Source organism: Zalophus californianus, chromosome 6 (genome assembly GCF_009762305.2).
Source record: "Zalophus californianus isolate mZalCal1 chromosome 6, mZalCal1.pri.v2, whole genome shotgun sequence".
Taxonomy (NCBI): domain Eukaryota; kingdom Metazoa; phylum Chordata; class Mammalia; order Carnivora; family Otariidae; genus Zalophus; species Zalophus californianus.
Genome location: NC_045600.1, coordinates 47,667,994 through 47,792,510, shown reverse-complemented (window position 1 = coordinate 47,792,510; position 124,517 = coordinate 47,667,994). Strand labels below are relative to the sequence as shown.

The 124,517-nt window shown below is 41.4% G+C and overlaps 1 protein-coding gene across 11 annotated transcripts; it reads right to left on the bottom strand.

Annotated features, from left to right (window-relative positions):
* Positions 1-21,305: 21,305 nt before the first annotated feature.
* NIN (ninein) lies at positions 21,306-120,496 on the bottom strand. Of its 11 annotated transcripts, XR_003516005.2 has the most exons (32): positions 120,343-120,496; positions 119,805-119,858; positions 111,281-111,484; positions 100,959-101,040; positions 87,548-87,708; positions 74,977-75,016; positions 73,459-73,649; positions 69,291-69,437; positions 68,659-68,826; positions 68,040-68,176; positions 67,589-67,729; positions 67,164-67,338; positions 64,598-64,708; positions 64,118-64,207; positions 60,571-60,709; positions 58,605-58,726; positions 56,788-57,293; positions 53,810-55,951; positions 52,420-52,545; positions 52,244-52,313; positions 49,511-49,726; positions 46,084-46,197; positions 43,231-43,353; positions 41,850-41,963; positions 40,931-41,077; positions 39,065-39,244; positions 37,498-37,647; positions 35,463-35,567; positions 31,004-31,204; positions 27,299-27,412; positions 24,839-25,106; positions 21,306-24,261 (listed from the first exon to the last, which is right to left on the bottom strand). XR_003516005.2 is itself a non-coding variant. In XM_027572347.2 (31 exons), exons 3-31 carry the CDS (start codon positions 111,461-111,463, stop codon positions 24,897-24,899), a joined length of 6,405 nt encoding a protein of 2,134 aa, XP_027428148.1. In that variant the 5' UTR covers positions 111,464-111,484; positions 119,805-119,858; positions 120,343-120,496; the 3' UTR covers positions 21,306-24,896. The 11 variants fall into 11 exon arrangements, 10 of the variants coding, with proteins under 10 accessions (XP_027428148.1, XP_027428150.1, XP_027428153.1 ...); XM_027572347.2 differs by having other exon boundaries at positions 21,306-25,106; XM_027572349.2 differs by having other exon boundaries at positions 21,306-25,106; positions 35,463-35,564.
* Between the last annotated feature and the right edge of the window lie 4,021 nt (positions 120,497-124,517).

Sequence of the window (124,517 nt, the reverse complement as noted above, 5' to 3'; positions counted from 1 at the left end):
TCTCTGCTCAGTGGGGAGCCTGCTTCTCCCTCTGCCTGCCACTCTCCTACTTGTGCGTGCTCTCTCTCTGTCTCTCTCTGTCAAATAAATAAAATCTTAAAAAAAAAAAAACCAGTCTCTTCAATAAATAGTGTTGGGAAGACAGGACAGCCACATGCAGAAGAATGAAACGGAACCACTTTCTTACACCATACACAAAAATAAATTCAAAATGGATGAAAGACCTAAATGTGAGACAGGAAACCATCAAAATCATAGAGGAGAACATAGGCAGCAACCTCTTTAACCTCGGCTAACCTCAGCTGCAGCAACTTCTACCTAGAAACATTGCCAGAGGCAAGGGAAACAAAAGCAAAAATAAACTACTGGAACTTGATCAAGATAAAAAGCGTCTGCATAGTGAAGGAAACAATCAACAAAACTAAAAGACAACCTATGGAATGGGAGAAGATATTTGCAAATGATGTATCTGATAAAGGGTTAGTAGCCAAAATCTATAAAGAATTTGTCAAATTCAACTCCCCAAAAACAAATAATCCAGTTAAGGAATGAGCAGAAGACATGAATAAATATTTTTCCAGAGAAGACATCCAGATGGCTAACAGACACATGAAAGAGGCTCAACATCACTCATCATCAGGGAAATACAAATCAAAACCACTTTGAGATTCCACAACACACCTGTCAGAATTACTGAAATGAACACAGGAAACAACAAATACTGGCAAGGATATAGAGAAAGGGGAACCCTCTTACACTGTTGGTGGGAATGCAAGCTGGTGCAGCCACTCTGAAAAACAGTATGGAGGTTCCTCAGAAAGTTGAAAATAGAACTACCCTACAACCCAGCAATTGCACTACTGGGTATTTACTCAGAGGATACGAAGATACGGATTCAAATGGGCACATGTTTATAGTAACATTATCAACAATAGCTAAATTATGGAATGAGCCCAAATGTCCATTAACTGATAAATGGATAAAGAAGATGTGGTATATATACAATGGAATATTACTCAGCCATCAAAAAGAATGAAACCTTTCCATTTGCAATGACATGGATGGAGCTAGAGAGTATTATGCTAAGCAAAGTAAGTCAGAGAAAGACAAATACCATATGATTTTACTCATGTGGAATTTAAGAAAAAAACAGACGAACAAGGGAAGGGAAAAAAGAGAGAGAGGGAAGCAAACCATAAGAGACTCTTAACCATAGAGGAGAAACAGAGTTGATGGAGGGAGGTAGGTGGGGGATGGGCTAAATGGGTGATGGGTGTTGTGATGAGTACGGGGTGTTATGTGTAAGTGATGAATCACTAAATCCTACACCTGAAACCAATTTTTACCATATGCATTAACTAACTAGAATTTAAAAACTTGAAATATAAAATACTGTAATATAGGGGCACCTGGGTGGCTCACTTGGGTTAGGCATCCGACTCTTGATTTGGGCTCAGGTCATGATCTCAGGGTCATGATATGGAGCCCTGCATCAGGCTCCATGCTGGGTGTGGAGTCTGCTTAAGATTCTCTTTCTCCCTCTGCTCCTCTGCCCCAATGCCCTTCTCTCTCAAAATTACATGTATATACATTTCTATATATATATTTCTTTCTTTTTTAAAGATTTTATTTATTTATTTGACAGAGAGAAACACAGCGAGAGAGGGAACACAAGCCTGGGGAGTGGGAGAGGGAGAAGCAGGCTTCCCACTGAGCAGGGAGCCCAATGCGGGGCTTGATCCCAGGATCCCGGGATCATGACCTGAGCCAAAGGCAGACGCCTAACAACTGAGCCACCCAGGCGCACCTCTCTCTATATTTCTATATGTTTCTATACATTTACGTTAATATATATAAAAACACTAAATTTTTTCTCCCCCCTCCCCCCATGTTTTAGGTATATGGTGTCATACTTCACATCCTTTTATTTTGTGGGTCCCTTTCCTGATTTTTTTTAATAGCTGTTTCTTTTTTTTCCTCTTAAGGTTTTATTTATTTGAGAGAGGGACACAGAGTGTGGGAGCATGAGTGGGGGGAGGAGCACAGGGAGAGGAGCAGAGGGAGAGGGAGAAGCAGACTCCTTGAAGGAGTGGGGCAAACCCCAATCCTTCCCACTGAGCAGGGATCCTGACATGGGGCTTAATTCCAGGACTCCAGGATCATGACCTGAGCTGAAGGCAGACGCTTAACCGACTGAGCCACCCAGATGCCCCCTTTGACTGATTTTTATAGATACACTTGATTTTACTGCTTTTGTGCTTCCTGCTTTTCTAACTCCTGTCTTTGGTCTTTCTGTTCCATCTAGTTTTAATTTTTTGAGGAACCTCTGTATTGTTTTTCCAGAGTGACTGTACCAATTTATGTTCCCACCAGCAGTGCACAGGGTTCCCTTTTCTCCATATCCTTGCAAACCTTTACTATTATCTTTTTGATGATATCCATTCGAACAAGTGGGAGGTGATACCTCATGGTGTTTCTAAAAATTTTTTTAAATTTAATTTATTTAAAAAAATAACAAAAACATAAACCATTTACTGATTTCACTGACCCTCACCCCCTGCCTCTTGCAACCACTCATCTGTTTTTTATATATATGAGCTTCCCCTCACCCAAGATTCCACATATAAGATAATACAGCATGTCTTTCTCTGTCTGACTCACTTCACAGCACAGTGCCTCTCAAGGTACACCCGTGTTGTCACAGGTGGCAACATTTCATTCTTTCTTATGGCTGAATAATATTCCTGTGGTGTGTGTGTGGGGGTGTAAGTATTCTAACAGGTGTGAGGTGATACTGTGATTTTGACTTACATTTCCCTTGTGATTAATGATATGAATTTTATCTTTTCCTGTACCTGCTGGCTATCTGATGTCTTCTTTGAAAAAATCTCTACTAAGATCTTTTGCCATTTTCAACAAATTTTTATTTTATTTTATTTTGAAATTTCAATTACATAATTTATTTACCTCTATTTGGTGTCTGGCAATTAGGAGTAAGTTAATATAATGCAACTAATATTACTGAGATTTCATTTAACCCTTGCTACATAAAATGTGGGATTTTAGTTAATTTGGATCAATTCTCATGCAATAGAATTCCTGAAATCTTGGTCATTTTGGTTGTCTTTCTAGCTTTCACTTCTGCCATTAGGTCTCTAAAAAGAAAGAAGAAAAATAAGTTCTGGCTGTAGAAATCCTATAACATGTTCATTGTAGAAAAAAAATAGAAAAATACAGAGTTCTCGTTTTTAAACTGGGGCTTTGGTTTTTGCTTGTATGAGTTCTTTATATATTTTGGATATTAGCCCCTTGTCAGATAAATAATTTGCAATTATTTTTCTCTCAGTTATTGGGTTGCCTTTTCATTTTGTTGATGCTTTCCTTTGCTGTGCTGAAGCTTGTTTATTTTTGCTTTTCTTGCTTTTGCTTTTGGTGTCATACTCAAAAAAATCATCACTAAGACTTATTCAAGGAGCTTATCACCCATTTACTTCTAGGAATTTTATGATCTTATGTTCAAGTTTTTAATCCATTTTGAGCTAATTTTTGTATATGATGTAGGTAGTGGTCCCATTTCATTCTTTTGCATGTGGCTCTCCAATTTTCCTAGTACCATTTATTGAAGAGACAATATTCTTGACTCCTTTGTTATGAATGAATTGACCATATATGTGTGGGTTTATTTCTGGACACTCTGTTCTGTTCCACTGATCTGCGTGTCTGTTTTTATACCATTACAATATTATATTGATTAGCTTTGAGATATAGTTTGAAATTAGAATGATGTTTCCAGGTTTGCTGTTTTTCTCAAGATTGCTTTGGTTATTTGGGGTCTTTTTGGTTTCATACAAATTTTGGGATTCTTTTTTTACTTCTGTGAAAAATGCCATTGGGATTTTGATGGAGATTGCATTGAATTTGTAGATTGCTTTGGGTAGTATAGACATTTTAGTAATTGTCTTTTTTTTTGGAATATCTTTTTACTTATTTGTCTTGTATTCAATTTTTTTAAATCAGTGTCTTCTAGTTTTCAGTGTATAGACCTTTCACCTCCTTGGTTAAATTTATTTCTAGGTATTTTATTGTTTTTGATGTACTTGGAATTGTTTTCTTAATTTCTCTTTCTGAAGATCTGTTATTAGTGTAGAGAAACCAACAGATTTTTGTGTATTAGTTTTGTGTCCTGCAACTTTTCTAAATTAATTTGTTGTAATTTTTTTGTGTAGTACTTAGAGTTTTCTATGTCATGTTCTCTGCAAATGGTGATACCTTCCTTTCCAATTTGGATGCTTTTTATTTCTTACTAGTTTTTATTTTTGCCTAATTGCTCTGGCTAAGACTTCCAATACTATGTTGCCTGAAAGTGGCATCCCTGTCTTGTTCCTGATCTTAGAGGATGAGCTTGTGGCTTTTCACCATTGAGTATGATGGTAGCTGTGAGCTTGTTATCTATGGCCTTCACTATGTTGAGGTACATTCCCTCTGTACTTGTTTTATTGAGAGTTTTTGTCATAAATTGATGTTGACATCATGTCTGCTTCATTGTGGTTTTGATTTGCATTTCCCTGATGATTAGTAATGTTGAGTGCCTTTTCATTTATCTGTTAGCCATTTGAATGTTTTCTTTGGAAAAATGTCTATTCCGTGTACTTTGCCCATTTTTTAATCAAATTGTTGTTTTGCTACAGATGCCCATCATTCTTTCAGGTAAAAAGTGTTTCATGAAAAAAGCAGTTAGTTTCACATACTCAAAGAATCACATAAGTTTTTTTCATTGAGATAACCATCATTTTTTTGTATGGAGAAGTTTTTATGGGTACTTCTTATTTCATTGCACAGAATACTAAAAAGATGTATATGGAAGGGTCAAGCTTGGATAAAATTAAGTTTTTATTGCTTCATCAAGGATTGAGGAAATCCTTAACTAAAACTGCCTACTATTCCTCCAGCATTGAGAGTATGTGGTTGAGAAAATTATGAGTGTTAGTATAGTATAGTTTGGTGCCACTGTTTTGATTCATACTAAGATGCCATAAGTTTTAACCCACCATTGCTTTTACACAGTCAGTGCAAATGTCACCATAGTTAAAAAGACAAATAAGGTATTATTAAGAAATGAATCATTTAACTTCGAGGACCCTCTGAAATGGATCTTGGGGACTTTTTGTTTCCATGGACTACACTCTGAAAACTGCTAATACATATTTAACTTTTATTGTGCCAGGTACCATGCTAAGTATATCTTAATGTGACCTCACAAGTCTTTTAAGATTAACATTATTGTATTATTCCCATTTTACAAATGCAGCAAATCAAGGTCTGAGAGCTTAAGTATTAAGTAACTCTTTCAAATCTATTCAACCAGTAGGTGACATGGTGAGAATTTAAATTCAGATTTTTCTCCATCCTAGAATTTTCTGACTTAATGCTCTAAACCACGTTGCTACAACTAATTGTACCTATATAGCTTCTTATAGTAAGAAGCTGAATGAGAAATTCCTAACTTTGTTCTTACTGTGGTGAAATTTTCTGATACTCTAGACTCCATGTTGCTCTCTCCAGTGTGCCCTTAGTTTGTGTTCCTTATAAATTCCAGTCATCAAATTTATAGTAGACATCCATTTTGTCAGGTAACATGAAGTCTTCTGAGATATTCCAGTATTACTGTCTGGACCACCCACCTTCTACTTTCAGTACATTCAGGTTTTGTGAAGCTGTCTTCTGCCATATTGTCTCTTTGCTACAATATTAAAAAATCCCAAGGACTTTGTGTTTTGTTTGTATTTCTAGCTTCTAGATTAATATATTGTCTATAATATAAGATCAAATAAGTAAAATATTACTTGTTACTTTATTTCTTTGAATCTCCATTTCTTCATCTGAAAAAAATATATATTTATGTCACAATGTCCTCTGAAAATAAAAACAATGTAATGACAGTGATAGTATTTGGTCCATGTTAGGCAACCAAAAGAAATGTTCACCAGTGGTTAAAATTACTAAGAAGACAGAAACAACAAGTAGGAGGATTGCTACTCTGTACTTAATTCCAAGCAATAAAGAGGAATTGTTGGCAAAAGCCAGTGGGGACAGGAAAACTGATGTTAGAGAATTCTAATAGTTAAGGAGAGAAAAATTAGACATGGTCAAATATATTGCTAAGACTGTAAAAAGTCTTATTTCACCAAAGAGCAGTGTTATATGGCATGAAATCTTGGAGGGAAAGAGGAATAAAAAAGAGTCTCAAACTCTCAAAATCTGAAAGTACAAATGCAAATACTTTCAAAGAAAGTAAAAAGAGAACTATTTAAATTTTGAATGGTAGAAGAGAGAGATTTTCCTTGAGCTCATGTGTCAAAAAAAATTGTACAAAAGATGAAAAGGTAGGACTATAATCAAGTAAGAATATACAAATGTCCCATAGGCCTGGAGTAATGTATAAAGAATTTTTTTAAGTAGGCTCCACCCTTAGTGGGAAGCCCAATGAGGTACTTAAACTAATGACCCTAAGATCAAGACCTGAACTGAGATCAAGAGTCAGATGCTCAACCGAATGAGCCACCCAGGCACTCCAAGTTCTTAAAAACCAAGAATTTTTAAAATGACCTTGGACTTGCAAATATGCTAAAGACAATCAGAGAATTCCTTAAAAATTTATGATCTGAGAAATCAGGCACCTGAAGGGGAGATGTGCAAATGATAGTGTCATATGCCTATTTTGCTTCTGTCTTCTCTGCCAACAAAGAGAAATCTTTGTACTAGAGAAAAAAAAAGGTAGAATTGTGTGGAATCCTAAAATAAATTAAGATCTAATAGCTATTTCTGGCCTTCCAAGACAAAATAAATTGAAGAGTAAGAGAAATTGTGAATAAAATTGCTCACTTTTTTCCCAGGGACCTTAGAAGAATCATGAAGAAAGGGAGAGATACTTATGGGAACAAGAGAGAAATGATACCTGGGTATGTAAGAGAGAAAGAATAATTGCAGGAAAACGTCCTCGAGAAGATAAGAGGGGACAAGATCCAGTTTACAAAGATGTTGGCCTGGGGAACAGGGACAGTTCATTCATTGTAAAATTATTGGTAGAGTTGCAGGGGACTGGGTAGAATTGGTGATGGGTAAATGAGGTAGTTTTCTTATGATTCCTTTTAACTTCTCAGAGAATTAAGTTTTTGTTGAGAGTAAGGAAGATGAATGGGAGTATTGGAGATTTGAATAGAGAGAACATGTGAAACCCATTTTCTTAGATAATAGGAAATCAAATTTCTAAAGAAATGCAATGGAATTGCTAAGCAATGCTGAAGGCTCACTTGATATTGGTGTTGGTAAATTTAAAGTGAGACTAAGTGGAGCAGCCGTTTGTTTTTCTCCAGTCACTTTCAGTCGTTCTGGTATAATTGGGTTATGGGTTATATATATAATTGGGAGCGTTCTATATATAATTGGGAGACTTGGGTTTAGCCAGGGTTTGGGTTGTTCCAGGTGGGTATAATGAAGGTAGATAGGTTCAAGCAAACTGCGTTTTCAAGGGAGTGATTATGGTGGTGGATCATGGAATATAAGCTGGGTAAAGAGATAAATGAGAACATGTGGTAGGTGTAGGGATTTTGTGATGGTCATTGAAAGAGTGGTAGGACCAGTGGATGGAGGAAAGGACTTTTAAAAGTAAAGAAGAGGAAAGATAGGTATTCAAATAGTTGGATACTTGAAGTAAAAATTTAAGATACGATGAAATTATTTGCGATGAGAAGGTGGGATAGAGGAAAAGATGAGGCCAGATGACTTGGATATATCAACTATGTGATTTAAAAAGTGCTAAGAATGGTGATAGAAGTAGAGAGAGGAAGACCATGGACCACGTCATTAAGGGGATGGCCAGGAATTAAGTAGATGACTATAACAAGGAGTGACTAGTCTGGTTTTAATTAAAGTCTCCTACTTGGGATTGGCCTCTTGGTTAATTAGTAGTGATGAGCTGAGATCTGTGGTGTCATAGCTAGGAGAAAGTGTCCTAAAGAAAAACATAGAGCATTCTTATATCATTTATAGATTTCAGTGAACAATCTCTCAGCCAATAAAGTGGCCCTGGGGAGGTGGGAAATGTTGAACTGGGGGAAAGGAAGGAAATGAAAATCCACTTTTTTTTTTTTTTAACTAGAAACCTGTACTTTCCACTCCCCTTCACCCCCTTTTGCCCATGTCCTCACCCCTCCCCTTTGGAAACCACCAGTTTGTTCTCTGTATTTATGGATCTATTTCTGCTTTTTTTGGTTTAGTTTTGAGATTCCACATATAAGTGAAACATATGGTATTTGTCTTTCTCTGACTTATTTCACTTAGCATAATGCCCTGAAGGTCCATGCATGTTGTTGCAAATGACAAGATTTCATTCTTTTTTATGGCTGAGTACTATTCTATTGTGTATATAATACCACATATTTATCTATCCATCTATGGATGGGCACTTGGGTTGCTTCCATATCTTGGCTATTGTAAATAATGCTGCAGTAAACATAGGGGTGTATATATCTTTTTGAATTAGTGTTTTTGTTTTCTTTAGGCAAAAGCCAGTAGTGGAATTACTGGATCATATGGTATTTGTGTTTTTAATTTTTTGAGGAAACTCCATACTGTTTTTCACAGTGGCTGTATCAATTTACATTCTCACAAACAGTGCACAAGGATTACTTTTTCTCCACAGCCTCACCAATACTTGTTATTTCTTGTCTTTTTGATACCAGCCATTCTGACAGATATAAGGTGATATTTCATTGTGGTTTTTTTTTTTAAGATTTATTTATTTATTTGGAGAGAGAGAAAGAGCAAGCAGGAGGAGGGACAGAGGGAGAGATCCTTTCAAGTAGACTCCCTGGTGAGCACGGAGCCAGATGTGTGATTGGTCCCACAACCCATGAGATCATGACCTGAGCTGACACCAAGTTGGACACCTAACTGACATGCCACCCAGGCACCGCTCTCATTGTGGTTTTGGTTTGCATTTCCCTGATGATTAGTGATGTTGAGCATCTTTTCATATGTCTGTTTGCCATCTGTATGTCTTCTTTGGAAATATGTCTATTTAGGTCCTCTGCCCATTTTTAATTGGATTATTTGGGGTTTTTTTTTGTGTTGAGTTGTTTAAGTTCTTTACATATTTTGGATATTAACCCTTTACAGGATAAATCATTTGCAGATACCTTCTCCCATTCAGTAGGTTGCCCTACAGTTTTGTTGAGAGTTTCCTTCACTGTGCAAAAGTTTTCAATTTTGATGTAGTCCCAGTAGTTTATTTTCATTTTTGTTTCCTTTGCCTCGGGAGATATATCTAGAAAAATGAGAAGGTTGATGTCAAAGAGATTACTGCATATGTTTTTTTCTAGGACTTTTATGGTTAAGTCTTACATTTAGGTCTTTAATCCATCTTGAGTTTCTTTTTGTGTATGGTGTATGAAAGTGGTCCAGTTTCATTCTTTTGCATGTGGCTGTCCTGTTTTCTCAGCACCATTTATTGAAGAGACTGTCTTTTCCTCATTCTTGTCTCCTTTGGCATAGATTAATTGACCATAAAATCATAGGTTTATTTCTGGATCTCTACTCTGTTCCATTTATTTCTGCATCTCTTTTTGTGCCAATACCGTATTGTTTTGATTATCATAGCTTTTTTAGTGTATCTTGAAATCCGGGATTGTGAGACCTCCAGTTTTGTTCTTTTTCAAGATTGCTTTGGCTATTGAGGGTCTTTTGTAGTTGTGTATAAATTTCAGGATTATTTGTTCTAGTTCTGTGAAAAATGCTCTTGGTATTTTGATAGGGATTATATTGAATCTGTAGATTGCTTTGGGTAGTATGGGCATTTTAACAATATTTGTTCTTCTAATCCATGAGCATGGAATATCTTTCCATTTGTCTGTGTCATCTTCAGTTTCTTTCATCAGTGTTTTATAGTGTTCAGAGGTCTTTTACCTCCTTGGTTAAGTTTATTTTTAGGTATTTTATTATTTTTGGCACAATTGTCAGTGAAATTGTTTTCTTAACTTCTCTTTCTGCTACTTCATTATTAGTGTATAGAAATGCAACAGACTCCTGTATATTAATTTTGTATCCTGAAATTTTACTGAATTTATTTGTTCTAAAAGTTCTTTGGTGGAGTCTCTAGGGTTCTCTGTGTACTGTATTATGTCATCTGCAAATAGTGAAAGTTTTACTTCTTTTTCACCAATTTGGATGCATTTTATTTCTTTTTCTTGTCTGATTGCTGTGGCTAGGACTTCCAGCACTATGTTGAATAAAAGTGGTGAGAGAGGACATCCTTGTCTTGTTCTTGACCTTGAAGGGAAAGCTCTCACTTTTTCGCCATTGAGTATGATGTTACTGTGGGTTTGTCGTATATGGCCTTTATTATGTTGAGGTATGTTCTCTTTAAAACCACTTTGTTGTGAGCTGTTTTTTTTTTTTTAATCATGAACAGATGTTGAATTTTGTCAAATGCTTTTTCTGCATTATTTGAGTTGATCATACATGATTTTTTATCCTTCATTTTGTTAATGTGGTGTACTACTTTGATTGGTTTGCTGATATTGAATTATATCTGTATCCCTGGAATAAACCCCACTTGATCGTGGTGAATGATCCGTTTAATGTATTTTTGGATTCTGTTTGTTAATATTTTTGAGGATTTGTGCATCTATGTTCATCATGGATATTGCCCTGTAGTTTTTTTGGGGGGGAGGTGATTATCTTTGTCTGATTTTGGTATCAGGGTAATGCTGGCCTCATAGAATGTATCTGGAAGTTTTTCTTCCTCTTCTATTTTTTGTAATAGTTTAAGAATAGATATTGATTTTTCTTTAAATGTGTGGTAGAATTTGCCTGTAAATCCATCTGGTCCTGGATTTTTGTTTGATGGGAGAGTTTCAATTATCAATTCAGTTTCATTACTAATAATTCATTTATTCATATTTTCTATTTCTTCCTGATTCAGTTTTGGAAGATTGCATATTTTTCTAGGTTGTCTAATTTGTTTTCCTATAATTTTTTGTAGTAGTTTCTTATCCTTTGTATTTCTGTGGTGTTTGTTGTTCCTTCTTGTGTATTTATGATTTTATTTATTTAGGTCCTCCGTCTCTCTTTCTTGAGTCTGGCTAAAGGTTTATCAGTTTTGTTTATTTTTTTCAAACAACCCACACCTGGTTTCATTAATGTTTTCTATTGTTTTTATTTATTTATTTCCTCTGAGATCTTTTTTTCTTCTTTCTACTAACTTTGGACTTCGTTCTTCTTTTCTAGTTCCTTTTGATATAAGGTTAGATTTTTTTAAGATTTTATTTATTTGAGAGAGAGAGAATGAGTGGTGGGGAGGGGCAGAGGGAGAGAGAGAGAGAGAGAAAGAAGCAGACTCCCAACTGAGCAGGATGCCCTACGCAGGGCTTGATCCCTGGACCCAGAAATCAGGACCTGAGCCAAAGGCAGATGAGTCTGACTGAGCCACCCAGGGGCCCCTGGTTAGATTGTTTATTTGAGATTTTTCTTGTTTTTCTAAGGAGACCTGTATTGTTATAAAGTTCCCTTTTAGAACTGCTTTTGCTGCATCCTGCAATTTTTGGACTGTGTTTCCACTAGTTATTTTTGATAGACTTTGTATTCTTAGAAAATAAGAAAAAGCTTAAGTGATCTTTCAAAGGGAATCTTCAAAGATGCTCTTTTAATTTATTCTACTACTTATTTGGGACTCCTCTTCATTTTAGATCCTCATTGTGAGTGACTGTCCCTATGTAGGTGAGAAAATCTGTAAAACACTGCCTTGTGTCTATGTCCAACGATAGCTATCTGTGGGCAAAGACCTCATGGCTTCTCTTCTGAAGACCCTAATTTCATGTATTTACTGCAAATGTTAGAGTAGTAGTGCCAGAAGGCTACCCCTCTAATACCATATGTGTGATTGTCTAGTTCTGCCTTTTGTTCAATGAAACTAGGACAATCTTATTTTAGGGTCAAAGCACAGGCAAGTTAGTACTACTTGAAAAGTAGAATCTAGAGACTGTCACATTGGATGTCCATGTAAAAATAAAACTGCTGCACTTACTGAGATTTCAACAGTGCAGCCTGCTGCTTTTCTCTCTCTCAGGATTCCACTTTTGTCCTTCCCTAGTAGATAGATCACCTTTAATTTAAAATAAAATTAGCCCTGTTCTCTCTAGGAAAACTACTATGGAATTTAAGTCTACCCTTCTTGGTCTTCTCCATCTTCCCCAGATTGGTATGCATCTTACATCTTCTCTAGGTTTAAGTTAGAAGGTCAAGACCACATCATGCCATCCCAATATCCAGCCACTTCCTGGTCTCCACTGGGATTAGGTTTGGCTGCATGTGACAACAAAATCTAAATTAACAATGGTTTAAACAAATTAAAAGTTTATTCCTTTTATGTAAAGATGTCCAGAGGGATTTTTTAAAAATTTCTCTGTCTTAAATTCCAATATGTTTAATATGAATTAATATAACCCACATAAACAAAACTTTTTTGGGATCTTCAATAGTTTATTTTTTATTGAAGTAAAATTGACATAACATCATATTAGTTTTAGGTGTACAACATAACAATTCATTATTTGTATACATTTGAATTGATCTCCTTTATAAGTCCAGTTAATGTCTGTCACCATACATAGTTACAAATTTTGCTTTTTTGATGAGAACTTTTAAGATCTACTCTTAGCAAATTTCAAATATGCAATGCTGTATTATCAATTATAGTCGCCATGCTGTAATGGCATTCCTGTGAGTTAAATATTTTATCACTGGAAGTTTGTACCTTTTGACCACCCTGTTTTTATTTTGTCCTCCTCCCCACCCCCTTTCTCTGGAAACCACTAATCTGTTCTTTGTATCTATGAGCTTGGTTTTTGGTTTTTAGATTCCACATATAAATGAAATCTTATAGCATTTGTCTTGCTCTGACTTATTTCACTTAGCATAGTGCCCTCAAGGTCAATCCATATTGTCACAAATGGCAAGATTTCCTTCTTTTTTTTATGGCTGAATAATATTCCATTGCTGGAATGGAATGACAACTACATGAATTTGTCAGCAATATCAGCCCTTTCCAGCAATCTGCTCTTCAATCTGTAGGATGAGGCCCTCACTTTCGTGGTCCAAAATAGCTGCTAGATCTTTAGTCATCATCTTTACTCCAGATAGTAGGAACAAAGAAGGCAAAAAGAAAGGTATATCTCATCCCTTTCAGACATCTTCTCAGACTTCTTACATATCAGTGGCCAAAACCTTGTCATATGGCCATACCCAGCTACAGAAGAGGCTAGGGAATGTAGTCTTAAATTTGGGTAATTCCATGCATGGTTTAATTTCAATTTCATACTTTAAAGAAGAGGCAAGCATGGTTAATTAGAGGCAACTATTTGTTCTGCCTTTCTCTCCCTACTCAATACACAGATACAGCACAGCAAGAGACAGCCTTGTCCTTTGGGACGTTGGCCAAAGTTTAGTATGGCTGAATTGTGGGGCATGGGGGGCAGGGAGCAAGGGTGGGAAGTTAGGTTCTGAGTGTGAAGGACGTAAGCCATGTTAAAGAATGGGGACGAGCTTGAGGATATGGGGAGACACTGAAAGACTTTTAACAAGAGTGTGATGTTTAATTTTGTTTTAGTGTGGCCTACAGTTTTGTTTTAGAAGGACTACTTTTGGAGGTTATGTCAAGTACAGTTGGAATGGGGCAACTTGAAGAGTTTCCTAGTGACCTTGGCAAGGGCAGTTTCGATGAAATGATGGGAACAGACATCTGACCGGAAAGCAATCCCAAACCTTGGCCTTTCAGGTCCTTGATCTCTTCATTTCTCTTGATCTTTTCTTTTCCCCACTTTATGACCCTTATGTGTACTACCTCAGAAATTATTTTAACATCCCACTCCTTGACCATCATTTTGTACCTTTCCACTCATCTATTTTAGCACCCTCCCTTCAAAAAATCTTGACCCCCAAACACTGACTCTACTACTTTTCAACATATGTCAACTATTTACACACATGCAACTCCTGTCCCCACTGCTCTCTTCACCTAGCTTACATTCTGTGCCTCTTCCCTAAACCTCTACCCTGGACATACCTTCAAACTCCTTTCCTTTTTGTACCTTTGTCATGACCAATTTAGGGTATTCCCTCCTTTTCTACTCTCATTTACTTGTCTGATTTCCATTAGACTCAAGTTTGATACTTAAGTATCTCCTATCATTTTATTTTATTTATTTGACAGACACACACACACACACACACACACACACACACACACACACACACACACACACAAGTGAGAGAGGGAACACAGCAGGGGGAGTGGGAGAGGGAGAAGCAGGCTTCCTGCCGAGCAGGGAGCCTGATGCAGGGCTCGATCCCAGGACCCCAGGATCATGACCTGAGCCGAAGGCAGACACATAATGACTGAGCCATCCAGACACCCCAAGTATCTCCTATCTTAAAACAGGCCTTCTCTGTGGGCCATATCTACCTCCTACTCTCTCTCCTTCCTTTCACAGCCAACTTCTCAACAGAATTGCTGCCTAAACTCTTTACCTCCCTTGGACTCTTGTCCTTTGTATGGAAATTGAAGTCACCAAGAATAATGACAGGAATAGTTATCAACAAGGTAATGATCCAGGTGTTAAATTCTGTAATAAGTGGGGGTAATGGAGGGTAGTAGCCTAAAGGTTAGTAGATGGGATTCTTGTACAATCTTAAAAAGGAGGAGGACCATCCAATTAAGACCAGTCACTGACAGACTAAGGAGTTTGAAGTTAGACTTACACTAGTTAAGAAAAGTAATGTGACATTTGTTACATAGAATTATGGAGCACACCATATATATGTGTGTGTATATGTGTATACACATGTATGCATATGCTGTCCTTTACCTAAAATTGTGTAACTGTGCATGTGTGCATATGTGTACATACATAAGCATAAAATTGTGTCTGGAAGAGACTTCACCAAAATATTAACAGTGGCTTCTACTGGGTTTTAAGATTTGGGATAATTTTTACTTTATAGTGCTTTAAAATTTTTTTTTAAGATTTATTTATTTATTTGAGAGAGAGAGAGAGATCACGCACACAGAAGGAGAGGTAGAAGCAGACTCCTCCCTGAGCAGGGATCCCGATCCGGGGCTCGATCCCAGGACCCTGGGATCATGACCTGAGCCAAGGCAGATGCTTAACTGACTGAGCTACCCAGGTACCCCTAAAAAGTTTTTTTTGGAATATTCTTTTTTTTAAGTACAAAAAAATTTTAAAAATACATTTTTTAGAAGAAAGGAAATCACTAAATTATAGGAATTGAGCTAATTGACAAACTGCAGAAGAGTAAAATGGGAAGGAGACATTAATAGAAACCAAATTATACTAGAAACACCAAAAGGCATTGTAAATATATAGAAAGAGAGAAAACATAGTAGAGCTGTAATAGTTATCATTGGGAGAAGCTACTGCTCTGTAGGAGTATAATTAGATTGATTTTTGTTTAGCTTCAAAATGTGGAATTAAGCCTGGTGAATGGAGGTTATAGGGAAGCTAATTGTAAGAATGAGTTCCATTAAAAAATAATAATTCTATCTTGTGTTGGAATATCCATGTATCGTCTTTGAATTTAAGAAGATGCAAAGTTATTTTTCATTTTGGGAAACAATTTTAATGAATTGTTCTGAAGTGGCCCTGGTCCTTGCCTACCTTCATTTTAAAGTACTAATGAGCAGAAGAATAGAAATAAAGAAGTGGGTGGGAAGAGACTATCCTCTTGCATCATGGGATTGCTAGGTTCAATCAGGTGGGTGACAGTTTATTGTAGGAAGACATTTAAATCACATCCAGGCACAAACCTTGAGACAAAGCCTGACTCCATTGCATGCAAACAGAACCAACTTTTCAGTTTTTGCTTTTACCAGAAAAATGAGAATGCTGTAATTTGTTGAATAGCAAAGATTAAGCAATTGTAACATTATGTGAGATAATTTAAGCCCAGCATCGCTGTCAAAAAGAATTCACTAGAATTTTGACCGTTTCTTTAGAAAAAGTGATCTTTATTTTGTTATACTGTCTTACAATCCATTAATCTAAGTAAATGTCATGAACTTTTACTACTGTTTGTCAGTTATTAGATTGTGATTTATGGGCCTGGAAAGGAAATGTATTCTTTCAACTGCTGGAATATAGCACTTGATTTTATCCTAAAAGATTATTTTTCCTTAAATTACTTGGAAAATTTTCTGCAACTTCTTACTAATATATTCTTAAAATTTTGGCCCTTTATTAAACACTAAATACTGAGAAGAGCACCATTAAATCATATACATAAGACAATTGGCATATATACTCTCCTGTGAGTGCAGTGCCATTACAGGATGAAAAACTAAAAAATGTATACACTTTTCCATCCGTGTAATGAGTGTTAATTGGGCACCATTTTTTTTCATTGGGTTGGGAATTGGGAATATCTTAAAAGTCTAATGGAGATGAGACAAGTCAGTAGGCAATTACACAGAGTGGTACCAGCTTCACCTGAAAATACACAGGGTGCTTATGCGAGCACATAGGAGGGGCTCCTACACCAGATTGTGAGAGTAAAGGAAAATATCTTGACAAACTTCAATAGAATTTCTTTTATGCATGGTCTTAATGCAAAATTTAAATCTTCTGTAATTATATTTTTAAAAAGAGCTTTAACTTTTGCCTTTCCCTGTCAATATTTTTAATACATTGCCACCGGATTGCACTGCTTACGTTGGTTATGGGAGGTGGTATTTATTTTTTTTTTTTTTTTTTTTTTTTAAATACTTTTATTTATTTATTTATTTATTTATTTTTTTTTTTAAGATTTTATTTATTTATTCATGAGAGACGGAGAGAGAGAGACAGAGAAGCAGAGGGAGAAGCAGGCTCCCAAGGAGCAGGGAGCCCGATGTGGGACTCGATCCCAGGACCCTGGGATCATGACCTGAGCCGAAGGCAGATGCCTAACCATCTGAGCCACCCAGGCGCCCGGGAGGTGGTATTTATTATACCCACTGTGACTTGGATGGACACCCTGACGAAGCTCTGTATGTGCTATCTGGAGAAAATGTAGGAATCAGGACAAAGACGTGGGGGCAGGGAACAAGGAGAGAAGATAGGAATAACATGAACAAGAGTGAGCAACTACTTTTGTCACCAGGTGGCATTTTAAAATGGCACTTATCTTTGAATAGGTTTCCATAAAATGTGAGTAAACAGAAAAATCTCTTTGAAATCCTACCCTTGAAGTCATTTTTATCCACTGTCTACACATCTTAAACCCAGATTTCCCTCACTATCCACCATAACCCCTTATCTATGAGAGTATTTTGTCTCATGTGGTAACCTCTGCAGCTTGTACCATACCCCAAGACCCTGACCCTTGCTGTCCATAGTTGATTGACCCGGCAAGGGTCTTTCCATAATCTAACCAGATTTTAGTAATTGTTGAACTCCATTTAGCATTTGAACAGGAAAGTGATAGGAAAACACTGCCGCTGCCCCCCCACCCCAACCACCAAACAGGTGCAGAGCGAGAAACAAAAACAAGAGACCGAGTGATGAGAGATAGATAAGCATAGAGAGGGGGGCAGGGTGGCAGGGGAGAGCACCAAAGGTCTTTGATTTGATACCTCATGAAGTCTTGTCTGTATTTTCTGCCCTTCACGGTTCCGTGAAACAAATATGATTTCTTAGAGTAAATCCCCTTTTACTTAAACTTGCTGGCACAAGTTTCTGAGTCACATTCTCCAGAGGGTAGAAGGAGAGTACAAGCATTTGTAGGCATGGATAAAGTGGGTTTTCTACCTCAGGAAAAATAAATACTTGCGTGCTAACAAGTGAAGAGATAGAAGAGGGTGTACTGTTAATCCTGAGCTGCTACTGACCTTTATGTCTTGCTTTAAGGACTGTCATTTTGTGTCTGGAGGGGGGATTAATTTCCTGAACAGCTTCTCTTGTACCTTATGGACCCCCTTGTTGCTCTTCTGGCTTTTACTTCTTCTGCCAAATTCCTCCATCTCCCACGTTTTCCCATTTTCTATATTTCCAGGGAAATAGGAAAAATATCTGATTCTACCAAAATTTACATAATAGACCATAGGCATATGGATAGGCTGCCATACATGGTTTCTAGTCAGTTTCCTCTTCTCTCCCACTGGAATACCATCTACGCTTCAGAGTTGCCATGAGGGTAAGGAAAGTTGAAGTGCCCACTACCACATTTAGTAAATTTCTGTCTATATGTTGTAGATAGAAATGTTTTATTTGGAAATAATTGCAAACTTAAAGAAGGTTACAAGAATATTACAAATATTTGCGTACCCTTCCCCTATTTAAAAAAAAATCCATTTATTTATGTGTGAGAGAAAGCTTGAGGGAGTGGGGGGAGGAGCAGAGGGAGAGGGACAAGCAGACTCTGCACTGAGTGCAGAGCCCAACATGGGGCTCAATCCCACAACCCTGAGGTCACAACCTGAGCCAAAATCAAAAGTTGGATGCTCAACTGACTGAGCCACCCAGGTGCCCCTCCCAAAATTTTAAACATTTGGCACAATTGCTTCATTACTCTGAGTCCTTGTGTGTATGTGTATAATTTTGTGTTTCTGAATCATTTGTAAGTTGCATACATTATGGTTCTTTATCCCTAAAAACAACTTGTGTGTATTTCCTTAGGATATAGCCTTACATAAACATACTAATTACCAACTTCATTAAATTTAAAATTGATATAAGGCTATATTCTACTGTACCATCCATATCCAGTTGGCCTCTCCAATATAGAATTCCAACCTATGAGTAGGTAATTGCATTTAGTTGTCAAGTCTCTTTAGTCTCCTTTATTCTAGGACATTTCCACAGGCTTTTTTTTTTTTTGCATCTTCTTATAACATTGACAATTTTTATTGTCCATAGCATTTCAATACTGGATAACATCTTTTTTTAATATATATATATATTTTGTTATGTTAATCACCATACATTATATCATTAGTTTTTGATACAGTGATCCATGATTCATTGTTTGCGTATAACACCCAGTGCTCCATTCAATACGTGCCCTCTTTAATACCCATCACCAGGCTAACCCATCCCCCACCCCCCTCCCCTCTAGAACCCTCAGTCTGTTTCTCAGAGTCCATAGTCTCTCATGGTTCATCTCCCCCTCCAATTTCCCCCCCTTCATTTTTCCCTTCCTACTTTTTTTTTTTTTAACATATAATGTATTGTTTCAGAGGTACAGGCCTGTGATGCAACAGTCTTACACAATTCACAGTGCTCACCATAGCATATACCCTCACCAGTGTCTATCCCCCAGCCACCCCATGCCTCCCACTGCCCACCACTCCAGTGGATAACATCTTAGTGCCTGGGACTGGGTTGGTGCTTATGTATTGCTTGAAATCTTGAAGACAGATAAAATTCCTAACAGGAAAGAAAAATGGTGAATGCTCATCTTGGCTCTAAGGACTGTTAGATTTTTACTTTGCTGTAACTAGTAAAGCATATCTCATGCAATTGTTTAAAATTAAATATTTTAACATAAGGGTATCCAGCTTTATTTTACACGGTTGCCTTTTTTTTTTTTTTCCTCAAGTAAGCTCTATACCCAATGTGTGGCTTGAACTCATGACCCTGAGATGAAGAGTCAAAAGCTCTACTCACTGAGCCAGCCAGGCATCCTGGTTGCCTACTCTTTAGCTGACATTTTACTGATTCAGTTTTACAGTTTGCCTTTGTGGAATTTTAATTTTTTTTAAAAAGAGGTTTAAATCAGTCATTTCTCCTGATCTGCAAATGAGGCAAAACCAAACAGTGAATAAAAACCACTTTTGTGACTTACAACATATTTTATCTAGATTAAATTTAACATTTTAATCAATAGATTATAGATAATTTCTATACTTTAGGTCAAAATTCTGATCCTTTGGATAAAACCTAACCATTATTATGGGAAAATGGACATCAAATTAATATCAGAGGGAAAATATGACTTTTTGAATGCAAGATGAATGAGACTACAAAACAAACAGGTTACACTAATCTCAATGAAGTACATACACAATTATATTTAACACAGTAGATGAAGAACCTTCCCCATTTTACATTAAAATACCTGAAGATGCTAATCTTCCTCATCCTTATCCTTCCTTATTCAGTACCCATAGTACTGAATCCTTCAACAAAATCTTCTGTATGGATAAATACTTTTTCTAATTTTTTTTGTGCATAAATCTTATTACTGTAAGATTTTTTTGTGCATAAATCTTACTACTCTACCCCAACCCAATCATAAACAGAAAACCAGGAATGATTTACATTTTTCTTTATAGTATGCATGGTAGGTATTCAGTCAACACGTTGTTGATGGAAGTAGAAATTGATAAAGTGTTGCAACATATTAATACAGACAAATCAGGGTCTTAAATCCTGAGTGCCCTTTTTAGCTGGCTGTGTGGACTTAAAAGTCACAATTTTGCTAAGTTTCAGTTTACTCATCTGTAAAATGGGGATAATTATAGCTCTTGCCTCCTAAAGGCAGTGTAAGGCTGATATAAAAGCTTTGAAAATAATTAAACAAGGCTTGTGAGATGGGTCTAGTTTGGCCACCATTTCCATTCTACATTTCAGTATTCAGCATAGTGGCTTAATGTATTTTCAGGCTGACTTTTATGTCTATACTTGTATATATCGCATCATTCACAAACAGCTCAACTGAGTCACCCATAAAGATGGGGAAGTGAAGCAAAGTCACCTCCAAAGCACCCAAAATCCCAAGTAGGGCCTCACCTGAGGTTGAGTCAGGATTCTGGAGGTGAATTATGAACCACTACAGGGTACAGGGACCCCAAACTTGCTGGTGTAAAAGTCTTCAATTCTGTGACAGAAATGGAGTCCCAGTGCTCTAAATCACATACAAATCACTTGGGAATTTTCTTAAAATGCAGAATATGAATATGATTTATTAGGTCTGGGGTGGATGCAGAGATTCTGCATTTGTAGAGTGTGTTTAGTGCAGTATTTTGATGCTTTTACTCTAAAGACCAATGATGAACATACACTGTATAAAAGTTCAGGATATATAGAAAACAAGAGGCAGGTTTACAAAATTCTTTATTTACATTTTAAGCTCACATTAAAACCTTTAAGATAGAATGGCTAAGATGAAATATACAAAGTTGGTATCAACACATACACATTAATTTTTATCTCAAAGGAATCCTATAGATGGCTTTTGATGAACTCAGGGTTTTGTTTTTTTTTCCACAAAACTAGTGTTCCCTTAAATCATGGTGTGAAAATGTCTTCCCATAAGAATAAAGTTAATTTAAATCTTTCAAAAAAGCTGAGCAATAAAAGGTTAATTTTAATAAACAGCTATCCATATGCCATAAAACAGTTTTCTATTTTAGAGTGTTGAGATGTTCAAATAGGTCCAAATATGATATGATAAGTTTTAAATATGGAATGCTTTGGTTATTAGGCTTTGACTTGGCTTTTGGCATTACTTGTAATCATTCCAATGACCCATTACAGGTAATCCATTCAAAACAAGACTTGCTTAATACTATTACAAAGCACTTAGCCTTGCCTTGATAGGGAATACCTTTAAGATGCTGACAATAGCAACATATTTCTCTTTTCCTTCCCTCAGGAAAAAAAAGAAATGAAAAAAAATTCATTCCCACGTGTTAAAGTCCACCATAAAGTGGACTTTTTATTCATTCTTAAAGAAAAATGTTCTTCATAATAATACCTGATCTGGGTATTTGTACATTATTGAAACACTAGACCTGTAAGACTCCTTCTATGTTGTGAAAGCTTATGATTTTGTAATCTATTTATGTAAAATATGCTCAAGATTAAATATATAAGCAATGTATTTGAAGCTTCTGGGAAGGATTCACATTTAAAATAGTTTTAGAATCCAGGTTTTAGAAAAATAAATAAAATACTGTGATCGGTTCTACCCCACCCCATTTACTTTTCTCCCTTCACAATTTGAGCTTAAGAGTTCAGGCTTCTAAAAAGCAGAAGAAAGCAAAATAGAACAGTGCAGGTTTTGTGATCCACATTTTCTTTGTCTTAGTGTAACATATTATCACAAAGGCAAACTTGACTCTCCTTGAAATGAATATCCCATCTTCTCAGACTAATTTAAATAACTCTTAAGAAAGCCAAAGAAAGTTTAACCAGTGCTTTTAATAAACAAGTAGCTAAATGCCTATAAAAGAATACATAACTAGTGATTTTAAAGATTGCTATTATAAAGTCTGAAAGCAAAACCTAAACATTTAAGTTCAAATTTAATCTCTTTAATAAAAGATTTTTTAAAAGCTGTAAATGCTATTATAAATTGCCAGTTAAATTCCCACTCTAGGCTACAAAAATAAACTGCTGCACAAATGTATAAATTTAAGGTAACCTCATGTTGATCTTTTTCCCTTTTATAAGTGCAGTAAAACAAGAAATAAAGCACCTAGATGTTGATTTAATTAATCATTTGAGCAGCATTTTGATTTTGGATAAAGGGATTTTAAATGTAGTCTAAAACTTTCCAGAAAGTCATATTTACATTCATTATACAGCATTTTATATACACATATAGATTTATGAGAAATTAATCTACACTTTTTGTAATGTAAAAAACAACAAAAATTACAACACGTGATCACATGCTAAAGCCAGTTATTTGAGAAATCTGCTTGGTGTTCAGTTTTGATAGTAATAACCTTGAGTAACTTGAAGCATATCACATAAATACACCACAGATGCATAGTTTATTTATGACCTTAGTTCCCTAGGTCTATCCACAGTTTTAAGTGAAAAAGATTCTCTGTTAAAGCCAATGCCATACAAGTAGTTGGGTTGACTAGTAATGTTTGCACTGGGACGAAAGATTAGGGAAGGCATGACAGCAGATGTGACATGTTTTGAAGGGTAATTACAGGGAAGGATTAAAATTAATTATTTTTCCAGGGAGAAATCAGGACTTTCTGATAGTAAGAGCTATCCAGACCTGAAAAGGTTTCATGAGTTTGAATTCCAGTCGCACAAACGGCCATACCTTGTCAGAGCTCTTGGAGTAAGGATTTCTGTGTTGGCCCTAGCTTGTCAGGTGGGACCAACAGATGGTTAGGCCACGAGGAACCTGAAAGTTGCTTGATGCAAATTGTTTTGTTGAGATTTTTAAACATCATATGACTTCTTAGGCAGTTTTCGTGAATCTTTTGTCCCTGCCCATAAAGCGGTGTGTGATTTTGCTGTTACCGGTCTTGTAAATCGATGGGTTTGGCCTTCCAGGAATACATCAGAGTGAATTTTTCTTATCTAATTGCTGTTCCACAAAAACAAGTAGGTCACTATAATGAGCTTTGTTAGTTAGTGTCCTAAACATAAGTCCTCCACCAATGGCTGGCTGGCTGAAGTAGGCTAAGAAGCAAAGCTTTGATTTGGGGGATAATATTTACCCATCCTAAAAGTGTTGACTGCTCTATAAAGTTCTGGTCTTGAGAACTGAATGGAAAATCCTACTTGGCACTCTTTTTACCTCAGATGGCATGCCAGTGCTTATCAGAGTAAGAAATTAAAAATTTTATTTCAGAGAGAGCACGAGAGGAGGGAGGGTCAGAGGGTCCCTGCTGAGCAGGGAGCCCGATGTGGGACTCGATCCCAGGACCCTGGGTTCATGACCCAAGCAGAAGGCAGATGCCTAACCGACTGAGCCACCCAGGTGCCCTCAGAGTAAGAAATTCTTATGATCAGATTTGAAGTGTTAGAAGAATAGGAAGCATGGAAATTTTAACCTATGTTAAACAAGCAAATAACTCTTCCATAAGTTTTTAACTCTAAAATCAAGGCTTTTCAGAAGAGTAAATTCACCAAAAATATAGAAATAAAAATCATAGTATAGCTCTAAATATAAGACAAATAAGGTCACATGGTTTATGCATTTCAAATTCTTAAAGAGGCCCTACAGTGTTTCAGGAAGACCATTCAAAGTTTGTTCCCTGAGTTCTTGAAGCAACCCTAAATATAAGTTCATGAACTCCAAGACTTGAGAGAGAAACCCACATGGTTTGCTCATCTCTCTTCTAAGAGTAGCTGTTTACTCCAAAGTGATTTGTTCAATGCTTTCCCTTTAGTTCAAATGCTTTTAAGAACGTGGCTTTATCCATTTTTTAGAAGATAAGCTCCCCGAATGAAACTTCTAAGGAGGAAAAAAAAATGTTTAAAGAAAGTACAGTTTTAACATTAGTTAACAGTGCAGTTGAATAAATCAGTTTTACATCTAGAATACATTAAGAGTGGTAATACTGTCATAGGTGTTAAAAGGTAGAGTATTATGGACTCTGGTTTTTCTGACCTCTGTGGTTATTGAGCCCAGGGTCTGTTACCAAAGAACAAAAAGTATTAGAAACAGAATGACTTTTCCATATTTGAAGGTATAAGAAGACATACATTTGTTTTTTAAATAAAGATCAAAACAATAGACTAATCAGATCTCAAACTTTAAATATCTGGAATTTACACATAGCTTTATATATAATATTTTTTAAAAAAACTCATTCAAAACTGGGGTTTTAAGACTCTTGCATTGTGTTCATATATCTATCTTTTTGGTGGCTATTAGGATTTTTTAAAAAATTCAAAGCTTGGGAATAATTTAGTCTCTTTAGAAAAACTAATTATAATGAATGGAGACCAGTTCTGTTGCTGGCAGTTTTAGGTTGAGCTTAACTTTAAACCATTAAAGGTTTAAAAAACAAATGGTTGAGAGAACTTACTGAAATGTTCCATCCATTTCAGTAAAGTGCACAAATATGAGTGTATCCTTTGGCTTGGCTATGACCTCAAGGGAGGTGTAGAAGTCAGTGGTGCTGGTGCCAGATTCCTGACTATATTACTGAGGCTGGCAATCTTCTCTTCTAGGAGGTAATTTTTCTTCTCTGCTGTTTTTTGTCGCTGTTCAGTCATTTCCAGAGCTTTCAACAACTGGGCATTTTCAACATACAAATCCTTCACCATTGCATCTGCTTTAGTATTCTTGTAGAGCTAGAAACAGAACCAGAAACATCTTGACTCCATTTCTGTAATTAAGGGTGTGACATTAGGACAATTGTTCATAAAGGCAAATGACGTCTATTATATTCTTTTATTTCACAACACAGGTTTAACATCAGACCTGGCATCAGGGACACAAGTAGAGCAAATCCACTTATTCCAAGCTGTTTCTTTGCATGATGTTTGTAGAAGTCACTAACAAAAAGAACATATTAATATTTAAAGGCTCAAAAATCAAAGTCTTTTTCCATCTAAATAAATTAGGTGTTACTTTTACATTCTCTAAAAATATATCAAAATACTTTTATAGTTTCTGAGGTATAGAGTATGAACTTTAACTCTGGGAAGCTCAAGCATCTGTTAAGAACATCCATAGCTATAACCTACTGCTTATTTTAAAATTTGGTCCATGTATACAACAAAGAGGTAAGATTTGGGCAGTTACTTTTCCTTAACTCTTCCCCTTTTGCATAGTAGAGCTTGTCTAGAAGATATATTTTAATTTTTAGGGGTAGAAGATATAGTCTAGGTTGGGCTGGGAAAATTGGTCAGCAGCCTTGGGATAATTTTATTATGGTTCCTATTAAATGTATTCCAATACCCCTTTCCTCGTTATACCTCATTTTACACCCAGTTTTAACCAGGGCATCTGAAAGTATAGAGGTTTTAGGGAATAATGAACTGAAGCTTAATTTATTAGCATTTCAAAAGGCAATGATAAAAATGGTGACACTGAAGCCCAGGACCTAGATGACTGGCAGGTGTAACATACTAGCCTACTCTATTAAACTAAGACAACTTTTCATCCCACTCTCTCTCTTTCCTTACTTTTAAAAAACACTTTTATGGCTCTTCATCACCTACAGAATGAAATTCAAACTCCATAGCTCAGCACCTAGGGCTCTCTACTGCCCACTCCTCCTTATTGCTCTAGTTTCTTCTGCTTCTTTCAGGACCATATGAATTGTTAATGCCAGAATGTTTGTAGATGTCCACACCCCATATGTTGTCATAACTACATGATGTTCCCATAGCCTAGAATGTCCTCATAGTTCTTCATCTGTTCAGATCTTACTCAGCATCAGTACTTGGTTTAAGAGGCCTTCAGGAAACTTGCTTTAAACTCCTGAGTTGGATCAAGTATTTCTTCTCTATGTTCCCCTCTGCTGAAGTGGACTCCATTTTCTTTGTTTTTGAAATTACTACCTTGCCAAATGATCGATACCTTGTAAGTGAATTACAGTCCACATGAGCAGGATTTTGTTTTGTTCGCTGCTGTATCTCTAGTGCTTAGAACAGGACTTGGCACACAGTAGCTATGTTTTGAATAAGTGAGTGATTAAAGGATTGAATAAATGCGTATTGTGTAAGACTTTCTTTCCATTTTGTGATTAAGACATTGGGCAAAGGAAAGTTCCAGTCTACCTCTGCATTGAGACCTTCTTTTGGGATTCTTCTTCTTTTTATATATCTAGAAAACCAGGTTGGACAGTTTCTGCCCCCGCTCCTCAGTTCTTAATTTCAGTTTCCAAAGCACTACAACACGTTCCTATAAAGTAGTCCTTTTTTGTATGTCATCCGTGGTTACACAAATACTTTCTAAACACAGGCCACACCTGCCACCAGCAGGTGAAAAGGGTCAGTCTGCATATAGTGGTCCTGGAATTGTGGGTCCCTATTCTAATTCAGAGCACAGTATTTTGGGGTCTGGTTATAGCCCTAAGTACTTTTTGAGGTCATCATAGCTGTTGCAAACAGGAAAGCTAAAGTTCCATTTATCGTCCCCCAATTTTTTAACAACATAAATTTTCTGTTTATTTCCATAGAATGTTTCCTATCTTGGGCAAATGAAAAAATCTACAAAAATTGAATTTGAGCTGCTGAACTTTGTTAGGAATTAATTCATTAGGTCCGTGTCAGTCTGTTAGCAAACGTACATTTTTAAAATTGTGGACCAACCTGCCTTAAAAGAGCTTTGGGAAAAAAAAATGTAGAGAATACAGAATTCATACTTCTGGAGTGGTATGGGGGAGAGTGAATCCTAAATTCTGCTGTACATCTGTAGTAGCATTTGCCTTTATTTGACAACAAAAGTGAACAAGTTAATGGCGATAAAGGAATGGAAAACTGGAGCTAAAAGTGGAATGTGAGGTGGGTGGGTAGAGGTGACCCGGGAGGCTCACTTGTTCTTTGAGCTGATTCACTTTATCCTGAAGAAGCCTTTTCACCAGTTTCAATTTCTGTTCAACTTCCATCATTCGTTCTTCCATGACGGTCACCAGTTGCTCCTGGTTTCCCTGAAGGGAAGGAAAAAAAGGCTATTATCACTGGAAAATCATGCCATACTAAAAACACTAGTAATTTATTTTTCCCCACAAGATGCCTAGAGAAAGGACAGGAAATGTTTGCCTTTGTAACTGGAAGGGTGGATTTCTGGTGAAATGGGGGTTCTGAACACTGCATGGGTTGCACGTTAGAAAAGAAACCCTATCAGAGAAGGAATCAAAGATTAAAAAAAAAAATCTTACCTGTGTTACCATTTTCCCCTGAGATAAAGCCATATTCTTAAAACCCATAATTTAGTACCTGTGTGCATCTCTTCTAGTAAGATGGGTATCCAAAGTAAATTAAACTATGGTTATCAACCTTCCACCTGTGACTGGGGCCTTTGCCATACTGTGGGTCTCTCAAGAATAAAACAAAACTGCATTTATTCAGGATCACCTAACATTTCCAATCAGCTTGCAATGTGCAGGTCCATTTCTCCTGTGTGAAATGGCTAGTTACTGTGATGTGAGGGTGTTAGTGTTCCTTTCCTCATAACAATCAACCTCTTCCTGCCAGTTACTGTAGTCATCTGTTTCCCAATTTGACTTGTCAGTGTGAAGCAAACATCTGCACTGGAAGATGGGTTTATCGTAAAAGATTTAAAATTAAGAATCCTCTTCCCACACACGACTCCTAGATAAAATAATAGGGCAGAAGAAGACCCCTGGCTGCCCCTCCTCTCCTCACACAACAGTGATGGATTAAGGAGTTCCGTGGGGTCTGGAGAGCCCAAGAACACAGAGATTTAGAGTGCAACCAACAGCCTCTCCCGGCAGGCCACTAAAATGTTCACATACGGAATTTCAGATTTTAAAAGGTTCATCAAAACTCAGATGTTAATGGCTGATGATATAACTCCTCTTGAAAGCATGCAGAATGACCAAACATGGGTTGAAAGCCAAATTTGTTCGGATAAAATAACAGCATTTATTCAAATATAAGCAACTAAACCATGTGACCAATTTGAAGTCAAAAATTGTAGAATGTGTAAGTCTAATGCAGAAAGTAAACCTCAAGAAATCAGGCCTTGAGAACATCTAGCTTTAAAGAAAATACTGTATTTTAAAAGATATAATGGCTTTTTAAAAGTTCAAACGTAAATGGAAAATGCCTGATTTCTACTTGCCTGAAAAAAAAAAAGCAAAACAAAACAAAACAAAAAAACCATAACAGATAACTCAAAGAACATGGAACATGGCAAAAGAGGAAAAACAAAGGCAGTCATATATTTAAAATTTATTTTATTGTTTTGTCAAAATTTTCCTTTTTCCTGTCAAAAAAGCATTATACATCTTATACAAAACAGTATAAATAACCCAAATTTTCTTCAAATTCCATATATAAAAGTAGTACCTCTTGTTAAAAATAGTTACAGCATATGGAATGAGAAAATATATAGAATACATCCTTTTAAGCATCTCAAGTCCACACTCTTTAAATGGTATAAATAAAACGATTCAAAACAAGCTGAAATTTGTGAATTTGATTCACAAAATCTGTCATTTCTACATTAATAAATAAGAGACATAATACTGCAAAGGCAATACTAATAATAATAATTTAAAAGAGCACTTGATACCAAAAGGTTTTTCAGCTTATGTCTGTGTGTGTATGTGCGCGGGGTGTATGGGTGTGTGCGTCTGAGTATCTGCCAGGGTAAGAAATGCCATCAATAGCAGCCCAGTTTTCACAGGTGCCCAATCCTTCTGTAGGAATCTGCATGCACTGGTCGCTGCTCCGGAAGCAAGGCCTAGAGAGAGAAGGCAAGTGGTACACTTCACCCTGATGTCAAGATTATGTTTTGGGAGGAGTTTAAATTCACACATTTATAATGCAAACAATTTTTAAAAGCACACGAACACTATGTATGCAAGCAAGGCAACACACAGGCAGAAGACATCACATCACTCCACACACAGAGGCAACATGCAGATTCTAACAATATTCTGTCGTTTAAAATTAGTGGCAGCTCAGTTACCAGAAATAGGAGAGAGTGCGGTGGCATTCTAGTGAGAGCAGTCCACTCTGCCATCTGACTGGAGAAATTTTTTTTTTTTTCAGTACAAAAATCTTAACAGTTTTTGTCTATCTAATCCTGAAGTAATTGGAGTAAAAGGATATTGTTTTTAAACACTGGCAGGTGGGGTAGAAGAGCATGCTTTGAAAACTGTGTTTATGAGAAAGCAGTAGATAAAATCTTCGCCTAATCCTTTGATTTAAAATGTCTGTTAAAAACTGAGGTCAAGGGCGCCTGGGTGGCTCAGTCATTAGGCGTCTGCCTTCGGCTCAGGTCATGATCTCAGGGTCCTGGGATTGAGCCCTGCATCAGGTTCCCTGCTCGGCGGGGAGCCTGCTTCTCCCTCTCCCACTCCCCCTGCTTGTGTTCCCTCTCTCGCTGGCTCTCTCTCTGTTGAAAAATAAATAAAATCTTAAAAAAAAAAACAAAAACCTGAGGTCAAGGTTTTATAATTCAGTTCTGTAATGCATTGTTGAAGCATCTGTTCAACACGCCACCAGCACAATTTTACTATTTGGAAACTGAAGTGGAATAGCAGAAACTTCTAAAACCGTGATTTTTAAAGCACAGAAGACAAAAATAATTTTAAGGTTTTGTTCACAAGATTAGCTGACAGAAGCATATCATGACAAAGCACAGGTATCTACTACTAGCAGAGGAAGACAGAACTGCTCCAGGGTATGATCATAGTGCTAATCTGAGACAATTACAGAAAAGGAGGTGGGGAAATTCCTTATGAAAAGTCAACTGAGAGACAACAGAAGAAAAGCATCCAAACCAGAATGAATTTAGAATTATACAAACTAAGGAATATTTTTTATTTTATTCCTAGTTCTGAATAAACAAATTGGGCAAGCAAAAAGCATAAGGTGCTTCATTCCTAGTCAAGCTTTTTCAGAAGTCTCAAGAGAACTACTTGGAAACCCAGCTTGTATCAGATTGTGTCTGTAGTGAGCTAGGATAAGGCTAATTCAAAGGAAAAGGGAAGATATTTATTTTCTTAAAAAGAGGTTTTCAAACTTGATCATTCTTAAGTTAAATGAAATACATCAACTCAAGTCACTGACTACACACTCTATTAGTTGTTTTAAGTCCCCACTTGTGAATTCTATGGAACTCAGTAGATTGTACCCCTCTACAGGAAAACCCAGGCTGCTTTGTTAATAATGCATATCCTAGAGTTGTACTTGAATTGTGTAATATTTTTGGCATCAGACAAATGTTAAGTCAAAAACGTTAGGTCAGTTGTACACTATGCTCAAGTGATCCTGATACTTCATCAATTATGAATGTGCAAAGGAGACCCAGAACACTTCATTACCCAGCTTCAAAGCTGAGAGTGCAAGAGCATCACTGCAAAAAAACCAAAACAAAGCCCCCAAGTAACACTGCAGTTCTGTGGGTTTGTCATACAGGTAAAAGATGGAGCTCTCTGACAGAGATTTAGGTTCTTTATCCCTACCTTTGAATGGGTATAACTTTCCCATAAACAGGCCAGATGAGGGGAGCTGAGTTAACCAGCAGGGAAGAAAGAGCCTCATACCTGCGGTGTGTTGATTTCGGAGGTCCTGTTTTCAAGTTCCTCCTGCAGGCACTGGTTTGTCCTCTCTGCCTGCAGCAGCTGGTGTTGAAGCTGCAGAAACTGCTCCCTGGGCACCATTGGACAGGCTTGCTGCTGGCGCAGCTGGAGATCCCAAGCATGAGGGGATGGGCTAAGCATCACAGTGGACTTCAGGTGCTGCTTCTGGACGACAAAGGCAAAGCCCGGGTCAGCTGCAGTGCTTTGCAGCACAAAGCTACTCTTTAAAGTGTCAAGCAGAGTGAATGAAGCTGATGGATTCATTAGTGGCCTCTCAGACCCCCTGGTAACTTGAAAACAGGACAGTACATGACTTGAGAAGTAATTGGGAAGTGTCACTTTCCTTAGGAGATAATATAGTTTTCGACTTAAAACACTGTACTTCCTCACTCTTGAGTGACTGTAAGGGCATGAGGCACATGCTATATATAATGTGTCTAAATTCTACTTCAGTGTCTCCTTATACTAGAACATTTAATTATGCCTTGTTAAACAAACAAAATGCAGACAGGGTTGGAGTAAGCAAAGGGGAGAAAGTGGTTTTGCTTTAGGGTTTTGCCACTGTACTTACCATTCATAAAGATTCTTAAAAGCAAATGTTCAAGGACTATACATTTTCCAGGATAGCCAAAGAATCTCATATCTAAAATTATTTTACCCTATTTTAGTTTACCAATGTTAAACTCTTAAATAGCACTATAAGATAAGCAATTCTGGGACAAAGGGTGATATCCTAAAATCCCCGGGAATTGAAGTATATGGAGCAGAAGTATTTGTTCAAGACCATGAGGAAATGATATGTATATCACATGCTAAAGCTGGGGAGAGGAAAAAGGAGGAGGAGAATGCACTGCATTTGGCCAGTGAGGCATGCCACTCCACATCTGTCGACACATTCAGCAGATAGAGGACCCCGCAGAAGGCATGCAATGAACATGACCAAGTACCAGACTCAAGAAGCAGCTCCTCCAGGCTTGTGAGAAGGGAAAAAGGCCCTCCACGACACAACTATAATTAAATGTCATGAAACTTCAGAGCCACTATCCATTTCCTTAAACCTAAATTTCTGAGGTGGGAGATTACCCATTTTGAAATTTTCTAGTTGTAGATTCAGAAACCCACCATTTTATTTTCAGGAATAAAAAATCGGGAGAATTATGATCCCATGATTTTATATCAGCAGGATGATTTTCTTCATCTAGGTCTTTAAATACTGAGGAAAATCCTGGTGTACATGAAAACAGAGACATATTCCATAGTTAAAGCAAAATGAATATTGGCTCTTATATATTTACTGTTAGAGTCAGTAAAAATGATTATGTGAACAAGGAGTCTAATGAGATATCTCCATGCTATGAAATTCATTGAAAGAGAATGTTCTACCTTCACACACTATCTCAGGCAGAGAACTGCACCCTTCTCTGCTAGTTCCAACCACAGAGTTCTAGGTACAGGTTAGCCACAGACAAAACAAAAACAAAAGAAAATTACAGGAGTCATAAAAAGAGGAAGAAAAGTATGAATTATAAAAAGAGAACAGTTAAAACTGGGTATATTATATACCTGAACATGTGCGCTCTAGTCAGTAAGAACTTATAAAGGACAATATTTACATTTCTCTGTATATCAATTTTACAGATCTTAAAATGTCTCATAGCTCTCATCCTGCAACTGCTTCCTCACCTACTGTGATTTGGCTGGTTTGTGAGCTTACCACCTTTACATCCACCTATCCCAACAGAATTATTTAGAACATTCTAGGTGTAGTCTGGATGGACCTGATACTAAATACTTTTATAGTTTATATTCTGCATCTCCAAATGGCAATTTTGTTGCTCAAGTGTTGGAACTGTTGGCTAGGCTGACTTGAGAACTGCTGATACAGATTATAACCCTTTTCTTGAACCTTCAAATTCAGTTGTTGAGAGAACATTGCCTCATGTCGTTGAAAAAGCCCTGGAATAGGAATTAAAGATCTCAAATCACCAGACCAGGACAAGGAAGAATTTAATTGCCCTAGGCTATGGGTATGTATTGTATTAGCTCAGTGATTTTTTTTTCTTTGAAGATTTTATTTTCAAGTAATCTCTACACTCAACACAGGGCTCAAACTCACAATGAGATCAAGAGTCACATGCTCCAACAACTGAGCCAGCCAGTGGCCCCTAGATCAGTGACTTTTAAACTGGCAAAGAAGGATGAGGAGAAACTCCTTCCCACAAGGGAGGACATACATCAGATTAGAATCGCCTAGAGAGCTTTTCCTAAAATCTTTGATCGCAAAGATTCTGATGTTGGAACATCTCCCCCACCCCCGCCTGCCCCTCACCCAAACCCAATGAGAATCCCTGCCAAGTAAGAGGAATGTACCTATCCCTCAGGTGAGGTGGGCACAAAAAATGGTGTGAAAACCACTGTACGTGCCCCAAAGTGGCCTAATCTATAGATATCAGAACATAAATAAAAACCCACTTTGTAGGGCTGGTGGGATAGGGAGAGTTACTGCTTAATGGTTAGAGTCTTTGGGGTGATGCAAATGTTTTGGAAGTAGTGGTGAGGCTGTAGAACACTGTGAATGTAATTAATGCCACTGAATTTTAAAATGGCAAATTCTTTTCTGCATATATTTACCACCATTTAAAAAATTAATATACCAAAGTCATCAAAGTATAGACTTTAAATAGGTGAGCTATATGGTATATGAATTACATTTTAATAAAGCTGCTAAAGAATCCAATTTGTATGGGTCTGTACAGAGTTAATAGCTGTCTTACTACCTAAAGAAAGTTTCATTAGAAGAGTGTATGAGGGCGCCTGGGTGGCTCAGATGGTTAAGTGTCTGCCTTCGGCTCAGGTCATGATCCCAGGGTCCTGGGATCGAGTCCCGCATCAGGCTCCCTGCTCCTTGGGAGCCTGCTTCTCCCTCTGCTTCTCTCTCTCTCTCTCTCTCTCTCCCTCTCTTTCTCTCCTCCTCTGTCTCTCATGAATAAATAAATAAAATCTTTAAAAAAAAAAAGAATAGTGTATGAGATGTTCTTCTCAGTGTTCCAATGGAAAATTGAAGTTTTTCCTTTAGTTATTCAGCTCTAGTACCATGAACATGCGATTCACTTCATCCATTAGCAAATATTTACTACTGGATCAAGGAGAAAAATAATGAAAGGAAATTGCTTATGATAGCTAATCATGTGAAGTGGGGTTAGGAAGAGAGAGGGGTTTCTGAGGCTGGCTAGAGCAGGTGGGAGATGAATGGGCCTGTTGGCAGAACATTTGGAGAGGATCTACCAGTGACTAAGTATACCCTGCTACTTTTCAATTTGGTATGAGACATGTGGAGCTTAGCTTCAGATATCTTATTCATCACAATATACAATTATTTCATCAGAAAGCATCTCTACATCTAAACACAGCCTGCAGCTCAAGCTTTGAAACACATTTATTATATGCTGTCAGAGAAAGAAAAAAAGGGTTTGGAATTTAACTATTTATAGTTTAATCTCCCTATTAGTGGATAAATCAGAGAACATAAAATTGGCAGAAACCTCAGTGGTCATTTAAATGTCAGTGTGACATATCTGCCCATATTTCACATTTAAAAACCATCTATTTAATCTCTCTCATCCTATAATTCTGGCTCTAAAATATTTGTTTACACACAACTTTTTAAGAGCACAAAAAGATGTTTTCTACCCATGTCTCTCTACCTTAAATAAATTTTACAGTTCACCACATGACATTTTCATCTACCCCAAGCAAAATATCTCAGTGAAATTTGTATTATTAAGGAGGATTTGTACGTAAGTTGTTTTATATCCTATCATTGTATTTAGTATTCAGAAAGCAGTCTAGTAGACTGGGAACTCAGTGTCCAAGCTGACAAGTTTTACAACTCCATTTTTATATTTTAACAGATGTACCTCTCACAAGGCAGTGCTGAGTTACAAATGTAGTAATGAACAGTGACAGCCCTGGAAGATTAAACTTCTAAATGCTAATGCTCCCAAATTCCCTGCATGGATTTCCTAACTAAAGAGGTTGTTAGCAACCCATCTGTAAAACACTACAATAGGGGAGGTGTCAGGAAACTGTTACAACCTCAGCAGTGGTGGGGGAGCTCTGGGCCTCTTGGCCAAGATCAGACAGAGTTCCTGCCACCTGAATTTGTGGAGGTATGAGTCCTTGCATTTTAGAATAGTCAACATGATTCCTTCCCCTCTGAAGCAGTATGAATTCCTGTGACTATGTAATGAGCAACAACGTCTATCAAACTTGGTAAGACAGACCAAAGAATTCGGCTTGGCAGCATACTTTTTCACTTTTCTTCATAACAGGAATTCAATGCTATGCTGGTCTCTGCCAACAAATGGCACATGCGTGGATTAAAATATTCTTCATAGCTAAGGCCAGTTGCTTAAAAACTTACCTCCATTAGCTGCTCATCCAGTTTTACTTGTTTCTTTTTCAGGCCTTCATTTTCCAAATGAATCGTTTCTAATTCTCTTTCAAGGGAATTCATCTGACTGACCTGCTAAAAAACAAAAAAAATTCCCTTTAAAAAAAACCAAACACACTTGAGTTGCTCTACTTTATTTTGACAAATTTATGCTAGTCAGAAATCTTAACCCTTGGAAGAAAGCAGAGTTCACTCACTGAAGGAAAACAACAATATAATTCAGTGCACTGATTACATTTAAGTAGGATAGTTTTTAATCACCACTGCTTCCGTGGAACAGATTCCAGAAGGCACCTGGCTTTCAAACTTCAGTGCTGCTCACTCTAAGAAATACACCCAGGACATAAGCCCACACCCATAACCAATTATAAGTACATATCATTGAAAGAGAACTTTCATGAAATGAAATTTATCCTTACCGTGAGCCATGGACTCTGATATTTTCTAGCATATCTTATTAATAAAAAAGGCTGATGTTTCACTAAATCAATTTCATGATCCTCTACTATGGATCTGCAGTGGGAAAAACACTGTCTTAAGGCAAAGTTTAAAGGTTTAAAACTGAGAGTACATAAAACCTGAGTTGGAGAACTCCTTTCTCAATTTTAAAGATGAAATTTGAAGATTTTGTGAGTATCCATTTTTAGAATTCTCTATTATAGGAGGAATGTAATGAGCTACATGACCCTGGAATTCAGAATATTGCTAAGTAGAAAATATATGACACTCGTAGAAGGCTGATTTTGGTTTCTATCAAAAAGAGCTGAGGAGAGGAGCAAAAATTGTTAAAGAGAAATGTAAGCTTTTCAGGTTAAAACTATCATTAGACTTTTCCCTTAGCAGCTAGATGAAACCCTTTATCTTTCTGAAAAGTTTATATACCTAAAACTGAATGGTATTTCCCCGTTAGAGCACAAACCAGTCTTCTTACTGCCTATGGTCATGATAACTTTCACAAACTTAACATTTTCATACAGTTTTTATAACAGAAGTAATTGATTGTTCATCATTCTTCCCAGATTTTTACACAAACCATAATTTTCAGAAGAGGAAGGTAACAGTGAAAACTCTGAATTTTAGTTTAGAAGAAAAAAGAAAGAAAACAAGTAACAACCAGAACTCCCAGGGTAACACTGGTCTTAGAACTCTTACTTCATGGAACAAAGTACAGAAAGCAAACTGAGTGATGCTACGGAGGTTTAACCACGTGGTAACCAGCCTCCAAGATGGTCCCTACTGATCTCCACCTCTTGGGGTTTACAGCGTTGCGGAGTTTTCCTGTCCCAGGGTTAGTCTATGTGACCGACAGAAGATAGCAGAAATGATGGTGTGTCACTTCCAGGATTAGCTTATAAAAGGCACCACAGCTTTTGGGATCTCTCGCCTATTAGTCACTGCCATGATCTGAGAAAAGGCCCAGGCAGTGAGGAGCTGAGGCCTCTGTAATCAGCCAGCAAGGAACAGAAGCCTACTCCTAACAGTTACATTCCTGAACTTGGAAGTGGATCCTTCAGTACCAGTGAAGCCTTCAGATAAATGCAGTCCCAGCTGATGTGTGGACTGCAACCTCATGAGCCCCTCAGCCAGAAGCACTCAGCTAAGCTGCTTCTGAATGCCCCACCCACAGAAACTGTGAGACAACAAATGTTTGTTGTTTTGTTACATCACAATAGGTAGCTAATACAGACCATATTAAGATGTTTCTAATATTCAGGATATATACATTTAAAAATAAATTTTACTAACTTAAAAGGCTATACTACTAGTGAAGATTAAGCATCTTCATTATGAATACGTAAAGTTAACTGCTCCTTTCCCACCATCCCTGAATCAAAAAGAACTATGATACTATTTGATAAGATTACAAAAGTATAGATAGATGGAAGAACCAAAATATACCACTGTAATCAATCATTTTGTTGGAAGCATGCAGGGAAAAAAACATACACATAGGGACACATCATTGTAAGGAAATAGACACACGGTATAAACTCTTAAAACTCACCTTCTTATTAGTAAGAGATCGTTCCTTTTGAAACTGTTCACACTCTCTCTTTAAGCTCATCTTCTCTTGCTCTGTGGGCTTCATAGTACCTGATGGGTTCAGATGTTTTTGGTGCTTGGGGGGAAGAAGGTTGGATTCCAGCTGACGGACCTTAACAAGAACATACGTGAGAGGAAGAAATGTTAATATAGTCATCTAGCAAGAAAGAAAAAAAATGAAGTTTTTTTTTTTTCCAGCACTTGGGTTTTGTTGTATTTTTTTTTTTTTAAGATTCTATTTATTTGAGAGAGAGAGAGAGAGAGAGAAGCAGACTCCCGGCTGAGCAGGGAGCCCCGATGCAGGCTCGATCCCAGGACCCTGAGATCATGACCCGAGCCGAAGGCAGCCGCTTAACCGACCGAGCCACCCAGGTGCCCCAAGTCTGCCAATTCTTGAACTCTACTTTTTTGGATTTCAAAAGATCCTTCGAGGTAAATCTATTTTTAGTCTGGTTGGGTCTAAAAATCCAGTGACTGTAAGGATCAGACTGAGAAGAGGGGACCTCTGGATCTTCCAATCGGCTGGGAGTCAACAGTGTGGCGTGGCTGTCAAGAAAACAGATGTAGTCCCAGGCACTTTCTCTCTGACAGGAGCATAGCTTATAGGAGTCAATGAGGTGACAGTCCCATCCACTTTGTGCTGGACTGTTCGCACTTGAAACAATGCATTTATATCAACCAAGTTCCATGAGGACAGCGACCATGTCTGTCTTGGTTGACTCTGCACCTTCAGTGAGAGCAGAGTTTCTGACACAGAGCAGCTGTTCTAAATGACTATCTGTGGCTCTTCAGAGAGCTCCTCCTTAAAAGAAGTGTTTAAGCATAGGTTCCGCATAGTTGGTTAGCTACTTAGCAGAAGTAAAGAATATAAACATCCGTTTAGTGGTTGGAAAAGACCCTCTTTAGAGACCATTCTCACCTTGAAATGCCAAGTCTTTAAAAAGGGGTACCTTTGGGGCGCCTGGGTGGCTCAGTTGGTTAAGCGACTGCCTTCGGCTCAGGTCATGATCCTGGAGTCCCGGGATCGAGTCCCGCATCAGGCTCCCTGCTCAGCAAGGAGTCTGCTTCTCCCTCTGACCCTCTTCCTTCTCGTGCTTTCTATCTCTCATTCTCTCTCTCTCTCAAATAAATAAATAAAATCTTTAAAAAAAATAAAAAGGGGTACCTTTTCTCTTACAAGGAGTTAGCCCAACAAGATGTGAGTCTAATTTTGCCATTTCTGTACTACCAGTCTTGGCAGCTAGTCCATTTAAATGAAGAATATATAGTTAACATAATTTCCATGAGGCTATTCTGGACAGGAGGATTAAAATCATTGATTTTAATATAGAACTGATTATACAGAATGAAAATTATATAAACATACCAGGGTAAAATTACTTGCTAGTAAATGATGAATTATACATTCTAAAATAAGTCTGCCATAGCAGAATACTCAGATCCATACCCTAGAACCGTTTCAATCGTGTCAAACTCTCATCTTCCTATCTTTTTCAAACCTACACCACATCTGCAGCTTTTCAGTTTACCTTCTCCTGGGAGTGCGTGAGTTCCGCTTTGGTATTCCGCACCACGGTTTGGAGTCTCTCGTTCTCCTGCCGAAGTAGCTGTTGTTCCTCCTTTATCAGATGATCCATCTTGTCCCAAGTCAGCCAGTGCTGCTGCGTAGGGAATCCTGATGGATGGATGGCTATTTCTGGGACCCAGTTCTTAACAGCAAAGGGCAGAGTTAAGCCTTAAAAACAAGCTGCTTTCTGTTTTGAGTGTATTTACTCAATGACAATCACCTTTGATTCTTCATGTCTTCTAATGGAGGTGTGAATGTGTGTTGTATACACAGATATAAAAACAGTATTTTGGGAGTCTGATTTTAAAAAGGTTTGGAAATTCTCTGTTTAGAATGAAAATCTAAATCTATTTTGGCAAAATAGCCCCAGCAAGTCTAATAGCAAAGATGACTGTAGGGCAAGTCCAGATTCTATACAGAACCCAAGTGCATAGAGATTGGTGGCCTTAAAAATTGCTTCATCCTTATGAAGTTAACCCTTTGGCCCCAGATAACTATTCTTTTGGTTAACGGAGGAAACAAAAGGGAACTTCAAAATACACTGCTAACAAAGCTTTTACAAGCTAAACTCTTTTCACATTTGCAATCAGATCCTTTTTTAGAATCCAAAGCACATACTGTCCATATAATTGAGGCCTGAACTCCGGAATATGCTTTTAGCTACCAAAGTGATTTTTTGGATCCTGGAAAATGCTTTAAAAAAAGTAACAAGTAGGTAAGGATTTTGCTTTTTAAGCCACAACATGAAAAAGAAAAAAAGTTACAATCTCATTTTGAGGAAGATGTCAGCCCAGAGGTAATTTTAAAAAATGGAAACAACTATTTTCCTTTAAAAAAAAAAATAAATAAAAAGGCATCTGGATGGCTCAGTGGAGACAGCATGAGACTCTTAGTCTCAGGGTCATTAGTTTGAGCCCCACACTGGGTGTGGAGCCTACTTAAAAATATATATATATATAAAAATAAAAATAAAAACATATAAAATAACTGGATTAAAATAACTGTCCTACTTTTACTGTAGGACAAAATCTTAACATCTCCACAAGGCTGACATCTTTAATACCATTTTTCATTTCTATGCACACAGGTGAAGCAGCACTTTGATATATTAAAATGAGACACATTTTATACAATATCAAAATGTTTTAGTTTTATTACTACAAAATAACTCAGCATGGTCTGCTGTCTTGCACAATACAAAAAATAACCTTGTCACTGTGGTTCCATTTATATGAAGTTCAGAAATAAGCATCCCTAACCTACGATGACAGACAGTAGAGAAGTGGTTCCCTTGTGGTTATCAACTAGAGGGGAGACCGGAGAGTCTGCTGGGTGCTGGAACTGGTCTATATTTTGAGCTAGGAGGTGTTCACACAAATATAAACATACGCACATACATAGATAGGTATGTAAAATATACTGCTGACCTTTGAACAACACAGGTTTGAACTGCACGGGTCCACTCATATGCAGATTTTTTAATAAATACAGTACAGTATTGTAAATGTATTTTCTCTTATGATTTTTTCTCTAGCTTTATTGTAAGAATACAGTATACAATAAGAATACAATATACAAAATATGTGTTAATTAACTGTTTATATTATTGATAAGATTTCCAGTCAACAGTAGTCTTAATGATTAATAGTTAAGTTTTGGGGGAGTCAGAAGTTATATGTGGATTTTTGACTGCGCAGTGGGTCAGAGCTCCTAACCCCTAGGTTGTTCATTTATGTAAACATACATATACATCTATAACAATAAGTTATAGACTTAAAATTGGTGCACCTTACTGTATAAAGTTATACCTCAATAAAAAAGAAATTACCTTGTCACCAGCATTCTGAAGTTGTTTATATAAAGACATCACTTCTTGTTTTAAAGCCTCCTTTTCCTGCTGAGTCACTTGTAGGTCAGATTTAATCAGCGACATTTGCAAGTTTACATTCTGCAGGGTGTCTTCTAAACTCTGAACCTGCATCATGAGAACAATCTTACACTTGACACAGATCCTCATGGTCTCACCAAAGCATGTCCAGGAATGAATGAGCTAGGATAAGAGAATTCCAAGGTCTCTTCTATTTATTTATATACAGCTCTTTTTAGGAGCTCAGTGGAAACCCCAGATATTATGTATATTTACAGGACGTCATATTTAGGTCAGTGATGTGGAACAGGGTCTTGCTGATACAGTCATTTGGTATATTAGCAAGTGGTATCTTACAGAACCAATGAGAACCAAATGGCATGACAGAAGATGGCTTTACTGAATTTTGTAGAAATTGTGTTTTAGCCAGTGGTGTTGGTTTGTAAAGGACTTCTTAGTTAAAAATGAAAATATATAGCTGTCAGAACCCTACTCCATGCTAACATCTAGTATATATTTTAATTAAAAATAATTTAAATTTGTAAAAGTAAGGTTGATAGAGATCTTTAACAGGGCATGAATCTGCCTTAGGAACCCTTTTTCTAAATGAGAAACAAGCAGTCCTTTCTACACATTATTCTCAAGCTTTCATAAGTAATCTCATAATGATGAGATAATCTCATAATTCTAATAACGAGCTTTGAGGGAACTGTTCAAATTATTTCATCATACTATAAGCATGTGACAGGTATTAGTCAAGTTGAATCATTCTGAGCCCTCTTAGGCCAATTCCACCTGGAATATTCTTTCTACTGGGAGTTCTGTTGGAATATCCAGGAAAATATTAACTAGGCAGATGAAACAAGAATTGGCCACATACCTTTTCCTGTGAAGCCACGAGTTGGGACTTTAAGGTTTCACTCTGTTGTTCCCAAGACTTCTGTTCTTGCTTCATAGTGGCAATTCTGTGCTCTAAGAGACTTGATTTTGCCAACTGTTTCAGGAAAAGAAAAGAGGGAACAGGGCATTTTTGCACGCATATCTAGCCTCAAAATTTCTATACCTCTGTATATGCTGAAAAGATCAAGCACCATCTGTTTACATGGGGGAGCAGGGCAAGGTAAAAGAAAGCTGTTTTCCTGGGGCACCTGGGTGGCTCAGTCGTTAAGCATCTGCCTTCGGCTCAGCTCATGATCCCAGGGTCCTGGGATCGAGGCCCGCATCGGGCTCCCTGCTCCAAGGGAAGCCTGCTTCTCCCTCTCCCACTCCCCTACTTGTGTTCCCTCTCTCACTCTGTCAAATAAATAAATAAAATATTTAAAAAAAAAAGGAAGATGTTTTCCTGACTCCCTTTCTACCTTTAATTTTGAGTAATCTCTTCTTTTTGGCAATTTCCATTTTTCTCTCTCATTGCCTCACTGTGGGTGAGAAATGGCAGGTTGGAAGGCAATTAGAAATCTCAAGGGGCCCTTTGGTGGCTCATTCGGTTGGGTGTCTGACTCTTGATTTCAGCTCAGGTCATGATCTCAGGGTTGTGAGGTAGAGCCCCAAGTTGGGCTCCGTGTTGGGCATGGAGCCTGCTTGGGATTCTCTCTCTGCCTCTCCCCTCCCCATAACCTCCCCCCACCCAATCTCAAGAGAGTACCATAATAGGAAAATATGGAATACCTATCAAGGCAGGTGGGACAAAAGCAGTGTTTGGGGATTTGCTAGGGAAAATAAAAAAAGTGCCTATGTAACAGGTCTCAGTTTATTAAAAGCAACCATAGTTGTATTATATGTTAATAGTGATATATTTAATAATATATATTAAGGGGCGCCTGGGTGGCTCAGTCGGTTAAGGGTCTGACTCTTGATTTTGGCTCAGGTCATGATCTCAGGGTTGTGAGATCGAGGCCCAGGTTGGGGTGGAGCCTACTTAAGGTTCTCTCTCTCCCCCTCTTTCCCCTGCCTCTGCTCGTGCTTTCTCTCAATAATAAATAAATGTTTAAATAATATACATTAAGTAACATGGTTATATATTAAAATGAAATAAACTATATATTATTGTATATAATAATTATTAACCAACGTACATTCCTGTCAAAATCATGACCTCTGGAATTCTTAGGTCACATAAGGCCAGCTGAAATGTTGTTCTACTAGGACAGTAGGCTTGGAACAATTAGGCTAAAATGGGAGGCCCAGATGCCACTGTACAGAGAAATGCTCATTATGGTATACACTATACAATAATGGTTAAAAAGTCTTATGTTTACTACCTTATCCACACAGCTATTTAATTCTTCACTCAGAGCTTCCTTTTCTTTGAGCAGTTTTTCATTGTAGCTTAGAACACTAGAAAGTTTTTGCTGGAAGTCGGAGAGATCAGGACACCTGTGCAGCTGTAAGAGATAAACAATCCCATCACATCTCATGGCTGTATTTATAAAAGGTATTTATAAACAGGACGTTTTCATGGTTGCTGCTATTTCCTTATCTACATAGATATTTCAGGGGACATATAAACTCTAGGGGACTAAAATTAAATTTAACAAAATGTTCCCTGCTACATTCTCTCCATTCTCCAATTGACTGCCAAAATGTCTGCCCAGAGAGATTCACGTAGACAGACACGTTACATAATGGTCCTCGCTTTCTGTTTTACCTTCAGGGTAAAATAAGTAACATACTGCCATTCTGTCATCTATTTAACTTGTGTACAATATAGCACAATACATTTTCCTCAGGCTTTTTTAACGAGAAAAAAAATCTTTTTCAGAAATCTCAGTCAAGACTAGAGAATTGGCATGAACCAAGCACAGTGAATCAATACAAGGGCAAGTTTTCAAGCTAAAACAATGTGTTTTTCAGTTTGTTCCATGTGCCCTTCCCTTTGGAAGAGGCCAAAACTGACTTGCTTAGGAAAATGTTAAATGTGGACACACTGGCTTCCTCCTCTCTACTGGAATCAAGACAAACCAAAGACAGTTCCTGTTCCGTTTCAACATTTGCCTAACTAGGATTGACATTCTGGGCCAGATAATTCTTTGTTTTGGGGGTCTGTCCTGCACACTGGAAGATGGTTAGCAGCATCTCTGCTTTACCTATTAGATGCCTGTTGCACTCCCCTCCCCACACACCAGTTGTGAAAACCAAAAACGGCCCTAGACATTGCTAAATGTCCCAGGGTGGGGGAGTAATTCCCACCTCCCCCAATGACTGCTCCAAAGAGACTGATTGTTTCTTATACTTCTTTACCCTTCCCATAGTTCCTACATTTTTAATTTCCCTCTGTTTCACTTGGCTTTCACATCTTCAATTCTTTATTAGTCATTATGATTTTATGGCCATCTTTCTACTTCATACCTTACGTTCTTTCACATTTAGCTTTAAGAGTAATAAGACAAAATAGACTCTAAGGGTTGAATCTTCAACTGACAACAAATCCAGCGTACCTTGCAAAACTAAAGTCAGAAGAACATAGGAAAATGTATTTTAAAGTAGCTGGGCTTTGGTTTACTAAAGGACCTGTTTCCTTTGCTCACTACCTTGCTTCCTCAACCCCAGACCCTCATAAAGCCTGGTACCATTTTGGGTGTAGAGACTGGCATGAGACTTCTGATGCTACTCGTGTTCCTTTTCTGTGCAACAGAGAATTTCTCATTCACAAAGTACTTTTTACTTGTATTGGATCCTACAGCAGCACATACTTCCTAGGTCCAAGCTGTATGGCAGCAACAATGGGCTGATACTATCCCACTGTTGTAATCCAAAAGAGTCCAGGTGCCATAATACAACTTCTACCAAAGGCAGACAGGGCTCACCATTTTTCCATTTCACTATTTATAAACAATACCTCTGTAAAAATTACATAATAAAAATGTACCGAATGATGTCCTCCTCATGCTATTTTACTCCCCGATGCACTCCTTTCCTTCTGATCTCTAGCTTAGTGAAGTCACAAAACACACACTTCTCATGCTGTGGATTTGGACTCCATCATTAAACATCTTAAAGACTGAACAACAGATTTTCAAAAGGTAAAGGAGAAAAATATGCCCATGGTAATTAGGATGAACTTGGTAATAACAGCTTTGGAATACTTATGCACCAACAGAAAGGCCCTATGAGTTTTAACTTCTGGAATGTTGATAATGGCAGACAGTTTCTGTTATGGCAGAAGAGATATACTTTGCAAAGCAGCATCTGACTTGAAAAGGTTCTTATAAAGCTCCTATCAGGTACCAATCGCTAGGCATTACAAGGGACACAAATTCCCGGGAAGTCTTACAATCCTATTAGGAAATCAAGACGTATAGGAATCAACTACAGACCAACACAAACATAAAACTCAGTGGTAGAGACTCAATATTTCAGCATTCAGAGGACACCTTTATGCTCATAGGCTGAACAGATATAAGCGAGAGAATTTTATAATCTAAGGATGTCATAATATCAAAGTAAACCTTTGGTGAAGCAAATAAAAAAAAAAAGTACTAAATTCTATTCATAAATCAGGATTGCTCAAATCCTGTACCCACTGAAAAGTTCAGAATAAAGAATAAAATAGGACACCGTTCAGGATATAACTTTAAGGTGAACCCTCTTTTATATTTAAAATTAAGTCTTTGTTTGAAACTTTGAAATAGGCTTCTTAAAGCCAAATTCGTAAGTGAGACTGCATCTCTGATTATGTTCTAGAATTTACTCTTTAGCCCAGGATAGAAGCCTCAAACTTGCTATAAGAATTGTGTCCCACAAACCTAGATGAATAGTTATTAAAGTTACAAGCAAGAAAGTCACTCTTTTTAGACACTTATATTTATCACTTGGCCAGAAGAAAGCAGAACAACAAATTTCTTAAACTGAAGTGGTTGTGACTGATTTATAGTAATAGAATTTCAGTCTACAACATATGTAAGTTACACAACTAGAACAGCATTTAGAGAATTAGCAATAGAAGCCCTATAAGTGGGCCTGTCCTGCAAACCCTCAGTTTTAAGAGCAATAAGATACTTGACAGGAGTCTGTATAAAGGACATTTGGTGGCTAGAAAAGCCAGACCATCAGGTACCATATTGTTCTATGAGCCTCCCCCCTGACACCCACTCCAAGCAGCACAGTCTTCTTACCTGTTTCATTTTCTCCAGTTCATCTTTGAGAAGGAGGTTTTCCTGTTCCACAATATGAGTCTGTATTTTAACTTCAGATAGTTCTGCCTCCAGAGAAGACACTAAAGTAGAGGACTAAGAAGAAAAATTAGAAAGTCAAGTCACAGACATCTTCACATAGCCTGGGAAAACTTACTAGATTCACAAAACAGCAGTAAGTCAGGAAACCCTAGCCCCAATTCAGTGACATGCTCTTTTATGACCATTATCCTCAGTGAAACGAACCAAAGCTATCTCTTGAAAGACTGTTGTGCACCCAAACGCTATGAACATGATTTCTCAGGTGGGTTTTGCAGGTTTCTCCACTGCAAAGTTACTTTCTCTTGGGGGAGATAGTTTGAGACTACGAAAATCGTGTTCCTCCTGAAACTTGTTTATTTTAGTTTCTATCAGTGGATTTTGTCTATGACAGTTATTACCCTCGTGTTTGCCCGATGACTTTCTATTTCCTTCTTTCTTTCTACATTCATTAATCAGAATTCTACTGTGAGGAAGAGCTATTATTTCTCCCCATTTAATCAGTTTTTAATATCAGGATGTGCCCATACATATTTATTTCATTTTATATTTATCTTATGCTATACTGGAATTATTTATTTTGTTGGTCAAACCATTCCAGCTTTGGCCATTAGGAGCTCCTTCACGTGGGGCTCTGTGTCCTTTTCATGCACCCATCTTTTTTTAACACTTTTTTTCTTTCTGGCACCATGAGGTGATCTGGGCTCATCCTGAATTTTCCCTGCTCCAGGCCTGGAATCAATAATTTTTCCAAGGAGCCCTGGTTTCTTCTATAGGAGAATGGTGTTTAGAAACCAAGATTTGGGCACTCCATCCATATACACACATCTCTATCTCTGTATCAATGTGTATATATATTAAGAAACATGAATTTATACTAATGCCTCAAATTCCAGTCCAACACCAGAAGGTTCCTTTTAGTTTCCTCATTTTCCTCCTTGAAGCTTCCTTCTCCGGCAGTGAGAGACTCTGTTCTGTTGCCTATAATCTATTTACTTATTTATTCAATTCTAATATACACAGTTTCAGAATTACTAAATTATCCCCCATGAGAAACACATTTACGGGCTAGATTATTACAGCATTTGTGTATACCTCTTTCTGTCTTTAGACCTATAGTATGGAGTCAGATAATAATTTCCAAATGACTGAATTCTTTTCTTCCCCATTGTAATTACATTATCCATTTATAATACAGTTAGGTTCAATTCTTAGTGTTTGTGTTCCATGTTGGTATCCCCTGCCATCTTGATTGATTATAATTGTGTTTATTTTGGGGTATGTGAAGAGTATGGGAAACACCGCTATGATTCTATGAGTCAGAGCTATGTGAAAAGATATACTCCCTTCCTTCTTCCCTTTCACACCATTCCCATTCCTCTCTTCCATTCCTTTCCCACCTACCCACTGTAGGTAACCATGTCTTTAGTTTCTGGTTTATCATTCTTGGGTTTCTTTCTCACAAATGCGCAAGTATATTTGTATTTTTTTATGTCCCTTTCTCTCTTACATGAACAGAGGCATCCTATATTCTTTTGTGCTTTTCTTTTTCACTTAACAGTATGTCCTGGAGGGGCGCATGGGTGGCTCAGTTGTTAGGCATCTGCCTTTGGCTCAGGCCATGATCCCAGAGTCCTGGGATGGAGCCCCACATCGGGCTTCCTGCTCAGTGGGAAGCCTGCTTCTCCTTCTCCCACTCCCCCTGCTTGTGTTCCCTCTCTCGCTGTGTCTCCCTCTGTCAAATAAATAAATAAAATCTTAAAAAAAAAAAAACAGTATGTCCTGGAAATAATTTCATATCGGTAGAGGTCTATCTTTCCTTCTCTCCCTTCCTTCCTTCCTTTTATAGCTGCATAATACTATTATACGGTGTGACTGTATCCACCACATTTATCCAACCATTCTCCTACATATGAACATTTAGGTTGTTTCCAAGCTCTGTGCATTATGAATGTTCACATTGTTGGAAGTGTACTTTTAGGGTAAATCCCTAGAAATGGTATTGCTGGGACAAATGTAAGCCCATACGTAATTCTGTTGAAGAATTGGCAAATCTCCCTCCAGAAGGATAACATCAGTTTATACCCCCACCAGCAATGTATAAAAGTGCCTGCTTCCCCAAAGCCTTGCCAACAAAAAGTCCTCTATTTTTAAATTATTCCAATCTCATAGGTGAGAAAAGATGTATCAGTGTTGTTTTTATTTGCAGTTTTCTAATTATGAGTGATTTGGGGCATTTTTAAGATTTTATTTAGTTATTTGATTGAGAGAAAGAGCGCACATGCATGAGCAGGGAGTGGGCAGAGGGAGAAGCAGACTCCCCACTGAGCAGGGAGCCCGACATGGGGCTTGATCCCAGGACCCCGAGATCATGACCTGAGCTGAAGGCAGACACTTTAACCAACTGAGCCACCCAGGTGCCCCGATTTTGGGTATTTTTCCCCACAGGCTTGAGGGCCATTTTTATCTTTTTTTTGGGGGGGGGCGAATTATTTATGCATGTGTTTTCCCAGTTTGCTATCAGATTTTGGTCCTAAGTCCAGGGATTTTTTTTAAAAATAATTTTGCATCTTTTTTTTTTTTAAGACTTGACTGGGTGGGGGGAGAGAGAGAGAGAAAGAGCATAAGCAGAGGGAGCAGGAGGGAGAGAGAGAGGGAAAAGAAGGCAGAAGCAGAGGGAGAAGCTGAGCAGGGAGCCTGATGCGGGGCTTGATCCCAGGACCATGGGATCATAACCTGAGCTGAAGGCACTGAACTGACTGAGCCACCCAAGTGCCCCGAATCCATGGATTTTTCAGAGCTCTTTACATAGTAGGGATATTAGCCCTACTCTCTGTGGTATGTGATGTAAATATTTTTCTCCCAGTTTGTGAATTATCTTTTGATTTTGTGGTTCTTCTTTTGCCATGAAAAAAAATTTTTTTTTTTTTTTTTTTTTTTTGCCTCTGGTTTGAGTCACAGTTGGAAAACTTTTCTCTACACTAAGGTTAAAGACAAATTCATCCATGTTTTCTTCTAGTACTTATGTAGTTTTGTTTCTTATAGACTCCTAATCCATTTAGAGTTTATCCTTATGTACAGTACAAGATATGCATCTCATTTTATCTATTCCCAAATGTCTACTGACTATATTAAAAAAAATTCATCTTTACCCCAGTGATTTGAGAAGGTACCTTGTTATACACTAAGTTTCCATCTGTGCTGGAGTCTAATCCTAGACTTTCTATTCTATGTATCTATTTGCCTAATCATTTGCTGGTACCACAATGTTTTAATTATTAAGACTTTGCATGTAAGAAATTTAATACCAGCATCACTTTATTTCTTGGGATTTCCTCCCCTAAGGCTGTAGGGTGGCTCTCCTCCATACCTGCACTCTACATTGTTCCAGTTCTTCTTTCAGATGAGACTCTCCTTGTTTCCACTCCTCAAATGCACTGGGTCCCGGCTCTTCCTCCTTCTGGCCCAGCATTTCTGCCAGACGTTGATTAAGTTCTTGCAGTTCCTTCTCATTTTGAGAGTTCTTTTGGCTAAGTTCTGTATTTTCCAAATCCAACTCTTGGTTTTTGGTTTTTAATTCTGCAACCTAATTAAAATTGAAATAAGTTTGGGATCCGAAGGGGTACGTGCACCCTGATGTTTATAGCAGCAATGTCCACAATAGCCAAACTGTGGAAAGAGCCAAGATGTCCATCGACAGATGAATGGATAAAGAAGAGGTGGTATATATACACAATGGAATATTATGCAGCCATCAAAAGGAATGAGATCTTGCCATTTGCAACGACGTGGATGGAACTGGAGGGTGTTATGCTGAGTGAAATAAGTCAATCAGAGAAAGACATGTATCATATGACCTCACTGATATGAGGAATTCTTAATCTCAGGAAACAAACTGAGTGTTGCTGGAGTGGTGGGGGGTGGGAGGGATGGGGTGGCTGGGTGACAGACATTGGGTAGGGTATGTGCTATGGTGAGCGCTGTGAATTGTGCAAGACTGTTGAATCACAGATCTGTACTTCTGAAACAAATAATGCAACATATGTTAAAAAAAAAAGAAAAAGAAGAAGATAGCAGGAGGGGAAGAATGAAGGGGAGTAAGTCGGAGCGGGAGACGAACCATGAGAGACAATGGACTCTGAAAAACAAACTGAGGGTTCTAGAGGGGAGGAGGGTGGGGGGATGGGTTAGCCTGGTGATGGGTATTAAAGAGGGCACATTCTGCGTGGAGCACTGGGTGTTATGCACAAAGAATGAATCATGGAACACTACATGAAGAACTAATGATGTAATGTATGGTGATTAACATAACAATAAAAATTTAAAAAATTAAAATTAAATAAAATTTAAAATTAGTTCCTCAGTAAAAAAAAATTAAAAAAATAAAATTGAAATAAGTTTTACAAACAAGTTACCCTACTTCTACTAAAAAACAGATAATAGAGACTAACTGGTTCTTCCCCCTCTGTAGATAAGGTTTTATACGTTAGATATGTACACGCGCACACACACACACATCCTTACTAATAGAACTAATATAGCACTCATTATTACAAACTCCATCAATTGGGAAATGTATGGAGAAGTGATAGACCCTTGATTCAGTCTAACTCCACGGCGGTAGCCACTGTTCACAGCTGGGTCTGTATCCCTCCAGATTGGTTTCTATGTATATATAAAACTCATATGCACATAGAGGTTTTTCTTTTTTTTTTTAAAGATTTGTTAGTATTATTTATTTATTTGAGAGAGGGAGAGAGCACGAGAGGGGGGAGGGTCAGAGGGAGAAGCAGACTCCCTGCTGAGCAGGGAGCCCGATGCAGGACTCGATCCCGGAACTCCAGGATCATGACCTGAGCTGAAGGCAGTCGCCTAAACAACTGAGCCACCTAGGCGCCCTTTTTCTCCTCTTTAAAACAAAAATTTGAATCATTTCAGATGTTTGGACAGCCTGCTTTTCCCACTTATATCTTACAGACTTTTATCATCTTTCTAAGTCAGTGCATTCAGAAACCAGCACATGCTGTATTTTTTAGTGACTATAGCATATTCTGTGTCAAGACATGCATAACATATTTATCCATTCCCACACTGACAGACATATAGGTTTGTTATCATTCTTTTCATTATGAAGAAACACAACAATCTTTTGAAAAATTCATTTATACACGGTAGCACTTTATATTTAGGATCATTTTCTTAGAAGTGGGGCTGCTGGGTTAGGAGGTCTGCATACACGTCACTGTTTTGATATCCCCAAAGTGTCTTCCTCACAGTGCTACCAACTTATATTCCTACCAAAAATGTATGAGTACATTCATTTCTTCACCCCTTTTTAAAGAAGAGACGGTATCTTTAATTTTTGCTAATCTGAAAGATGAAAAAAGGAAAATTAATTTGCACTTCCCTAATTAGGCTTTTTATACGTTGTATTTGTTTTTTCCTTTGACTACTCAAACTAATTATCTGTTTTTCAACTGGATTTTGCCATTTATTTGTAACAGTACAGAATATATTTTGGATGTTAAGACCTTGTCTGTTTTAAGTCCTGAAAATGCTCTTTACCCAGGATGTCCTTGTCTTTCGGCTGTTTCAGACAGATTCAGAAACTCTTTAAATGGAGTTTCTCTGCACAATTGCATGTTGTGAGATTACACAAATTGGGTGCCAAATGGCACAAGCTATCCGAATACACTGCAATTCTATGCAAAGATATACTGATGAACATTACTCTAGATCTATGAAATTGTGTCCTTAACTTTCTGGTTTCAATCATGGTGATAAAAGAGGAAGGATTACTTGAAAGAATGTGAGGGATAGAGCTAGTATTTCACAGATACAGTTTTAGAGGTATCATCTCCCCATTCCCACTGATTATAAAGCTTATATTAAGCACTCAGAATCTAGAAGTAGTATATATATTATGATAGTCACCAAAATATAGAAACCTAGTTTAGAGTCAGCATGGGGTGCATTCTGAAACTCCGGATTTACAACTTTACCGTCATAAGCTACACGCTATTCTAGTAGCATGTGCTATAAATTACAAATAAAGAAAATTTCAGAATCAAGAAACACTGGGAAATACTAAGTATCTCCTTACCTGTTTCTTTAAATTTTCAACCATCTTCTGAACTGTAGCTTTTTCCTGTTTTACAGTTTCTATTTTTTGCCTAAAGGGACAGTGAAAATATAACCTAAGAGTTAGGCTTTAAAAGTTGAAGAAAAAGTTTTAGTCCTTGCAAAAATGCCTGAAGAAAATGTAAGTATATGTCTTACCACATTTCTTCCTGAGATCCATTTAATTTCCCTAATTTCAGGTTAGAAATGCTATCGTCTTCATTTAAAGTAGTAATTTCATTTCTCAAAATAGAATTTTCTTCTTGAAGCTTCTCAGATTCATATCTGAATTACAGAGATTTAAAAGAAATAGTTATAACAAGGCAGTCATCTGGCATCTTTGGAAAATGCTTTCTAGTAACTTCCAATAAAACAAGTAGTCCATGCCCGTTAAAAAGAGAAGACTAAATTAGTAGACTCTTAGTAATGGAAGTCAAGCTGTGACATATTGACTCATTTCTTTGGGGAAGTTAAGAATTTCACAAAAAGACGTTAGGGAAGTATGGCTAAAACACTTGAGCACAGAGATAGAATTGAGACTCTGCCCACCATGGTTGCTAATTTTTTTCAGTGGCAAGCATACTGCTTTGAGCAAATAACTTTATTTATCTCAGTCTCAAGTCCTACTTGCTCTGGGCTCTGGATAGGCATAAGCCTAATACTAAGCTGTATTAGCTTTAGTTACAGGCCTCAGGGCTCCTAGAGAAAGAGAATTCAGTACATAAATCAAAGGACCACACTGAAATATGTATACTCATGTTTACTTTGTGATTCTTTTTTCAGCTCATTATATTCTGATTTTTAGAACTAAAAATGGTCTGAAGAGGAAAAACCACATCTAGAATTACTTTGTTTCCTATCAAGATACAAGTTTTTTTTTTAAACCAAATTTGCTAGAAGACAACTGCACTCATAAAGTCCAGTGAGCAATGGTTCAAATTAGTTTCATTTTTTATCTTTATTTTGAGCACATTTATTAAGACTCTGATAGCTCTTCAATAAAATTCTGTGTTCTAAGATAAATTTTCATTGTTTACAGAATATCAGCATGTACTTCAAGTGCTATAAGTGAAAAACTATAAGCCACAAAGCATGACATTTTTCCTGTATTAGTACAGGATAAGAGTTCTTATCTACCAAGTGAGTTAATAATAAACAAATGGCATTCTCATAGAACACGTTCCATCACATGAAGAAAATAACTAACATTTAGCAAAAACCAAAACCAAAACAACTACCCATCCAAATGAAACGCTAGAGAAAGAGTTAAAGACTTGACGTACATTGATGACGCACATGGTTAAATGGCACACACTCTCCATTTATGACACCCCCAACGAACGACATTTATCTCCCATAGACGAAGGGAATGCCTCCTAGGCCAGGTTATTCTATTTGTTAATGCGACACAGAAGCAGAAGGAAGTCTACAGTAGCGCGCTCTTCTGGAAGGCTAACAGGTTAGTTTCTCTAGGCAGAGCAAGCAGTGGGAGTTAGATGTGGTGAGGTGCTCTTGGGAGTCCAGGGAGCTTAGAAGGCATATACGTTACCTCAGAAGTTCAACTTTTTGTTGCATCTCACTGCATGTGATTTGCAAGTCGTGCATCATTGCCTTCAGCTCTTCCTCGTTTTCTCCTTGACAAGGTACACCTTTTTGCTTAACTAAAGCAGTGACTCTCTCCCTCAACTTCCTGGTCAGCTCCTGCAGCTTTTTTTTCTCCAGTTCTAACTCTGCTATTGTGGCCTGACGCGGAAGGTGTCTGTCTTGAAGGCCTAGGAGGGCAGTGTCTTCTTCCTCCGGTAAAACCTGGTTCTGTACTCGGGGCTTTTCTCCATGTGTCCGGACTCTTCTGTGTAGCCAGGCAATTTCATGTGCTTGTACTCTTTCCAGAAGCTGTGTATTCTCCTGCTCAAGGTACTGGTTGTCTTGATAATGTTCTTCTATAATACGGTGTACGTCCCTCACCTCGGGCACACCCTCTTCCAGCGTCTGATGTGGTTCAGGCACCTTCCCATCAGGCGGGACTTCCAGCTCAGCCAAGCGCGCTTCCCATAAGAAGCAGTCACACTGGAGCGCCGCTCTGGCCCGCAGCTTCTCCAGCGCGCCCTCAAGTCTCAAAACCAGAACATGCAGCTCCTCGTTTTCTCTCCTGACCTCACCGTAACTCTTTTCCAGGCTGAGGAACGTTTCCGTTGCCTCTTCCGCTTTCTTTAGCTCGTGCTGCAGCTGGAAAACTTCCGAAGTGAGCTCTGTGTTACTTTCGAGGGCTTCGTCGTAGCGCGTCTCCATCACTCGCAGCTCCTCCTGGAGACAGTCATTTTCCCTGCTGGCGTCTTCATACAGCAGTTTATACTTGGGGGAAGCCTCGGGGATTCTCTCAAGCATCTTCAGTTTCTTTTTCAGCACGGCGACGTCAAAAAGGAGGTCCCGTTTCTTTTCAGAAGCTCGACTGCAGTCTGCACGCAGGATTGCTAGCTGTCCCTTAAGCTGACAAATCTGGTTCTTCAGGTCCCAGGTCTCAGTCCTGGTCTCTTCGCTATTTTCGAGCTCGGAAAAACTCTCCATGGATGTTTCAGACTCCTCCATTTTGACCGCCTGTCTCTGAGCAGAGCTCGTCCCTGGACTGCCCAGGTCCGGGGCCTCATCGTCCGGCAGGTCACTGAGGACGCACCGTGCGCTTACACCTTCTACTTGTTTCATTTGATTTGGCAGCAAAAAGGGCTCTGTTTGTTCCACAGAATTTCCAAATAACCCGGTAGCTGGCTCATCGAAACAAGAAGACATTACTGACCCCGGCTCTAATTTTTGCAGCTTCTGTTGCAATCTTGAAATTTCCGTGGCCATTTTCACATTTTCCTTCACTGCTCGCTCATGAGCTCTCTGCAGGCTTAAGAGGACATCTCCATTCTCTTCCAACAGCTGCTTTCCTTGCTGGAGCAAGGACATGGCTCCACTGCCTTCCGCCTCCTCCCCTCCCACTGCCTGGCAGCCACTCTCTCTCCTGGACCGAGGAGATGCCTGCTGCATTTCCTTAATTTTGTTCTGAAGCCTGGAGATTTCTGTGCTCATCTCAGCCCTCTCTTGGTCGGCTTTCTCACAGGTCACTCTGTGGACACTCTCCACGGCCTGCAGCCCAGATACCATCTCCTGCTTCTCCCGGTCCCGTTCCATTGCTAGCTTCTCCAGAGGCTGGCCGGCCAGATGCCCCGAGGCACCTGCCTGGCACAGGACCTGCTCACCATCCCTCAGCTCCCTTTCACGACTGCTCTTCAGCTCAAGAATCTGGTCATACAATAGGCTTTGCTGACTTTCTGACACGTTTCTTAGATCTTCCAGGTCTTTGAGTAGCTGCTCTCTTTCAACAACCATACTATTCAAATGTTCTTTGTAGGTTTTCTCCAGCATCTCTCTCTCCTGGGTCAGGACCAGAGAAGTGGCTTTCTCTCTTTGGAGAGTCTCTTTCAGCTGCTCCTGGGCTTCTGCACACTCCTGGGTGAGCTCATCCTTCTCAAACTCCCACTGGGATCTCTCCTCAAGCTGCTGTTCCAGGAGCTCCTTCAGCTCTTGGTGGTAGTGCCCCTCCAGGCTTCGCAGGGCATTTTCACATCTCTCAGTGACTTTCTGACAATCAGCCTGACACTGGGCTTCTATCTGACAGGTTCTTCTAGTACACTCAGTTTCCATTTTTTCCCTAAATGTAGTCAACATACAGCATTACTGAAACTGCCACCAACTCGAGAAGCAAACAAAAAACAGTTCCCCATGCACAGAAGAAGTTGCCAGGCAAACAATCTAAACACTTTCTAAAAACGGCCTTCACTTACTCATACATAATCGATTTCAAGAGAGACAAGATCTCATTTCTGAGAGCTAGGACTGGCAGCCATAATTCATTTATAAGACTTACCTCTCTGCATTTAGAGGGAAAATTTGGAAACCAACTTCTTTGGCATACTCCTGGGATGTGTTTCTTTATGGAAAATGTAAGCTGATTTTACATCAATGATCAAATGCATATTAACCTAATCCCTAACTTGGGAAATATATAAAATTCCTTCATTTTAATTAAGTATACATTGGAAGGACAGTAGTCCTATAAACCAAACCTATTAACATAATCATTACGTTTTTCCTTCTTATTTAATAAAGCAGCACCCAGTTAATCACAGAATGAAGCATCAAAGCCCTCAAATGTACCTGAGATTTCATGTGAGGAAGGTAAGCACAAAGCGGCATTTCACACTTTGGGGAGGAATAGAACTTTACCCAGAATTTAGCTTACAAATAGCGTTTCTCGGACACAGCAATTATTCTCATCTGGAACCTGAAAGGATACTTGTTGATACAAGAAATACGGTCTTTGAAAAAAACAAAACAGTTCCAATAACTCCAGGGTAGGCTTATGTCTATGGGCAAAATGGGCTGAGCAACTAAAGAGCCTAGTCAAAGTCTCCTTAATTGACTGGAACTTCTGGTGCCCCCAAGGTATAGTGCCCTGGGTTTCTCCATTTCCCCCAATTTTCTTACCTTCCCTCTTGAAGTTCCCTTTGGTGTTTGTCCAAGAGCTCTTTTCGCAACTCCTCTTTCTCAAGAGTGTGCTTCTCCATCAGGCTTTTAAACTGCTCCTGGTGAAACTGCTCTAGTTCCTGAGTCAAGCCTCTCACCTTCTCTTCTGTCCAGGCGCCATTTTGCATGAGTCCTTCTTTCTCTCTGTTAAAGCTTTCCTCTGCCTGCTCTAGGCTAGCCTTGAGCTCCAACTCATGTTCCAACCTCAGCTTCTCCTGCAGGTGAGTCTTTTCCTCATCCCACTTCTTCTGCAGTTCTTTTTTCTCATCCTCGTGTCTGCACATGGTTGTATGCTGTGCCTCCTTGAGCGCCACTGCCTGGCTCTGGAGTTCTGCAATTTCATTTTTAAGGTCACTTATTTGTTTTTCTAAGACATGCACTTCATTCTCATACTTTTGCTTCATGTTCTCTTGCTCCTTTTCACAGGCCACCTTGGTTTCATCTAGCTGCTTTTCATAACAGTGCACCTAAGGTCGGAAGGCAAAACCACCACAATGTTATTCAACTCAAGGCCGTGGAAAGGTGACAGGGGCTGTAGCTACTTTTTGCCTATGAGACATGAGACATTCTTCAGTTTTTCCATTTTAACAACTTTAAAACATGTTAAATAAGATATATTTGAGCCAAGCATAGTTTGCTTTCCTTTTTAACTCCGTTGAATTTTATTATTTTTTAAAGATGTTATTTATTTACTTGAGAGCGAGAGCGCACACATGCACATGAGCAGGGTGAAGGGCAGGGAGCAGAGGGAGAGAATCTCAAGCAGACTCCACACTGAGTGGGGAGTCTGATGCAGGGCTCCATCCTATGACCCTGGGATCATGACCTGAGCTGAAATCAAGAGTCCAATGCTCAGCCAACTGAGCCACCCAGGTGCCCCAAATTTTATTAGTTTCTGAACAACTCTGATAAAAATGACTAGACTTTCACATAGATACCATTTGTCTTCCCAGGCATCCTGTCCAACTGTAAATGTAGGGCCTTAAAATAATTAAATTCAAATATTTCTTGAACACCTATCCTAGGCAGTCTGTGGGCCTTGTGGGGACACAATATTGGGTAAGATATAGTCCTGCCATCCAGCAGAAACTACCCTAGACATGGTTTTGACAAGTATAAACAAGTATACCACAAGGCAGACTGAAAAATATAAAAGGTATAGAAAACAGAGAGCGATGATGTAACCTGGAGATCCAAAGAGGCAAAAAAATCATATTTGGTCAAGGGTATTCAGGAATGGGTTCATGCAAGAGGTAGCATTTGATATAAACTCTGAAAGGGAAGGAGACTTTCAAGAGATAGAAATCACACAGCATGTAATAGCATGAACAAAAGAGGACAGTTGGATGAAGAACAGCGAACTATTGGTTTGACAAGAGGAGAAGGTAAGAGAGAAGACGAAAAATATAACTCGAAGCAACATCGTGGAGGGTTTTGGAGGCCAAGATTCAGAACTTGTACCTAATGCTAGCTATATCAAAGGGCTTTTTTGGTTTTATTAAGATGTTTTGGGACCAGCTGGATATAATGTATTGGCCTTCAAGTTTCATGCTTACTAGGGCTAAAGAAAATACATTCTGGAGAAGTTCTCTCCTAGGAGGAAAAGGCCTCATGCTCAGCCTATGAAACCATCATGAGCAAGGGGGTTCTTAGTAGCCTCCAGACACAAGAGGAAATGTATAGAAGGTGATGCTCTATGAGTAAAAAGAATTAAGAATGTCCTACATGCAAAAGCTTGTCAGAGCTCAAAGAAATGAGAGAACAGGATAAGGACTTACTTTTTCTTCAAGCTCCAGTCTCAAGTGACATAAGTCCCTGTGATGTTGTTCTTTCATCTGTTCAATGACCAGCTCCGCCTCGATGCTCATATTCAATGGATTGCATTCTTCAGAACCAAGCCCTGAAAACACATGGGATCTGTTGACCCTGCGGCAGGTTCTTTCAATAATACAACTGGCATCTGAGGAGGGACATCCAGTTTAACTAAGGAAAAATTTTCAGCCTAAATTACTACTAATGAGATCTACTAGGAAACCATAGAAGCCAAGAGGTTTCTTGTTTTCAAGCATTAAAAATGAAGGTGAACAGGCAGGACAGGGTAAGATTCTTTCATGTGCAGACTCTGTGCCAAACCTTAATAGAATCCATCTTTTTGAAGGGTAGGTGGGTAGGGGGTAGGGGTGGAAACTGTTCAAAGGTGACCTTCTAAATGAAAATGCTGTGGAGTGAGGTAATTTGGTGAAACCAACCAGCCTTCTATCCATCAGACAAACTAGCAGAGGGGCAGCATGGCAGAAGATGTCTGGAGGCATTAACTTCATGGGTCAAGATCTCAAACCCACCACTCAGTTACAGAAGATTGAGTATTATAATACTGATTTCCTATAGTGCAAGTGGAACCCCATTTTAAATTATCAGCTAAAATTTAAAAAAATAGGGCATTGATTAGGAACCTAGATATGGACAGTTTGGGAGAAAAATTCTCAACTCATACATATGGGTTCACTTCCACAACTGCCCATCATGGCAACTGAGAAGAACACTGAAATGTGAAGCATAAATTGGAGGCTGAGTCAGTACACAGACAAAGTAATAATGTCTAATACTACGTGGAAATCTCTGAAGGCAGGGAATTCAAAAAGGTTTTTCCTGTGGGGGCCCATAGGCAAATGGGAGAAAGGGCCTGTCTGGCATGTCAGATTCAGAGTCTTGCGTTGGGGTTTCTTTTCATCTATTCTTTCTTTTCAGCTGGCATATCCCCAGCTGAGAAGAGATACTTGGGGTGTAAGCCAACCCAAGATGGCACAGCTTCACACACCTATGAGGAGGACGCCCAACACTATAGAAAAAGTCCCAGAAAAGCTTCTGAGATGCATCATACGCTCCGTTGGGTTCCATCCTCACACTACAGTAAGGCTACCGACCGTGTACTTAGAACCACAGGAAAGGTCTTCAGCTCTCTCCCAGTCCCCTCCCCAATCCCTTATTTATTCTAGAATGAATAGATAAGAAGAGGAATAAACAAACCTTGTAAGAACCTGTACTTCTGTGGCAGTGGAGAAGACTATAACAGAAGAATTTATTATGAGCCCCTTCTGAAATTCAAACTCAGGACAGGGAGGAAAGAGGCAGAATAGCAGGAGGGAGGAAAAGAGCTAATAACGCATGCAGCAGAGCTGCCAAACAACTCTGCCTTTCCACCTCGCCACCCAAAATCCTCCTCAAAGGCACAGTCAACCAACACTTATTTACTTGTTGTTTTACAGAGGCAATGCTGATATTTAACACAGCCGGCATAAGAAAACTGAATCCTGATTTCTGATTGACCTGGTTTCCAAAGCTATCACCATACCCGTGAGGCACTCCTTAAGAAAGGGAGGATTCAGCAAGAGCTCAGTGCCTGAATTCTTACACTCCCAAGGCCTTAGATTCTCAGACTTGAGGCCAGTGTTTTTTTGTTGTTGTTGTTTTGTTTTGTTTTTAAACAAAGCAAATATCCTTGTGGTTTGATTTTTCCATTCCTTTGCTGATACACATAAAAATCAGATAGAAATATTTTCATAAAGACTTTAAAGACAAATGAAAAAACAGACCACAAGTGAAATAGCTCAAGAAAATATTGCCAGGGTTTTTCTGTTTAGTTTTTGTTGGTTGCCAAAGTTGTGCAATTTTACATTCAAACATAGCCCTAACAGTAAAAACCAAAGGCACAGCCTCTGAAAAGATGATGTCGGAATGGCTTACTCTGGTCAGGCTCGATGTAACCCGTGTTAACACCAAGTTCTTCTGATAGTGAGGTCTTCAAGGGAGGTCTCAACACTTTGCCTTGTGTGCGAAATTCTTCCAGCTCAGACTGGAGTTCATCCACCTGGTCTTGTAATACCTCGAATTTAAAAACCAACACCAGTCTTACAGCACAAGCAGCAAAAGAAAAAGTAAATGACATCACCGAACTAAAAACTTTTGTTTCAAAGGATATCATGAAAGTAAGAAGACAACCCACAGAGTGGCAAAACAGTGTTTGCAAATTATGTGGTCTGATAAGGGACTTGTAACTAGAATCTATAAGGAACTATTACAACTCAATAATAAAAAGACAATCCATTTAAAAATTAGGCAAAGGATTTCAAATAGACCTTTCTCCAAAAGAGATATGCTGAAAAGCCCTTGAAGAGATACTCAAAATCTTTCGACATCAGGGAAAGGCAAATAAAACACCCACCACTTCATAATCCCTAGGGATGGCTCGACTCTAAAAGACATAGCAAGAACAACGGTTGGCAAGGATGTGCAGAAATTGGAACTCTCATATTGGTGGGAATGTAAAATGGTACAAACCCCTTGGGAAAAGTTTGGTGGTTCCTCCAAAGTAGTAATCTTATAACCCAGCAATTCCCCTCCTAGATATATACCCAAGAGAAATGAAAACCTATCCACACAAAAACTTGCACACAGATGTTCATAGCAGCATTATTCATAACAGACTAAGCCCAATGTTCATCAACTAGTGAATGGATAAATAAAATGTGGTATAACCATACAAGAGAATATAACGCAGCAATTAAAAGAAGTGCTGATACATGCTACAACACGGATGAACAATGAAAACGTTATAGTAAGTGAAGGAGACCAGCGGCAAAGGACCACATACTACTGTATGATTCTGTTTACATGAAATGTAAAGAATAGGCAAATCTACAGAGACAAAAAGTAGATTATTAGTTGCCTAGAGAGTGATTACAGCTAAGTGGAACGGGAGTTTCTTTCCAGGGTGATGAAAATGTTCTAACCTTGATTATGGTAATGATTGTACAATTCTGTGAATATACTAAAAGATACTGAACTGTACCCGTTAAATGGGTGAATTGTATGGATGAATGTATATAAATCTATTTTTAAAAAAACACTGAAGGGATTTGGGGGATTTGGGGAATTTGGGGAGAGAGAGGACAGATTTTACTAAAGAAATCATAACTTTAAAGATCTATAAGGAAAACACCTCTACGTGATTAGAGCCAAGAGCCAAAACTTAATTGTAAAAGTGGCATTAATGTTTCATTTCTTTTCTCAAAATGTGCACGTTTATTTCCTGGGAAGGGAGGCTATAAGCAACCTCATAAGGAAGTGATTATTTTCTTCATTTCTGCATGAGTACAACTTTCATCTAAAGTAGTTAGAACTATTATATTTTCCCTTGTTAAAATCAACAAGTGTTTGTGATTTAAGGAAAAAAACCCACAAATTCCTAAACTTAGGAGTTACTTAAAAAAAAATCAAAGATTGCTATTATTTATGAGGATATTTTTGTCTTTTCTTGTAGGAATTTTGTTTTGTTTTTATTTTTTTTTATGTTAGTCACCATATAGTACATCATTAATTTTTGATGTAGTGATCCATGATTCATTGTTTGCGTATAACACCCACTACATGCCCTCCTTAATACCCATCACTGGACTAACCCATCCCCACACCCCCCTCCCCGTGTTAAAATCCTCAGTTTGTTTCTCAGAGTCCATAGTCTCTCATGGTTCGTCTCTCCCTCCGATTTCCCCCCCGTTTTTCCCTTCCCTGGCCGTGTTATTCCTTATGTTCCAAAAATAAGTGAAACCATATGATAATTGACTTTCTCTGCTTGACTTATTTCACTTAGCATAATCTCCTCCGGTCCCATCCATGTTGATGCAAAAGTTGGGTAGTCATCCTTTCTGATGGCTGAGTCATATTCCATTGTATATATGGACCACATCTTCTTTATCCATTCATCTTTTGAAGGGCATCTCGGCTCTTTCCACAGTTTGGCTATTGTGGACGTTGCTGCTATGAACATTGGGGTGCAGGTGCCCCTTCTTTTCACTACATCTGTGTCTTTGGGGTAAATACCCAGTAGTGCAATTGCTGGGTCATAGGTAGCTCTATTTTTAATTTTTTGAGGAACCTCCACACTGTTTTCCAAAATGGCTGTACCAACTTGCATTCCCACCAACAGTGTAAGAGGGTTCCCCTTTCTCCACAAACTCTCCGACATTTGTTGTTTCTTGCCTTGTCAATTTTTGCCATTCTAACTGGTGTAAGGTGGTATCTCAATGTGGTTTTGATTTGAATTTCCCTGATGGCTAAGAATGATGAACATTTTTTTCATTTGTCTGTTAGCCATTTGTATGTCTTCTATGGAGAAGTGTCTGTTCACGTCTTCTGCCCATTTTTTGGACTTGATTATTTGTTTTTTGAGGTGTTGAGTTTGAGAAGTTCTTTATAGATCTTGGATACCAAGCCCTTTGTCTGTAGTGTCATTTGCAAATATCTTCTCCCATTCTGTGGGTTGCCTCTTTGTTTTGTCGACTGTTTCCTTTGCTGTGCAGAAGCTTTTTATCTTGATGAAGTTCCAAAAGTTCATTTTCACTTTTGTTTCCCTTGCTTTTGGAGACGTGTCATGAAAGAAGTTGCTGTGGCCAATGTCAAAAGGTTATTGTCTATGTTCTCTAGGATTTTGATGGATTCCTGTCTCACATTGAAGTTTTTCATCCATTTTGAGTTTATCTTTGTGCATGGTGTAAGAGAATGGTCGAGTTTCATTCTTCTGTATATAGCAGTCCAATTTTCCCAGTACCATTTAATGAAGAGACTGTCCTTTTTCCATTGCATATTTTTTCCTGCTTTGTCAAAGATTATTTGACCATAGAGTTGAGGGTCCATATATGGGCTCTCTATTCTGTTCCATTGGTCTGTGTGTCTATTTTTGTGCCAGTTTTGGTACGAATTTGTGATGATTTACTGGCTAAAGACTGGAGTGGTTTGCTTTATTTGCATTTTGTGAATAAAATAAGGAATGTATTCAGAAAAAAACCCAAAAACCACAGGACAAAAGCAAATTACATCAGATTAGGTCTGCAGCGTTTGATTAAGAAAGGCATCAACATGACTACATATTTCTCCACTTGGAATAAAACTATATTCTCCTCTAAGCACTAGCAATTTCTGACCTAGATAAGGCAGACTTAAATGCAGCTTGCCTGATTCCCTAATATTTTGGGGATACTAGATAATAACAGCTAACATTTGGGTTAAGTGCTTACTATGTTCCAGGCTCTGTTCTAAGCACTTTACAAATATTCACTCATTGACTCTTCACAACAACCTACTAAGCGGGTACCCTTATGTTTACCATCTTACAGATGAGGAACTGAGGCACCCACAGATTATTAAGTGACTTACTTATGGTCACTAGTAAATGGTGAAGTGGGATTTGAACCCAGGCCCTCCTCCACGTATTAGGTTCTCTTTAGTCACTCACCCTGCACTGCTGCTCATATTCATTTCTCATTTGCGTCAGCCTCTCTTCTTGCAGAAAGAATTCAGCACTGCTGGGATCAAGGTCACCAAACTAGAAAAGGAAAAGGGCATAGTTTTCATTTTCCCCAAGTGTCCCTCTTGGACCTCTAACCCACCAAAGGCCCCACTTTCTGGTGTTCATGCAGATTATGGTCTCTTGAGTATGAAAGGAATGTGACATTTAAGCAGAACATTACCAACTGGATGATGGGAAGAACATACTAGAGCAATGTGTTCAACCAAGGCAGGGATCACGTCTCAGTGCTAGGCAATGTTTCCTTCGTATCCAAGCTCTGAAATTATATCCCTGCCAAACCGATGGCCTCCTTGAACCATCTAAGTATTTCCCTCATAGACATTTCCTTGGTGGCATTGCTTCTGCTCTTTTGAGTAAACTGCACTTTGGGCTGCATGTCAGGAGATCAAATTTAAACAGATTTACCTTTTCTGCTAACACATTTTCCAAATTTCGCTGGAGTTTGTTTGTCAGATTCTCATACTCTGCCAACTTCTCTGCACTTTCCAGAAGCTCATTTTCTAGACGACTGTTTTCCTGAAGAAATTTGGGGAAATTAAATGGACACAGAACTAAAAATAAGCAAACTGTTGTACCTTTTTATAGGATGCATAAATTCGTGCTCTAGATTGAATTTGTTCATCTTGAAAGTTTCAGTAGATTAGAGAGGACAAAAGTAAATATAAAAAAATTGAGATTTATCTTATAACCCAAAAGTCTGCCTCCTCTTTCTTTGATCCTACAGAATGATGCTAATATGGCAGCGACTAGCAGTCACATGTGGATAGTGAGCACTTGAAATATGTGTATAGTACAAACTGAGATGTACTCATATATAAGTATATAAAATACCAGATTTTAAGGAGTTAAGGCAAAAAGGTAAAATGGCTCAGTAATAATTTTTGTATATTGATTATGTGTCAAAATAATGTTTTGGAGATACTGGATTAAATAAAATTCAGAATTACATTCACCTGTTTCATTTTATGCGGCCATTTGAAAATCTGAAGTTACATATATGGCTTCCATTGTATTTCTATTGGATAGCATTGCAATATAATATTTAATGACATGAAAAACATTCTCAATAATATTGTCAAAATTGGTGGCAGGATACCTTGTTCATCTGATAGCAAAAGAGAACTCAGAAAAGTATAAAAAGTAGAATGAAAATCAATTTTATTTATTGATGCTATAAAAGCTGCACATAAAGGTTTTTCATAACTTGTATGTTTAAATTATTATAATAACACATCAACTAAAGTCCACAAAAGATGGCTTTTTTTCCTGTATATATAATACTTGTTAGATTTCTACCCACATTTGCTTAAAAAATAAATAAAACCTCACAGACGTGCATTTTGACGTATGTTCTGTTCCAGTGTTAAAGGCTGATTGGAAGAACATTATTTTCAAAGTATATTTTGCCAAAAGAATATAAAGCCAGTATATTTTTAATACATTCTAGTTCACACCCTCACATACCAATATGGAATAAAAAAAGAATGTGCTTAAAGAGTTTTTTCTTTAAAAAAAAAAAAACAACCACCTTCTCCCAAAATGCCAGTTCTAAAACTCTAATCTTTCAGAGTATGTCTAAATTTAGATGTCAAAACAGGCGCAATCTCTGTGTATCAGGCCTGTGCTGGTGCTCTGGAAACTAACCAATCAGATTCTGTTGCTGACCACAGGGAAAACACAATCTGGACCGTGGGGAGGGAGACAGATGTAGATACGATCATCTGTGATGCCTTCTCTTCTGGCAAGAAAAAAGGAAGCATCATGGGAATGAAAGAGTCCTGTGGTCTGCCGTGTTGGAGAAAGCAGTGAAGGAGCCCAAAGGCCCGCTGAGGAACCAAGAGAGCTGAGGGCAGTTGCGGTGGGGGTCAGGGCCATGACTGGGGGGCGGGAGGCTACTGGTGGGACCTGCGGTTGGAAAAGCAGGAGGCCAGGCTCCGTTCCAGGGGCCTTCAGTGCTACCACGCTGCACTTTAACAAAGCGTTAACAGCGTGTTCTTCAGTCAGTTCTTCAGTAAGGTAACTCTGAGGGTCATAGGGATGGTGGGGAGATGGAAGAAAAGGTGCACACAGGTCAGCTGAGAAATTCCGATGAATTCCAAACCTCTGCAGAGGTTGCAGACGGAGAGGAAGGGGATAAATCTGAAAGACCTTTCAGTGCATCGACAGGTCTGAGAGACTGATGAGTGAGGACGACTGAGAATTTTAGCTTCTGTGACAGCACATGGTCATGATGTAGATTAAGGAGAAAATTCCGAAAAGGAAGCAATTTGATGGTGAGGGTGGGAGAATTCACTCAGTTTTTGATGTGTGGAGTTTCAAGAACAACAGTTAATATTCTTTGTATATTTATTACCTTCCAAACACTGCATTTGCATCATCTCATTTAATCCACATATTTAAATATGCTCCTTTCTACGCAAGGAAACAGGCTGGGATAACGTGATCAAGGTGTTCCAGTATGGAGTGGTATCCAGAATGGAACTAGGCAGACTGAGTCCACAACCGACCCCCTTTATCTCTAGACTACATTGTACCACAGTCCAGTGAAGAGAAAGATCGCTTCCTCTCCTGAGACACAGGAAAGGAGAGGAGGATGTGTAAGGCAAAAGACACATTTGGAAGCAAAGAAACAAAACTGCTGAACTCTGTGGGGCAGGAGATAATGCCATCTGCTCTGACCTGGGGTGGGAGGCAGGGAACAGAGAGGGCCTTGACCAGGTGTCCAACGGCCCTAAGGACTCACTGCAACTTGGGGGGGTAAGAAGAACAAGATACACTAATCAACCCTGTCGGCAAACCAGAAACCTGGATCCCAGCAGGGGCTCCGCCATGTCTGGGTCATGACTCAGTAGGGCAAACTTCCGGGAATCCTGGGACTGAGCCCTGTGCAGACCATCCTCTTATGGAGCCCTAGTTTTCCAGGCAGTATCCCCAGCAGGGACACAGGCCAGAGACCTAATAGGAGGATTACCTTTAAAGAGAGAGCAAGGCGGTCCCGGATGTAGTTCTCTTCTGTTTTTGCCTTTTCGATTTCCTGCTCAAGTTCCAAACGCTGCTTGCCCACCTGCTGCAGGATCTGTTCTCTCTCCTTCCGGAGTTCATTCTTTAAGGCCGCTATCCGTTCCTTGTACTCTTCATCCAGTTTCCTGTGAGAAGGGAAGACCAGCGAGCTGCCATCAAGTCCCTCAGAGGTCCAATGCAGATGCACCAAAAATGGAAACAGAGAGTCACAGAGATGGAAAGCTCCTTGAAGGATCTAATGTGTCCCGCTCTCCTTTAGGCTTGACCACACCTACCGCCCTCCAGCCAGGTGTGGCCAACCAGGCAGGCAGGCTGAGCCCCACCACGAGGGGCCAGGGTGGTGGGAGGGAGGGGACGTGGCCCTACCAGTCGCACCTGAGGTTGTACTCATTCCGCCGCTCTATGGCCGCATGGTGATCATCTACCTCTGAAGCCATGAGAGACTTGAGCTTCTCAGCCTTGTCCAGATCTGACCGTAGCTTCTCTTTTTCTCTGATCACTTGATCAACCCGCTCCCTAGAATGAGAAATAGATCGAGTTCAAGGGAAACTGTCTCTAAGCAACAAGGAGACCCAAAAAAGCTCTCATCTGGCTTGCTTCAATACAAAACCAAAACCAAGACAACCAGAACCCTTCCAAAACAGAAAGACATTTCCATGGCTCCCTTCAAAAGCCTAACACAAATCTAAGCGTTACCTCGTTTTCACAGTGGTGAGATGCTAGGAGACAAGCCACATCTGCCTATAGAATGCATCACAGGCATCTAAAGGACTTGTTGCACAAGTGGGAAAGGGAATGGGGCAGGTGAACCTTTTACCCAACTCACAGCAAATGTCGGATCTCAGCCTTAAAGCTGGCCAGAGCCGCCTGGTGAATGCCATTTTTGGTGACCAGAAGTTCATTTTCAAGAGCCAGTGTCAATTCTGTCAGGTTGACATTTCCATCAAGGCTGAAATCCAAGGCCTAGAAATCAGAACAAGTTGAAGACCATTGTAAGTTCTGTCCTCTAAAGTGGAAGCAGTGAAGGGTATACAAACTCGAGAAGTGGATGTATAGTCAAGAAGCTGGATGATTACATTTCTTTAGTGACTGCTTAGGGACAATCTTCAATCTAAGATCTCTCTGAGGAAACAACGTACTTATTTGCATGTTTAAAAAAATACTATCTGCCACTGCAAATAAATACAATAGTGTGACTCTAATCTTTACCAACCAGAGATCGGTTAAGAGCATTGCACTTGTCAATAGTTTAGGAGTTAAAAACATGGAAAGTAGTTAGCAACAGACTCCTGGTCAAATGGGGTAAGAAAAGTTACCTCTTATCTCTGAGATCTTGTGAAAAGAAGAATCATTAAGGAGAAATCAAATCAAATCAGTTTCAAAAGCACTGGAATTTTTCAGCCCTTGCCCAATTTGTCCTTTTTCTCCCATGTTAGCAGCCATACCTTCAGGATCTCCTGGCTGTTCTCAATGCCCTCTTCCTGCCAGGAGTCAAGTATTTTCTCCACGGATGCGTAGCCCATCCCGTCATCCAGGCAGGAGAAGACCCGAAAGCCAATGGTACTCGTCATCACTGATGGGGTTGTGGTGCGTCGGCCACTCTCATCGAAGGACTGGAAGAAGAAAGAGACTTGAGCCAGGTCAGGCATTTCAACCAGACACTGACCCAAACTGGACAGCCCTGACCACAACGAGCAGAAGAGATGTCTCTCTAACACTACTAGAAAAACAAGTCGTGCGCCCCTTTGATCTTTCTTTCCCAAGTGAGTCAAGAATGCAAAACTTATCAAAAACATTTGATCTGGTAGCGAGTCCCTTGACATAGATGTGTCTCTACTTAACACCAGGTTTCTTCTGACCCACAGCTAACATTAAGGGGCATAATTAGTGGCTTCCCACTCTGTAATTTATGGTCATTTTTCAAACCCAACTTCTCCTTCCCAGTGGTTTAGTCTTTCTTTTTTTGCTTCTCTCTTTCTCCTTCTCCTTCTTCAGACAACAGGTTAGTTCATTACAAGCTTTTCAAATGGGTTTTAACTTCTACTCATGGAGAAATCACTTCCGATTTATTTCTTACCTGCATGGAGAGGTGCCTTTTCAACTGTCTATAGGGAGTAGATGCTGATGGTGTGAGGGATTTTCCATTTTTGAACAAGCCATAGAAAAAATCTTCTACACTCATTGTACCGTCAGGATCAAGATTATGGAAGACTTCTTCAAGCATCTAGAAAATAGTAACCACTTACTTTCAGTATTACCCTCAAAATAACACAAGGTCCTAAGTACATCCGTGGCCAATAGAAATTGGCACCACTGTTGACTCTAAGGCTCCAGAAATAGAACATGTCCCTTTATTCTCATTTCACTGAATTTATTTTCCTTTTCAGTAATACATCCTTCCTCCTCCACAAAGTAAACATCCATTTTCATAATCTTATGCAATTTAGCAATCAACTGTTTTTTTCTTTTATTCATACTCTTAAAATGGGTAATCTTTAATGTTGCTATAGATTATTCTATGGACTAAAAATTTACTTTAAAAAGATAAAGGTATAGCTTCCCAGTGTTGTAATAACAGAAATAAGTTTGGACTGGGGGCACCTGGGTGGCAGAGTCGGTTAAGCGTCCGACTCTTGATTTCAGCTCCGGTCATGATCTCAGGGTCATGAGATGGAGCCCCACGTCAGGCTCCACACTAGGCATGGACCCTGATTAAGACTCTCTCTCTCCCTCTGCCCCTCCCCTACCTCTCTAAAAAAAAAAAAAAGTCTGGACTTTACATGATATACTGCTTATACTGAATTTTTGAAATTGGTATGTTAGCACAGCAGAATTTAGTCTGGGACAGATTGCAATTATCTAAGAACCCAGGACTTGGGATTAAGAGCACTACTTGGAACAACACTGCATGTTTTCGGTTTTTATTCGTTTTAATGCTTTAGCACAGGAGAAATGAAGATCAGATAAGACAGATTTTGTGTGTGTCCAATGGAAGGATCCCAGAGATGTAAAGAGAAGGGAATTTTGCCTGGCTATTTTGTACCCTCTAACAATAAGCAAGTAGTCCTCATCATGTAACTGGGGAAGGAGAGACTGGACTATAGTCCCTTCCAGAGGCTTGCCTAGGAGGTGGTTTGTCCCCTAGCTCAACAGAGGAATATAAAGGGATGAATAAAGCGGCATATGAGTCACTGACACCACAAAACAGGGAGGAAAGGCAATGACCTCCTTTTTCCTGGCAGCTGGATTCCTCTTTAACTCTGGGGGGGGGGGGGGGCTAAGGTTTTTCTATACAGAAACTCCTCCATTGTACAGATCACCTGAGGATCTTGTTAAAATGCAGACTCTGATATAGGGGGTCTGATATTCTGCATCTCTGACAAGCTCTCAGGTGATGCGCATGTTGTTGAGGGGCAAGGAAACCGATTAAGCAGCAAAATTACTCATGAGGCATTAGAGTCTGCAACTGGGTCCATTCTAACAAAGGCCCCTTTGTGACACATCTTCAAATTTTGACTATTCATTTCATAAGTCTGGACTATTGCTAGGGTTTGTCGTCTCATAACTGTTGATTTTATTCTTCATGGAAGTGCCTGAGGCATTTATCTCAAATGCTTCTTTCCAATTCACATCCAATAGGAAACATCTGTCTCTATCCTTTTTTTAAATACCACTTCCTCTGGAGAGATCTCCGAAACAAGAAACCGTTTTTTTTGTTGTTGTTGTTGTTGTTGTTTTTTTAAGAGAGTGGGAATCTTTGGAAGAAGAACAGTTCTTAATAGAGAATTAAATGGTAAAACCAATGGAAAGGTATTTGGGGTGAGATTCTGGGGTTGCTAAGATCCCTTAGCATTTCTGTCTCACTCTTACCAACCAGAAGACCACTTTCTTGGAGGACTAGGCTTTCAGGACCACCAAGCCAGAAGTCACAGTAAATCCAGGTGTGCTGACCAAAGTTAACAAGCATTATTTCAGCTCTAACCTTAGCTCCACACAGCTTGGGGACTTGTGACCTTGGCCAAGTGTGCTTCCAGACTGCCTAAAAAAACCCATCACCTCATCTCTTCAAAGTAGCGGAGCAAGTGAGTCCTGCCAGTAATTGTACACAGGGGAGCGGGCAAGTGGCGAAGAGATGGCTGTGGATTCAGAAGGCAGGGTTGGGCGGAACAGAATGCAAGGCAAATGGGCAACAGGGGCACCCCCCTGGGCCCTGTGTAGGAGCCAAATCTAGAACCCTGAGGACATTCTTACTCCTCATGACACACCAGCCGAGTCTCGGATGGTTGATCTCCCAGTGTGTCAGCTGGGAAATGATGCATCAGACTAGGGTTAACAGACCCAAATACCCAGAGAAGCCAGGAAGGCAACGTAGATGAATAAGTCCAGGTGGTCTTGAGACGTCACAGAGTGGCGCCATTTAAAGCAGGGAACTGAGCACATGAGTGCATGCCCTGTCCAAAGGAGCTCGCCAGCCACCTCTCACTGCTGGCACAATGGAGTCAAATATTCTGGTTCTTAGAAAAATCTCCTGGTTTAAAAAAAAAAAGTGTAGCAAAAGTTCAAGTTTTAAACATTGGGCAGGCCAAAGGAAAAAAACCAAAACCCCCAAAACTTTGGGCCATATTTGGCATCGAGGCAATAGTTTGCCATCCCCGCCCTACAGTTGTCCTTGCTTCTGGAAAGCAGGGTACGTGAGACAGGGAATCTAGTTCCCCTTCACGGTAATGGCAACAAGCAGCAGGGACATCACTTTTTTATCTATAAAATGAGGAGTCTAAAAATCTAAAATTGCCTTCGGCCATGAAATCCTATGATCCCACGTTGCAGGGTGATGAGATCATCTTGAACTTTCAGCTCCTCTCTGGTCTAGAGCCAGTAGTATGAAGTACTAGAGTATTTCATGATTTTTTTTGGCGGTCGGGAAACATTAAGTAAAAGCTACATTCAATGAGCAATCTTTTACTCATCCTCGGATCAGAGGAAAATAACTAAATGTGCTACTTCTTTTCCTGGGCTTTGGAAACTCCACCACAGAAGAAAATGCAACTCCCCACAAATGGCTACAGTTTATTCCAAGAATTGCTCTTAGATAAATAATCCAAGTGTGTGCAATATTTCTTGGCAAAACCACCCAAGGTTCTGCATACTGCACTGGTTTATAATTTAGGAGGATGAATTTAATTTTATGATTCAACAACCAACACTGAAAAATAAATGACCACTGAGCCATTAAAAAGGTAGTCAAAGGGTACAGAACAGTCACATATTCTAGGGAGAAGGAGGGGAAAAGCTTTTCTGCAAATTCGGCTACTTGGTAGCTTTTGATGATAAATAGCTGGCTTAGGAAAATAATACCACTTAGCCCCTGAGCAAGCAGACAATATGGTTTCAAGTAACATTATAATCAAAGATTCCCCCAACTACAACTGCAGCCCTAACCTCTGAGTCCCTCCTTATTTTCAGCTCTTTGAAAGACAAATCTTAGAATTATTTATATTCTCATGTTTCACGGCTATTCATGCACCCAGTCCTGCCAGTTCCCCTCTTAATTCTTCAGAAAAGGCAAAGCTCAGAATCTTATCAAGCAGGAGTCTTTTGGGGGCTCCTTCAAGATCCTTCTGTATATCTTCAAACTCACCAACCTCCCCTTTTTCATTTCCTCATGACCAGAATATTGTGATGGCTCCTGGCTGGGCCCCTAGCCACAGGCTGTCCCAACACCAATATACCCCACAAGAGCAGCTCAGACCATCCTCAGTATCAAAGTTTGTCCTACATATTACTCATTCTGTGGTTGATATTGAGATCTTCGCTCCAAAAACCTAAACTCATCAGCCTGGCCTTTGAAATACTCGCCCAGTTCCAATCTTCTCAGCTCCCTGCGTAATCTGTCCTCCGGGTCTTTCCCACATTTTGCTCTGTGAAAGCCACTTCAACAAATATATCTGACATCGTGGCTGCACTGAGGTCATGTCTGATAATGACGTGGGGTAACATGCTTAGCACAGCGAGGGGCTCAGAAGGTGTCAGCTACTGTCAGGGTTTTTTTTGTTTTTTGTTTGCTTTCCATAACACAACATGAGCTTCTCCAGGAAGAATCTTCATGGCTTACTTCCTAGGGAAAAAAAAGAGACTGGAGTCTCTGTAACATGCAGCAGGAAGCCAAAATACGGCTCTTCCTAGCCTGTGGCCAGTCTAGACGTTATCATGATTATTTCTGAATAAAAATATGAGGCAAGACTTACCTCTCCATCAACATTCTGCAGACCATACTGCTCACAGATGGAGACCAGCTTCTTTCGGTTCAGGTGACCATCACGGGTGATCCCCAAGTCTTCACAAACCTCCTGCAGTTTCTCTTCTATCCAGTCTTGGGGAGCGGAAGACCCACCCTGTGAGGCATTCAAGTCGTCTGGGTTCCAAAATCTTAACTGACCTGAAATAAAAACATCTATTGTGCTGTCCGCAAAGGAATTACAAAGAGAGAGAGCCTATCCTCAAAGAAAATCGTGCTTTTTGAAAGTCAGTATTACAGGAAAGAGACTATCAATGCTGATTCCATTTTGATTTGAGTCTGCAGTTCACATGAAATGGAACCACAGGTTCTTGGGCTGCAACTAGAGCGAAGAGGCACCTTTTTTCTACACCATGCAAGAAACACCTCCTCTGCAGGCATACCAAGGTTCTAGGTTTGTTTTATTCCAACTGAAAGCAAGCACAGGCTTAAGGCTTTGGTGTGACTGGGGGAGAAGGCTAGTTGAGAGCCAGTCCAGAGAGATTTCTATGCCCTGCCCCAACTACAGCTACCAGACGTCTCTATTGCCGCTCTTTCTAGTCGAAGCACTAGAACTGCTTTTACTGAGAAGAAATGATTTCATGATAAGTATCATAACATAATCATAAAAGTCTCAGGATTATCCTGTTTCCAAATCTTTACACCTTCAAATATCCTGCCCTACAGACAAACCCACTTGAAAGAATAAATGGTTGTAAATTGCAAGTTACTAATCATTTAACATTAAGGATAGGTTTTATTTGAACGCTTAAGGATCAGACTTATTTAAAAATCAAAATGTATTTAGCCTCTATTCAAAGTTCTCACTTCAAGTTAAATTTTTCACTTACGTGTTAGAGATTTCTAAAGTCATTACTCAATCATGAGATAATTACTGGCACAATTTTGTGTGCCTGGAAGAACCTTAGGAGGCTGAGAAGTGCATTTAGTGATACCCTTACTATTTATTGAAGACATTAAGCTCATTACTGCTGTGTCTTTCCAGGTCAGAGACCTAGAGAACACACAGTAATTACTCTTAAGTGGAGTTCCGCCAGGGTAGCCTGAGAAGTGGGAGAAGGTTCTGGCAGCTGTACCACAGTGCCATCTGCTGGCCCCAGAAATTCAACATGCTCTGCGGCTTCTTCAATCCATCTGAAACTTGTCAATGGGTGTGTTTTAATAGGTCTCTATTTAGTTTAGGACTGCTCATAGATTAATTTCAAAGTTTGTTTAAGAGAGTAATTGACCCATAAGTAAAATTCCACATCTTAGTTGCCATTCCTTGCATGAGGTTAAATGCTAGGGTTTTAAAACTATGAACTTTCCCCCGGGAATGAGTATTTTTTATGGCTGTTGTTGTTAGGGTTACTTCTTAGCTGGCCTCCAGCATGTGAGGTTGTTGGGAAGAAGGCTGAGAGCTGCAGGAAAGGGGGTGTAGAGTCTGAGTGCCCTGTGACCAGCAGAGCCCGACACACTCGGTTCCTACCTTCTGCTTCATACTCCTCACTGCGTTGTGTCTTCCAGTGCTAGAGAAGGCAAGAGAAGATTAGTGTGCTTTAGTACATATTCAGTCTTTCCAAGATCAGAACATTCCCTGGCTCTGAAATCATCACCTGGGTGAGTCACATGACGCAGAACCCTCCAGGTGGGTTCTCCTGAGTCAACCAGCCAATTGAGAAGAGACTCAAGAAACACCCATAGCTGGCTGCACTATTTCAACTAGGGATTTGCCTTTCGCATTTGCAAACTGACTCATTCAACAGCAAAACCTATCACAGCCAATAAAAGCCAAAGCAAATATGCAGAGTCCATCAACCAACAAAAATTCATACCATGCATTTATGAATTTGTTCTTCAACGTGTACTGAGTGCGAGGTATTACGGTACATCTTCAGAATACGACTATGAACAGAACACATTTCTTGCCTCGAGAAGTTTATATGCTAATGAAGACATGCAGACAAGAACACAGAAAGTACAATATTGTAGCGTGTTAAGTGTTACGATGGGGAACTTTTCAAAATGTTAATGAGGGTACCTAAATGGAATCCTCCAGACTCGGGAGATCAGGGTAGACTTCCTGAAAGAAGCAACATCTAAACTGAGGCCTGAAGGGTGAGCTGGAGAGAGCCATGTGAAAAGGAAGGAGAAGCCACTGTTTGCTGAAGCACAGAGTCAAGAATGAGTCTACTGTGTTTGTGACACAGTGAGGAAGGAGACAGAGATGCAACCCACAACAAGTAGGCTAGAAAGCTCAAGTTAAATAAAATATGTTACTGGTAAATTGCATTAGAAGCCGTGAAAATTGAACTGGACCATCTTGCCCCTATTGTGCTGTGTTACTACTGGGTCTTTTTCAAGTCACAGCATACATTTGTAATCCATGTACTGCACAAAAGCACCCAGCCAAGGGCACAAATCAGAACAACTCCAGCCCTTGCTCCACCGGCCAAGCACAGTACAGGTCTACTTCCAGTCAGTGGCAACGAGTAGGTCCGCAGTGGCCTTTGGCTGGCCAGCGAGCTGCCTAATCACTCCTGTTGGGAGGGTCTACAACCATTGCAGGAAATGCTGTTTAGAAACGGGGTAGCCCCCCTTTTGAAAGCTGGCTGCTGTCTCAGCAGAGATCCAACCTGATGAATGAAACTGCGTTTGATAACAAATACCCAGCCCTTTCTCTGTGACGGCTCAACTATACAAGACAATCTGATTTCTTGGGATCCTAAAGAAAGGCAACAGGAAAATACACCTGATGAACTGAGTTCATCAGTGTGCCACCCAAAATCCTTAGCTTGAATGTTGACTTTCAGTATCTCATTCAAGCCGAGATGAGTTGAGGTCATCTACTTTCTTCCTCCCCATACTCACCTATGTTGCTCCTCTCCAATTAACTAAAGGACAGCGATCTCCCAGGGTTTCACAGTTCCATATTTTACTTAGAAACAGACTGAAGCTAGCACCAGAGAGTTTCCCCGGTTCTGCCACACTATACTGAAACTCCAAACTGACGATGCTGAGATGGGTCATTCTTGCCATGACTCAAAATGCAGAAGTTCACTACAACTCCTTCAGATTACAACTGCAAGTTGCTAATACACATGGTAGTTATGGAAACAGAATTAGGGGACAGTGTGATTTTTGCTTGTCTGTGATTACAATTTTAGCAGTCCACATTTCCTCATAAAGACACATTGTCGACCTGGTGGATGTCTGATGCACGGTGGGGGTACGGAAGGAGCAGTGGGGTAAGCAGCCCAATGTACAGTCTTTCTTACACTATTGGTTCTGGGCAGAATTCAACCGTTGTCATATGAAATGATTTAAATCAATAAAGCTCCACTACTAAAAGCAGCCTGCCTGTCTGTCCCAGCATATCTATTTCCTCACCCACAGAGCGAAGATTTAAATTCTTATACTACTTTGGCACCCCACATTGTGAAAATTTATTATTCAGCATATAAGTTGGAAGCACCCTAAAACGGAATCCCTTAAATCCACCTGAAACAAATAAAATGGGTTTCTATGATCTAAGAACCACCGTTCAAAATAAAACCTATGAAAATCATGAAAAGGGGACAATTTTTTAACAGCACAAATGGACAGGAAAAGTAACAGGAGAATATGCACCATCACTGGACCCAAACAAGAAAGGGAGCCCCCACTAGGATAAACAGATGGAAAAATGCAAACACACACCTTCAAAAAAAAAACCCTTGGTAACAATTCCTAACATAATGAGGTGCGTATAGTGACAGAAAGGTTTATTTCTTACATTTGCTCACCTCTCAATTCACTTTAAAATAGTGAGCAATTAGTTCAAAGGTGCAAGAGGCTCCAATATACTGTTTCAAATATTTCATGAGTCTATGGGACTGGATGCTTATATCTGATTCACTTCTCAGGGCAGTATTCCCTGCTCCCCTCTTTCCCTGATTCTTCCCCCTAATTAATAAGAGTGCAGGGACATGGGAGCCAGACGGCCTTACCTACTGAATTTGGCCTGGACACATTTATGAATTGCTTTTCCCTCAGTTTCTCCATCTACAAAATGGGGATATAGTAGTACATATTTCACAGAGTTAGGTAGAATGCTTAGAATTGTGCTTGGCACAAAATAAGCACTATAAAATCTTATTTTTATTGGGCATGTGCTTATGTAGTACCTATTAAATTTATTTTGCTAGATTTTATTTTTATTACCATGTTTAAACTTAAGGCGTTAAATTGGGTGGCCCTGGGAAAGTATTCATATACATTTGTAAGAAAAATGCCAACTCCAGCAGATATGCAAAGAATACAGACAATTCACATAAAAGGCAACACAATTAAACAAATATGGGGAAAGACTCATTTCAACAGCAAAGAAGTATAAATTAAAACCAAGGAATCACTTTGTTCCCATTAAATTAGCAGTATTTAAGATAGGAGTCCTATTACCATCAAGGTTATGACTTAAAATAGGCCTGTTTAAATGTTACTGGTAGTGATGTGGATGGACATTACCCTTTTAGTAAAGAAAATTGCTTCATGTTTGAAAGCCATAAAAAACGTTCATACTCTTCGACCCAGTAATTTCATATGATTTCTAATGATAGTAAAGTCAAAGGAAAAATGCATATGCATAGATATGTACATTTAGCACTCTTTGTAAGACTACAGAAAACAATTTAAACCCTCAACAATGGAGCACAAAGTACAATTATACATCATAATGTAGTCATTAAAAGTGTAATTATAAAACCACGTAGGAGATGGAAAAATATGAAATGTTAAATGAAAGACCATAACAAAAATGCTCTCTACACTATGCCGCTGGCAAAAATATTTATACAGTAAGACAAAGACTGGAAGGAAACAGACATAATCAAAATTGGTGCATTTGGTTGAAGGAATGTGGCAAACGATTATATTTCCTTTGCTATTCTAGATGTTCATGCAGTAGGAACAGGTCCGACCTGGTCCGACCTTGCTATTTTTTTTACCCACCTGCCCTCAAATTCTCACCAAATGAACTTCCTATGTCATGGGGCTGGGGAGAAAGGGAAAGAACTTTCCCTTTGCTACGCACCACTCTGTGATGTCTGCAGCCTCGTCCTGCCCTGTGACCTGGGACAGAGGCCTCCCAGGAGGCCCAGGTGCGGTTCTGGCCGGTGCCTCCTGAGCTTAGCGGAGTGTGGAAAGATCAGGGACACTGGTCGGAGACCCGAATGGGGGCCTGAGACCGGGACACCCTGGAGGCAGCTTAACCGCGTGGCATCGGGTTCAGCCCCGCCTTCTGAAGCCCAGGCAGCTCGGGCAGCTCAATCTCACACAAACTACTTTGGGCACGCAGTGGCGGCTAAGGGAGAACTTGTTAAAAAATCACTAGGGTGACAGTGACGCACACATTTCTCCCGTGGTCCTGTGTAAGAAACCTAGATCCAGCTAGGACCAGCCTTCCAGAAGCAGCAAACTTAGGCTGAATGGCTGTAGTTTCATTCCAAGACTGCTTCAGTTGGAGATGGAATTTGCTGCCCAGAAATGTGCTGCGCCCCTCCCCAGTCTCCACCAAGGGTCCGTCCCTTTAATAAGGGGGAGGTAAGCACAGGGTGGCTGAATGTTATTAAATTGCAATTTCGAGGGGTGAGGGGCCAGGGGAGAGATTCAGTTCATTCATAGCTCAGGGGCAGCGGGAGGGGGATGTCAGGTTGGAAGGCTGGGGGGATTAGATCATTGGCCTACTAGAACAGCACCAATAAAAGGGGGCATCATTCTGGAACAAGGTCTTTTCATTGCTGCTGGTTTACCCAGTGCAGTGAAAGCCTGGCACGGCAGGTGGCCTCTGAGCACAGATCAGTCATGAGCATCAGAAGGGAGGTAATCTCAAAAACCTTTGGAAAAGTTGGGGAAGAAAGAAGGGACAATTGCTGGCATGTGTTCTCTAGACTAATTCACGAAAAAGGGTTAAGTTTTCCCCTGAAATCTTCCGTCACTTCGCACTGGAGAAATGGTATTAATAAATGTTTTCAAATCATTCTGTGGGACTTCAATTACTCTGGCCTCTGGAGGCAAAAGGGCAGAGGGCGTGAGCATAGGGGCTGAGTGGAGAGATGGGGTTAAGTCTGGTTCTGGCACTCTGTGACCCCTGGGGTACCCAGCTTGGGCCACAGGCCCAAGAACGTGGAGCCATACGCCTGGCACTTAGAAGTGTTAGCTGCTGTTATTAGTTCAGCCACAACAATGATGTGGTAAGGATCTGGGCTCCAGAGCTGGACCCCCTGTCCCCCGAGTTCAGTTTCAGTTCCACCACTTCCTTGCTGTTCAACCTTGGACTCGTTACTTAACTCCCCGCCTGCCTTGATTATCTCACAATGCCTGCCTACAAAGGTGTGCTAATATTTGGAACGCACTTAAAATGGTGCCTGCTACAAATTAAGAGCTAAGTGTCTGTTAAGTAAATCAGTATTACTATTACTGCTCCTATTATTTGGGTGTCCAAAACTAGGACAAGGGCAGAGAAAAGAAACAGCAGAGAGACCAGCATCAGCTTTAGGAACAAACCCAAAAGAGACTCTGTAGAAGCTACGGCTTTGAACATGGTTGTCGTGATGAAGCAATCAATTTTTGATTCAACTTATAGGAGCAGGGCCTTCCTGGGCACCCTCCCCATGGGCGGCAGTGCCCCGTGGGTTGCCACAGCTGGCAGGGGCGGCCCATGCTTCCATATTAGTGTGCCCAGCGTGCTGGCCCACGGCCCTACTGAGAGCAGCTGGAGGAGAGAGGGTCAGAGGTTGCCTGGCCCCAAAATGGCTGCTACCGAAGGCAGCCCCCAGCCCCCCTTGGGCAGACAAAGGTGAGCCCCGCACCACTCCGTGGGCTGTGCCTCTCCATGTCACACTGGCCACTGTGGCCGGTGCTCTAGCTGTCCTATAGCTGGGCCAGGGTGCCCTGCACACGGGGGCCGCACCAGTGAAACTGCCTTCAGGACCGCTTTCTTGGGAGGGCCACCTGCTTTGCTGGACTGCAGAGCAGATGGCCTGAGCCTCTTGGAGCCCGGGCTTCCAACCCCAAGGCGGGGCCAGCATCTGCAGCCTGCGGGAGCAGCAAGGCCCCCCACCCACAACAGCTCAGTCACAGCCCCCACCAGTCATCTGCTCCAATGCAGACCTCATGCGCCGCAGAATGTATGGCTAATTAAAATGATTATGGGAGCTTACACGGGGTTATTCTTTCCCAGCAGAGGTGGCTGAACTGATCTCAGCAGCCCTAAGCACATGTTTTGTTTTGTTTTCTTCTTCTTTTTTTGAAAGGGGAAAGCTTTGCAAGCCCAGAGAGAGGAGGAAGGAAATCTACTGGGATAACAAAGCTCCCCAAACAAACGGAATTGTAGTGTCCATTTGATGAGAGCAGTGTACTTAGCTAAGCCCAGGAAGTCTCTGGAAAAACACACACAGAAATCAATTTAGAAGAGTGGCTATAGCCAAAACTTGAGGACTTTTAAAAATACGGCATCTATGGCATATTTAACTAATAGTCCTAAATATCTATAAAGCCCTTGCTCTGAGCCAGGTACCGGGAACCCGGTACACCCAGCAGGGCCCCTGTTTCCGCAGGGACACACTTCCTGGGACTTCAGTTCGTTTCTGCCACCCTGCCTTTGAAGGCACATCAGGCAATGGAGGGCCTCACCACCCAGCTCCCGATCTCTCCGCTCCAAACCCAGAGAGAAGCTGCTCAGCTGCAGGTCTGTCATGACCAGAAAGCCCATCAGTTCCTTTATCTTTAAAAGCAATTAAAAGCTACAAGTAAGTCCTGGGGACAACAGGAGTTAATGTAGGAATTTTAGCGGCACACACATTTTGATGAGTCCTGCTACGTTGCCAAAACGCCTTTGGGACTGCCAGTGTGAAGAAATGCTGAATTTGAAAGAGTTTGAGCCTTAAAGTCTCCTCTCATACCAAGGTTGGGGAGTGCTCTCGGTTCACTGGATCCTAAAGTCCCTAAAGAAAGGGATTTTTTTTTAATACATCTGCTCACCATACCTTACTCATCAGAGCTGCTCTTGGGGGATAGTGAACACCGCTTTTCCATTTGGAAAATATACCTAATGGTATAGTTGGAAAATGTTACTCTTATTAAAATTAACTTGTTAATTTTTTTTTATTTGTTGTCTCCTTTATTTTCTAGTTAGAGAATAGTTACTGGAAATTGTTGACCTGGAAGGACCTGGGGGTGGGGGCTGGATGCCAAGGGCATTCCCTCTGGGATCAAGTCAGGAAGGCTTACCCAGGACAGCAAAGCCTCAAAGTCGGAAAGCTGCAGTCTGCGTTAGAACGAGAGATACCGTATTAGCTTTGGAGGGACTTCTTTATATCACTTTCAAGTGGTCTACAATCGCATCTTGAATGAGTATTTCATCTCTGGGAATGGCCAAAGGGTCTAATAGACTTAAGAAAAAGAAAGGGAAATGCTGAAATTCCATTAATAAGAAAAGCTATCTTGATGTCACGTCGTTTGATGGAAATAAATGGCATCAGGAATGAGACCGCTTACTTTGCCAAAGACTAGAACAAGAAAATCTAATGGGAGGAATAGGTACATTTCAGCTACAAAAGTTCTTGGCAGAAGTTCGCTCCATTATTAAGAAGTTTGCTCGAGCATCAGATATTTCCTCCATACAATATAAATGAAGAATTCATGAAGGTTAATTGTGAAGTTAGGCATATATGAAAATGAACGTTAAGGGGACCAGGAGTCAGTTTCCCACTGTTTGGCGAAGTGTGATTTTCCGTAGGGTAGTAAAGCCAGTTTGGGGGGTTGGTTGGTTGGTTTTTAGTTCTTAAACCCCCACACCCCCACACCCCTTCCTCCCCACACAGTCCCGACACAAAGTCGTGATTGCCCATCCATTGTTGAGTACATGGAGCAACTGGCTTCCACTTTTCTCTCAGGCCCTTACTTAAACTGCCCGGTTTTGGCTTACACGACAATTGTCTATAGTGGAAGAAATCATTGTTTAAAGCCTCCTGCTCTCGATACTAATCTTACTAGACCTGCTTTATTCCCTGTGGAGGAAAACAGTTAACAAGGTGTCCCGTGTTTTCAACGAGGGCAGAAAGCAAAGTGGTCCTGCCCCAATTATAGTCACGGAACCACCTTGCCCACCAGGTCTGAGGAACAGACTGGAACTGGGCATTAGTTTTGTTTCTCCCTACTTCCACCTATCCTGAGAAGAAAGCACAAAATTAAAATTCAAGGTCAGTTCAGTAGCCGCTGCAGGTGTGCATACAAAAAGGGGGAAAAAAAAGTACTCTTTGGAACCTAAAATCTCACTTCTGTTTCTTAACCAAGTAAAGCAGAAAACAGCCAGGAAAACGGTCTCATTAATCACACCTTATGCTGCAATCAAGAATGGGCCCTTTGTTGGGCTGGATTAATTCAGAATCAAATGTCCAACCGAACTGCCTTGAGTGAAAACGATCCCATAAAAAAAAAAGAAAAATCAACCACTTTCCTTTCAATGCCACCTGAGATGAGAGGTCAGACTCCCATGAGAATCCATTTGCCAGATAAACACACTAAATTGGAAGGTGAACGCCATGTATCAGCCTAATGGTGGAAACTACTTGTCGCTTGTGAATTAGCACATTCTGCTTCAGGGTTTCCAAATGAAATTCTGAAATACACATTTCAGTGCTGAAAATTTAGGAGGACTATAGGTCTTTCCCCATGTGATGGCTTTTTAGGGCCTTGTGAACCAGACATGGTAGGGGAGGCATGCTTAATAGCTAGGTTAGAGATTTTCTGTTTCAGCAGGAAAGAATCAAATCACTGGAATAAAACAGGAAAGAATCAAATTGTTGGAATAAAGCTGAACTAAGAGGATTAAAATGTGTACAATTTTTATTAGTTCAACATATACAAACTGAAACATCAGAAGCCCCTCCTAACAAGGTTTACTGCCGTATATTCCATTCAGAGGATGAGGCCAAAGTGGTGGAGCATTAGGTACCACGTAGCAATCACGTGTGTTCTTACCCAAGGCACCACATCACGGTGGTGGACCAGGAGTGGTCACGAGAGGGATTCCAGGTAACGAAGGAAGCTGGAAGCTTCCCATGGGACTTACATTAAAAATAAATTTAGTTGCTTGAAAGCAACCTTTATAATGGCATCACTCTCATCTGTCTGCATGTCTATGTCTTCTTGGGTGGGAGGCAGGGCTGGAGTTACAAAGAAGTACATCTATGGAGCATTACCTATAATTCTGGTTGTACATATGGGAGAAGGCCTCCCAAACAAGGATGCAGAAAAAATGTTGTGAGCCACTAGCCCAGGAGCAGAGGAATGAACTGTCAATCCATAGCAACTTCCCTATTATGGAACAACCCTAGAAGGAAGGGGGGTGGGGGGAGTTACTGTTCTATCCCTTCCAATGACTGTCTGCTCACTTATCGCTATAGGAGGAGTTCCTAGAAGGAAGCAAGTCACCCTGGGGACAGCTTTCAAGAGCTGTTTGTGACACCATTCCATTCCGTTGCCCATCCCTCTCCACGTGCTCAGATAAATAAAATAACAGATTCATCCTAGAGCAAAAATTGGTCTCCTGGTGAGTAGCAACAGATGGGCTTCTACTCCATGTAACTTTTGACCACAAGTTCAGGTCCTTTCATCTTCACCAAAAAACCATCAAGTCACTTTAGGGAAAATCGGGCGTGTCTGAGAGCAGCAGAGACTAGACTACAGTCTAAAGGCAAGCTAGGATTCTCACCTTTCCCTGAGCCAGGACCCAGGAGTCGAAGGAAACCCACAGTCAAAACCAAGAAGGCCCATCCCCGGCTCCCCATCTGACGACTCCTTGTGAATTATTCACGAAGGAGACAGCTATCCCCGCTCCCTCCTTCAATATTGCCCAGTGACACGGAGATGAAGTATGAACCACTGTTAACAAATACACCCAAGAAATAAATTTTTAATAGCCAAGGGCAGGAGACAAAAGGACCCCAGGCAACCCAAAGGGAAAAAAAGAAGCCAACAGAAGAGTAAAGCACTCCTGACAGATTCTCAACTGCTTATAAGAATAAATAAACGCCACAGGTTATTAAGAACATTCTCCTCCCCACAGTGCCCGAGTGGGGGGCCACTCTAGAATAAGGAAGATTAGCAGGCATTCCCAAGAGACAAGGGTACTTCTGGTGCAAGCTCGAGCTGCCCAGAGTATGAAGTTCTGTTGGCCCACGAGTGGCCCTAAATTGCTGAGGCTCCTGTGGAACCGGCCAGGAAACAGGAATGCTATCCTGACACGACAGTGTGACGTAAGACCGACATCCCGGGGAAACGATGTCACTGGACTGCACGTATCCGTGAAGGCAGTGAGTGTGACGTACGGCCGTGGCTGCGACACGAAGCCTGGACGGGCCCTTCATTGACAAGAGGGACTTCAAACGTGTCACACGTGCCGCTCTTGATGTTTTAAAGTGATGAATCGCTTTGAGAACTGACAGGCTCAATTCAGCTCACAAAACACTTCATTTTTAGTCAAGAAAGCATCTGGATGGGCTTCGGCTTGAGTCCACCTTCAGCAATTTTAAAAAGGGTAAAAGGGGGTGATCCAGTGCCTCTGTAAGGCTTTTGGGGGCAGGATATAACAGACTCACAAAGTCGGGTCAGTAGGGGTCGTCCTGGAGAACAGACATGGGGAGAAAGAACCCTTCTGGGCCTCTATTTGCTGTTCTACTGAGAGGGGTCACTGAGCACTAAAGCTTCTATATACAGTGTCAGAAGGTCTCACCTACGAGGTTCTGGAGGAGTAAGGGAAGTGGCAGTACAAGGCGGGGTGGGGAGGTGTGAAATGGTTCTCCCAACGTACCCTTTTACTAAGACACCGCGGCAGGATTTTGCCCAAACTCAGGCCTCTACTCTTACCTTTACCTACACATGAGCCCAAAGTCTCACTTTTAAATAGTAAATCTCACTGGAAGTTGGTAGATAAAACAAGGATATAAGAAAGAAGCTGCCAGCAACAAAATCAGCTCTGCCCAAGAACTTTCTGGGTAGCCCCCAGGCAGTAACTAGAAACCATCTTATCAAAAAATAAGTAATCACTTTATTTCTTAGCACCAAATAATAATGCCCTGGGTACTGAAAGCACTTGGGAGAAAGGAGATACTAGACTTAAAAGTGTTTCCCACATAATGAAAGCTTACCCCCTGAAGTGTTGAGAAATATTTTAACCATTTTTTCCCCACAGAGAAGTGTCTGATACATTCCACACTACTCAGGGTTATGAAACAGACTTTATGTGATAAAATGAGACCCTTCCTGACAGCAAGATAAATATTATGGACACAGCAATAACTAAAGTAGGAAAATCACTCGAATCTCTGAAATTGGATATGCAAAATTTTTGTGCACATAAGTACATGCGTTTTCCCGGGGAAAGCCCCGATCTAAATCCTCACAGGGACCCGAGAAAGGGTCTGCAACTGACTGAACCCAAGAAGAGAAGCAGCCTCTGCTTCCAGATGGACCAGCCCTGTGCTGTGCCATCCCAGGCAAGAAGGTCTCTTCTTTGCTTCTCATGGTCTGTCTTCAGCTGTCACCTCTCAGCCACGACACTCTTACACCGTTTTGGGGGGGTTTCTATCTTTCTTCTCTGCCTGCTTTTCTTCCTCTCTTCTCGCTCACATGTCTGCCACTGTTCCTTCACTTCTGGTGTGAGGGCAAGTAGTCCTTATCTTTTTTTTTCCCCCCCTGTAAGGATTTTATTTATTTATTTGAGAGAGAGAGAGTGAGCAAGAGAGAAAGCACTAGCAGGGGCAGAGGGAGAGGGAGAAGCAGACCCCCTGCAGAGCAGGGAGCCCCATGTGGGGCTCGATGCCAGGACCTTGAGATCATGACCTGAGCTGAAGGCAGATGTTGAACCGGCTGAGCCACCCAGGTGCCCCCAGGGACTCCTTATCTTTAAAACAATGTTGGAACTTCTTGGGATCGGCAGACCAGTCCTGTGTCTTCTAGACTGCAGTATTATGGCTGCTTTCATTTCTGCGCAGCACCTGTGCTCTTGTCAGTTACCTTTGGGTTTGTGGGCCTTCTGCAAGGCTGAAGATGCTAGATGTCTGACTGCTGGGGACCTTACTGGAGCAAGCTTCCTGTGGGCTTTAAGGAGCTGAACATGGGTGTTAGCAATGAACACACGCGCGTGCACACACACATGCACACACACCTCCATCAACCCCCAGTCGACAGACCACTTTGAGAAAGTTGAGGCACTTTGTCTCTTTCCCAGCTTGTGTTAATATCTGAAATATCTGCACCCCCAGTCTGAGCTGGGATTTGCAAGAAATATTTAGAGCTTGCTCAGCACGGCATTCTCCACCATGTTCTATAAATGGCACGCTGGTAAATGAGCCGTGAGAAAAGAATAAAGAAAATGTTACTGCTTCTCCTTTGCTGGTAGATTACCGCGACATGCACAAGGAAAAGCTGGGAAACGAGCGAAGCGGGCAAACCGGGCTGTTGGAGGGCCAGGCAGGCCCGGGTGCCACACCCCCACGAAGGAGAGCCGTGGCGACTGCTGAGGCCACGAGAACCAAGTCTGAAAGCTGCTTTATGTTGCCATGAAAGACAAGGCGCAGCACTCAAGATGCCAACGCGCACCACCTTCCTCTCACACCTGCCACAGACGCTGGTTTATGGATTTCGGGGCGCCGGGGGTGGCAGGGGGCAGCTTTTTACACAACTAAAAGTGGCGGTGCCATGAGGAGAGACATATTCCCAAGAAGTGCCGGAAGTGGCAGACCCCAGAAAACGTGAAAGTACCTGAATTGTAAAATACATAAACATAAAGCTGGCACAGAAATGTCAGCTCTCCAGAAGCAGAAACAGAGATGAAACATTCAAACGATAGACAAACTGGCCATATATATATATATACACCCCAAAGGCAAGTACTAAGATTAGCAAGAGAAAGAAGCCATGACCCCCCCAGTTCTCCTGTCCCCACACCACCGCCGTGGGGGCGTGCGGGGGTCTCCACACCTCTGGCCCGGGAGGGCGACGCCTGTCCCATTCCTTACCTGGTGGCGGTCACCGGCTGGGCTGTGTGAGGGCCGAGCTTCTTCCTCTAGGGGCTCAATCTCGGCAAACTCTTCCACGGATTCTTGAAACTCAGGCAAGGACCTTCGTCCATAACGCTTGCCACCTTTAACATATTTGGGCTGAGCTTCTAGTGAGCAGTCTAGGCAAGGAGACAAGAGTTGAGGCCACATTACATGACAGACTCAGCCCTTTAGCTGACACTCACAGCTGTCAGACGCAGCTTCTTATACCAGCCCCAGAATAAACCACCACTGTTGGCCAGTTGTGCTGGACGTGGGTGGATCTGAGCCGCCAGGTCAGGCGCAGAGCACAGCTTCTCATTTGGAATGACTGACAGCACCCCGAGCGCATCCCTGCATCCCACGCGAGAGATGCGATGCCGGCAACACGAGGATAGAACTAAGATCAGGCTAAAGCCAGGCGTCCTATTTGCTCTTCTGTTTATGAAGCTGGCGTCTTGCAAGAGGGGACAAGGGAGAGGGGGAGATCGTCCTGACAGGGAGACATGTCGGAGGAAGTCTTGGAGAATAATGCTAAACCAAACACCACACCCGCACCGTTAGCATTCACGCAGCCCTCCTATACCTCAGTGACTCCTCTGTGAACCATCCCACCTTCTGATCCGTCAGGCAAGCAGGGTGACAGAACAAAGAAACTGACACAGCGGATCCTAATAAATGAAGGACAGCTCATCGCTTGCATGAAACCTGGCATCAAGATCTCATTATAAAATTAAAAGCTGGGGAATAAAACAGTAAATGCAAAACTGCATAAAGGAAAACGGTAGATTTTTTTTTTTTTCCTCTTCATGAACTTCGGTGTTGCACAAAGTAAAAAGGAACGTGCATAAGGGGAGAGTCGTTTCTTGACCTTAAAGAAGGATCTCAGCATTCTGATGTCACATGTCTCAGGTACAACAGTCACTGCCGCCACCGCACACTAATCTTTCTCTACAATGGGTAGCTTCAAAGCAATAGAATAAATACTTCACTCCATGCCAACGTCATCTTAGATATAGATATGTTTTTTAGCACCTTGCACAGATTTAGGAGAAAAAGATATTCTATTAAAATACAAAAGAGTGGCAATGCTTTGATTTCGGTTCTTATCATCCACAAAAGCACGGCGTCCCTAGAGAACATAATGCATGTTCTGTTTGAACGTGACAGTCTTCACAAGATGTGTCTGAGCTCAGACATGGAGATTTTCAGATGAGGTGTGGACACCCATCATCAAAACGAGGGTGGCTGATTAGAGAAGAACTGACAGAGTGAAACCCTTCCTCCACCACCACGGAAGCCACGTTTGGGGTTAGCCATCATGTTGTCGTTTCCCTGGGAGGACGGGGGATGCCGTCTGACTAAAGCTGCCCTTCCCTGCACCCCCCCTGCCCTTCCTCCCGTATAAGCTCAGATTTCACAGATGCGGTCAGAAGCATCCTGAAAATGCTCAGCAAAGCTCAGAGTGAAGTATTTATGCTGGCTCTATAATTTCTAGCGATATTTATATCCAGCTTCTTAAAAGTCCCAGCCAAGTCATCTTATTCAGTTGAGCGATTCTCTTACAGGGAGGCTTTAAGCATTCACAATTTATACTGAAAATCACATGCATGTTTGAAGGTACCTTTCATCAGGAGGGAGTGGGTCAGCCTGTGAGTATTCAGGAGCGGCCCAGACACCCGAGCTATGTGTTGGCAGCTGAGACCCCCAGATGCTGGTCAGGTAAGAGGCAATGCAGAAGCATCCTTAATTTATTACACATTCTTATATCTTACTGGCAGACAACAAGATATAACATTCATGACAATGGGGGGCGGGGTCGGAAAAGATGAAAAGAAAAACTTAGAACGTCAGAAAAGGGAACATGACATTTCCCCGGTGTGAGATCGGTCGTGGTCTGGGGATGGGAGTGACAAAGTTGCTCTCACCGTGTCCTGCACTTTTACAGAGGAAAAGACTGGTGGGACAGAGCGACCCGCTTAAAACAACTCCTGGCAGTTACTCCAGAACCCACCTGTGGGGGAAATGACTCCCCAGTTATTTACCACTAAATGCCTCATGCCAGACAGGGAGCAGTGCTGGATTTGGTAAGGGACGGAAGGGAACAGATTGTGAGCCATTAGGGACCCTGCGAGGTTTGGGTTTATTTTACTTACTTTTGCACTGCCAGGAATTTTTTTTAATATTTATTTCATATTTTATTATTGTAAGTAATTTTGAGCAAACTTTAAGGTAGCATCTTTAACAGATTGTAACTACATCACACAGTCAATTTCTAGAGAAATCTGTTATACTGTGTACTTTTTTGGGGGGATAAGATATTAGCACACACAAAGGAAGAATGTGGTATTAATGTGACCTCATAGTGAATTTCCCAAACCCTCTCTGTGACCAATAAAGAATTAGACTAATCGAACCAATTATCAACAGTCGCTTGTTTGACTACATACTCACATCTCTCTTGAGCATCCCTATACTTACACGATAAGAAGCGAAGAAAGACAGCGACAGTAAGGACATCCAGAGAGAACATTCATGGTCAGCAGTCATTAACGTATTAAACATTTGAAAACTAAGATTTTCTTTACCAATCACAACCAGGCCCTTAAAAGGCCACAGTAGCAGCCCACCAAATAAATTTGAAGACACCCTTATACCCCTAAATTAAAGAATGCTCTACCCTATCCTTACGACGTCCAACAGAGACTCACAAAACTGCAGCCCGGGGGCAAAGTTTATGTCCTTTATGAGTGTATCCAGATGTAACTTACACATTTCAGGGTTTCATCACGGAACGATTTTACCTATGCCAGATAATATGGTGTTGCTTGATTTAGAAATGAAATTGTTTACGTCATATAGCCTAAGTGTAAGTGACTGCTCCAATCACGTGCTCCAAGGAGGGATATGAAATGCCAGTGACACAAACAATATACAAGGGACTGCCAAACTTTCAGTGTTTTATTTCCTTGAATATTTATTTATGATTCTACTTGGATTGCCAAGCTTCGGAGTCATTTTCGCTTCTTTCAATTTTCTATTTCTCCTATTTGACAAAAATAAAAATGGACTTTGAAGGAAAGAGGACAAGCCCAGACTGCCTAGAGGAGTCTTGAGCCCCATCCTTGGAGAATTTATCGTGAAATGCACCAATCCTAATAAAGTGGCGTTGAAGCAGTCCTATGTGACTTAGTCTAGATGATCTGGGTGTTATTCCATACACCAAACACTTGGTTATGAGTAGGGGACAACAGAAATATCTTGATTCACTCCCCTAAAGAATGCTAGAGAAATACAGAAGCAACTAATAGTCTCTACAGAGCAGTTGCGGAGTTGGGGGGAATCTAAATGGGGAGGTCAAAAGACGAAATACTATTTCTCCCAGCCTTAGAAATGAAACAAAATCTGGATGCTCAGACACCACATTCTTTACTCCATATCCCGTCTGTCCCAAGGAGAGAAACTCCAGACCTGTAATAATGTCCGCCTTCCAGAATCAGGATGAACCACCATGCATATGCATGACTTGTGACCAGAAGTCTTACACTTATAATAAGAGGAAAACTGAAATGCAGAGTCAGTGAGAATGACCACTCAGGGGATAAGCCAGCTGCAGGCAGGCAAAACCACACTCACCCGCCCACCCCGCTCTCGACTCGCTCCCTGCCTCAATTCTCGCTGAACAGTACAGAGCACATAGTCCGTGGATATTTTATCACTTTTTGATTTAAACCTCCCTGTTCCCAAAACTGACCTGAGGTTATTTCCAGGATGAAGAACAAAGCTCGGTCTTTTTGGTGCTGATGTTCTTATTTTGAAACTGCTTGTATGGACCCTTGCTTTCTCCTTCCCTTCCTGCCCCATTCAGTTAGCCCGGACGATCGTTCCCAGGGACACCAGCCCTTTCCAAAGCCAAAGGCCCTCAGCACAGGGTAACTCCAGTCTGAGGCTCTCCGTATTACATTTCTACTGAGCACATGGGATTCCTGAAACTCATTTAAAAGTAAGGAGTCAAAAATGAAGCACACACTGCAAACCTTGGGACGAGCAGCCGCAGGAAGCTTCCCTGGGAAAGGGCAGTCAGGCAGCAAATGAACACCCTCCAGCCCCATGGCACATCCCCACTTCCCCGCCTCCTGTAACACCATTACACGGGCATGACACTGAGTGCAACCCCGTATCTGATACTAAGTGAGAGGAAAGGGAAGAGAATTAAAGGGAGACCAAGACCAAGAGAGAAAGAGAGAGAGAGAGGCGGGGGACGGGGGAGAAAGAGGGAGAGACAGACATGGACAGACACAGGTGGGGGGAGAGGGGGTGGGAAGGAGAAGATGGGCAGGGACCTAGAGGCCTATGGAAGGTGGGGAGCAAGAGCAGATGGGGGAGGGGACCGGAAGTGGGGGCAAAGTGCAGTGCGGGTCCAAGGAAGAGGGCAGAGGTGAGCTGGAGCGGTAGAAAGAAGAAAGGGCTGAGGAGGGGGATGTCCCAAGGAGGGAAGGGGAGAAGGAAAGTCCAAGAGAGAATGAACAACATGAAGACATCAGGGAAGCCTTCGCAGGTTCCTTCCGCCTCACCGTGTGCCCTGCGCCTCCGTGGGAGGTCATCAGCCAGCAGGGCCCTCACCCCACACCTCTGTGCACACATGGCCCTTTCTGGGGCAGCTGCTTGCTGGCCGCTAGCACCCCGCTCCGCAGCTACCCCTCTCTCCTGGAATCCACACTCAAGACACGGGGGCTCATCCGGGGCTTTCAGGGAAGGCAGGGACAGAATTTCAGGAGCAGTCGCCCCAGCCAGCTCTCACCAATCTGAGTTGATGGTTCTTGCTGGAGCACACAGGTGCCTCAGGGCACAAAGCTAATGGGGTGGCTCTGACTGACCTTGCCTGGGAGGGAAGTTCGGAGGGGAAGGTTTGCACCCCACCAGGGTGCCCGGGATGGTGGATGGGTGTGGCCGGCCCAGGACCTAGTGGTCTAACTGGTCTGTGGAGACCTAAAGCCGCTGAAGAGCCACAGAAAAATGCTTTGAGGTGTTAACGACGATAGGACTGTTTCCCCAGCCTTCTCCTAGGGGTGTCAGCCTGCTGGTCCCTGTTGGAAGGCCACGCATCCCGAGCCATTTTGGGGGAAGAAGGCAGAGAATTCACATTTCACTTAAGCGAATCCTCCCCGTTGTTCCAGTTTCAACTCAAAACGTATTTCTCTCAAGTAACTGCTTGGTACAACTTTCATGGAACCTTTTCTTCTATGAATTCAGTGCCACCCATACTGTTGATAGCTCCTGATTTCATAACGATCATGGTCCTCTTTTTCTAAAAGCATTTTACATGTTAGAATTACCAACCCAGTTGGGCTGTAATGCTTTCTAGGGCAGCAGAGCTTCATGGAAAGAGCCTGCCTGGGCTTTGATTCAAACAGACCTGGACTGGAACCCTCAGTCCTCATAAAGATCAGGAGTACTTAATGTCATGAAAGCTTAGCCTACTTTTCTGGAAAGGAAAATGACAGGAGCTCAGTGGGACAAGGATGCTGTTCTGTCTGGTAGCTCCTGGCCTAGAAGCTCGAGACACACCCCATGGCGTTCCCCCCTGCCGCCCCAGACTTCTGTGGGGCCAACAGTGGCCTGGAGCCAGTGGGCTGGGCCAGGGGAGCAAAGTCAGAGATTCCACGGCCCCCAAACCTGCAGCAAACTACCCTGACCTCGTTTTTTTGTAATGGGTAAGATTAGCGGCAAACGCATCATGTTGTGATCCAGTCTGTCGTCTCAGGAACTGGAGCCACCTCTGTGTCACTCTTACCCAAATTTTCTCTTCCTTGTCACCTCCTTCCCCTTTACCTGATATGGGAGGGACACTAAGACTCCCTAACTCTCCTTTTCATGTCCCTGCTTTGGAAACCTCCTCAGACTCTGAAGTTGACATAAACGTACAACACTGGCACAACTCCTGAGTCAGCGGTTTTGTTCACAGGAGTATTTTGGTTTTTTGTACAAGTATTTTGTTTTTTTTGCACAACACATGTAGTTTTTAAAAGAATGCCTTCTGCCCTTTAGTAAAAATGAAGCACATCAAAATCATCGTCAAGTATTCTTAGTAAAATCATCAGAAGCATTCTAGAGCACACTTGAATTGCTATTTATTCTTTGATTACAGATACATCAAAATTTGCCTAACTATACATTATCAAATATTTATGCTTGATATATATTTTTCCACTATTTCAAATTTCTACTGTCCTTATACACACAGCTTTGTGCACATCCATAAATATTTCCATAGCATAAAATCTGAGAGCTGCATTGATTAGCCAAAGGAATTTTTTATAGTTTCTGGTGCTTGTTCATTGTTCCATATAATCCCAGGACAGTCCTATCATTTTATGTGACCTGCAGTGGGTGTGAGTGTTTCCAATTCCCCTTGACCTTAGGAAGTGACTCCTCACTCCTTTTTTGATGGTGGTGGTGGTGGTGGTTTTATTTTGCTTTTAACTTTTGGAAAGACGTCCTGGTCCTCACTGTTCTGGTCCTCATAGACAACAAGGGAACAGGGAACCAAGTTCTTATTTATTTCACTCAACCAGAGAAAGCACAACAGAACACAACTCTTGGGCCATTTGTGTGTAGATCTCCTAAAAACAGGGCCCTCAGCCAGACCTCGGTGCCTGGTCCAAGGCCTCTGAACATAGTGGCAAACACCCATCTTTAGCCCGATACCTGGTCATAAGACCTGCTTCCCTGCAAACCTGGTGAGTGAATGAAAAGATATCTGTTTATTATATTTATAGCTTCCTCAAAATATTAGAAAAATAATTAAATTAGGGTAGCTCTTGGAATTAGGAATATTATCTTAAAAAAAAAACAAACAGTCATCTGTACCAAAACCACCCATAGTCTTATTTTCCTAATGATTGGGCTTTTGCTGATCTCAGTTTTCCCTCACCAGGTAAACAAAGGGAAGATTTTTACACTAACCATATCAGGGAAAGAAAGGGCTTCCAGTATTATGCTAACACCTACTACTGAACAGAAATCTAATGCAAAATACATCAAACAAGGACAAAATCTCTGGAGAACAGATCCAGACAGTATGTTGATACCATATAGCTTAGAGACCGTGCTGGCATTTCCATTACAAAAATCCTATAATCTAAAGCCAGAGCAAATTGAATAAATAACCAATAATTAACTTTTTGTTCCTCTCTTAATTCTAGGAAAATAATTTAAAAATTAAATTGTGCATGTAGATATGAAGGAATTATGTCACTGATGTCAATCAGTTAGGAATTTAAAAACAATTCCCTACATCCCCAATGCATTTTCCTGTCCCTATCTCAATACCAGCATTTTTCATTTTGTTGTTGTTGTTGTTGTTTTTAGGGGAAAAACTCTTCCCTAAGTCTTAGAATCATAAATTATCAGATGATATGATACTGTATGTGGAAAACCTAAAAGACTCCATCCCAAAACTGCTAGACCTCATACAGGAATTCAGTAAAGTAGCAGGATATAAAATCAATGCACAGAAATCAGTGGCATTCCTATACACCAACAACCAGACAGAAGAGAGACAAACCAAGGAGTCGATCCCATTTACAATTGCACCCAAAACCATAAGATACCTAGGAATAAATTTAACCAAAGAGGCAAAGGATCTGTACTCAGAAAACTATAAAATTCTCATGAAAGAAATTGAAGACACAAAGAAATGGAAAAATGTTCCATGCTCATGGATTGAAAGAACAAACCTTGTGAAGATGTCAATGCTACCTAGAGCAATCCACACATTCAATGCAATCCCCATCAAAATACCATCCACTTTTTTCAAAGAAATGGAACAAATAATCCTAAAATTTGTATGGAACCAGAAGAGACCCCGAATAGCCAGAGGAATCTTGAAAAAGAAAAGCAAAGCTGGCGGCATCACAATTCCGGACTTCCAGCTCTACTACAAAGCTGTCATCATCAAGACAGTATGGTACTGGCACAAAAACACACACACAGATCAATGGAACAGAACAGAGAGCCCAGAAATGGACCCTCAACTCTATGGTCAACTCATCTTCGACAAAGCAGGAAAGAATGTCCAATGGAAAAAAGACAGTCTCTTCACCAAATGGTGTTGGGAAAATTGGACAGCCACATGCAGAAGAATGAAACTGGACCATTTCCTTATACCACATACAAAAACAGACTCCAAATGGTTGAAAGACCTAAACGTGAGACAGGAGTCCATCCAAATCCTAAAGGAGAACACAGGTAGCAACCTCTTCGACCTCAGCCGCAGCAACTTCTTCCTAGAAACATCACCAAAGGCAAGGGAAGCAAGGGCAAAAATGAACTATTGGGATTTCATCAAGATAAAAAGCTTTTGCACAGCAAAAGAAACAGTCCACAAAACCAAAAGACAACCGACAGAATGGGAGAAAATATTTGCAAATGACATATCAGATAAAGGACTAGTATCCAAAATCTATAAAGAACTTAACCAACTCAACACCCAAAGAACAAATGATCCAATCAAGAAATGGGCAGAAGACATGAACAGACATTTTTCCAAAGAAGACATCCAAATGGCCAACAGACACATGAAAAAGTGCTCAACATTGCTCGGCATCAGGGAAATCCAAATCAAAACTTCAATGAGATACCACCTCACACCAGTCAGAATGGCTAAAATTAACAAGTCAGGAAACGACAGATGTTGGCGGGGATGCGGAGAAAGGGGAATCCTCCCTACACTGTTGGTGGGAATGCAAGCTGGTGCAACCACTCTGGAAAACAGTATGGAGGTTCCTCAAACAGTTGAAAATAGAGCTACCATACGATCCAGCAATTGCACTACTGGGTATTTACCACAAAGATGCAAATGTAGGGATCCGAAGGGGTACGTGCACCCCAATGTTTATAGCAGCAATGTCCACAATAGCCAAACTGTGGAAAGAGCCAAGATGTCCATCGACAGATGAATGGATAAAGAAGATGTGGTATATATACACAATGGAATATTACGCAGCCATCAAAAGGAATGAGATCTTGCCATTTGCAATGATGTGGATGGAACTGGAGGGTGTTATGCTGAGTGAAATAAGTCAATCAGAGAAAGACATGTATCATATGACCTCACTGATATGAGGAATTCTTAATCTCAGTAAACAAACTGAGTGTTGCTGGAGTGGTGGGGGGTGGGAGGGATTGGGTGGCTGGGTGATAGACATTGGGGAGGGTATGTGCTATGGTGAGCGCTGTGAATTGTGCAAGACTGTTGAATCACAGATCTGTACTTGTGAAACAAATAATGCAACATATGTTTAAAAAAAAGAAAAAAGAAGAAGATAGCAGGAGGGGAAGAATGAAGGGGAGTAAGTTGGAGGGGGAGACGAACCATGAGAGACGATGGACTCTGAAAAACAAACTGAGGGTTCTAGAGGGGAGGAGGGTGGGGGGATGGGTTAGCCTGGTGATGGGTATTAAAGAGGGCACGTGCTGCGTGGAGCACTGGGTGTTATGCACAAACAATGAATCATGGAACACTACATGAAAAACTAATGATGTAACGTATGGTGATTAACAATAAAAATTTTTAAAAAATCATAAATTATCAGAGTAGAATGGATGTTGAAAATCATCTAGTATGAAAAATCATCACACTAATTTTAAAAGTAAAGAAACTGTACCTTAGAGAAATTATAAATGGCAGAACCCAAGTCTGGAAATAATGATTTAATTCCATCTCCTCTCAAATTCTTTCTTTTTTTTTTTTTTAAGAGGGAGAGAAAGAGAGAGGAGGCGGGGAGAGGGAGAGAAAAAAATCTTAAGCAGGCTCCATGCCCAGCCCAGAGCCTGACGTGGGGCTCGATCTCACCACCCTGAGATCATGACCTAAGCCGAAACCAAGACTGGGACACTTAACTGACTGAGCCACCCGGGCACCCCTCATCTCAAATTCTAATATAGCTTTGTTTTTATTTATATATAACTGTCTTTTATTAGAGGAATATGAAAGCATGACGTCCACTAGGCATTTGTCCTTAGCAAGCAGAACTTCCCAGTGTCAATTTAGGTTAGGGAGAGTCTGACAGAAACACAAAGCTAGTCTTTTTCATGAATTTAGATGTCATTTAGATACTCAGAGATGACACGACTGAATCTTGGAGCTGAACAGATCTTAAGTATCTTCCAGTACAACCTCTTTCACATATGAGGTGACCGAAGACCACAGAGGAGGTGACGTAGGAGGCCACCCAATTAGAGAGGCAGGGACAGTATTTTATCACTCCTGGCTCGAGGGCCTTTCCCACCATACCAAGCTGGGCTTTCTATATTATAGTCTCGTACAGCGTCCGGTATTTTTAACCTATAAAAAGTGTTATAAAATATCCATTCGTGACCCATTCCATTTCAAAGGCTGTGCACTGTGGCCCTGTTCTTTCAGTCACCTTCCATAGCTTAAGGGCAATTTTCCTCTCAAAGTCTAGTTGGTCCATTGATTTCAAAAGACAAGACAAAAACACCACAGGTCTGGCCCTTACGGTACAAGACGAATTAAGTACTGAAAAGCCAAAGGCGGCTGCAGACACAGACATTCCTGTCACTAATGATCAGGTGAAACTTGCTCTTTTCACTCCTTCCTGCTGACTCTGGCCAGTTGTCAAAATCTCTGTGGCCAGGCCGTACTGACTGAGGACTGGGTCTGCCCCCAGCTCAACCATCTGGGCGTTGACATTCTTAAGCCAGAGCTTCCTCGAGAGGAGGAGCCCCCCGGTGACACAGCGGCAGCATCCTCCTCTGCCACCACGTGTGAGATTTCAATTAAGCCACGTGTCTCTTCAGGTCTTGGTGTGCTCATGGGGAAAACGCCAGCATTCTCTCCAGCCCTACGAAGGTATGGTCTAGGATTTAAGGGATAGTCATCTTCATAAAGGGGAAGAAGGGAGTGACCTCAGGCAGACTCCGGATATCGCGTTTGAGTCCTGAACATTCTTTCTCTGTCGCTTGCTTACCAGGCTGTGGGGGTTGAATCGCATTTTCGAGTGGGTGAGAGAATGTTGCAGTGGAAAGAACTGCATGATCCCCAGGAACAACTGGAGGGGCCAGAGCGAGTTGGGCCAGAGACAGAAAAAGCAGAGATGCTCAGGAACAAAGCGGGGACTGTGGGAGGCAGGGCTGACTCACTGGCTCCTAAGAGATAGAACAGTCTTTAAGGTGCTGGCTCAATCCTAGCTTTTATCCTGCAGGCCAAACATTAGGGAAGGCCCACAAGCGCTGTGTAAAATGTTGTCGATAGGTACTCTGCTGCTTCATTCCCCTGATCTGGGGCAGCTCTCTCATGAAGGTCTGCAACAGCCTACCCAAAGGACGGAGCACACAGTGCCACGATAAAATCCCTTCTGTGTGTTGTCCTGGAAAACTTGTCCAAATTATGGTCTTGACCTGCACTGCAGTGAGGCACACACAGAACTCTGAACCCACCATTGGGAGCCAGATTCGTAAATCATAAATTCGTAAATCATTCGTAAGCCATAGCTTGGCTATGACCAAGCTCAGCCAGCCTTTGTCTACTTCCTCATCCTATTATTTAGATCCCAACACTGAGCAACTCTAGGAGGTACCCTTCACATCTGTGGTCACCATAAATCGGTACATTTAGTATGACCATTTTCTGGCAAGTGATCATACAGGTTTTGAAGAAAGGGCAGCAAAGAGATCATGTGGACTGGTGGCAGGACTGCCCATTCCAAACCCACATAAAAGCACATGATCAACACATAGAAGAGCAACAAACTGAATTCTTAGGTTACAGAGGCTCTTATTAACTAAAATGTAGAGATGGCACCATAGCTCTACTCAGGGTCCCTAGATCTTGGGCTATTGTTATCAAGATGAAAGACAACCTTAAATAAGTAAAAATACCAACAATGTGAGACCTTGTAAGAACAGAAGCCCATGTTCCAGCAGTGGTCATCTGTAGTAATTCTATTAGTAGTCTGGAAAGTCTCCAGAAGGCAATAACCTCCCCCACAGGCTCACTGTGGGCTTCTAGAGAGCGCTGGCAAGCCTCAGAGTCGAAGATAACCTTCTTAGGGGTGGTGACAACAGGCAGAAAGGGGCAATTCAATCTGGAATCCAAAATACTGCTAAATGCAATGTGCATACACATGACACAAATCTTAGGCATTCTAGAAGTACAAGGAAGAACTAGATCACCAGTGAAGAAATGAGTTCCCATCTGTGCTTTATCTAAATAGGTCACATTGAATGAGTCTTTGTAGTGACAAAATGTTAATGATTTCTCCTCAATCTCAAAACCTGGACTATATTTTTGTTATCTTTTTAAAAATCAGGTTTATTGAAGTATAATTCACACAGAATTTCACTTTTAGCGCACAATTCTATGGGTTGGAAAAACTCTTAGTATTTTGTAACTACCACCACAATCAAGATATGAAACAGTTTCATCACCCCAAAAGTCCCCTCATGCTCTTTTATAGACAACCCCTAACCCAAATCTGACAACCAATGATTTGATAAAATGGGACTGTATTATAATAAAAATTTCAGCCCTGTTTAGACTTTCCTTTAAGTATTTATTGTATTTCATTGATCCTATGACAGACACACAAACACATAAACACACACGCAGACACCACCCCCCCAAGATTTGAACACTCTGACATTAGGGTAAGTCTTACAATCAATGGCATTTTACTATTATAACTGGCAAAAAATTTTTTATTTTCAGAGATACATAAAACAATGATGTCTTATAATCTATAGTGCTTTTAAAAAAAATCAGTAAAGTGTAACATTCTTTGTTTTTTAACATTCGTTGAATATTTACTATGTGTGAAGTATTCCCCTCGACACTGAAAATACAAAAATGAACAACATGGTCCTCAAAAGCTATCGCTTGAGATACATATTATCAATTATAATATAATGTGATAATGTCTTATCCACCTACGAGGACTAAACAAGATTATCTCTAGATTGACCACTCTTCTTTCAGGCAAAATACCCACCCCCCACCCCCACCCCCCACCCCTGACTCAGATCCTTCCCCTACACAGGAAGTAGGACGAAGGAAGTACCATCCACCTTCACTCTGCTCATTCCAGGAATGAGTTACTGGCACACCATCTGACATATTGCCTAGGAACAATCCAATTATTTCTTCCATAATACACTGTTGTGGTAGGGAAGACTCATTTTAGTGTTCAACAGCTGCAAGGCTTTTAGGGTAATATCAAAAGACAAGTCACTGAAAATAACTGTTCAATCTGTAAAAGGCAGACAGATGCCCAAAGCTTTCATAGACATGCTTCAAGGTCCCCGAATTCTTCCCTGGACAATTTTTAAAGAGGAATGTAGAGAAGAAAAGTTAGTTGAGTGCCCTTACCTGGTTCTTGAAAGTGCTCTTCATTTGACAGAGTTCTAGACAAGATAAGTATTAATGCTTCTTTAAATTGGTCAAAATGCACCTAAAAATAAACAACGAAAAATAAATTCAAAATCGTTTCCACAGCCGTAATGAAGTAAATCCATTTTCAAGGTACCACAACCACTTGGTAGCATCCCGACAGCCTTGAAGTGAGTCATAACCTGCTTTTGTTCCCTTTTCTTCATTTCTCTAAAGCACTGAAGGGAAAGTGCACTGATCATTTTTGACACCCCCGTGTCATAAACACTAACATCAATATCAATATTTATTTAACCCTGAGGAGGAAAGCTATAGAGCAACACCCTCTTTATAAACTCAGAAAAAGAGATGTTTTGAACTCAACTCCTTTTATTTTTCCGAACAAGACCACAAGGGAAAGAGGTTAGGTGAGATATTAGGAAAAACTTCCCAAGTAAATGATCCATTGTAACAATGCCCCAAAGATGCTTTTAGCTCTTAAGACATTCTAGAAGAGAACGTGGGACCATTTAAGGATGACTTGAATACAGTCTTGCCTGAGGCAGGTACCTAATATTTATCTCCCAAGGCCCCTGTGATTCTATAAACAAAAAGAAATCAATAGTAAACACAAAAGAATAAAAAAACCTTGGGAAGCATTCTCTTGAATTCTTAAACACACAATTACCTTGATAGAAGGATGAAAGAACATGAGTTTTATTCAAGTAACAACTCAGATTTGGGATATTGCTTTGGTTGAAGGGGTAAAATGGGTTTTTTTATGGCCAAGTTTATTCTCCTATAACTTAAATTTATGTGACCTCACCATGGGGCTGAAGGGAAAGATGGTATTCTCGCTGTAATTCTAGTTTGATAACAGGGCACCTATTTATACAGAAGCCCACATATAACTACAATGTCAGTCAATTTGATATTTGCGCCGCTACAGGTCTCTTTGGACATCATTACGAAACACTGCCTAGCAGTTTGAATATAGGTGACAGATAAAAACCACTGCCAAGGGCACCTGGGTGGCTCAGATGGTTGGGCGTCTGCCTTCGGCTCAGGTCACGATCCCAGAGTCCTGGGATCGAGTCCCGCATCGGGCTCCCTGCTCCTTGGGAGCCTGCTTCTCCCTCTGCCTCTCTCTCTCTCTCTCTGTCTCTCATGAATAAATAAATAAAAAATCTTCAAAGAAAAAAAAAAACCACTGCCAAATTATACTGGGAAAAGCAGCAAACCTCATTAGTTATCTAAACAATGGAGAAAAGAAAGCATTTGTCTTATCCATGCAAATTGATGTAAAGGAGAGGAGTTCACTGAGGTTCCTATGACATAAAATTGTATATGCTTGCAATTTGCCAGTCTCCCAAAGTATATGTGCTTTTTCTACCACATCCATTTTGATCACTTAAAATTACTTTCTTAAAATCATGTTCCTTTAGATAGCATAGACCAAAAAAGCAGTATACTCTATGGATCCAGAGCAGAAACCTGTCAAGGCAGGGGCGCCTGGTGGCTCAGTGGGTTGGGCATCCGACTCTTGGTTTCAGCTCACGTCATGATCTCTGGGTCGTGAGATCGAGCCCCGCGTCGGGCTCTGCGCTCAGCGGGTAGTCTGCTTGGGATTCTCTTTCTCCTTCTCCCTCTGTCCCTCCCCTCCTCCTCTCCCACTTAAAAAAAAAAAAAAAAAAATCAGTCTGTCAAGGGAGGCAGGGCATCTGCTAGACAGCCAGGGCCCAACAATCAATGAAAGGTTAAGAGACTGCAAGGGACAAATGACCGAGGAGCCTGCAGGAGGGAAGAGGGCCAGGCCCTGCTGCCGGCCCAAAGTCTGAGTGTGGGCTGCAGGCACTGTGGCATCCTGGCTCCTGATTCCAGGGGCAAGGCCGTCTTCCCAAACAGCCAGTCCACAAACAGCACATATCCAAGGGCTCTCCCATCCCGGGACACTTGCCAGGCATTTACCACTGCCTACTAGGACCATTCCTTCCCCTCAGGGTGAGCAGTAGAAGGGTGAGGAGCACCGACTCTGCGCTGGAGCTAGCTGGGTCCAGGTTCCGGCCCTGCCTCAGCCACTGAATTCCTGCTGTAGCTCAACTACTAAACCTCTCCTCTCTGAGCTTTAGTTTGCTCGTGTGTAAAAACGGAGACCTCTAACAATTTTTATGATCTGTTCAACAAATATTTATTGGACGGCTGCCACGGGCCAGGCACTATCCTGGTGAGTAAGAGTGATGGAGATCGTGCTGCCATGGAGTGCATATTCCAGAAACAGCATGGGGAGCCCAAACACCTACTGTGTGAAGCACACCGCATGTATTTCATGTTATTTGTAACAACACCTCCCTCACAGCAGCAGCAGGAAATTAAAAGGAGAGTTACATAAAGTGTCTAGAACTTTCAGGGACTTTATCAGGTACTCAGCAAGTGGAAGTTAATACCACTTGGTATACTTAATTACCGATAGGTAGAGGCTAGTGACTACCAATAGGTATATGGCATGACTGTTTCCTCAACTTTTACAGAGAAATGGACACATTTTCAAGCAAATCAAGAGTAACCAGGACAGCCAGGTGGTGGGGGGGACAGCCAGGATCTTGCCTCCCCACCGGGATCTGGACAGTTGCCCAACATCAGAGAAACGGATCCAGGATGCTGAGTTTAGGGAGTCTGGCTTGGGGGTTCTCCTCCCGTAGGGTATTGATGGAATGACCTGAACAAAACCTTTGTCTGTCCTTGCCAGTTGTGAGCTGAACAGAAGGAGGCTCCCATTTCAAAAGGGAGGTACTCGCCTTGAGAACTTCAAGTCCTCTACACTTCACTCATGGGTCTCTGCTGGGTCTTCTAAAGGCCTAAGCTTTGACAGAGGTTATCAGAAAGAGCCCTTCTGAATCCAGTCCTGACATAGTTCAATTCAGTGAGTAGTAGCCATGAAGGACGCCCAGGAGTCTATGTACCTCAATCTTACCCTGAAAAATGACCAAGGTACCTATACTCTGGATGTTAATCCCATTCAACTTCCAAGATGAGGAAGAGAATCTTGATTGTGGGAAGGCAGAAGGGGAAGAAGAAAGGAAAGTTGCTTAGCACCTATAAGGTAGAATCTGGTGAGTGCTTTGAGAGACACGAAAACAAGGAGGTGGGACAGTTTCGGGACATATGGCTTCACTAAGATATTCACAGGCAGAGCTACACCATTTCCAAAATGGACCTACTGAATCAGCCACATTTTTTTTTTTAAAGAAAAAGGGTCTATAAAAGACTAGACATGATTAACTCAGAGGTTCTTCATAATCCAACAGTGTCTATCTGATGGACCTCTTAAACACACACACACACACACACACACACACACACACACACACACCCCTAAAAATCCAAAAAAGGAAAACATGGCAAGCTGATCAAAACAACTGGAGCAGTCCTAAGTCTTAAACTGATCTTTGTTTTTCCTCCTACAAGGGCATATAGACACTGGACCCTCCACTTTAAATAACAGTAAATTCCGCATCTTCCAAGAAGATACTTCTCTAATAGAGGCAGGTAACTGCTATTTTCTGACAATGCTCATGAATACTGATGTGGTAGAAAAGCCCCTTAGGGCACATCCCAGAACCAAAACGTTAATAAATGCCCTCTATTGTGAAGAAATGTGCATCAGTGGGCTCACTAAGTTCAGTAACTGGAATTTCTAAGTACCATTTTTCTCCTCCAAGGGAGCTTTACTATTACATTATGTTAAAATTTAGAAATCTTCACAAATATACAATGCAATTAAATCTCATGCGGTAACAAGCCTCCAAGCTGTGCTTCTCCCGGTTGGTACCCCCTCATTTGAATAATAATTGCTGCCATTCATTTTACAAGCATTCCTATATCTTGTATGCCTCAAAGGGCACTTTGCAGCAACGGGAAAATTACCTGACAGACTAAAAACACACATGACATTTAAACAAATTAATGGGAAGACCAGTCAAGTCTGATTTTTTTGTCATGTGTCACCCCCACCTAATAGAAATTTACCTTATCATTTTTCCTCTCCAAATTTCATTCGGATGCTTTTTTAGAAACACAATTTGCCTTTCCGAAAAAAAGAAAGCACCGCATAAGAAACAAACGTTACTTCAAACCGCACACAAAAAAATCCCCCTGTAACAGGAAGTAGAACAAGGAACTTAACGTTGCATAAAATTGTCTCGTGCAATCATGGAGATCAAATACATACAGTTTCCACATGTGTGCAGGCAGCACTTCAAACAGCCCCAGGATGAGAGGCTCAAGCCAAGTGTTCAGCCAAGTGATCTTATTAAACGAGACAAAGGCCCCTGTAACTATCATCACACCAAGGAGGTTCGTATCTCCTAATACAAAGGGAAATTGATGAAAGAACACTCCAAACATGAAGTGCTAGCTGCAATGGGGAGAGAAAATCGAGACTCTTCAGAAGGTCACTGTGCAGGAAAATGATGTGTACAGTATTATGCAAAAGAAAAAGGATACAGATAAAGAGACACAGTTTCATAATGAAAGACATCGTTGTAAAATGTCCGATTCTAAGTAACACATTCAGGTTACTGCAGTCATCTACTGCAGACAACGTGGAGAGGGGCAAAGCTCATTTGAAAAGGCGAGTCCAAGCCTAGAGCAAATGTATGAAGTCATACTCCAAGAGGATCCAAGGGGCCCTGCCTACAGATGGAAACAGATGCAAACCACGGACACACAAGAGAATTTCTAGCAAATCCATTCTCCACGCCTAGGAGCTTTCTCAGGAAATCATTACTGGGAAGCCACTATTTATCAAAGACCCATTCTGGCTACATAAGGGAGGGAGGGAGGAGAGAAGCATACAGGCAGACCTAGAACATGGTAGTTAACTGTGTGCCTGGCTCTACGATAAGTCTTCTACACACATAATCTAATTCAACCCTCATCACAATCTTGTAAGGAGGGTATTATTTTTCCCATTATACAGATGAGGAACTTGAGGCTCAGACTATTACAAGGTAACATGCCCATAGGGCTAAAAATGGCAAGAACCAGTACTTGAATCCGGGGCTGACTTCAAAGACTCTGCTCTAATCCTATACTGTCTTGATGTGGTGGTAGTGGTGATGGGGGTGGGGGTGGAGAATGAGATTCTTTCCTGCCTATATCTGGAGTCTGAGGAGGCTGTGAAAACATGCATTCAAATTCAGGGATAGAGAATCTGGGTTCCCATCCTGCTGCTGCTTGAAATGAGTTGCCCGACCTTGGACAGGCCAATGTGCTTTCCCAAGTTCTGGGTTTCAAGGTTTCTTTGTCATACAGATGAACACTGAAGTCTAAAACCTGTGATGGACACTAAAGAACTTTAAGTCCCCTCTGTCTCAAGAAGCTACTCTTAAGAGTATCAGCAGAATACTGCAGAAATCAAATCGGCATTCTGGACCATACTTTCTCCGGAGAAAGAGGCAGTCATTACTGAAATAAAGCAGGTAGGAGAAAACAGCCTTTCCGCACCTGTTCCCACCTCTCATTGAGAGCTGCCAGATCTTCCCAACAGCCCTCCCCTCGCCCTGGCTTCCCATTAGACTCAATAGCTCTGAGAGGCTCGAGGTCGCAGCATGCAAATTTTGCAATGAGTTTGACAACGAAGTATTAATACAGAGTAGAAGCAAGTCTTGCAGCCTCTTAATCAGAATGTCTTCTTGTCTATAATTGGGAATTACAGACCTTTAGGAGTTCAAGTTAACCCCAATGGAGACTGTTGTAAAGGAAGGGCGTGATGGTTTACAGAGTCAAAAGACCAATTGGGAATCAGACAATACACCTCACCATTTCAGGTTAAACTATGGTGGTTAAACAGTAAGATACAGCAGCTTCCAGACATTTAATAAGAGATGCAATGAGAAATGATGCCACCGTTTCCTCCAATGCATTTAAAAAGCCTCAGATCAATAATACGAAACAGGAGCATGAACACGGGGTAGTTACAAATAGACACTATTTGATGATCACGCATAATTTTGCAAACGGAGAACAAGTCCAAATAATCCTGGCCAGAAGGTACTTCGGTATTTGATTTACCTTTCAAATGGTTAAAATATATATAAGAGAAAGAAATCCTAAAAAACTTTTAATGAACTGGAAACAAATAAGCAAATCCATCATATGAAATTAATCATGGTATTTATAAAAGAACCCCCAAACACTTTAAAATGAAAGGTGGAAAAAGTGAGCTAAATTATATATCTGTAAAGTTATCAGATTTTAACACTAAAAATTTCAAAGTGCCTTTGATGACCAAAGTCCACATACCTATGGGATTCTTTGGAAGCCAACTGTGGGTTCTGCTACCAGGTGGCTTGTTCTGATTCTAAAGAGTACCAAGGACATGGAGTACCTCAGCATCCAGATTCCTACCAGAGAGTACAGCAAGGAAACTCCTTAGAATCTCAGGGGGCTGTTATGTCTCAAAGTTGCTATATTCCTTAAGTAAAGGAAAACGCATTTTTAAAACTGCTATGACAGCTTCAATAAAGCCAAGGTAGACCATCATATTTATGTTCTGATTTCTAATAAAAAAGAGAGGCATATGACAACATATAATTTAAAAGACACATTTAAGGGGCACCTGGGTGGCACAGATGGTTAAGCGTCTGACTTCAGCTCAGGTGGTGATCCCAGGGTCCTAGGATTGAGCCCCACGTCGGGCTCCTGGCTCAGCAGGAAGTCTGCTTCTCCCTCTGCCTCTGCCTCTCTCCCCAGCTCATGCTCTCTCTGTCTCTCTCAAATGAATAAATAAATTCTTTAAAAAATAAAAGACACATTTAAGAAACAAAGCAGATGAACATAGGGAAAGGGAAGGAAAAATAAAATAAGATAATAACAGAGAGACAAATCATAAGAGACTCCTAACTATAGGGAACAAACTGAGGGTTGCAGGAGGGGAAGTGGGTGGGGGGATGGGGTAACTGGGTGATAGGCATTAAGGAGGGCACTTGATATAATGAGCACTGGGATGAATCCTAAACTCTACCCTGAAGCTAATAATACATTATATGTTACCTAACTTGAATTAAAAAAAAATAATAACAATGAACAATAAAAGACAAAAAACAGGAAGCACCTATGACCAATATCAATTGTTTGGATGAAAACTTGGTTCAAAAAAAGAGCTTTCTTATATCTTTGTAGTATTTGCTCTCAGGACTGTGGGGGCGCCTGGGTGCCTCAGTCAGTTGGGTGTGTGCCTTCAGCTGGGGTCGTGATCTCAGGGTCCTGGGACTGAGCCCAGCGTCGGGCTCCCTGCTCAGCAGGGAATCTGCTTCTCCCTCTCCCTCTGCTCCTCCCCTCCCCAGCTCATGCTCTCCCACTTGTGCTCTAATAAATAAAATCTTAAAAAAAAAAAAAAGGACTATTCAGCTGCTAGGCACATTACCTGACCAGAATAAAAGTATTTCAGTGTCTTCAGGAGTCCCTGGCCCCAGCCTTGGGCTCCCACCCACCTGACAGGTGCTTAACTGATTTCCGGGTAGAGCTCTTTTGAATAATGTAGCAGGAAACACCCACCAGCAATGTCTTGCTTCTTTCAAATCAGTGATCCACAATCCTCAGGCATTTCAAATACTTAAATAGTGAGCACCATGCTCAGGGGAATACAACGTCAAGTTATAAAGCAAGATCAGATAGATGAATTGAAACATAATTTGGGGGTAAATGGCCTAGGAGTAAAATGCATGAAAATGGCAAGTCAACTTCAGTTACTTTCCTTAACAACTGTCAAAAGAAATATTAGGCTTAAAAAAAAAAACTAGGAAGTTATTACACATGGATTTGAAATAAAAAATAAACAGAAAATATTCATATTCTTACTGAGGAGGGCAATGCTTTTTTTATCTTATTTCTTTTTCAAGAAACAAATGATTAATTCAGCCCAATTCCAATAAAGGTAAACTTGGAAGTTTTGTTTCATTTAGAAATTATACTCATTAAAATTTAAAGATAAATTTAAACCTAAATATCCAGGAAGCTGTTGGATACTACCATACCCAAAAGCCAATTTAATGGAAAACCTTAGTCTATGATAAACATAAATAAGTGGCACCCATACCACAGACTAGCAGAAAGTCTGACACGCAGGATCCCTACAATACATATTTGTTGAATTACTGAATAGTTGAATATATTGAAGATTTGTCATGCTACTATTCTTTCTCCTTGTTTATGAAACCAAACTGCGAACCCTTACAAGTTTTTCTATAAATACCCTCTAAAGAGAAGAAAGATGACTGGCATTGAAAACAACGTATAATTTTACAACTTACAATCAAGAAGGTGTTAGCACTTAGAATTCTTCAGTGAATTCTAAGGAATTTTTTTCCTTATAATTTAAAATTATAGACCATACAGAGTATCTTAACAACATATGGCCAAGTTTATGTGATCATCTGAGGAGAATAACTCAGTTTCATAAAAAATGCAAATCGAACAGTAGTGCATTAATTCATGCCAACCCTGCTCTCAAGACAGTCACCAGGGACGTCCCACATGAAATCAATATGCATACATCTATTTAACTTTTATCACTGGCTCGCTAAGTAAATATCAGGCTATAGACCACTTAGGTATTCATTATTCACAGGCAAATAGCAAACGTAAAAAGCAGGCTGATAGTGTCAAGTCGTTAACAAATCAATCAATAACTGTTCCCCTGCTTTAGTTTGCCGAACGGGGGGCAAAGATGGGCAACATCTGGAGAGCGAACGGTGAATGCGCTGCCAAGGCGCAATCTGTTAGCAGCAGAGGGTTGTGTATTTACGCTGACTCGGAGACAACCTCTCACGGGAAGCCTTAGGTTGTGTCAGGTCTTCTCAGGCTTTCATCAGCTCTGAAACAGATCCGCTCTTGGTACTACCCTTATATAGCAAAAGGCTGAGATCCCCCTGGACCACAGTGGGAAACTCAAGACTCCCTTGACTCCCCAAGGTGTCCGAGACAGAACGAAAAGACAGTTGAGTGCATTACATGATGAGCAAATGATTTCATCCTCAAACCTCCCATTTCTATGGCTTATGAAGATTTTCAGCATTTTTTAGAGACCACACGTCCTCACAAGCAGCTAATCCCCCCTTCTCAGAGTGACCAAGAATGGTTCCAGTTTTGTAAAATACCTCACATTTGTTTTTTTAAGTGTGAGCCCTGTTAGACATGACATTCATAGTGCCAAGCCCCTGAGAACAGCATCCTTTGTACATTAATTTCAGGATGATCACTGCTGCTGTCCATCTCGTGTCACAGACAGCCAATCCATCGTACTGCCTCTGAGGTCACTTACCCAACTTGTCAACTAAGAGACAGTGAAAATGAAATGAAGAAAAGGAAATTCAGTCACTGGAATAAAGCTGGATTTCACAACTCCTTCCTCAATTTGCACTACATGATAAAAACCATTGTCTACAAAGTGTCATCAGTGACAACAGAGCTCGTAAAGCGTTGCCCATTTTTTCCTCTCATCCATTCTAACAATCAACAGTAAGACTCAACTCAAAGCCATACAAACTACGCTCTTAATTAGAATTATGAGAACTGAAGGCAGTAGGAGGTCGAGACAGATCGAACATCCTTCCCACTAACAGCAGGAGTTAAAAAGGCCCTTTCTCACCCTATACTCATTTCTGTGACTTGATTTGTGGGGACAACATGACTATTTGTTGTCAAATGCAGAAGTTACCATCAGCACACAGGCATATCCCTGCTGGAAGCAAGTCATGCTGGGTTTTAAATGAACCTGCACTGTATTTACTTACCCTCCTGTCTTATTTCCTAGGTGAAAGGTTTAATTAAAACTTCACCCTAGAAGCAATCTGCACAAGAAATAGCTTTATTGGGAGTAAAAGTCATAACAGCAATCTGTTCATCCTGTGAGTGGCAATTTTCTTACTGTGTTTTCCTTCTCTTCGAGGGAAATCTCGGTCCCCTCCCTCTGCCCCAATGATGAATGCAGAGTCCATAAAATGATCCACCCTGAACAAGAGTTGGAAAACATGCTCTTACTGCCTCTTTTTCTCCCTTCATCTAAGATGATCTGGGCACACCTATATTCCAGAGCGCAAATTCAAGCAGGTCCTCTATAACCCAAGCAATCCACACTGTTGGGTCCTGCGCATTACATTTTCTCTTTCTGTTCATCACGTTAACAGCTAGGGGCACACACAGCCAGGATGTGAGAAGCAAGTTGCAACACGCATGCTCTGCCCCTACCCATCCGGCCCCCCCCAGCCCCTGCCCGAAGCCGCACCCACTTCCCGCCACCCTGCTTCTTCCCCAGACCTTACCCTGCCCAAGAGGTTATCCTGAAGCAGCGTCTCCTGGAGCACCGGGGCCACCTCCTCCAAGCTCAGCATGTGGCAAAGGTCGGTGAGTTCCTCTTGTCCCAGGGACCCAGTGCCCGTGGTGTCAAAACTGTCAAACAGCTCCTTGAGTCGGGCCTCATGCTGGTCCTGCTCCACCTCATCCATCCCATAGCCCACGGCGCTCACCTGGGTGGGACAGAGACAAGGGTGGGGGGGTCGTGGCAGCCCCGGGAGTCCTACCCCTGCCCTCGCCCGCCCCTCAGTAATGCTCTGTGTGCCCTGGCCCCTGGTGCTGGCCGATCAGGACCTCAGTGGAGGCTGGCAGGAGAGGCGATGCTGCACCCCGCTCCCTCTTATCCCTCCCCCCACAGCAAGATTGCGGGGTTTGCAGGAGAGATGCTGCACCCCGCCCCCTTTCCCCTCCCCACAAGATTGCGGGGTTCTCCAGGAGCCAGCCCTGGCCAGCCAGCTCCCATGGCCACTCCCACCAGGGCCACAGCCACAGGTCGGGTCATGCGGGGGTATCGTTACCAGAATGAGGGAGTCTCCTCTCCTGCCTGGTCCTCGGGCAGGCGGCCAGTCTCAAACTCAAGACTGAAAGCGATTCTCTATCAGCTCATCTGGCCCAGGACTTAACAGAAGGTGAAAGGCCACTTCGGACACTTAGTCCTTTCAAAATAACTGGTAGCACCGGCAGGCTGCGGGGCCTGAGCTTCCACGCAAGTTGGCGGGCTCGGGACCACCTGCCCAGATGTCGCACTCCACCCCTGGGCTATTTAGATGCCTAGATGCCCCCATCGCAGTCAGCCCCGGGGGCTTGCAGCGAGAGGCACTGGATAGAAAACCACCTCCCTGTTTACAAGAGACACAATGCCTTTTACACAAGTTCCTCAAAAAGCAGCGCAACTAACTTCATTGGCGCAATTACATGAGGTGTGGCAGGAAGAGTATTCCCTGAAGCACCGCTGTAGTCCCGGGAGTTGTAGGTAATGCCGCGTTGCCTACAGAAAGGGGAAAACACTACTCCAAGCTTTCAGACTGTGAGGTTCAGAGGAACCGCAGACCACATGAATCGTACATAGTTTCAGGGAGCGTCCCTCACCCAGACCACCTCACGTCTGTACACCTGCTTAATCTGTCTTCCACCCTTCCGACCCCAGGCCTTCCATTTCTCCACCTTCCATGGGATCAGTAAAAACGTGGGCTCCTGATTAACTCAGAATCACTTCTGCTAAAAATATACGTCATGAAATTCTAGGTACCTCATATATTATGAGTGAAATCGGCGGGGGGGTTTGCTTACACAATAATTCATCTTTAATGTGGTGGGGCTTCCGATGAAAGCCTGAAACGTGCCCGTTAGAAGCTACCTTCACCATGATGCAATGGAAGCCAAACACAACATACACCCTTGAGACGGTGACCTCAGCCCAATGTGAATCAAGGCTCTCAGAACCAGCCCCTTGACTATAAAAAGCAGCACTTTCAAAAATATATTTACCTTGCCAATATGTTTTTTACTACAATAAAAAAGACATAACATGAAATCTAACAAAAATTTATTAAAATTTTAAGTGTGCAGGACAGTCGTCTTCACCATATGTGGATTGTCGTACAGCAGATCTCTGGAATTTGTTCATCTTGTGTGACTGAAACTACACCCACCACGGAGCAACTTCCCACTGCCCCCTCCCCCAGCCCCTGGCAATCACCAGTCTAGTTTTAAAAGCAGCACCTTTAACTAACAAAAGCCTTGAGTAAGAGAACTCTCTTAGAGGTGATGTTCATAGAGCAGATGGGAAACACAGGCAACATCCAAGTTCAGGTGTCCAGCGTGGCCAGAACTGAAAATGAGAGAGGTTCCCGTAACCCATCAGTGCTGCTCTAGGCGGTGCTTTCTTCCTACAGACAACTGTCCAAAACACCACAAGCTCAAACAGAGCCATGACCGTTCCAAGAGTTTCAGCAAAACTAGGTGGACTCAAGGTGGATTCAAACAGCTCGACCACTGATCAGTTTTTACCGGGGTCACTCATTAAAGCAAAGTAGCATCATTTAGGTCCAGGCTCCTGGTCTGGGTGTGTTGGGGGAGGGGGGACCGTCTCCTAATTATCAGCTTTTCTGTTACTAAGGTGCTGCCCGCTCTGGCTGCCTTCCCAGGGTTGGTCTGTTGGGTTAACTAATCACCATGCAAATGTTTTCAAAATAAGTTGAGAGTGCTATATAAACATGAGAGCATCAGAAAAGAAACACCAAGGTGTTAAGCAAAGCCACAAAGGTTAGGGATTTAGACAACGCCAATGGCTGGCTCACGAGATTCACTTAGAGCAGGCCAGTTTGCTGTTGGCTAAAAGCTGAGAATGCCCAGGGGCTCTGGGATTTTCTGGGGCCACCATAGCTCTGCAGTACCCGGGGCTATAATCTGACCAACTTCATAAAAGGCAGGCTATTCTGCTTTCACTTGATTTTGCATATTAAAAAAAAAAAACTCAAGAGTGAAAGAATTCTAACATTTCCTCTTTTTAAAATTATTTTTAAGGCGTGGGGATTGGTGCATTTAGACCAATGAAAGAGGGGCATAAAACTCATAATGTACTGCGAAGTCCTGATCTCATCCACGGCTGTGAATTTGATAAGCTACCATGCCCTGTTCTTTGGGAGGTCATTGGATTTTTGCTAAATCAAATCTCCTTCATTTCACAGCGGCGTTCCTTTTTTAAATCTCTTTATTTCATCTCCCTCTTTCCCAAGACACTGTGCTTCAGGAAACATTCTTTTGACTGAAGGAGGAAAACAGCCCCGACTCTGAGGAACAAATGAGCATACAGAAACATCCAAATGATGTTGCATATGGTGACAAGTTGTCAGTCCTCGTTTGGCACAGAATGCATTTTTACTGGTGGATATTATCCCCCAAATGTTCAGGAGTAATTTCATGTGCAAGAATTCCGCCCCCCCCCTCCCCCCCGCTTGGCAGAAATTTCCTTAAGGACAAGGTCCACAACTCATTTCTTTTCTATTCTCCCCCAAAGGCATCCTCCCTCTGTTCCTCACACCAGAGACTCAGTAAACACCACGGACTGACTTAGTGTAGGGAGATCCCTTGAGTGGAAACTTCCCCTGGATGAGAGTGATAAAATGAGCACATGAAGTCTTTGAAATGCCTATTTCTTCCACAAGCACACCTCTCCTTCCCCCATCCAACCCTTTTTTCAAAGGCACTTTCAGTCTTAGCTGTAACTAAGCAGAATTAAAAGCCAGAACCCACTCCCAAACTGTAGCATCCAGAACTGTCCGGACTTTAAGGGGTTAGTAACTAAGCCAATGGATTCATAAACTTCAGCTGCATTTGGGTTTTTGTTTTTGTTTTGTTTGGAGGGGGGGTGGTTATAGGATGTGACTTTGGAGGAGATTCTGTACTAAAACACTTTCCCAAGTCCCTTTGTTTATAAAATGGGGATAATAATACCCATCTGGAAGGGCTGTCCTAGGGATTAAAGATGGCAAGTGACAGGAGAATCCCAGAGAAAGTTGATACAAGAGGAGTATTGAAAAAACATCCAGGAAAATAGGAGTGACTGACCAAGGAAGGGTAAACGGTAGAAAGGTAACTCACAAGTCAACCAGCCAGAAATCTGCCTTCAAAGAAGCAGAGCGGGAGCTGTGGAATGCCTGAGAGAAAGAATGCACAGGGCAGGGGTTATGTATATAAACAATATTATATTACTAAATGGTCAACAGCAGCGGGTAAGGCTCAGTGCTACCTCCATCTTTAAAGGCAGATTACTGATAAATTTAACATCAAACAAAAGCAGAAAGGCTGAAATATAATTGGGAGTTAAGAAGAATTTTTTTTTTTTTTTAAACTTCTGAGCATCTACTAGAAGTCTGGCCTATGCTGAGTACTTTACATAAATGAGCTCATTTAATCCTTCTAATTCTTTAAAGTAGACCATCATATTCCCATTTAAGATGAAGAAATTGGGGCTTGGTAAAACTAAGCAACTTGTCCAAGGATGCTAAGATGGGGGTGGAGCTGAGATTTGAACTCTGGTCTGACTCTGAATGATACTATCTCTCAGTCCTATGCATGCACACAGAACACATGAATGGGACCACTGAAATGACATCAAGATAAATCCCTTATCTCCACTGTCATGTGTTAATCAGCTAAACAGTACCAGAAACCACCACAAAAACCTGATGGCCACAAACTCCTCCCAATTGGATTGGGGGGGGGAGGGTAAGGGTGGGGTTTCTTCCTCCCTACCTCTCTAATCCATTTATTGAATAATTAGAGCCTATAAGGCACTAGAGATATATAGAATAAGCATTCTCTTTTTTCCAAAGCAGTGTTGGCATTGGGGCAAGGAAGAAATAATTTTTTTTTTAATAAAAATGATCGGGAAGAGTCCCGTATCTTCAACAGTGGGCATAGTCCAGAAATTGATCATTGTTAAATTACTCCCTCAAAATATTTAAGTATGTCTAATCTGTGCCATCAATGCTTTCCAGAGTTAAAGCCTAACAGACACCTACCAGTGACAGAAATCTTCCTCAGAGACGAAGAAAAGTTGGGTTTTGAGTGACAAACCCTCCTTCAAATCACAAAGCACAATTCCAGCTTTATGAAGCCCACCACAACCCGCGGCCTCTCTCCGCCATCTACCTTCCCAATCACATTGCCAGTAGCCTTCACAATTCCTTTGGAATAGAAGGGCCAGTGTGGGCAATATTTTGGAGTTCTAACTAGGGATGGCTAAAAAAGAGGCAGATGCACACAGCCATTTATCAAAACATTTACCACCCAATAAGCACCCATAATGAGAACTATTTGGAGCGTTTTCCTTCCAAATAACTCAAAACAAGGCTGCCAACATGCATAGACCCCAACGGGGATGTCCATTACAGATCTGTGCTACTGTGTGCCACTCGGCAACCCCGGCTGATGAAATCGGTGCCAACTGGGACTGGAAAAGACATAACTGGAGGTACAGCTGGAACAATGAAGTCCCCAACATCAGGCCACCATGAAGCGCTGCGTGAACTTCTGAACTTTCTGGCATCCAAGGTACAGAAAAGAGCTTGTAAGAACGGCACCCCAGCCAAAGGGGACGTCTGTTCTGGGCCAGAGGGAGTGAAAAAGAGACAAAGTCTGGCAAGGGAAAAACCAAATAATAAATGAGCACAATGCCTGGAGCCCCTAGCCCAGGCCTTTTATTTCCCTCCAGATGGTCCAGCAGCTGAACAGCTATGTGGAATGTCTGGATGTCCCTCTCAGCTCAGCCGCTTTCCTTGGGTATCATAATAGATGCTTTTAGGTTTGTGTTCAGACATAGCTGTTGGGGGTCCACAGACCAGGCAGTGACCACCAAGTGACTAATTTAGTTACTTTATAACTAAAGTGGTGAACATGGAGAAACCCTGCTCTGGGAATGCTTTTCATTCACGCCTTTAGCTTTCAGGGTTTGGCAAGTCAGAGCCTCATAATGCCAATGATCAAATTACAATGTTTCCTTTTCTTCTCTCTCTCTCTTTTTTTTTTTTTTTTTGCAAACACTCTAATTGCAAAGATTTCCCGTCTTAACATTTTGGATTCATTTCCAGATAAAACGAAATAGTGACAAGAACAAATTCAAGTTCAGCAAAAGCTTAACAAAAAAAGCGACTGTCTCTATTTACATATCTATATAGGATATTTCTGCCAGAAATCGCTGCTGGTCAGCAAAATGACTCCTGTCAGGTAGCCTCCTCTTGGTTCAGGCGGTACTTCACTTCTAGCTGGATACCATAAGCACCGGGGTATCACCAAGAATAAAACCATGGCATAAAGATGTAACACAAAAGTTTAAATGCCACTGCACAGAAACAAAAGTCACATTACATAAATTTGAAAGAAAATAACAACCTTTGTTAACTACACCATTAAACTGAATTTAACTAAGGACATCCTACTAGCATTTATTCTAAAACATTAAAAACAGTTTTTGTATTTTTCTATCCTGAATGATGGGCCAAACCCAAGCTTTTGTTAAACCTAACAGTGAGAGGGATTACCAATCAAGTAGTTAACTCAAGGTAGCTGGAGGAACAAAATCATTAGCCTAGCACACTGTAGATTCAATAACCTGTAATAAGCTACTAAGTAAAATTATAGAAGCAGAAAACAGAGCTACATGTTCGTTACTCTCTTAAAAGAGACCGCTTATAACAACTTTCACCTCTTGAGCCATATTTACTGAAATTAATTCAGAATGCCTACATCTATGAGCACAGTCCCCGGGGGAAGAACTTCTCTTCTCACATCTATAAATGATATTTTCCCAACTTTGTTTTTTATGTGAACGTTAGAACATAAATACTTTGTAACTGTTCCATCCAAAACTTGAATAAATGATTAACTGCTGATATAAATTGCAACAAAGAGGTGTCCTAATTTCAAAAAAAGTTGCTCACTTGCATATTCCCCATAATCTTGATGAAATTCCATTTCATTTGTAAATAAGATAAAAACATCTTTTTGCAAGCCTCAGTCTCTCCACAAGCTCCTGCCCAACAGATGTAAGCTCAATAGCCAGAATTCAAACCACATAATTTATTGGCTTACAGATGAATTGGCATCTATAAAAATAAACCTCCTGAAAAGGCTTTAGGCTGCTTGAATCCGGCTAACTTGTCAACCCTTTATCAATGTAAGACTGATAAAATGTATTTTCATTATCAACATAAAATGGAAGCATCAAGATTGGTGAAATGTTAGTTTAGAAAGTCATTTGCAGTGACATTTAAAACAATTTATTTTAACATCTGACTTATGATAAGAATATTGCCTATTACATTAAGGTTGGCTGTTCAGAAATCAGTGGGCCCCTATTCTCCCCCCCCCCCCCCGTGACAGTTAACATCTTTTGCTATTAAGGGTCATTACATATGGAAAATGAAAAAAGACGAAGAAAGACACCATGCCATTCTGAGCAAATGCCTATTAAAATGACTGATCCCTGACATTTTAATGCAAAGTCTGTGCTTCTGATGGTTTTCTTTCCTTTGCCCCTGTAAAGTCTTCTGCCCTGGCAATATCTTTATTGATGCCCAAACCATTTGGAACATCTGTAAGTCCTTCCCTTTATCTCTACTGGAGTTCAGAATGCTTTCCCCTGCAGACTCGCCAGAGAACAGGTGAAAATAAACCCGCAAATGAACTCTCCAGTTCACTTCACCTCCCTAAGAACACTGACAACAGCTGAAGAGACAACAAACAGGTTTTTCAGCCAGCCTGTAATGTTACTTTTACACACAGTCTGGAAATCTTCACAAACCCCCCCAACTCCAGAGCAAGATCTGCCAATATTTCAGGTCATCCACCAGAAGATTCAAGATAAAATTAAGCTGACACAGGAAAAATACATTTCCTTGTAGAATGTCAAGCCTCTGGAAACAAGCATAAATTTTTGTCAATGTATTTAAGGGAGCCCCACTGAGAAATCTTCCATGGTCTCAGGAGCTCAGCCCACATGCTGGGATGGACTTTATCGGGATTCTAGCTACCATGTCAGTCACAAAAGACAACTAGGCAATCTGTTTTGATTTCATAAATTCAGAGTTAAGTTGTATGGCAAGTCCATCTCAGGAATTCCTCTGTCCCTGTTAAGTAAAGAAGGCCCAGGATCTCATAATAGCTAAGTTGTTGAAGCAAGGTACATGGTACGGCAATCTTTCCACCCCCCATTTTATGTGCACCTCGACCCCGGTTTGTAGGGGCTGGGGTCAGGAAAACGCCTCTTTCTCTCCCTCTCTCTCAACTTCACAGACAGAGCTTTCCGTAGTAAAGTGTTTCCATCAGCTTTGTCCTTTTGTCAGGGACCGGTTTGGTAGTCGCAGAAGCCCAGCCCTGGGAACCCTGGAAGCTTCTCCCGCAGCACTCCACACTTCCATTCCGCTGGTCTGGCGATCAAGGTTTTCAGGCAATAACCGCATGTCATTTGGTCCTTTTCCCCTTAGTTCTTAGTCATTGCACTGGCAAAGTCTTTCTATAGGCGTTTCTCCCGCACGCCTTCTAAGATGCCCCCCCCCCCCCCCTTTTCAGGGCCCCAAACAGCTCTCCGCTGCTCGGAGAGCCCAGGCTTATCACCTCGGGTTTCCCCAGACAGGTTTCTCTTCAGCTGCTCAATCACAAGGCTGCCTGGGTGGCACAAGGCAACAGAACAACCACCCTTTCTGCTCCCTCCGGGACTCAAGTCGGCTCCTGGATCTACACACAGTAGCGGCTTTGAGCCGGCGGCTGCGGGCTGGGACCGCGGGGGCGGCCGAGGCGCCCAGACCCCGCTGCGCTGCCGCGCGGGGAGGCGGAGGCGCGGCCGGAGGGCGGGCGCGCCTCCCCGGTCCCCCGCAACCTGTGTTGCAGGTGCGTCTCCGACCCGCCTGCCCATCGCACCGCCAGAAACCTCAGACACCCCATTGTGTCACCAGGCGGCACGCCGTCTCGGCCCCCGCCGTCCTCGCCTACCTTCTGGCGGCCTCTCCGTTGCGCCCGCACCGCCGGCCGCCTGCCTCCAGGGCTCTGCAAAGCGAAGGAGGACGCTTTGTTAGGGCTCACGAAGCGGGACAATACTTCGCAGCCGGCGCCGTGGTTCCGGGCGGGCGTCCTTCAAAAGGACGCGACTGGGGACCCGCGCGAGCGTCATTTCCATATGTAAGGAGCCAGCTCGTACAAAAGCGCGGCTCTTCGGGGCTGCAGCGCGCATCCTCCCCGCCCGCCGGCCCGCCCCCCCCACCCCCACGGCAGCGCAGCGCGCGCCGCCACGACCGGCTCCTCCTCCCGCCCGCGAAGCCGCCCCCTCCCCGCCTCGTCTCCCGGGAGCGCCCCGCGCGCGGGGACAGCTCCTGCCCTGGCCCCGGGCCCCGAAGGGGAAGCCCCAGCCGGTCCCGATGGGGGGTCAGCCCTGCGCCCGCAGGGCCCTGCCGACGGCGCGGGGGCGGCGCGAGGCCTCAGCGCACCCCCAGGCCGCGGGGCGGGGGTCCCCGGGAGCGGGCTCCTCGCTTACCGCGTTCCGGGGCTCAAGCGCCCGGCGCCGCCGCGGGGACCATGGCCGCGGGCGCACTCAGGGCTCGGAGGCGGAGGCAGCGGGACAGCCGCGCCCAGCGCGCTCGGCTCCCGGCTCGGCCGCGGCCACCCGGAGCTTTGGACGCCGGGGAGGAAGGGCCTGGTCCGCGCGGGGAGGAGGAGCTAGGGCGACGCCGGCCCCGGCGCGGCTCCTCCTCCGCGGCCCGCGGCGCTGGGGGCGGCCGAGGGAGGAGCGCCGAGCGGTGTCCCGGCCCTCGCGGGGTCCGCCCCCCCGACCCCCACTTAGACGCCGACTGCGCCCCGGCTCCCGGGGACTGCTCGGGTCGCGGGAACACGGAGCCCGGTCCCGGCTTGGCTGCTGCGTGACGCTGGGGCGGTCGTTTCGGAGATTTGAACTTGGAAACGCTAGGCTTCGCGGGGTGCAGGTGGAGGAGGTCGGCGCCTCGAGGTCGCCGCCAAGCAGGGGCTAGTGCGTTCACCCCTCGACCCCCCTGCCCTCTAGCCTCTCCCTCCAAACCCGCCCGCTCACACTCGGCTTCGTCTAGGACACCCGGGAGGAAAGGCCTCCGCCTCCAGCCAGCGGGACCTTAAGGTGGGGATTCAGGTGCCTCTCAGGCGGTCCTGGATTTCTTCCCCCTTGAGCGCTCCTTGGCTGTCATTGGAAGGGGGCTGCAGTAGACAAAAGAGCTCTAGACTTGACTGAACTCTGGAAGGAGTGTGATCCTCCTACCAGGTCTAGACTGGCCTCCGCACCTGCCCACCATGTTCTCAAAGGCTCCCACCCCCTATCTAGCTTTCCTCGGGTACATCCATCCCTCGGTCACTAGCCACACCGGATGGAAAATCCTTGGAATTGGTAGCTCTTCAGCCAACGACTGTTCAGTATTGCTCCCCCTGAGTTTCTCCTTTTTCACTCCCTTCCCCCGCCTCCCGCCCGCATCTCTACACTTCTGATCTGGATACAGTCCAGGCCTACAGGCAGCAGCTGTGGGCAGGTGACATCCACTGTGTTCTCTTCGAACTGCAGGGTTAAATGTTGGCCTTGAAGAAGGAGCTGCCCGATTTATTGTAACCCACAAGTCTGGTTATTTCAGCAAGAAACTGGAGAATATTCCCTTGCCACTGAAAGAACAAGGGATAGACAGGAAGGAAACTAGCATTTATTGATAATCCAGTGCGCTGCAAAATTAGCAGAAATGATTTTACCTAACCCTCGCACCACCTTCAGGAGACAGACATTATACCCATTTTACAGATGAGGAAACTGGGCCTCAGAGAAGCTAGGGAGCTTGTTCAGGGTCACACAGCTAGTACTTACCACAGCTGAGATTCAAAAGCAGATTACATATGTGACAAAATTGCACCAAACTAAATACACAGATGAGTACACACAAAAGTGGTGACATTTGAATAAGGCCCTAGGACTGTATTAATGTCAGTTTCCTGGTTGTGATATTGTACTACAGTTATTCAAAATATTACCATTGGGTAAAAGGTCTATAAGGGATCTCTCTATACTATTTCTTAAAACTCAATGTGCATCTACAGTTGTCCCCAACTTAAAAGTTTGTTTTTTAAAGCATATCAGTCTTATTTTAGAATCGAGTTCTCTTCTTTCAACACATGCTCCCCCTCCCGCCCTTTTTAATATTCTTATGCACACACATTCATATACTTTATGCACGGTTCTGTCCAGTAGTAATTATACAACACACAGACACACTGTTAAGTGAATAGCTAACTTGTGACCAGAATACTTACATAGGTGTCATCTCAGAGAAGAATGTTCACTGGGGAGGAAAACAGCCAACAGTCTGAGAAGGTTAAGAATGAAGAGATGTTTCCTTGTTTCACTTAATCTCTGCCATGGGAGCCTCATCCTACTGGTTCTCTCTCCAAGCATCCCTTTTACCTGCAAGAATCCTTAAGGCTGGGATTGCTCATTAATTCAACATGGTGATTCTTGGGAGTCAGGGGATGCTGGAGGTGGCATTCACTCCCTATGGAGAAAGGTCAGAATTGGTGGGGGTTGTGTGGTTTGAGAAACACAAGATACTTTTTCTTGAGAGGGGTGAGTGGGGTGGAGTTAATGCTGGGACTAGAAACTTGGAATGACATCCAACCCCCAGCCTTGCTACAAAGGAGGGGAGAGTGTGGAGCATGGCTACTTTGTGGTGTAGCTTTGCAAGGACACTCTTACCAAGGCAGATAATTTAATACCATGTGCCTGCAACTTAAGTTGCACAGGGGGAAAGGTTAATCTTAGTCCAGTCTAGAGTCACTGGAAAAAAGCAGGGACTTACCTTAGAACCTAAGCTTTTGAGCTTTCTCTGTTAAATAAAAATGAAGATAGCCAAAAAAGTAGCCAGGTTCTTATGCAATAGAAGGAAAAAAGTAAAAAGAGACATAAACATTTACCCAGCCTTTACAAACCACATTTTACTTTTATCTGTTGCAGTTTGTCTGCCTCTGATATTAACTCTCAATTTATAAAGAGCCTTGTTCGGGGACTCAGGATCCTTAAAGTATTAGGGAATGTGATGTCTTTGAGTGACTTTTGGCAACATTTTTCAGTATTGGATTGGTTTTCTCAGGTGGCTAAAAGCTCTAAAAAGTTAACCAGAGAATAATCCAGGGAAGAGAAAGTTACTCTTTGTTTCTTCTTGAAGTAACTTTGTAATGATTAGTTTAAAGTCAGGACAACAAGAGTGATTTTTTTTTTTTTTAAAGGAGAGAGAAAATTCAGGCTTTGTTAATTTCCTTGGGATCTACAGAGTTATATTTCTTTTCTGGGCAAAGAAAGCCCATAGTTCTAACCAAACTCAGTCTACCCTCCCCTAAAGTCGCAGTCGCGTATAAATTATTTCTTAGTCACCGTACAGTTAAAAACAAAGCAAAACAGGTGGCTCCTGGGTGGCTCAGTCAGTTACGCTCCTGCCTTCGTCTCAGGTCATGGTCCCATGGTCCTGGGATAGAGCTCTGCGTCGGGCTCCCTGCTCCGCAAGGAGCCTGCTTCTCCCTCTTCCTCTGCGGCTCCCCCTGTTTGTGCTCTCTCTCACTGTCAAATAAATTAATAAAATCTTCAAAAAACAAAAACAAAACAAAAATGCTTTTGTCACTCTATAGTAACTCACAGCTCCTTCTACACTTCAATAAATGACTTTCTTATTTCTCTGACCATGTGAACTGATCAGAACAATCTTCAGGTAAGTTACAGAGCTGCATCAGAGGGGCTAAATGGTTAAAGCAGATCATCATTTCTAGTCCAAGCCAGGGACTGTCTGGGTAGAAGGGACATCATACTCTCCCCAAGTACCTAAGGTAATGGGTGATGAAAGGAGGAAGGGGGAAATTTGGGTTCCATCCAGATGTGTAAGTCAAAGCCTAGGAGAAAGTTCCAGTGACAAAATGAGGGTGGTAAGAACCCAGGAAGATGCTGGGAAGAAAGGAGATAAACACGGAAAGGGGACAGGAAATAGTCAGAAGGCAAACTGATTTATACTTTTGCCCCTGAAGAACCCTGATTAGGAATTAGGATTCTCCATTTCCCCTCATGAAATATATGAAAGAAGAGGACCCAGGGATTTAGCACAATTTAATTCATTAATATTATTTTTAAAGTAAGCATTGAGTTACCTACTCTGTGTCTACAACTGTCCTGGAAATCATGAGATATTCAAAAGAAACATCAACCTTGGCTCTTGCCTTTGACTGTATCTTTCTCCCTGGGGGAAGCAAAAAACATGCACCGGAGACAGTAAGGAAATGATCTGAGGTAGCACTGGATTTTTTTTTTTTAAGATTTTATTTATTTGTTTGAGAGAGAGATAAAGCACAAGCAGGGGGAGAGGCAGACTCCCTGCTGAGCTTGATCCCAGGCGCTCCTGGGTAGCACTGGATTCTAATCAGGTCCTCCAGTTGGGGGACACATATAGCATGACAGGGAAGAGAGGATGAGTCCCCTAAAATATGGCTTCTGTTAGATCATTTAGTCCATCGTCTTTCAGGTCAGGTCCTAGATCTCCTTCCTGATAGGCAAGGCCCTACTTGATCCCGGCAGATGGATGTTGGCTCATTGTCCCCAAACAACCTACCCTCCTTCCACTCTGCTCTCATGTGCCTCTGAATCTTCCCTGTGCTGCCCTTTCTGCCCAG

Excerpts from the sequence above, each read along its gene's own strand:
- NIN (XM_027572347.2), bottom strand. The coding sequence starts at position 111,463 with ATGGATGAGGTGGAGCAGGACCAGCATGAGGCCCGACTCAAGGAGCTG. Across the intron at positions 68,827-69,290 it reads AAAGGCACCTCTCCATGCAG|TCCTTCGATGAGAGTGGCCG; the intron begins GTAAGAAATAAA and ends TTCTTCTTCCAG. Across the intron at positions 41,078-41,849 it reads TCGTGGCTTCACAGGAAAAG|GTTCAGAGTTTAGAAGACAC; the intron begins GTATGTGGCCAA and ends CTCATGATGCAG.